Source organism: Heteronotia binoei, chromosome 15 (assembly GCF_032191835.1).
Source record: "Heteronotia binoei isolate CCM8104 ecotype False Entrance Well chromosome 15, APGP_CSIRO_Hbin_v1, whole genome shotgun sequence".
NCBI lineage: Eukaryota > Metazoa > Chordata > Lepidosauria > Squamata > Gekkonidae > Heteronotia > Heteronotia binoei.
The window spans coordinates 1,062,166-1,200,190 of record NC_083237.1 but is presented as its reverse complement, the minus strand read 5'-3'; the positions used below and the strand labels follow the sequence as shown (position 1 = coordinate 1,200,190).

Below are 138,025 nucleotides of genomic sequence, written 5' to 3'. Positions count from 1 at the left end.
CTTGCTCCTGGCTCCACCCCAATGTCTCCTGGCTCCACCCCCAAAGCCTCCTGGCTCCACCCCCAAAGTCCCCAGATATTTCATGAATTGGACTTGGCAACCCTTTGAGTGACTACAACTGGACCGCTGCTTCCGTCCACCTTCAGAGACTCCTTCTTCAGGCAGCTCACCAAGGGATACAATTTCAAATTTGGCACTGCTGTGCTTCTCTCCAAGGATCAAGCTGGGCTCCACATTTCTGCCTGTCCTCAGCTTCTCTTGCAGGGACCAGTATTCGTTAAAAGTTCTCACGGAGTGGTCTTAGTTTTATACCCGGCAGAAGCCTGGCAGCCCTAACAGGTCTGTCTGGTCGGTCACATTGTCACCGTGGGCTGATGCCCCCCCCCTCCAGAGCTGTGGAGCTGCCTGGGGCTACTCAGGTCCTCCATGTGGGAGAGGAGGTGGCATCGGGGTCTTCGCACTCTTTTGAGGACTCCGAGCTGAGCTCCTGCTGGACTGAACGCATCCAGTGTGGTGCCTTCTGCAGTGGTCACAGGCCCAGAGGTGGCCCGGGGCGGGAGATCTAGAAAGTTTGCTGTTAAGCTGTCCAACTGGGCTTGGAGAGTTCTGAGTTGAAATCCCCAGCAGGGGACTTCTGGCTGGTCACTTCCCCTCAGCCCCACCTGTTTTAAGGCTAGCAGGGAGGGAGGAGGACCACAGCGGCTGCTCTGCCCTCCTCAAAGAAAGTGTAATGTACTCAGTGACGAGACATGGCAACGCGGGCCGGGACCCGCTTTATATACATTAGACCCGGAACAGCCCTCTAGCTGGCCAGTCCAATCCTGGCCAGTCAAACTTCCCACCACTGATCTTGGTAGGCGGAGTCTTTTCCCGCGCTGTGCAGGGTGACCAAGGGACTTCCCCTGGTCGCCATTGCTGCATGGCCGCACAGTGCTTTAATCAAGCACAAGATACTACAGAAAGAAAGAGCGAGATAGAGATGATCTGTGAGGTCGGCTCTCCACCATCATTGCAGCTTCTGGCTGTGGTGTTCTGCAGTCCTTCCATGAAGCTCTTCTTCTTTCCCAGGGAACTACAACGGGGACCTGTCTGATGACAATCTCATGCCAAATGGAACGTCAGCTGGCTCCAACGTCAACATGCTGGGTGAAAGCTGGCAGGTGGCAGGTGCTGGAGACCTTGGGTAAGCCCCGGGCTGGCCTCTCTGCAAACCCCCCGGCCTGTTTCCCCCTCCCACATTCTGCAGCCAGGAGCCACACAGCCCCTTGGAATTGTCCAGCCAGAACGTCCCAGGAGGATTGCGATCGCCAGTGTCTGATTTGCCCAGAAGTAGAAGTTGGATCTTCTGGACTGTTGTTGGTTCTGTATGAGCTGGCAGAGAGAAACCAAGGGGGACAATTGAAACAAGCCCCTTCTGACCTAAAGAATTTCCCCAGCAAGTTCTGCGAAACTGAATTTGCACCCAGTTTCCCCCCTGGCCACTAAAAAATGAGGCTCCCCAGTTATAGAGGAAGTTCAGTTCAGGGAAAACAAATCCCATAGACTACCAGTGGTGAATGTGACCAATCAATTCTAACGTTGCAGCCATTTACCAAAAAGTCATGAGATATTTTGATAATATGTAGAATCCCAGAGTTGGAAGGGGTCATAGAGGCCATCTAGTCCAACCCCCCGCTCAATGCAGGGTCAGGCGACAGCACCCCAGACAAGTCTTCGTCCAGCTGCTGCTTCAAGACTGCCGGGGGGGGGGCTCACTAGGGAGGTGGTTGATTCCACTGCTGAACTACTGTTACTGTATAAAGGTTTCCCCTAATAGCCAGCTGGTACCTTCCTGTCCTTAATATAAACCCACTATTGCCTCAAAATTATCTTAAAATTAAACCCATTATTGCCTCAAAAAATCCCTCAAAATTATCTTTAAAAATAAGATATTCACATATTTTGGAATTTCACCTGTGGGGAAAGTTTCCTTTCAGTGCAACCCTGGATTTGGAGGGGCCCAAAGAAGAGGGGGAAACCATTTGAGGGGGGAGAAATGAGTCCCTTTGAGAAAGGAGCAAGAGGCCAGGAGCACCTTAAAGACTCAGGCAAGGGATGCGCTCATTGAAGCGAGCAGTGATTCACGAAGAACATAAAGAGACGCCATGTTGGATCAGGCCAGTGGCCCACCCAGTCCAACACTCCGTGTCACACAGTGGCCAAAAAACCCAGGTGCCATCAGGAGGTCCACCAGTGGGGCCAGGACACTAGAAGTTCTCCCACTGTTGCGCCCCCCCAAGCACCAAGAATACAGAGCATCACTGCCCCAGACATAAGGACGTAAGAGAAAACATATTGGGTCAGGCCAATGGCCCATCCAGTCCAACACTCTGTGTCACACAGCGGTCAAAAAACCCAGGTGCCATGAGGAGGTCCACCAGTGGGGCTAGGACACTAGAAGCACTCCCACTGTGCCCCCCCCCCCAAGCACCAAGAATACAGGGCATCACCGCCCCAGATATAAGAACATAAGAGAAAACATATTGGGTCAGGCCAATGGCCCATCCAGTCCAACACTCTATGTCACACAGTGGCCCAAAAACTCAGGTGCCATCAGGAGGTCCATCAGTGGGGCCAGGATGCTAGAAGCCTGATTCAACATGGCTTCTCTTCTGTTCTTATGTGACACAGAGTGTTGGACTGGAGGGGCCATTGGCCTGATCCAACAGGGCTTCTCTTATGTGACACAGACTGTTGGACTGGATGGGCCACTGGCCTGATCCAACATGGCTTCTCTTATGTTCTTATGTGACTCAGAGTGTTGGACTGGAGGGGCCACTGGCCTGATCCAACATGGCTTCTCTTATGTTCTTATGTGACACAGAGTGTTGGACTGGATGGGCCACTGGCCTGATCCAACATGGCTTCTCTTATGTTCTTATGTGACTCAGAGTGTTGGACTGGATGGGCCACTGGCCTGATCCAACATGGCTTCTCTTATGTTCTTATGTGACTCAGAGTGTTGGACTGGAGGGGCCACTGGCCTGATCCAACATGGCTTCTCTTATGTTCTTATGTGACTCAGAGTGTTGGACTGGATGGGCCATTGGCCTGATCCAACAGGGCTTCTCTTATGTGACACAGAGTGTTGGACTGGATGGGCCACTGGCCTGATCTAACATGGCTTCTCTTATGTTCTTATGTGACACAGAGTGTTGGACTGAATGGGCCACTGGCCTGATCCAACATGGCTTCTCTTATGTTCTTATGTGACACAGAGTGTTGGACTGGATGGGCCACTGGCCTGATCCAACATGGCTTCTCTTATGTTCTTATGTGACTCAGAGTGTTGGACTGGATGGGCCATTGGCCTGATCCAACAGGGCTTCTCTTATGTGACACAGAGTGTTGGACTGGATGGGCCATTGGCCTGATCCAACATGGCGTCTCTCATGTTCTGTTATGTTCTTAACTCCTGTCCCCCAGAGAATTTTTTTTGTCCATGTGGATGGAGAATACGAGTCCATGCATCGAGGCAGAGGGTGAGCAGCAAATTAGCCTCCAACATAATGAGGATGTTTAACAGATTCAACAGCCAAACAGGAATAACAAGCTTAGTTGGTACGGTTGCCATTGGTTTGGGTTTAATTCCAGGGAGATGACAGGTTTATTTCCGACCTTCGTCATCATCTGGGGAAGTGTGCAGGCACACAGAAGCTTACATTCTGAATAAAACGTAGCAGCCTTAAAGGTGCTACTGGGCTCCGACTTAGTTCTGTGTTCTCCCCCGTTACTGGATGCTGATTTACTGCTCGTCCTCATCCTGTATGTATGGACTTTTAACTTCCATTTCCTTGTATCTGAGGAAGTGAGCATGCACAGGAATGCTTGTAGCTTGAATAAAACCTTGTTGGCCGTAAAGGTGCCACCGACCGGACTCAGGCTCTGTTCTGCTGCTTCAGGCCAACACGGCTGCCCACCTGGATCCATCTAGATGGAGGAGTGGGATCAGAGCGCCACCTGGTGGATCAGAGGAGTGTACTAGGCCCGGGCAGGGGTAGGGAACGTTGGTTCTCCAGGTGTTTTTTTTTTGCCTACAACTCCCATCAGCCCCAGCCAGCATGGCCAATGGCTGGGGCTGATGGGAGTTGTAGGCAAAAAAAAAGCATCTGGAGAGCCAACGTTCCCTACCCCTGGCTGGTCGCCCAAAGCTGCCAGAGCCCTGCCAGCCAGCCACCCCCTCAACTCCAGGAGGGCAGGAGTGTCGCCACACACAGGTGTAAACTCTGGGGGTGCTGAGGTGCTCAAGGATTTGCCCAAGGGGGTGCTGAGCCTCCTCCCCCCGGGCAACAAGCTCACACAAGGGACTCAGTCGCAAGGGATGGTAGCTGAAGCGCAGGACTGGAATCTTCTTTCCTGCAGCCAGAGGACAGGAAGACGGCCCATGTGCCTCCCGGCGTGTCCGTCTACAAATGCTAACAGGGCAAATTCCCCCTCCCCTCCCCGGAGCAGGAAATTGAGAAGGGGAATTTGGTGCTAGGAGGTCTCCAGGCGATTCCTGGAGGTTTCCCAGAAGGCTTTAAGTATGGGGGTTTCTGATTGGTTGCATCTTAGCAAGTGGTGGGTTGTACTTAGATGAGGTTTGTCACTAATCAGACCCACACATGCCAATCAACTATGCGGATGTGGAGAGGTGAAAGGAAATTGGGTAAGCGGGTGGGGGGGGGGCCTACGGGAACAGAAGGGGGAATAGGGGATTAAGAGAATATTTGACTTTATAATTTTAAAATATAAATAAGACCCACATTTGCATTGCTAATGGATGGAGGCTCAGATAGCGACCACTGCCAAGTCCGCGTTTTTTCATCTTAGACGGGCAAGGCAGTTGGCCCCCTTCCTGGAAAGCGACGACCTAGCAACAGTGATCCATGCTACGGTCACCTCGAGATTGGATTACTGCAATGCCCTCTACATGGGGCTGCCCCTGTGCCGGACCCGGAAATTGCAGCTGGTGCAGAATGCCGTGGCCCGGCTGTTATTGGGCCTCCCAAGGTGGGGGCACATCCGGCCGGGTCTTCGGGCTCTGCACTGGCTTCCAATAACATACCGAGTCCGGTACAAGGTGCTGGTCATTACCTTTAAAGCCCTATATGGCCTGGGACCTGCCTACCTGAGGGACCGTCTCTCCCCACACGTTCCCCAGAGAGTACTGAGGTCTGGGACTCAAAACCTTCTCACCATCCCCGGGCCTAAGGAAGTCCGCCTCAAGACAACCAGAGACAGGGCCTTTTCCACAATGGCCCCAACATGGTAGAACCAGCTGCCGGAAGAGGTGAGGGCCCTGCGGGATCTTACTCAGTTCCGCAGGGCCTGTAAAACAACCCTCTTCCAGTTAGCCTATGCCTGACTGGATAAATGTAGCTTACTAGACTTTTGTGATTTATACAGTATAGTTTTAATGCTGAAATTTTAAGGTTTTTAGGTTTTTAAATGTTTACTTTTTAATTATAATAACTCTGCTCCTGTTTTATTGTTTTATCATTTGCTGTGAGCCGCCCTGAGCCACTCTGTGGGAAGGGCGGGGTATAAGTTACGGAATGAATAAATGAATGAATGAATAAATAAATAAATAAAAAGTGCAAGTTGTATTTTAGCTGCCTGAAGATCATTTGTTGAAGCCAAATGTGTTTTACAAGTTGAACCAAAAGAGCAGAAATGATCAGGAATGCAGTTATTTCCAAAAAGCGTAATTATGGGATTTTTAAAAAGAACTTCTTGGAGTTTTTAAGCAATGTGCGAAAAGGCAAGGTATGTAGCCTCCTAGGTGGCATAGCTGTGAGTTTGTTTTGGGGTCATGGCTATGGGCACTGTTTTGAATTGCCTCAGACAGCACTTGTAGGATATGAGCTTGAAGGGAGAAGAAGAGGGCCACAACTCTGAACTCCGCAAATTGTTCAGACCTTGAGCGCACAGTAGCTCTTTTGCACTCTGCCCTGGCTCAGAGACTTCAGTCATACATTTACCAAACAAAAGCATCTGTGATGCCATAATTTAGTACATTTCAGAAGTAAATCACACAAATAAGGCGCCCAGGAAACCACCCCTCATAGTCCTGCCTCCATCAATTGTAGCAATGGGGGCCCGCCCCTGTAATGTCACTTCTTTTAAAGACCTGGCATCACATTGCCTCTGGCCTGGCCCAGGCACCTCTCCCCACCACCAGGGAAATTGGGAACTCTACCGCCTTGTGGCCATGCAGCTGTGAGGCTGGAGGGAGCCCGGTCTCTGCAGGGCCTCCTCAATGCCCTCCTCCTTCCTTTGCCACCCCAACCTGCCCTCTCTGATGTCCCTTCCCAGGTGCACCAACTCAGGAGATCCAGTGAAGTGCCCCGTCTCTGTTGTCATCGAAGCCGACGGTCCCACAAAATGTGGAAGCCTCATGGACCCTGAAGGTGAGCTCCAGGGTCTTTGCAGAAGGGCCTGGTTTGGGTCTGGAGATCCAGGTCTTCGGGGTCATCAGCAAGAGGAGTGGGTGTTTTCTTTTTAAATGGCCTCCATAGCCACTGTACAGGAAACAAATTTCCCCTTGGCTTCTGGGGCAGGGCTCAGGACCGTGTTTTGGGACTGTCGAGGAAGTCCTGGATTATCTCTCCTGATCCATTAGAGAGTCAGTTTGCGTACTCTTATCTGGGAGAACCGGGTTTGATTCCCCACTCCTCCACTTGCACCTGCTGGAATGGCCTTGGGTCAGCCGTAGCTCTGGCAGAAGTTGTCCTTGAAAAGGCAGCTGCTGTGAGAGCCCTCTCCACCCCCACCCACCTCACAGGGTGTCTGTTGTGGGGGAGGAAGGGAAGGTGATTGTAAGAGAACCAGTTTGGTGTAGTGGTGAAGTGTATGGACTCTTATCTGGGAGAACCGGGTTTGATTCCCCACTCCTCCACTTGCACCTGCTGGAATGGCCTTGGGTCAGCCAGAGCTCTCGCAGGAGTTGTCCTTGAAAGGGCAGCTTCTGGGGGAGCTCTCCCAGGCCCACCCACCTCACAGGGTGTTTGTTGTGGGGGAGAAGGTAAAGGAGATTGTAATCCGCTCTGAGACTCTGAGGCGGGATATAAATCCAATATCTTCTTCTTCTTCTTGCCGTCAACCTCCATCTTCCCTTCTGCCTCCTCTAGGTTTGTTTGCCCGCTGCCACAGCAAAGTGCCACCCCAGGGAGCTTTTGACAGCTGCGTCTCTGACTACTGCGCCACCAGAGGAGACCACCTCTCTCTCTGCTTTGCTCTGCAGTCCTATGCCGAACGCTGCGCTCAGGCTGGGGTCCGCATTCACTGGAGACCCTTCTTCTGCTGTGAGGCCCGTTTCCCCCTCCTGTTGCATTGTTTAAAAAAAGTTTTTCTTGCGTACAAACAACTGACCTTCAGCCACATAGTACAGACCTATGTGTTGTGGTGGCAGCTACTAATGGAGTAAATGCTGTAGAATTGCACAGCCAATCAGAAGCCTTGTTGGGGGAAAGGCCCACCTGCTCCACCCACACTCTAGAAAAACTCGGTGCCCAGAGTGGTGCTGGGGGTGGTGCCCACGGACACCCTGCTGGGAACCTCTGGGGCAGAGACCAGGCCCAGGAAGGGAGGGGGTGGGATGTGGGGCTTCCCCCCAAGCCAGCCAGGGATCAACAGCAGAACTCGCAGCTCTCTGCCACGGGGACAGAAGCCTTTTCTTTCTGCCTCCAGACCCGAACTGCCCTCCCCACAGCCGGTACACGTCCTGCGGACCAGCCTGCCCGGCCACTTGCTTGGACCCGGAGGAGACTCCAGACGGCTGCCCCGACCTGCCCTGCACGGAGGGCTGTGCCTGTAGGAGGGGCTACCTCCTCAGCGGAGACCAGTGTGTCCCTCGCAGCGCGTGTGGATGTACAGACCCCAGTGGGAGATACCACCCGGTGAGGACAACCAAGAGGGATGTTGGACATCAGGGAGTGCGGGAGAGGGGGAGGCAGGGGGTGGGGCTGGCTGCCGCTTGGACTGTGGTGTCCGGAGTCTGGGCATTCCCGAGCCTTCCCTGCCTGTGTTGCCTTGCAGCTTGACGTCAGCCATGCAGGCAGGCCCCTGCCCCGAGGTGCTCGCTCTGAAAGCGCGGCCGTGGGCAGAAGGCAGCAGAAGGCCAGTGGACCCCCCCCCCCAGCAGAAGGCCAGTGGACCTTCCTGGAGGCTGCAAGAGAAAGCACAGGGCTTCCATGATTACCAGCCTCAGTAATTAACAAATTCCAAGAAGCTATCAAAACTCATATAACATATGCTGAAAATTAGCAAAATTCAATGCAGTCCTTCAAACAGAACAGAACAGCTCAGAGACCCATCAGAAATAAAGTCCAGCTCATAAGCAATCCAGTGCTGTCTTCTTGTCCAGAAATCCGATGGTGAGAAGAAGGAGGAGGATGTCCCAACAGCCCAAATTTGACTTGTACAGCAGCCAGCAGTCCCCTTATTGCAACAAGGCTGCTCTAATGTCCTTGTTTCGCAGTTGCTTCTTCAAGCTCTTTTTCTACCAACACTTTTCTCCAGTTTCCCACAGACAGTCTCTAAATCATGATTCTCATTGTTGGTTTACTCATACCTTCCTGACCACCCTCCTGCCTGTCCCTTCCTCAGGTGGCCGAGAGCTGGCTGGAGGGCCAGAATTGCACCCGGCACTGCACTTGTGATGGTTTCCACAACATCACCTGCGAGGAGTGGCAGTGCAGCCCTGTCCAGGAGTGCCGGCCGGTGGATGGCCTGCTGGGGTGTCAAGACACAGGCAAGGCTTCCCCCCCCTTCCTGCACGGGTGGGGGCTCGTGCAGCAGAGCCAGCCGCCCCCGGAGCTGACTCCTCTCTCCCCTAGGAGTGGCTGCCTGCCAGGTGTCTGGAGACCCCCACTACTTCACCTTTGACGGTGCCATGGTCTCCTTCATGGGCACCTGCACCTACACACTGGTGACGACGGCCTGCCACAGCCCCCCTCGCCTCCTGCCCTTCACCCTCACCAGCCAAAACGAGGCACGTGGGCAGCAGCCCCAGGCCTCCTTCCTCCGGCAGGTGACCCTCAAAGTGGCCAGCGCCAACATCACCCTGCAGAAGGGGCATCGCGTGCTGGTAAGGGGCTTGCCAAAGGGGGGGGGCACTGCTGGGGAACAGCTCTTGGGGGGGGGAGATCTGGAAGGGATGTCCAGGAAAGGCTCCCCTGCAGGACTCTGCTGAGCCACCTCCTGCTGCTGCGCTTGGCAAAGGGCAGAGCCTCCCTCTGGCCCCAGGAGAGCTCTCCTAACAGTGGCGTCCTGTGTCCCGGTGCAGCTCCCCCAGGAGACAACAGGGCTGGGCGTCAGCAAGGCAGATCAGGTTGCAGAGAATAACCAGCGTCCAGGCCAAAAGCCAGGGGTTCCAGAGAGCAGGCTTACCAAAGTCAAGGACGTCCAGGCAGCAAGTTCACTCCATGGTCAGGAGCTCCAAAAAAGCCAATTATCACGTCAGGTTCAAGGTTGCAGAGATCCGATAGCAGCAAGGCTGATGGCTCAGTAGCAAAGTGGGCTTGTTGCATCTGCAAAGCACTGCTTCTCCTGGCTGAATTTATAGGCAAGTCTTAATGAGCTAAACTCCCAGCCAGTTCCTTGGTGGTCATCCTGAAACTACTCACTCGTCTCCTCAAGAGACAGCTGACAATGGGCCCTGAGTCTAGCACTTCTCCTCCTCTCTTGCAACTCTAAGTATCTCTGACAGAGTCGGTGCTGTAAGGGTGTGGGTGAGCTAGGTGGGCTGGGAGGAGCTTCTGAAGACTCAGTTTCAGCTGTAGGCTGTGACTCCTGATCAGTCAGTAACCTGCTCTCTTGTTCTCCTTCTGCCTCCAAGTCAGCTGCAGCTGGGTGTTCAATTACTGGCTGAGAGCTGGCTGCAGGCAGCTCTTTGTCAGATGAATCCATGGTGTCCCTGAGCACAGACAGACTTATGACAACCTGGCACCCCTCCTCTCCCCATTCTCTCCGACTGCAGCTCAACGGCAGGCGGGTCCGAGTGCCCATGGAGGGGCAGGTCCCTGGAGCCACCGTCACCACCAGCGGCATCTATGTGATCCTGCGGACCAATTTTGGGCTGGTGGTGAAGTTTGACGGAAACCACCTCCTGGAGATTCAGCTGCCAGGAACTTACTTTGGCAAGGTAACTCTGGAGCCACCTGCCCAATCTGTTGGGGAGCCCTGGAGCCACCCCCCTGCCGGGACTGCCCCGTGGGTCCCTTGGCCTCAGGCCCCTGCTGCCCTCTCCTTGACCAGTGTGGCCCTCTTCAGCAGGCCATATTGTGCCTGGTCTTCCAACAGCCGTCCTTCTCTAGCCGGTGCAACTCTTTTGGGGCTGGCCTTTGACCGCCTTGTTTTTGTTCTAGCCCCGAGCCATTGTCTGAGCGCCTCCCCCAGCCACAGCCTCCACTGCCTGGTCAAAAGGCCTTAACCGACTGCCCTCCCCCCCTCCCAGGTGTGCGGCCTGTGTGGGAACTTCAACAACCAAAGCCAAGATGACTTTCTGATGCCGGACGGACAGATGGCTGCCAACGCCAGCCAGTTTGGGAACAGCTGGAGAGTCCCTGGCGATGGAGACCCCAGGTGAGGCCTCAGCAAGAGGTGGGGCTGGGAGGGGATTCCTTTCCTCTGCTGATCATTGGCTCCTTTGACTGGTGGTCTTGAGCCATCTGTAGCCCCCCCCCCCCCGTGTGTGACCTTCCCGCCCACTCTTTCTCTCTCTCTGTCCCTCCTCAGCTGCCAGCCAGACGAGGGAAGGGAGGAGGGTCCCGGCTGCTCCTCCCAGGAGATGGGCCGCCTGCAGGGCTCGTGCCAGGAGATCCTGGCCCCCAAGTTCCAGCCCTGCCACGCCATCCTCGACCCGCTGCCCTTCCTCCACAACTGCCTTTACGACCTGTGCCAGTTCAAGGGCATGGCCTCCCTGCTCTGCCACAGCCTCCAGGCCTATGTGGAGGCCTGCCAGACGCGAGGCGTGAGCAGCCTCTCCTGGAGGAACAGCACCTTCTGCCGTAAGTCTCGGCTGGGCAGGAATGGTGGGGTTGGCGTGGCCAGGGCAGGAGGGCCCTCTCTCCCTTCTGGGCCCCGCTGCCTTCTCCTGGCATCTCCTTTGGCTGCTGCCTCCCTCCTCCCCTCCATACTTCAGAGGCAGTTGGGGAAGGCTGCTCTTGTGGAACCCCCGTCTGCCAGGATGGAAGACTGCCTCTCTTGGGGGGGGCCTCTGCCCCTGGCCCCCGCCTGCCCCTCCCTGGCAAGCCCTCCCCCTCCTGGGCTCCTGGCAGTGCCAGGGGAAGGAGTGTGGGTGATAGAGGCAGCGCTGCCCCACGGCCCTCAAGGGAAGAGAGTTCCTACCAGTGGGGCTGTGAGCAGGCGGGAAAGGATCTGCAGGCAGTGAGTGTGGGGGGGGGGGAAGAAGTGGAAGTGCAAGGGGGGGTCCAGGGAGTGGGAGTGGCGAGCCCCTGAGTGGTCTCTGCCCAGGGCCCCTCAAAGCCCGGGACTGGCCCTGGAGGGCTGCCTGGCCACCACCTCTGGAGGCAAGCGGTCCTAATGGGAGGCCAGTGGCAGTGGCTGGGGGGTGGGGGGGATTGTTGCTTGCAGCTTGCAAAGGATCAGCTGTTCTCTGCTTCTCTCCGCCCCCCTCCAGCTCCACCCTGTCCCCCACACAGCCATTACATCGAGTGCGCGTCTCTCTGCCCCTCCACCTGCCTCGACCTCTTTGCCCCACTCAGCTGCCAGAGCCCCACAGCCTGCGTGGAGGGCTGCACTTGTGACCGGCGCTACGTCTGGAGCGACACCCAGTGCGTCCTGAGGCAGGACTGTGGGTGTCAGGACAACACCTCTGATTACTACCGCGTAAGGGCAGCTGGCGCCCAGATGGGCAGGGAGGGTGGCTCAGTGGGAGAGCATCTGCTTGGTAAGCAGAAGGCCCCAGGTTCAATCCCCGGCATCTCCAACTAAAAGGGTCCAGGCAAGTAGGCATGAAAAACCTCAGCTTGAGACCCTGGAGAGCCGCTGCCAGTCTGAGCAGACAAGACTGACTTTGAGGGACCCAGGGGGGTCTGATTCAGTAGAAGGCAGCTTCATATATGTTCATTTGAACCTGGCTTTAAGGGAGGGATGGTGGCTGAGTGGTAGAGCATCTGCTTGGTAAGCAGAAGGTCCCAGGTTCAATCCCCGGCATCTCCAACTAAAAAGGGTCCAGGCAAATAGGCGTGAAAAACCTCAGCTTGAACCCTGGAGAGCCGCTGCCAGTCTGAGCAGACAAGACTGACTTTGTTGGCCCCGGGGGGGGGGGGGGCGGTCTGATTCAGTAGAAGGCAGCTTCATAGGTTCATATTAGGGGAGGGACGGTGGCTCAGTGGGTAGAGCATGTGCTTGGTAAGCAGAAGGTCCCAGGTTCAATCCCTGGCATCTCCAACTAAAAAGGGTCCAGGCAAATAGGTGTGAAAAACCTCAGCTTGAGACCCTGGAAAGCCGCTGCCAGTCTGAGTAGACAAGACTTACTTTGATTGACTGAGGGGGCTCTGATTCAGTAGAAGGCAGCTTCATAAGTGTTAGGGAGGGACGGTGGCTGAGTGGTAGAGCATGTGCTTGGGAAGCAGAAGGTCCCAGGTTCAATCCCTGACATCTCCAACCAAAAAGGGTCCAGGCAAATAGGCGTGAAAAACCTCAGCTTGAGACCCTGGAAAGCCGCTGCCAGTCTGAGTAGACAAGACTGACTTTGATTGACTGAGGGGGCTCTGATTCAGTAGAAGGCAGCTTCATATCTTTATATGTTCGTGTGAGGAAATGAAAGGCCAGCACATCTCCTTTCTGTATGCAGAAGGTCCCAGTCCCCCATTCAAAGGACCAGGCAGGAGGGGATGGGAAAGACCCTTCTCAGCTCGAGCCTCTGGAGAGCCGCTGCCAGTCTGAGTGTACAAGACGGACCTTGGTGGCCGGTGGGGGTTGGGGGGTGTCTGACTCGGGACAAGACAGCTTCCCGCGTTCAAGAAAACAGGATTGCAAAATCCCAGAGCCAAGAGCTGTGCCAGGGCATTCTCATGCATAGTAGCGGAGTTGGAGAGCCATGTCCTTTTGCCCAGCTCTGGGCAGCCGGGGGGTGGGCAGAGGGGCCAAGCGGGGCTGGGGTCATCGTGGTCCAAGCTCTGTCTCTCTCCCCCTCCCCAGCACCAAGAGAGCTTCCTGAGCCAGGGCTGCCAAGAGCTCTGCACCTGCTCCAGCGAAGTCATCAGCTGCAGCCCCTTCCAGTGCCCGCCTGGATCCCGCTGCGCTCTCAGCCCCACCGGCCTTCGCTACTGCCAGCCGCTGGGTGAGGGGAGGGGAGGGGAGGACGGGCAGGAGCCAGAGTGAGGGGGCTCTGCCCTGGAAGCTGGTTGGGTGACCTCAGACCACTCGCATTCTCTTTGCCTATCCAACCTCACAGGGTTGTTGCGCAGCTAAAATGGAGGAGGGGGGAGGAAGACGTCAGTCGCTTCAGGTTCTCCCTTGGAGAGTACATGAGCAGCCAGGGGCACGTCCAGGGCCCCCGGCATCTGCTGTGCACACAAACTCCCCCCCCCCCCGGTTACTGCTACCCTTTGCATTCTGTCTCTCTGGGGGCCTTCCTTCTGGGAGCTGAGCTAGAGCAGAAGCCTTCTGATCTGGGGCTGCTGGGCACAAGCAGGAGTGGGCCTCTTGGCCCCGGTGGCAGGAGAAGGGGGCTGGGGGAAGTGGGTGCAGGGGCCACCCAAGCGGAGCCCCCGGACAGAGGAGGAGGTAGCAGGCAACGGGGAGAAGGGTAGGGCTGCCAAGTCCAGTGCAACAAATATCTGGGGACTTTGGGGGTGGAGCCAAGAGCAGGGTTGTGACAAGCATCATTGAACTCCAAAGGCAGTTCTGGCCATCACATTGAAAGGGACTGCACACTTCTCTCCATTGGAAATAATGAAGGATAGGGGCATCATCTTTTGGGGCTCATAGCATTGGACCCCCTGGTCCAATCTTTTTGAAACTTGGGAAGTGTTTTGAGGAGGGGCACTGGATGCCATGCCAGAAATGGGCTGCCTCTACCTCAAAAAACAGCCCCCCAGATACCCACTGATCAATTTTCCATTATAGCCTATGGGAATTGGTCTCCTTAGGGAATAATGAAGTGCCCAGCAGACATCCCCCCCCCCGCTTTCTGATGACCCTAAAGTGGGGGGAGGGCCTCCAAACTGGGGGATCCCCTGCCCCCACCTGGGGATTGGCAACCCTGGAGAAGGGACCGGGGAGAACGCTGACTTGGTCCCAAGGCCGCAGCTCCACGGGGGAACACAGGAAGAGAGGGCCTCTAAGCCTGCCAGAGATCCCACCGCATCACCCACACCGCCTGTCGACTCTGCTGCTTTTGTCTCTGTCTTTTCAGAATTCCACCAGTGTGTGATTTGTGGGGACCCCCACTACCGCACTTTTGACCGCTTTGTGCACCACTTCCAAGGCCGGGCCACCTACTTCTTGACCCGCACTCAGAGCCAGCTGCCAGAAGCCCTCCAGCCCCTCTGGGTGATAGGCAGGAACTGGGCCCGCCTCCCTGTCCAGCGAGTCTCCTTCCTGCACGAGGTCTACATCTCCGTGTACGGCTATCGCATCACCCTGATGCAGGGACGGCGGCTGGTGGTGAGAGGCGGGGGAGAGGGGCTGCTCCTCCTCCTTGGTTGCCCACACCCTTTTGCACAGGAGGGGCTGGGGTGCTTGGAGGGAGCAATGGGGGTGGGGAAGGGGGCCTGGGAGGACTGGACTGAAGGCAGCAGGGCCTGGCTGCCCAGAGGCTCAAGGGCAGGGGTGGCCAAACTGTGGCTCGGGAGTCATGTGTGGCTCATTCATACGTACTGTGCGGCTCTTGAAGCTCCCAATGCCCCATCAGCTGGTTTGGAGAAGGCCTTTCTCTCTTTGAATCGCTTCTCCAAGTGAAGCCAGCTGGCAGCTTGGAGAATGAATTTAGAGTTAAAGTGGCTTTCTTTCTACCTCCCTCTCCATCTCCTTCCTTCCTTCTCTTCCCTCAAACATCTGATGTTCATGTGGCTCTCAAACATCTCACATTTATGCGATGTGGCTCTTACGTTAAGCAAGTTTGGCCACCCTCGGGCAAGGGGGACAAACACCCGATGCCCCCGGACCGCAGCTGTATACTGGGCAGAAAAAACAACCCCCCGTTCGTCATATGGTAAAGACAAACAAACACTGTGATATGCTGGCTAACACGTTTAGTAGAACTTTGGTAAAAGAGTTGTATAAATCTTCTGTACACATTATTATTGCAAGATTGCAAACAAAAGTCCATCCAGTGAGCACCGGGGCGTAAGCTCATTTCGGCAAAAGTCTTCCTCAGGAGTATTATCCTGTTTTCTTCAAAATAATCAGCCTCTTGTTACAATCCAGTGTTGACACTGAGCCTCTTCTCTAAGCAGATGCAAAAGCCTTCTTTATAATGTGTACAAAAGGCTTATATGACTCTTTAAAAGTTTTGCTAAATGTGTTTGTTTGTATTTGCTGTGTTCTGTGTAGAAACCCACCGGAAGCCCCCCCCTTCTCCCCTCACAGAGCTCTGCTGGCTTCAGCACTGGAGGAGGAGAAACGTCTCCTGGTGAACTCCCGGCTTGGCGTGTCCTCTTTGCCCTCTCTGCCCGGCATCCCCCACAGCAGCTCAGCACCTGCCCCCAAGCTGGGCCACCGCCCGACACCCCAGCCCTGCCGTTCCTTCTCCTGAGATCTTTTGAGCCGGGTCCAGCTAGTGCCCAGGAGAATCCAGAGGGTGGATCTTTGGAGCGGCAGAAAGGAAGGCGGAGGCCTTGGTGCAAGGAGGAACCAGCCGGAGCCCCGTCTGTGTGGCAGGCGCTCTCTGGCTGGTTCCTCCGGTTCTGAAGGTGTCCCTTCCCCTCTCTCCTTGGACTCCCTCCCTCCAGGTGGACGGCGTGGAGGTCACTCCCCCGTTCTACCCCCAGGATGGGCTCCAGGTCACCCAGAGCGGCAGCAGCCTCCTCCTGCAGACCGACTTTGGGTTCTCCGTCTCCTTCGATGGCAAGGACTATGCTGGTGAGGGGGTGAACTGGCCAGCCGCTGGGGAAGGGGAGGGAGGGCATCAAGTTCGAATCTGATCCAGCTGCCTAGAAGCTTCCGGTGGAGACTCTGAGGGGTTCCCGGCATCCCACCCTGGGCCTCGGGGCTGTGACCTCGGGGGGCACCTGCCTGGGACGTGTGCAGCAGACCGGAAGACAAGGCATGCTTTGCTGGGCGGGGGGAGTCCGGGACAAGCCCAGGTTGACCCCCCTGCAGCCTCTAAGCCTGAAGGACTGGGCAGCCTCTCACTCTTCTCTTCCCCCTGCCCAGAGATCGTCCTGCCCAGCACATACAAGGGTCACGTGGGTGGGCTGTGCGGGAATTATGATGGGCAGCAGAGCAACGAGTACGTGAAGCCAGACGGGACGTCGACACAGAGCCTCACCGCTTTTGGGAACAGCTGGCAGGTCCCAGCCACACAGGCTGCCCTTGGCAGGGAGCTGGGAGCAGGTGGCCACCTTCACGACAGGTGAGGCAGCTGGGAGGGTGGGTGGGGGGCGGCACTGTGCCTCAGGGCTTGATGTACGGAGCAAGAGGGTCTGGGGCTCAAGCGTGCTTGGGAGTCCGTGCTCTAGTCTGTAATACTGCGAAAGGGCTGTGGTTCCGTAGCAGAGCCTCTGCTTGGCATGCGGAAGGTCCCAGGTTCAATCCCCGGCATCTCCGCTTAAAGGGATCAAGCAGGTAGGGATGGTAGAAAGCCAGCTTGGTGTGGTGGTTAAGAGCAGTGGACTCTGATCTGGGAGAATGGAGTTTGATTCCCCACTCTTCCTCCACATGCAGCTGCAGGGTGACCTTGGAACACTCACGGTTCTTTCAGAGTCCTCAAAGAGCTCTCTCAGCTCCACCTGTCTCACAGGATGTCTGTTGTGGGGAAAGGAAGAGAAGGAGTGAAGGGCAGGGGATAAATCCAATCTCTTCATTCTCCTCCTCCACCCCCCCTTCTCTGCCAGTCTGAGTAAGAAGAAGAAGAATTGCAGATTTATACCCTGCCCTTCTCTCTGAATCAGAGATTCAGAGCGGCTCACAATCTCCTTTCCCTTCCTCCCCCACAGCAGACACCCTGTGAGGTGGGTGGGGCTGAGAGGGCTCTCACAGCAGCTGCCCTTTCAAGGACAACCCCTGCCAGAGCTCTGGCTGACCCAAGGCCATTCCAGCAGGTGCAAGTGGAGGAGTGGGGAATCCAACCCGGTTCTCCCAGATAAGAGAGCTCTGGCTGACCCAAGGCCATTCCAGCAGATACAAGTGGAGGAGTGGGGAATCAAACCCGGTTCTCCCAGATAAGAGAGCTCTGGCTGACCCAAGGCCATTCCAGCAGCTGCAAGGGGAGGAGTGGGGAATCAAACCCGGTTCTCCCAGATAAGAGAGCGCTGGCTGACCCAAGGCCATTCCAGCAGCTGCAAGTGGAGGAGTGGGGAATCAAACCCGGTTCTCCCAGATAAGAGAGCTCTGGCTGACCCAAGGCCATTCCAGCAGGTGCAAGTGGAGGAGTGGGGAATCAAACCCGGTTCTCCCAGATAAGAGAGCTCTGGCTGACCCAAGGCCATTCCAGCAGGTGCAAGTGGAGGAGTGGGGAATCAAACCCGGTTCTCCCAGATAAGAGAGCTCTGGCTGACCCAAGGCCATTCCAGCAGGTGCAAGTGGAGGAGTGGGGAATCAAACCCGGTTCTCCCAGATAAGAGAGCGCTGGCTGACCCAAGGCCATTCCAGCAGCTGCAAGTGGAGGAGTGGGGAATCAAACCCGGTTCTCCCAGATAAGAGAGCTCTGGCTGACCCAAGGCCATTCCAGCAGCTGCAAGTGGAGGAGTGGGGAATCCAACCCGGTTCTCCCAGATAAGAGAGCTCTGGCTGACCCAAGGCCATTCCAGCAGGTGCAAGTGGAGGAGTGGGGAATCAAACCCGGTTCTCCCAGATAAGAGAGCTCTGGCTGACCCAAGGCCATTCCAGCAGGTGCAAGTGGAGGAGTGGGGAATCAAACCCGGTTCTCCCAGATAAGAGAGCTCTGGCTGACCCAAGGCCATTCCAGCAGGTGCAAGTGGAGGAGTGGGGAATCAAACCCGGTTCTCCCAGATAAGAGAGCTCTGGCTGACCCAAGGCCATTCCAGCAGCTGCAAGTGGAGGAGTGGGGAATCAAACCCGGTTCTCCCAGATAAGAGAGCTCTGGCTGACCCAAGGCCATTCCAGCAGCTGCAAGTGGAGGAGTGGGGAATCAAACCCGGTTCTCCCAGATAAGAGAGCTCTGGCTGACCCAAGGCCATTCCAGCAGCTGCAAGTGGAGGAGTGGGGAATCAAACCCGGTTCTCCCAGATAAGAGAGCTCTGGCTGACCCAAGGCCATTCCAGCAGCTGCAAGTGGAGGAGTGGGGAATCAAACCCCATTCTCCCAGATAAGAGTCCGCACACTTAACCACTACACCAAACTGGCAAGACTGGCCCTGAGGGACTGAACTTTCTGACCTGTTTCACTCCTTAAGCAGCCGATTTAACCCTTTCCCCAACCTTTGAAGGCAGAGGAGAGGGAGAAGGGGCAGTAACAGAAGTGCTCTCTGCACATGCCCTTAAGTGCTCTTTCTTGTGTTAGCTGGCCATATCATCTAGGGCTCTGTGCAAGAGTTTGGAGCAAATTCTGGCCTGGCCTTCCCGCCCTGCCTCGCCTGGTTACAAGCAGACCTGCTTCCCGCTGCTTCTCCCCCCACCCAGGCATGAGGAGCTGGCCGAGGAGGCAGATTCCGGGTTCGAGGTGGCCTGCAGCCCGGAGCAGCTGGCGCTGGTGAACGGGACGGAGGTCTGCAGGGCCCTCTCTGACCCCCACGGGCCCTTCACCGCCTGCCACAGCATCCTGTCTCCCAGCACCTTCCAAGAGTGAGTGTGCGCTGGCTGGGAGGGGGCTTGCTCTCCCCACCCCTGCATGCCCTGCAGCTGCTCTCCTCTCTCTCTGCCCGCCAGGAGCTGCGTGTATGACCTCTGCGCTCTCTTCAATGATACGGAGCTCCTGTGCCAAGACTACGCAGCCTATGCCCAGCTGTGCCAGGAGGCGGGGGTAGAACTGGGGCCGTGGAGGCGAAAGACTGGCTGCGGTGAGACCCAAACCTGCTCATACAGGATGAGCCCCAGCCCACGCCTGTCTGGCCCCGCCCTGCCGGGATTGGCGTTCCCCGTAATCCTTTCAATCTGCCAGGACTCCTGTGGTGAGAGGGCCACAGCAGGGAAGATCCTTTTGACAGGGACCCCCCTGGGCACTCCAAGTCGCCTGCCTGCCTGCCTGCCTGTGAGGAAGGGTCTGCACCTTACCCAGTCCCTCTGTTGCCTTTCTGTGCATCTCTTGCAGACTCTTTGAGAGCCAGCTTGGTGTAGTGGTGAAGTGTGCGGACTCTTATCTGGGAGAACCGGGTTTGATTCCCCACTCCTCCACTTGCACCTGCTGGAATGGCCTTGGGTCAGCCAGAGCTCTCTTATCTGGGAGAACCGGGTTTGATTCCCCACTCCTCCACTTGCAGCTGCTGGAATGGCCTTGGGTCAGCCAGAGCTCTCTTATCTGGGAGAGCCGGGTTTGATTCCCCACTCCTCCACTTGCACCTGCTGGAATGGCCTTGGGTCAGCCAGAGCTCTCTTATCTGGGAGAACCGGGTTTGATTCCCCACTCCTCCACTTGCACCTGCTGGGATGGCCTTGGGTCAGCCAGAGCTCTCTTATCTGGGAGAACCAGGTTTGATTCCCCACTCCTCCCCTTGCACCTGCTGGGATGGCCTTGGGTCAGCCAGAGCTCTCTTATCTGGGAGAACCGGGTTTGATTCCCCACTCCTCCACTTGCACCTGCTGGAATGGCCTTGGGTCAGCCAGAGCTCTCTTATCTGGGAGAACCGGGTTTGATTCCCCACTCCTCCACTTGCAGCTGCTGGGATGGCCTTGGGTCAGCCAGAGCTCTCTTATCTGGGAGAACCGGGTTTGATTCCCCACTCCTCCACTTGCAGCTGCTGAGATGGCTTTGGGTCAGCCAGAGCTCTCTTATCTGGGAGAACCGGGTTTGATTCCCCACTCCTCCACTTGCAGCTGCTGGGATGGCCTTGGGTCAGCCAGAGCTCTCTTACCTGGGAGAACCGGGTTTGATTCCCCACTCCTCCCCTTGCAGCTGCTGAGATGGCTTTGGGTCAGCCAGAGCTCTCTTATCTGGGAGAACCGGGTTTGATTCTCCACTCCTCCACTTGCAGCTGCTTGAATGGCCTTCGGTCAGCCAGAGCTCTCTTATCTGGGAGAACCGGGTTTGATTTCCCACTCCTCCACTTGCACCTACTGGAATGGCCTTGGGTCAGCCAGAGCTCTCTTATCTGGGAGAACCGGGTTTGATTCCCCATTCCTCCACTTGCACCTGCTGGAATGGCCTCGGGTCAGCCAGAGCTCTCTTATCTGGGAGAACCAGGTTTGATTCTCCACTCCTCCACTTGCAGCTGCTGGAATGGTCTTGGGTCAGCCAGAGCTCTCTCATCTGGGAGAACCGGGTTTGATTCTCCACTCCTCCACTTGCAGCTGCTGGAATGGCCTTGGGTCAGCCATAGCTCTCGCAGGAGTTGTCCTTCAAAGAGCAGCTTCTGGGAGAGCTCTCTCAGCCCCACCCACCTCAGAGGGTGTCTGTTGTGGGGGAGGAAGATAAAGGAGATCGTAAGCAGCTCTGAGTCTCTGATTCAGAGAGAAGGGCAGGGTATAAATCTGCAATTCTTCTTCTTCTCTCTGTGACTGTCCTGAGGAAGGGGATCGCTGGTGCCTGAAGGCCAGATAAAACCCCAAATCTAGGAATTCCTGGCTTCAATTTTTTCTGTTTAAAACAGATTTGGAGCACAGTTTCAGTAGAACACTAGAGCCAAATATGGTATTCCAAATAAACAAATCCAAATGCCAACAGTACTCTGGAAGAGTTTTGTGCTGGGTATAAGCTTTTGTGTGCACAAGCTTTCACGAGAGCCGGTGTGGTGGCTAAAAACAGTGGACTGTAATCTGGGGAACCAGTTTTGATTCCCCTCTCCTCCTCTACATGCAGCCAGCTGAGTAACCTTCGGCCAGTTCCAGTTCTCTCAGAGCTGTTCTGCTCAAGAGCAGTTCTCGGAGAGCTCTCTCAGCCCCACCAACTTCACAGGGTGTTTGTTGTGGGAAGAGGAAGGTGGAAAATATCTGCATTAGAATTTTTGTACAAATAATAATAAAAAAGAAAAAGGCAATAAAAAACACCACCCAAAAAGAAGCAATTAGAGTTTAAAAGAAGGAATTAAGATCTGAGTTTCTTCACATTTACTTATTATGCCCTTAGTCCCGAATCAGACCAAGGGAAATTTATCACCTTTATAATCTTATAAAGCTTGTAGGCTGCTCTGAGACTCCTTCAGGTAGTAAAGGGCAGGGTATAAAACCAACCAACCTCCTCTCCTCCTCCTCAATGGGAAAGCTGATGCTCAAAATAAAACCTTGTCGGTCTCAGAGGGGCCCTAGTAGTGCTGTGGCCATAGCACCGCGAGGAAAATTTCTGACTTTTAAATCCTGCCCCCCCTTTCCCTCCCCCCAGAGATGTCATGTCCGCCTCACACCGCCTACAGCTCCTGCATGACGGCCTGCCCGGCCACTTGCGCCAACATGGCTGCCCCCTCGGATTGCGATGCGCCGTGTGTGGAAGGATGCGCCAGCAACCTCGGCTACGTCCTCAGCGGGCTGGAGAGCGTCCCCTTTGACCAGTGCGGCTGCACGGCCGACAGCCAGTATCACCAGGTGGGAGCTCCGAGTGGAGGGGGAGGGCCGGCAGAAATGAGGGAGACGATCGAGTGGGTGGCAGGTGAGGGGAGAGCAAACGAAGAGACTCCCCCAGGACGCTCTCAGTTGCCATCCCCTGGATCCATGGGGGAAAAGATGTTTTCCCCCATGGAAGACGTCTCCCCCTCACATAATCACTCCTTCCCCTGGAGAAGGTTCTCCACTACCGGAATGTGTCCACAGGCTCCCACCAGCTCTTCACAAGAGGAAGGGGATGGGCAGACAAAAGGAAAGGCTTTAGTCAGGGAGTGATTAAAATATGGAATTCATTGCAAGAGGATGTAGTGATGGCCGCAGGCAGAGTCCGCCTTACAAGGGAATTGGATTCATGGAGGAGAAGTCTCTCTGTGGGGAACCTCCCCGCTTGGAGGCAGTCACCTTCCCAGAGCCAGGGGGCAACATCCAGGGAAGGCTTCAGCCTCTAAGTTCTTTTGCTGACCCTCCAAAGGAACTGTCGCTGTGTGAGATAGGAGGCTGGAATGGATGGACCCTCCCTGGTCTGATCCAGCAGGGCTCTTCTGATGTTCTTCTCAGGGGAAGGCCTCAGCCTTTCTGCCCTGTTGTTGGCCTTCCAGAGGAACTGGTTGGCCCCTTTGTGAGACAGAAGGCAGGACTGGATGGACCCTTCCTGGTCTGATCCAGCAGGGCTCTTCTGAGGTTCTTCTTAGGGGAAGGCCTCAGCCTCTCTGCCCTGTTGCTGGCCCTCCAGAGGAACTGGTTGGCCACTGTGTGAGACAGGAGGCTGGACTAGATGCTCTCACTGGTCTGATCCAGCAGGGCTCTTCTGAGGTTCTTCTCAGGGGAAGGCCTCAGCCTCTCTGCCCTGTTGCTGGCCCTCCAGAGGAACTGGGTGGTCACTATGTGAGACAGGGGGCTTGATGGACCCTCCCTGGTCTGACCCAGCAGGGGTCTTCTGAGTTTCTTAACACATGGCTGTGGGACAGGAAATCAGCATTCTCCAGCTAAGGAGAAGAGAACAGTATGACATGGGAATGGCTGAAGTAGAACTCCTCCTAGGGATGCTGAATTGTTGAGCATAACCACGTTGCCTGTTCCCATGCTCTGCAACTGCCACGCTCTTCTGCATCCTCTTCAGTTTTGCACAGGAGCATCCAATGTGAGGTCTTTTGATTATCTCAGGAGTACACAAACGTTCCTCTCCCCGTGTATCTGTCAAGCATTAGTTTATTGATAATCTATTGTGCTCATAGATGGAACAACTTGAAAGTGATACATTTCAGTGTATGGCATCTGGCTTTAAGGAGTACATCAAAGAGAACAGTAGAGATAACTTGGAATTCTATCATGAGTGTGTGAATTACTACAACTATGCACGTGACTATCTTTTGCGGTTAGAAACATCCTGAGTCCCAGGCTGGAGCTTGGGAACTGTCTCGGGAGGCGCTATCTTCAAAGCGGGCATTCCTGCACTTGTTACAGAAGGTGGGAACTAAGGAAGGGTTTACATAGCTTTGATATGCAGCAGTAGCAAAGTAACAATACGAATGATACAGCTTCATATTAGAAATAACTTGTATGCTTGAGAGTATCGACCTTGCAGACTGAGAATTCACTTCACACATCTGTTGACGCAGATGGCAGCCCACCGAGGCTCCAGTTGCATCCAGTGTGTCAGTCTTGAAGGCGCCACTAGGCTCATCCTTTGCTGTCCCTGCTGCAAACTAACAAGGCTGCCCCTGTGGAATAACCAATTCTGGCAGGCAGAACTCCTGGCACCAGCTGGGGGCTGCATTCGGGGCTTCTTTCTGCACTACAGGATTTGCGACACAAGCGTTGTGTGGGCAGGGAGTCCCGTGGGCAGGCAAAGGGCTGGGCCTTTCCTGGGGCAGCACTGTGTCTCTCCTCTTCAAGTATTTTATTTTTTTTAAATGATATACGACAAACAGAAACAACAACACAATAACAATAGCACAAACATTATAACAATGCAAAAAACAAAGACAATAAAAAACCCCACATAAACGAACATTTTGGGGGAAGAGAACTTTGATCTAATTCTAAGTTCTTCTGTCGGTTTCATCAAACCTCCTTTTCCATCACCCCTCTCCTTTATTACTACTATTTCTACATACTCAACCAATCATATACAGGCTGCCAAACTTCTTTACATTGATTTAACTTTGTTGCAAGCAATTTGGCTGAAAGAAAGTCCATTTCAACTGTGGAGAAACGCCATTTTAGTCAGTGGTGGTGCTTCATTTGGCAGGGGTCAGTAAATCCCTCAGCAGGCTTTGTAGCCTTCCCCTCACTCCCCCCCTCCCTTCCAGAGCCAAACCAACAACGCTAGGGGGAAAATCTCCTAGAGAGGCAGGAAGTGCTTTTGTTCTTGGCATGTGTGTTAGCAGGAAGAGAAGGGGAGTTGGAAGCCAGCGCTCGAGCGAGCATGTGGTGAGCAATGGAGGCTCCTGCCTGGGAGGCCCCAGGCAGGCAGACTAAGTAAGTAATTCACAAGACAGGACAAGTTTAGATCAGGGCCAGCAGGACGCGTTTATAACACATTTTGTTTGTCAGGCTGTTTGCTGTGCGTGTGCTGTGCTGTGCTGTGCTAACTTTTTAAAGGCAACTGTTTTTGTTTTGTTTTTCTTTCCCTGTCGTTTTCTCTTTTAAATAAATGTTTTTTCTGTTTTAAATACTGGCAATCTCTGTACCACCTAGATCCGCAGACCGCTTTAGACCACGCTGTGTTAAGAAGGGGGCCCCGGGGAAGGAGGAAGGCATGCAGTTGGATAAGGTGCCAATCCTCCAGGGGTGCCCCAAAGAAGTGCTGAGGTCTCTGTGAAACCCAAGTACAGGGTGGCAGAGGACCTTGAGGCCTGGCCTCATAGCAGGAGAGGGGGATTGGGAGTCCTGTTCCTCTCAGTCTGAACCCCGGGACTGAGCAGGTGGTGGCAGCGCGCCCAAGGGGCAGGAGGAGAAATAGCTCCCTCCAGGAGTTGGCGACTCCATAGGGAGCTGACGGGACCGGGTCTGAAGGCAGAATCGGGCCGGTTCCGCCACATCAACTATTTCCAAGTTTTTGCACAAATTCTTCTTTCCTTAGGTATTTGTGGTGTCTTCCAGTACCTAGCATATATAATTCTTGCAGCCGTAGTTGCATGAACCAAGAATCTAGCTTGTGTCTTAGAAATAGGGGTTTGACATATACTCAAAAGATAAAAGTTTGGGTAGGTGGTTTATATTTATTTTAAGTATTTTGTGTAGCCAGGTGTGTATTTGAGTCCAATAACTTCTCGCCTTTTCGCATTGCCACCACATATGATAGAAAGAACCAATTGTTTTCTAAGACTTCCAACATCTATTTGAGGTGTTCTGATACAGCTTGGGAAGCTTCTCAGGAGTCATGTAGCACTGAGTCCCTCCACCTCTCCCTCCCCCCCCGCAGATCAATGACACGTTCGTGACAGAGGACTGCTTGCAGCGCTGCACCTGCCAGGGCACGGGGAGGCTGGTGTGCGAGCCCAGCAGCTGCTCCGGCGAGCTGACCTGTGCAGTGGCAAACTACACCCGTGGCTGCTTCCGAGGTGAACGCCTTTGAGGGCAAGAAAGGGGGTGGGTGGGAATCCCCCTGCCCTGAGGGGAAGTCCAGATATTCTCTGGTCCCCAAACTGCACAGGAGGGGATGTGTGATTCAGAGCACGCTGTGGTGCCAGCCCAGCCCTCCTCTGCTGACAGGCGTGGGATCATCTGAGCCCTTCCAGCTCTTCTGCTGACCATTTCCCTGTTGTGGGTCATCTGCTGTGGATCCCTCCCCTATAGAGGGGGAAAGGAAAGGTCCCCTGTGCAAGCACCAGCTGTTTCCGACTCTGGGGTGACGTTGCTTTCACTTACGGGGTGGTTTGCCCTTGCCTTCCCCAGTCATCTCCACTTTCCCCCCAGCAAGCTGGGTACTCATTTTACCGACCTCGGAAGGATGGAAGGCTGAGTCAACCTTGGGCCGGCTACCTGAACCAGCTTCTGCTGGGATCGAACTCAGGTCATGAGCGGAGAGTTCAGACCACAGTACTGCTGCTTTCCCACTCTGCGCCACGGGGGAGAGGGAGGCAGCACCAAACCTACAAGATCCTGCTGGGAGTCTCCTCCTGCCACTGGGTGCTCCTAAGAACTGTAGATTCTTCCCCCACCCCTCCAGGAAGTCTCTTCTGGGGATCCAGGGGCTGGTCTCCTCCGGCAGGGGTGCACTGAGCGACGGGTCTTCTTCCTTCTTTGCAGCCTCTGCCTGCCTCAGCAACCCTTGCATGAACGGGGGGGAGTGCGAGGACCTTTCCCGTGGGTACAGGTGCCTCTGCCCCGAAGGCTACACAGGGCTGCACTGCGGATGGGTCGTGCCTGACGCAACCAGTCCACCAACCTCACCCGCCGTGTCTCCCACTTCTCCCTTGCCAGGTACTGGATCTCTTGCCTGCCCTGCCCCTTTCCTTAAGAGGCCTCCAGGCTCTTAATGAAGCCTCCCCCTCTTCTGCCCCTCCTCCCAAGCAGGCAAAGAGGACCACCTGCCCGCAATCCTGATCGGGGTCCTCGTTCCTGTTGGAATCGCCCTAATGGCTGGGGCCGCTCTCTGCATCTATCGACGGAGGAAACAGGTGTGATCCCGGGGGTGGGGAAGGCTTGTGGGAGGGGATTCGGAGGCCTGGCCCCCTCTGGAATGGCAGGCGGGGCTTACTGTATGCTTTTAAGCCAATGGTGGCCTTTGGGTGTCTTGGGACAGGGAGGCCTGGGTTCAAATCCCAGTGCGGCTGGGGCTGCGCTGGGCATCCTTGGCCTCACCAGGAAGGGAGCTGCAACTGGCCTTTGGGTGTGAACTGCCGTCCAGTCGCTTCTGGCAACCCGAGGAATTGCCATTCTTTTCCTCAGAAGAGTGATTCTGTCTTTCTTTTCCAGGCCTCCAGGTAGGAAGAATCACTCTGCCCACTGTCCTTTCCTGCGGAGGTCAAAGAAGGGACCAGGGCCTCTGATGAGACTTCCAGCTTGACCCGGAGACCCCTGCAGCCCCGGAGGATCTTCCATCCATCTTCCATCAAGATATTGCTGTTCTAGTTCACTGTTTTCGTGTTCGCTTTTGAGTTCCAAGAAGAGATCTGATCCCCTCTAGCAAAAGAGTTACCCATTTCTGTGCTTCCCAGCCCAGCCTGAAGTCCAGCTTCCACACAGACTCCACCTCAAAGACCTTGAGACTTGGGGGGTTTGCAGTCGTGCACAGTGGAGTGATTGGCAGGGAAAGAACCTTTAGTTGCCCTAAGGATGGGACATCCTTTCCTCCACTTGCTGGAGCCCCATTGGCTGGGACCAAGACATGGGAGGAGCTTGGAGACACACACCCAAACCCCCACAGTCCATCTGGCTCACCTACAGCTCACCTGGAGCTATTTTGCTTGGGATCTGCTCACCGTGCCAGGTTCTTGAGTCCTACCTGAGGAACTGACCTGGGTTTTTGAATTGCCCCCAGCCTCTCTCTTCCCTCTCCCCAAAGGCATGCTGGCCTTTCACCTGCTGCAAAAGAAGTAAGACAAGGGAATAAATTAATGCTAATAAAGTGGGGCTTACCTCCCCAGCAGAGAACCTTGCTGAGCTACAAAGCTGCTTGCAGAAAGCACAAACCTTTCTGTTTAGCCATCGGTCTCGAACTCCTGCAACGTTCAGGTGGTGTCCAGTCAGGACACGAAAGCTGGCACAGCCCCAGCCAGAGAGATAAGCCACGTCCTCCTTTAGCACTTGGGCAGTTTTCCCGGCAAGAGCAACAAAGCACTCTCTCTTGCTGCCTGAAGCAAGTAGCCAAAGAAGTCCCTCCTTGAATGCTAATTAACCTGGGGTCTACTCCGGTGGGCCCTTCCCCTACACAAGTGCCACAGAAGTGGTACATGGGAGCCCGTGGGGTGGGGAGAGGGTCTTGTGCATCTAGGGTTCAGTGGGGCTGACACGCGGCTTGGACCCAGGGGGTCATCCCTGCATAGAATCATTCTCTACCTGCCTCCCCTCCTGGCATCCAGAAAGCTTTGATCTCCAAAGGACTGGGGTGAGAGGATCTTTTTAAGAGGAGGCCTCTTCCGCAGTTTGTCCCACGTGCTCTCGCCCACCGGCAGTTTGGAGCTTTGGAACGTGACAAGGAAGAAAAGAGTGTCCCGGAGGTCAGGGATAAAGGCCCGTCCCTCATGCTCATAATAGCAGAGCACCTGTCTGTTCTACAGAAATCAATGTGGTTTCTAGCAAAAGAAATGCGGAATTCAGCCCCAGGTGACAATCAGACAAATTATACCATCTGCACAAATGCCAGAACACCAGGTGTAGAAAGAAGCTGCTTCCCTCCAATGCTGTCTGGGATGGGCGGGTTCCCTGGGCTGCCAGAGGACCATTGGCACCTCCTTGCAAGGAGGGCGTTCCCTTGGATAGGGGTGATGCCCAAGACCGCCTTCATCCGGATCCTTGTTGGCTGCACCTTGACAGATGCCAGTCACGTGGGCCCCATGCCAGGACCTAACAGGTGGAGGCTGTCCTTGAGGGACTTTGGACCCAGCCCCTGAAGGGCTTTCTCAGCTAACACCCTCACTCGGGGTTGGACCGGGAAGCTTGCAAAAGTCAGAGATTAGAGATGAACGAAGAAAAGGAGGCGGCCTAGAGTAGCCCACCCAATTCCCAGGGCTTAAAGTACCCATAAAGGCAAGCAGCCCATCAAGTAGACCAGTCTCCGGACCTGCTGTGCCTTGAGTCTTCCTGCTCCCATGAGGGTACCAAGAAGCCTGGCATGGAACCAGAGGCGGTCTGCCGTCTCAACTAGGTTTCCTCGGGTGGGTGGGGTGAGAGCCACAATGCAGACTGGGGGGGGGGGGGGGCACACAGCCGCGATCACAGCATGGAGTCCACATATGGCTTTATCCGATGCTCAAGAGGGGCTCTATCTGGCCACAAGATTATCTCGGTATCTTATCTGTGGGGCTCTGGGGCATGTGTGGCGGCAGCATTGTGAGACCTGGCCTTGGGTGTGTGTGTGTGTGGGGGGGGGGGTGATCGCATCCTGGACTGCCTGCCACTTGGAGGGTGGAGGGGAACCTGCCTCCTGTCCTCTGCCCTCTTGGGAGGGGTTTCGGAGCCCATGCTGGGTTTTCCACTGCCCCGTGAGGCAGGCCCGGGCTTTGCCCTCGGGTGCACAAGACCGGGGGGGGGGGGGGATCAGGCAACCCAGGCCTGGCGATGGAGGTGAAGCCTTGGAGGGCGCGCCAGCCCCTTTCTGTGCCTCGGGCCGCTGGACGCCAGGGGGACCTGGTGCCCCCTTGAGATGGGGCTCCCGGGAGTGCCTTGGAAGACTGACCCACCGGCCCGAGGGTTTGGCAGGCCTCCTTCCGCCCGGGGCTTCTGCTGCTGGCTGGCTGGCTGGGGAGGCCTGGCGTGCAGGTGTGCCGGCAGCAGGGTGACCCAGGCGAGCTCCTGGCGTCTTGGAAGAGGCCGCTGCTCTCCGGCTGCCCTTTGTCTCTCTGCTCGGGCTGCGTCCCCGGGGCTGGCTGGCGCGCGCGCTCCTGCTGCTGCTGCTGCTCCTCCCTCCCCGCGCCGGCAGGATCTGAGCTCACCGCTCTCGGCGGCCCGCTGAAGTCACATCCCGCCTGCCGCCGCCGCCGCCGCCGCCACGGGGCCGGTCACATGAAGCCGGGGAGCCCGTGACCCGCCGCCTGCCCTGCCCATGACGCTCCCGCCTCGCCGCCGCCAGGTCTCTCTCTGCCCGCCCGGGACTCGGGGGTGGGGGGCGAAGGATGCGCAACCCACGCCCATGGGGCCCTCTCCGCTTCAGCCAGAGGGATGGAGGAGACTGGGGGGGGGGGGGGGTCCCCCCTTGCCATTTCTGCGGGGCCGGCAGTCTTGGAGGATGCTGCCCCCCCCCTTGCGAGACGGGGGGGATGTTAGAACAAGGGAGGCCCTTCTTCTCCTTCTCCCAGGCCCCGCAGGTCCCTGGGTCTCTCCAGATGCGCACAGGCATCACTCTGTGGCTTAAGAGCAGGGGAGCTTTAAGGCTCCACCCCCCTCCGGAATTGTTGTCTTTGCCTCCTCTCCACCCCCCACCCCGGTATTGTTGTCTTTGCACCCCACCTAATGCCCCATTGCTGAGTAATTCCGTCCCCCCAGCCAGGTTTGCCTCACAGCTTCCTTCATGTCCTTTTCTCAGTCACGGTACCTATTTGGGTAAAGACGGTGGTGCCTCTGAGCATGCACAGAGAGCTGCCCTGCTTTCTTGGCTCATTGCTGAATGCGGGCCAGTCTTCTGGCCGTCACCAGCCGGCCGGTGCCTGGGGATTTGGTGGCCTCCAGGACAGGTCTGAGCCCCACCACCTCTGTGCATGGGGCCACCAAAGTCAGTATTGTCCACTCAGACAGGTAGCAGGAGGAGGCCTTGGCATCAGCTGCGACACTTAACTGGGGATGCCAGGGATTGAACCTGGGACGTGGGAACATCAGAAGAGCCCTGCAGGACCTGACCACTGAGGAGCCACCTAGTCCAGGATCCTGTTCCTTTGGAGGGCCAACAACTGGGCGCAGAGTCCATGCCGACGTTGCCTCCTGGCTCTGGGATTCAGAGGTGGACTAAACATGGAGGTCCCCTTCAGTTGCCATGGCCAGCAGCCACTGATAGACTCATCTGCCGTGAATCTATCCGCCCCTTTTAAAGCTGTTTATTCCTGTGGCTGTCATGACACCCTCTGGCCATGAATCCCACATTCTCCTCACTCCTGAGCCTTCCGCATGCCAAGCAGATGCTCCACCGCTGAGCCCTGGCCCCTGGCAGTAGGCACTGTGGTGGGAGGGGACCGAGTGGGCTCCCCATGCGTCAGGAATTACCGCTTGTATTCTCACCCATTTCCATGGGATGTGTATGCAGACAGGAGGGCAGAGATGAGCCAGGGGCTGTAACAGCTGCAGCAAGTGGGGCTGATAGTAGATCTCTCTTCTCCCCCCTTCCCACTTCTTGTGGCTCCACAGGTGCATCGGAGACCCTCCTGCCCCCCTGGGCCATGTCTACGGAGAGTTCCCCCTTGCTCAGTTACCGGCTCTTCCGAGTAGCGGGTGACGCAGAGATGCCGGGGGCTGTGCAGGAAGAGGCCCCCCTGGTTGTGGGGGTTGGGGGACTGGCCTCCAGGGGCCCCCACGCTGACCCCGCCCGGCAGCTGTCCACCTTCTTTGGGGTCGTCGTGCCAACCGTGCTGTCCATGTTTAGCATCGTCGTCTTCATGCGCATCGGTGAGTGGCAAAAGTTGGGGAGTCTAGGGTGGCCCCCGTCTCCTGGCCTCTCTTGCCAACTCCCTCCAGGGTGTTCCTGACCCCGCCCAACTCTGTAGCGCCTCTCTGGTCTGAAAGTGCAGCCGCGTCACTTCCTGGGGTGGCTTTGAAACACGGGAGGGAGGAGTGCCTGCCAAGAGGACTGGGGGTGTTGGCACCATCTGCCTGCCCTCACCCCACTGAATGCCCCCCCCCAATGACTGTGGCAGCCTCGGCTGTTTAGCTGAGGGTCTACTCCAGTCATATACAAAGTGGGGGGGGGTCTGATTTATGAGTCAGAGGGCTTGTGGCTGGGGAACACAGCCCCATCGGGAGTAGAAAGAATCCTTCTTCTCGTGTGCCAGTTCTAATGCATGTCTTTCTCTCTTAAAGCCTGCAAAGGAGTGAAGTGTTGCTTGCGAGACCCCCAGCCCGAGCGGCTGAGCAGCTTGACTTTAGCAAGCTTCACCTTAAACATGCAAAACAGCATCATCCCCGCTTGGCTTTGGCAACTCAGGTTGTGCAAAGGGCAGCCCATAGAAGTACTTAGCTATCTTGCAAAGCTTTCCTTAATGGCCAACCAAAGAAAGGGGAGCCTGGCCAGGTGAAAACCAATTCAGATTTCAGAGCTCTTCCTTCCTTCCTTCCTCTCTCTGGGCTTGCAGCCTCCAACTGACCCACCTTGCTCTGTGTCCTCCCCCCGCCAGGGTTCGTGGTGGGCCACGCTGGATTCTTGCAGTCCCTCCTCATGCTGGTCGTTGCCTATCTCATCATCTCTCTGACGGTGCTGTCCATCTGCGCCATCTCTACCAATGGAGCGGTCCAAGCAGGCGGGGTTTACTGTATCCTTTTAAGCCAATGGTGGCCTTTGGGTGTCTTGGGACAGGGAGACCTGGGTTCAGATCCCTACTTAGCCATGAAACTCACTGAGTGACCTTTGGCCAGTCTCACACACTCTTTCTCATAAGAACATAAGAGAAGCCATATTGAATCAGGCCAATGGCCCCTCCAGTCCAGCACTCTGTGTCACATAAGAACATAAGAGAAGCCATGTTGGATCCGGCCAATGGCCCATCCAGTCCAACACTCTGTGTCACATAAGAACAGAAGAGAAGCCCTGTTGGATCAGGCCAGTGGCCCATCCAGTCCAACACGCTGTGTCACATAAGAGAAGCCATGTTGGATCAGGCCAATGGCCCATCCAGTCCAACACTCTGTGTCACATAAGAACATAAGAGAAGCCCTGTTGGATCAGGCCAATGGCCCATCCAGTCCAACACTCTGTGTCACACAGTGGCCAAAAAAATTTATATATATATATATATGCATACACAGACACACTGTGGCTAATAGCTGCTGATGGACCGCTGCTCCATATTTTTTTCTAACCCCCTCTTGAAGCTGGCTGTGCTTGTAGCTGCCGCCACCCTAACCCACCTCACAGGGTTGTTGTGAGGGTAGAAATGAAGAAGGCGGAGAACCACATAACATCAGCCCAGTTTCTTGGGAAAAGGAGTGGGATCAACGTCATTAGTGGGGATGCTTCAAGACACCAGAAAGGAAGAGAGATAAAGCTGCGGCTTTGGGAATGGGGTGACCTGGAGAGGGGCTGAAAAGGCTGGGTGGGTGTGGGGCTCCTGGGCAGAGGGCCTCCCGTGTGAGCTGAAGGCAGAGAGAAGCGCTTCACCTCAGCACACTTTCCATGCCGCAGAAGACCCCTGTGCAAAGCAGCCAGCTGGGAAACTCCGGAACGTCAAGGGCAGATGATGGTTTCTCGGGGGGGGGGGGGGAAATGAGGTCTCTCCACCTGTGGCATTCCAGATGCTCCTGAAGCTGCCTGCTACTGAATCAGACTTTTAGTCTGTTGAATTGGCTGCTGCCTACTTAGGACTGTCATATAGAGCAGGGATGGCCAGCGGTAGCTCTCCAGATGTTTTTTGCCTACAACTCCCATCAGCCCCAGCCAGCATGGCCAATGGCTGGGGCTGATGGGAGCTGTAGGCAAAAAACATCTGGAGAGCTACCGCTGGCCACCCTTGATATAGAGGATGAGGTGGAATTGTTTTCTGTGGCCCTGGAAGGTAGGACCAGAACCAATGGGTTGAAATTCAATCAAAAGAGTTTCCAGCTCAACGTTAGGAAGAACTTCCTGACTGTTAAGAGCGATTCCTCAGTGGAAAAGGCTTCCTCCTCGGGAGGTGGTAGGGGCTCCTTCCTTGGAGGTTTTTAAACAGAGGCTAGATAGCCACCTGACAGCAATGAAGATCCTGTGAATTTGGGGTAGGTGTTTGTGAGTTTCCTGCATTGTGCACGGGGTTGGACTAGATGACCCTGTAGGTCTCTTCCAATTCTATGATTGTTAAGAGCGGTTCCTCAGTAGAACAGGCTTTCTTGGGAGGTGGTGGGCTCTCTTTCCTTGGAGGTTTTTCAACAGAGGCTAGATGGCCATCTGACAGCAATGAAGATCCTGTGAATTTGGGGTAGGTGTTTGTGAGTTTCCTGCCTTGTGCAGGGGGTTGGACTAGATGACCCCGGAGGTCCCTTCCAACTCTAGGATTCTGGGCCGGCAGCAGCTCCCCAGGGTCACAGGTTAGGTCCTTCACATCCCCTACGGTGAGATCCATTCAGTGGGAGATGCTGCCAGAGACTGAGCCAGGGCCTCCTGCACGCTAAGCAGGGGCTGTGCCACTGAGCCACGGCCTTTCCCACACGTGGAGCAAACAAGGCAGGAAGCTGTCGATGGCCGCATCCTCCATGCTTGGGAGCCTGGCCTCTCTCCCCCACTCTCTCTCTCACACAAGGATCTCCTTAACTGCCCCCTCCTCCCTGCTTCAGTCATGATCAGCCGGACTCTGGGCCCTGAATTCGGCGGGAGCATCGGGCTCATGTTCTTCTTGGCCAACGTCTGTGCTTGTGGCGTCTACGTTCTTGGCCTGGTGGAAGCCATCTTGGATGTCTTTGGAGCAAGTGAGTCCCGTGAGCCCTGTGGGGGGAGGCCAGGGATCTCCAAGCTGCCCGTGGAGGCCTGATTTGCACAAGAGGGTAGCCTGGCACACTGGCCTCTTCAGACCCTGCTGTCCTCTCCTCCTGGCTCTCCAGACGGGGCGGAGTCTCCTGGTGTGAAGGCCCTCCCCCAGGGCTACCTGTACAGCTTCCTCTACGGCTCCCTGGTCCTCCTGCTGTGCCTCGTGGTGTGCCTGGTGGGGGCGCAGATCTACTCCAAAGCAGCCTTCTTCATCTTCCTGGTGGTCAACGTGGTCCTCGTCACCATCTTCGCCAGCTTCTTCGCCGTCTCTCCCCGTGAAGTCGTCATTTCCCGGGACGGCAACCGGAGCTTCGATGCGGCTTTCACAGGGTTCAACATCTCCACCCTCCGGGACAACATGTATGGTAGGGATGGGTCAGAATTGCACTAAGACGGGACACACGAAAGCTCCTCTCCTGACACAAATTTTGTTAGTCTTTAAGGTGCTCCTGGATTTGTACTCTTTATCTACTGTTTAGTTCCTCCACATTACAGACACCTGGGCAGGTGTGCAAAAGCCGATGTTTTCCAAACAAATCCCCATCGTCCCCATCCCCATCAGCTTTGCTACAGAAGGAATTAACTCAAGAGCACACAGGCTGGAAAACTGGGCTAAAATCAATAAAATGAATTTTAACGGGGGTAAATGTAAAGTTCTGCATTTAGGTAGGAAAAACCCAATGCATGGCTATAGGATGGGGGAGACTTGTCTCAGCAGTAGTATGTGCGAAAAGGATCTAGGGGTCTTAGTGGATCATGCGCTGAACATGAGTCAACAGTGTGATGCGGTGGCTAAAAAGGCAAATGCAATTTTGGGCTGTATCAACAGAAATATAGTGTCCAGATCACGTGATGTGATGGTATCGCTTTGCTCTGCTCTGATAAGACTTCACCGGGAGTATTGTGTTCAGTTTTGGGCACCACATTTTAAGGATATAGACAAGCTGGAACGGGTCCAGAGGAGGGTGACGAAGATGGTGAGGGGTTTGGAGACCAAGTCCTATGAGGAAAGGTTGAAGGAGCTGGGGATGTTTAGCCTGGAGAGGAGGCGGCTGAGAGGTGATTGGATCACCATCTTCAAGTACTTGAAGGGCTGTCCTATAGAGGATGGTGTGGAATTGTTTTCTGTGGCCCCGGAAGGTAGGACCAGAACCAATGGGTTGAAATTAAAAGAGTTTCCGGCTCAACATTAGGAAGAACTTCCTGACCGTTAGAGTGGTTCCTCAGTGGAACAGACTTCCTCGGGAGGTGGTGAGCTCTCCTTCCTTGGAGGTTTTTCAACAGAGGCTAGATGGCCGTCTGACAGCAATGAAGATCCTGTGCATTTAGGGGGAGGTGTTTGTGAGTTTAGAGCGGTTCCTCAGTGGAACAGACTTCCTCGGGAGGTGGTGAGCTCTCCTTCCTTGGAGGTTTTTCAACAGAGGCTAGATGGCCATCTGACAGCGATGAAGATCCTGTGAATTTAGGGGGAGGTGTTTGTGAGTATAGAGCAGTTCCTCAGTGGAACAGGCTTCCTCCTGGGGAGGTGGTGGGCTCTCCTTCCTTGGAGGTTTTTCAACAGAAGCTGGATGGCCATCTGACACCAATGCAGATCCTGTGAATTTAAGGGGAGGGGTTTGTGAGTTTAGAGCGGTTCCTCAGTGGAACAGGCTTCCTCCTCGGGAGGTGGTGGGCTCTCCTTCCTTGGAGGTTTTTAAGCAGAGGCTAGATGGCCATCTGACAGCGATGAAGATCCTGTGAATTTAGGGGGAGGTGTTTGTGAGTTTCCTGCAGTGTGCAGGGGGTTAGCTAGAAGACCCTAGAGGTCCCTTCCAACTCTAGGATTCTATGATTCTAAGTGCATTGAAGTGCACTGCGCCACTTTGTGCACGTCCTTAAACTATCCCTGACCTCCAACTGTAGCATAAGGAGTGTTTTGGTTAAAGAATTGGCAGTCTTGATTTTGGGGGGGAGGTGAAAACGGTGGGGGAAATAAGGGTACACCAAGGGGGCTCCCAGCAGTGGTTACTACTCTAGTAGTGCCTTCTGTCCCCACTTTTGTGAGTCAGAGTTGTGGGGTGTGATTGCAAACGAGTTTTAAGCTGGGGAGAAAACTGCACAAGTTCTCCCTTGCAAGAAGCAGGAGGAAGGGCTGGAGGGGGGAACACACAGCCATGCTGGGATGGGAACGTGGATGGGTCTGGAGGCTTTCTTGTAAGAAGCGAGACCCTTGCCTGGGTGACCCAGCCCCGTCCTCTCTCCCCCCCCCCCACCCCTGCTGCATTCCCAGCCATGTACTCACAGGACTATACCACCAACAACATGATGTCCTTCGCCACTGTCTTTGCGGTGATGTTCAACGGCTGCACAGGAATCATGGCAGGCTCCAACATGTCAGGTGAGGCTTGGGGAGGCGGCTGCGGGAGCCGGGCCTCTTGCAGAAGAAGGGGGTGGAGAGGGGAACTTACCCCCTTCTGTCCTCTTCTCTTCCTCCTGCGAAGGGGAGCTCAAAAACGCCAGCAGCTCCATCCCAAAGGGGACCATCATGGCTCTGGTCTACACCTTCGTCATCTATTTCCTCCTCTTCTTCATGACCAGCTTCACCTGTGAGCGGTGAGTGGGGGGCAGTGGGGGCGGGTTGGGATAGGCCAGGGCAATGCTACAGCGGGGGGGGGGGGGAGTGAGTCTTGCTAGGAGCCGGAGCCACGGAGGAGGTGGTCAGTGCATGCCCTTGGCTCCCCCGCAGGAGACTGCTGACGGGCGACTACGGCTTCTTCCGCGCAATCAACATCTGGCCACCCTTCGTGCTGATCGGCATCTACGCGGCCTCGCTCTCGGCCTCCATGAGCAACCTGATTGGTGCTTCGAGGATCCTTCATGCCTTAGCCAAGGATGACCTGTTCGGTGAGGCCGAGTTGCCCCGCAGGCCGTCACAAGCCCCCTCCCTCTGAAGCTCAGAGTTCCACCTGTGGGCACCTGCCGCTTTCTCTCGCTTTCCCCACAGGGATCGTCCTGGCTCCGGCAAAGCGACTTTCCAAAGGGGGCAACCCCTGGGTGGCTGTTCTCTACACCTGGGCCCTGGCGCAGGTACCCTCTGCTCACTCTCTCCTCCCTCCCCAGAGGTGCACACCTGCTGGCTGTACAAATGTAAAAGGAAAAAAGTCGGGGGGGGGGGGGGGAGACACAAAACATATGAAGCTGCCTTCTACTGAATCAGGCCCTCGGTCTTGTCTCCTCAGACTGGCAGCGGCTCTCCAGGGTCTCCAGCTGAGGTTTTTCACACCTATTTGCCTGGACCCTTTTTTGGAGATGCTGGGGATTGAACCTGGGACCTTCTGCTTACCAAGCAGATGCTCTACCACTGAGCCACCGTCCCTCCCTTAAAACCAGGTTCAAATGAACATATGAAGCTGCCTTCTACTGAATCAGGACCTCGGTCCCTCAAAGTCAGTCTTGTCTACTCAGACTGGCAGCGGCTCTCCAGGGTCTCCAGCTGAGGTTTTTCACGCCTATTTGCCTGGACCCTTTTAGTTGGAGATGCCAGGGATTGAACCTGGGACCTTCTGCTTACCAAGCAGATGCTCTACTATTGAGCCACAGTCCCTCCCCAGAAACTGTCCTGTTTGTGTTATGAACATACGCAGCTGCCTTATACTGAATCAGTCCATCAAAGGCAGTCTTGTCTTCTCAGACTGGCAGAGGCTCTCCAGGGTCTCTAGCAGGGGTCAATTACATCCTTTTCCCTGAAGATGCCGGGGATTGAACCTGGGACCTTCTGCATGCCAAGCAGATGCTCTGCCCTGAGCCTCTGTGGCCCCTCCTTCAGTTCATCCAGCCATTTAACCCAGCAGGGGCCAGTTCTGCATTCGGGCAGTTCCTTAAGTGATGGCCCCAGTGAATATGAGAAGCCACCTTCTGCTGAGCCATGCTCCCCTCCCCTCAGTCTCTCAGGCTCAGCCTGTCCTCTGTCATCTGGTTCTCAGGTTCTGTCCTCTGGCTTCTCTCCAGGGCCTCAGGTAGAGAGATTTGGCCTGTGCAAAGCAGGCCTTCGATCACTGAGCTACGGGGAAGGTGGGCGGTTAGCCACCCCCAAGCCCTTGAGCCTTCCTTCCCCTCTGTCCCTTCAGCTGGTGCTCCTGGTTGGGAAGCTCAACACCATTGCTGGCATTGTCACCGTCTTCTACCTCGTGGCCTATGCTGCCGTGGACCTGGCCTGCCTGGCTCTCGAGTGGGCGTCTGCTCCTAATTTCCGGTGGGTGAACTTCAGGTGGGGAGGGGGAGTCCCATGTCTTCAGAAGGGCTTGTGAGCTCGGAGTCCCTTGCAGGCCATGTTTCCCCGGGTGCAGCTTGTCTCTCCCACCCGCTCCCCAGCCCCACCTTCCAGGTCTTCTCGTGGCACACATGTCTCCTGGGCATCGTCTCGTGCCTGGTGATGATGTTCCTCATCAGTCCGGCAGGTGCCTCCGGCAGCCTGGGCCTTATGTTGCTGCTCCTGGGCTTCATCCACCTCCGCTCGGCCGCCTCCTCGTGGGGCTACATCAGCCAGGCCCTCATCTTCCACCAGGTACTCCCTAGACTGGCGAGGCTTGTGGGGCAGGCAGGCAGACAGGGTGTGGGGGGCTTCTGTGGCCCAGCAGGGCAAAAGGGACGGCCTGGCACGGGGGGGAGGGGTCAAGCATTTATTTATCCCCTGCCTTTCTCCCCAGTGGGAATCCAAAGCAGTTTACAGCCTTTTCTTCTCCTCCATTTTATCCTCACGACAACCCTGTGAGGTCACCCAGCGAGCTTCCAAGACGAGCAGGGATTCAAACCCAGGGCTCCCAGCTGCTACCCAGCAACACGTCTGGGCCCTACTGAACACAGTGGGCTGGAGCTGGAGAGAACGCACACAAGACGAGGCCACTGAGGCATCTTAAAGAAGACAGTTTGGAGCAGGCGGTGCAGGGGAGGGCATCAAAACGGGACAAGGGGCGCCACTTGAAAGCATCGTCTGCCCACTTGTACCCACGTGGCCTTTAACCCGGGGGACAGATCCGGAATCCTCTTATTCTAAGCTGGTCTTCTCGGGCGTTCTCTCGTCCCCACCCTCTTCCTCCTCCCTCCCAATACAAAACAGGTCCGGAAGTATCTGCTTCTCCTCGACATCCGGAAGGATCACGTCAAGTTCTGGCGGCCCCAGATCCTCCTTATGGTGGCCAACCCCCGGGGCGGATCTCAGCTCATCAAGTTCATCAACCATCTCAAGAAAGGAGGTCTCTTTGTGCTGGGCCACGTGGAGATTGGAGACTTGGGTAAGGCAAGGCCCACACCTTCTCCGAGGCCTGCTCCAACTGTGGCGCAGACTTGAGCAGGAGAGATGGGCGTGCTGAAAGGTTACTCTGAAAGGTCACATCTCCCCCATCCTCCTCCAGCCAGGCCAGCAAGAGAATTCTTTGTGCATCTCAATTGCAGCAATTGGCCCTGCCCGGCGAACAAGCCAGGAATGCTTCTTGACATCTGGAAGTGTCCTCCACCCGGTGAACCCTGCCACCAGCCTCTCCTTCTGCCCCAGCAGCCTGAGGGGATGTACATAAGCTCTCCAGCTGTTGATCCCAGAGGTTTTGTTTCCTGCCCTGGCTGTGGGAGCAGCCCTCTGTGCATGCTCTGAGGAACTTTCTTTATCCAAAAAAATGCACATGGTCTCATACTGGAGAGCAGAAAAGGAGTATTCTTCTATTCACCATTTGCACACCTTGGTGCAAGGGTGAGATACATACAGGACAGAGAGAGACACCAGGAGGTCCAGTTACTGAGTTCTAAGTAGGTCCAGTTGCTGAGTTCTTGGCTGATCTTGGTAGCCAACAGTCCCACCCCCCCCCACCCCACAAAATAGGAGCAGACTCACAGCTTGGATTGTGGGTGTCCTTTGAGCCCTGGGGTCTGCACCACCCCATCTTAAGTGGCCAGGCGCTGTGCCCATGCGTGTGCCCTGAACCCTGGGTGTGTTTTTGATCACCTGCTTTCCTTTCTGTCCTCCCGCTGCAGACACGATGCCCTCCGACCCCATCCAAGCCCACTACAACTTCTGGCTGAGCCTGGTGGACAAGCTGAATGTGAAAGCCTTCGTGGACCTGACGTTGTCTCCTTCGGTTCGTCAGGGAACGCAGCATCTGCTCCGCATCACTGGCTTAGGTGAGGGGTAGGGAGTGAAGACAACGCGTGTCTGATGAGCATAGCTGCAGGTTAGGCACGGGGGGCTTGCAGGCAGGCCTTGCGTGAGGAAGGGGCCAGGGGGCCATCCGCACAAGTCGTCCACCCAAGCCAAACCTCAGAGCAGCAACGAGGGCCAATGCAGGTGAACTCTGCCCCTGCTGAATATATTTAGCTCTAAATGACTAGACCAAGTAAGCCAAACTCCTTGAAGAAGTATTTCTTCCTTCTATTGGGGTTAGTGCCAGATGCCCACAAAGGAATAGAGAAGGGGTCACACCGTAGTGTCTTAGGAGAGAGGCCCCTCTCCCCTGAGAAGGTTCCTGCTGGTCTTTTCTTTGCTCCCACAAAACAGCCTTTGGGGTTATTGTGCCTCTTGTCTTTTGTCCTGTCTAGGAGGGATGAAGCCCAACACACTGGTCCTTGGTTTCTATGACAACTGTGTCCCCGAGGATTACTTCCTGCAAGACCCAGCCTTTAGCCAAGCACGGGAAAACGATGAGTTTGGGGTTGACCTGACTGCTCTGCAAGCGCACTTTCCACCTGTGAGGAGGGAGGGGGAGAGCCAGAGGGCTTTGAGCCCAGCTGAGTACGTGGCCATCATCTCTGATGCGGTCAAGATGCACAAGAACGTCTGCCTGGCCCGCTACTTCCACCTTCTGGAGAAGGACCTGCCCTCTTCGTCTTCCAAGAGGCGCCTGGAGGGATATTTCATAGATGTTTGGCCCCTCAACCTCTTGCGCCCGGATACACCGACCTACGTGGACATCTGCAGCCTCTTCCTCCTGCAAATGGCCTGCATCCTGACCATGGTCAGCTCCTGGAAAGCTGCCCGCCTCCGCATCTTCCTGTGCGTGGAGTCTGGGGACGTGGGCTGGGTCAGCAAGGAGGAGAAGCTGAAGGAGCTGCTGACCAAGCTGAGGATCAAGGCAACCATCAAGATCGTCACCTGGGATCAAGTGGTGGCCCTCCACGATCACCAGCAGGTGGACGGAGAGTCTCGAGGCAACGAGGGACCGCCTTCTGGGTCGGCTCAGCTGCCTCCGTTTCCGCCTGGGAAAGAAGGGAGGGAGACCTTCCTGAACGCGGCCACCTTCCACGTGACAGATGAGTACCTGACCTCTGTCAACAGCTTGTTGCTCAGACAAGAGGGCCAGACAGCCGTACGGTTCCTCTACCTCCCACGGCCTCCGGCAGATACCTCTCAGTACCAGCGCTACTTGGAACAGCTGGAGATTCTGACCACGGGCCTGGGGCCCACGCTACTAATCCATGGGCTGACCCCTGTCACGTGCACGGAGCTTTGAGGAAGCCCAGGTGGGGGGCTGGTGGGTGGAACAGAGAGGCTGAGAAAAGGTGCCTTCCCATGGAGTGGCAAGCAGAGGTGCCTTGGGGGAAATGGAGTGAATGAAGTTTGTGAGTCTGTTCAAGGTGAAGGCTTTGCTAGAGGTCTGTGAGGGATTGGGGTGGGTGGGTGGGAGGTCAGGCCTGCCTCCTCCTTAGCCATTTTCAAAGAGATGCCTCTTTCCCCCATCGTTTGGGAAGGCACTTTGGAGCTACCAAGTGTAGCAGGAGCCTTAGGCCTCTCACACTGATTACGACAGGATGCTTTTCCTCATGTTCTGGTGTGGGCACTGCTGCACTGTTTCTTTGCATCAGGATTCATCCCACAAAGCTGTCGGTTTTGTGCTCTGGAATCCCAGGGGCCGTCGACACCCCCCCACATACTACCTGAGGGCAAAAGGAGGGGTCATAGAGCTGGCTCCTGCTGGCCCTGGCCTTTCTCCTTTAAAGGACCAAAAGGATGACTGTTCCCATCTCCATAGATCCAGGTGGGCAGCCGTGTTGGTCTGAAGCAGTAGAACAAGGTGGTCAAGTGGCACCTTTAAGACCAACCAAGTTTTATTCCGAATGTCAGCTTTCGTGTGCCAGAAGTACACCTCATCAGACAAGGAATCAGGTACAGTGAGCAGAGCTACATAGAGCTGGTAGGCAGTGGTTTAGAATGCAAAATGGTACAAATTTAAGATCCAGTGACAGAATAGTAAAAATTAACAAATTGAGCAAACCTTTGATCTGGGTAGCATGAGGGTGAGAAAGCAATAAAACTGTAATTCTCAGATAAATAAAATACATAAAACAGACATTCTCACATTTTGACACATCACTGTTTTATTGCTTTCTCATCCTCATGCTACCCAGATCAAAGGTTTGCTCAATTTATTAATTTTACTATTCTGTCAATGGATCTTAAATTTGTACCATTTTGCATTCTGAGCCACTGCCTACCATCTCTATGCAGCTCTGCTCACTGTACCTGATTGCTTGTCTGATGAAGTGTACTTCTTCTGGCACACGAAAGCTTACATTCGAAATAAAACTTCGTTGGTCTTAACGGTGCCACTTGACTCCTACTTTGTTCCCAACTCCGCAATTTGGGGTGGGAAGAAAAGCCTTCCCAAGGAGGATTCTGGCTGCCTCAGTTCTAAAACCTCCATGCCAAAGCTGTGTCGATCAAACAACAAAATAATTCTTTATCCTCAGGGGCTGAGGAGAGGGGGCAGGACCACTATTAGACACCAGCTGAGAGAGCACAGGGCCTTGGGTGGGCTTCCGTGTTTCTCCTAAATGGGGTCAGTCAGTGTCCCTTTGGTTGAGCTTTTCTCCAGCGGCACTTCAAAGAATGTCTTCCCTGCATTTAGACTGCTGTTGTTAGACTAAGATGGCCTCAAGTCCTCTCCTGCCTTCCCCCATCCCTGGGTTAGTTTTCTGCAAATACTTTTAGAATCTTTCCTTAGGAAAGTGTGTGTGTGAGAGAGAGAGAGTAGAGGGTGCCTTTACTACATTCCCTACACAGCCTGGGGCTTCTGTGGTCCCCTCGGCCTGCCGCTGCTAACCATTAATTGCAAGCAATTGAGGGGGGGGGGTTGCTCCCTAACTCAGCAGGGGATTATTCCCCTCCCTGCCTCCAGAATACTTCCTAACCCCCTTGCCTGTACGTGCCCCCCCCTTCGCAGAAGAAGGTGCTTCTACTAACCCCAGGGTGGGGGGGGGGGCTTAACCATGCGCTTTTGGAGAAGCAGGGAGGGAGGGAGACGGGGGGGGGCTTCTACTTTTGTAATGAATGCGTGCAATAAAGAGAGACTTGCAGGAAGCGCCGCGCGTGGTTTTTCGGGGGGGAGCAAAGGGGAGGCCGGGGGGGGGTCCTCTAGGGTGGTGCAGACCCTCCTAGGGAAGGGGGTCGGGGGCTGCCTGGGGCGGAAGGAATGGGGGGGCGCGGCCACCCTTGGCTGCTGCTGTGAAGGTGCCAACCTCCAGGCGGGAGCTGGCACGACCTCCCTCCCCTCCAGGGACTGACTGGAGCCTCCCTGCAGGGCTGTTGTGCAAAGCAGCATCCCAAGGCCTCCCGTCACCTAGCAACAGCGCCCACTCCCCTCCCCCCCAAGCGGCAGGCTATGGCGCCCAGAGCAATCCGGAAGTTCCGCCTCCCCGTGTCCCCCTGGCTGCGACGGGGCTGGTGCGCACGGGTACTTCCGGTCTGCTGGGCCGCGCGCGTCGCTCTAGCCCTGTTGGTCTCTATGGGCGGGGGTGGGGCGGAAGAAGCGGAGAGAAAGCGACTGGCGGGCGGGGCCGGAAGTGCGGGGCCCACAGGCTCGCCAGGGATGTTCTAGCCCGGCGGGGGGGGGGGGGAACTTGCTTAACGTAAGAGCCACGTGCAATAGATGTCTGAGCGGAAGGAGGGAAGGAAGGAAAAAATGGAGAGAGGGAGGGAGAGTTGGAAAGAAAGCAACTTTAAAGGCCTTCTTCAAGCCGCCCATCGGGTGGTGGGGGCGTCAAGAGCCACACAATAAGTGTGAAAGAGCCACATGTGGCTGCAGTTTGGCTACCCCTGCTCTAGGCTGCTCCTGCATTGAGCAAGGGGTTGGACTAGATGCCCCGTATGGCCTCTTCCAGCTCTGGAATACTGTGGTTTTATGCTGCAGCTCTGTCTGCTACCTCTTGGTGAAACGGGCCTGTGCTGTGCAGGGACACCCCCAGAGACCGAGCTGGCAGGAGCATGCAAGGGAAGGAAGCCGTGGAAATGGCCCAGAGTCCCATGCATCTGCCCACTCGCTGGCTCTTGGTGCTCTGGGGAAGAGGTGGGCTGGGGAGGACTGATCCCAAGAACTAGAAAGGAGAGAGTAGCCCATGAGTCCCCAACATTTCTGAGTCTGGGGGGTACCTTTGGAATTTCAACACAGGGTAGTGGGCAATGTTCCCTCTAAGCTGCCGAGCCTTGTGAGCAAAAATTCTACTTTGTGAGCTGCTGGCTTTAAAGTTGTGAGCTCTGGGGTCATCCTTCCTGAGCTAAGACAAAAATGTGGAAACTGGAGGCTAAGAATCTGTGAGCGAGCTCCTGCTAACTCAGCGTAGAGGGAACACAGGTGGTGGGTGCAGCCACAAAACAGCTGCCTCAGGAAGTCAGGCCCACACATGCAGAAGTCCAAGCGCAGGGGAGAAGAGGTGTAACTTAAAAAAAATACATTGAGAAAAAGAAGGGAGAGAATAAAACAAAGAGTGTGTCTCCAGGTGCCCCTGAAACTGTTATTTTAATTTGCATAATCAGATCCTTGGTGGCCATTCAGAAGCCCTGTTGGGCAAGACCCACTGTCAAAAAACCCCTGGGAGGTGGCAAGGAAGGTGCTGGGAACCCTGGTGTAGCCCCTCCCTCCCTCCCCTCAAGCCCCTTTCCTCATGTTTGTTCTTTGTCCCCAGGCCTGCCTCTCTAGGATGCAGCTGCTCTCTGATGTGCACGTGGGCCTCCCCCTGCCAGCCGTGCCAGATCAACTGGCTCTCCTCTCTGGCTCCTACCGCTATTACCACTACGGCTGCGACGGCGTGGACGATCGTGGTTGGGGCTGTGGCTACCGTACGTTCCAGACTGTGTGTTCTTGGCTAGCGGAGGCTGGCTCGGAAGAGGTTGTCGCCCGGCGCGTCCCTTCGCTGAGGGAGATCCAGCAGGCCCTGGTGGAGATGGGGGATAAACCTCCTTCGTTCTCCGGCTCCCGGGAGTGGATTGGCACCGTGGAAGCAGCCCTCTGCATGGACCACTTCTATGCTGTGCCGGGCAGGCTTGTCCACGTTCACCGGGGCAGAGACTTGGAAAAGGAACTGGAGTCCTTGTACGCTCACTTCCGGGGCGGTGGGGGTCCTGTGATGGTGGGAGGAGACAGAGACCACTCCGCCAAGGCGCTGTTAGGCGTTTCCTCTGGCCCCCAAGGGCCCCATCTGCTGGTTCTCGATCCTCACTATTTCGGCTCAGCAGGGTCCCTGACTCGGGCTCAGCTGCAAGCCAGGGGCTGGGTTTGTTGGCGGGCGCTTAGCTTCTTCGAAGGTGGCTCCTTCTACAACCTCTGCTTTCCCCAAGCCAGGAGCAGAGGGCACCCCGTGGGAAAGGGGTGAGGGCAGTGGCAGTGTCCTATTCCTTTAAGGAGATTGGGAACTGCCAGAGATTGAGTCATCCTTGGTTACAGATGGTACATTGTCATCAGGTGTAAGCCACTTAACCAATTTGTAATGTGATTGGCTAAGGAATGCAGGAGCCAGTTACCAGTTCAATGTGGGATAGGAAAGAAGGATACCAGCGTGGCATACTGTTTGGATGGATATTGAATTGATGACTTTGGACTGTGTTTTGACTATTCTCTTGGACTCTGTATTTGTACCTCTGCCTGGCTCTACTTGTGTGTAAGCGTATGACTATTGGACTGTCTATTGACTCTGTTACCTGCCTGAACCCAATACAGTTCGTTGAACCTGCTGTCTGTTTCGAGTGTCTTCCTTGGGACTGCTGCCTGTGACTGGTCTGACCAGTGGGAACTGCTTCTACGACTCTGACAGGCAGGAGTGTGAGAAAAAGACCCCTAATTTCAGAACATCGTAGTCACCCGTTTGGTTGCCAGGGCACCTGGAGACTCAACTCACACACATCTGCCAGGAAAACGTGGGTTTTGTCTACCAGACTGTAAGGGACTTATGTGAGTACTATCAGGCACAACGTTGCAGCAGCACTCCGTGTCTCTGGAAGAGTGCTAACCAGGAGGAAAGACGGGTTTCCAGTCACTCTGTGTGCTCACCATCTCGGCCGTTGCAGCGGAAGAAGTTGCGCCTCCAGGAACTGTCCAGGCAAGCGGTTTCCAGCCTTAACCATAGAATCCATATGGGAAGGCTAACATCACCAGCAGCTATCTTCTTGCAGTGCCAGACTCCATGACAGCGAAGCAGGAGGCTCAGGTACTCAACAGATGTCACCTATGCATGAGGCCATCAAGCTTATCTTAGGTGTGGATCCTGTCAGACTGCCTAAGCCTTTGTCCAGCGGAACCCAAGACAAAGGACGGTGCCAGTAGAGGAATGAAGAAGAGGGAGAACATCTTCACCCAGAGCCAAGTTTCTTTGTATAGACAGGGTGTTACCTTAGGTAGCAATTTGGCCCTCTATTGTCACCTTTTAGATAAGTTTTTTTTAAATAAACAATTTTATTAGTAACATACGGTAGCAAAACTATATCTACAACTTATAAAAGCTTAAAATAAAAGAAAAAACTTTCTACCCCATATCTTACTTTTCCCCCACCCCTCCCCCCGTTACTTGACCCCCGCCAGTGTTATTTACTTAAAGAAAGCAAATATTAAAGGTACCCTTAACTATTAAAAAAAAACCCCCAAAAGTTATATTCTTATTTTAAAAACCTTAATCATTATCAAAGATCGTCCAATGTCCTTTTATTTTCTACTCTTCTTCTACGTATCTTCTGAATTTCTTCCACTCCAACTTAAAAAGTTCCAAATCATAGTCTCTTAGTTTTCTTGTTAATTTGTCCATTTCACTCCATGACATAACTTTTGTAATCCAATCCCATTTCTCTGGTATTTTTTCTTGCTTCCACAGCTGCACATACAATGTCCTAGCAGCTGAGAGCAAGTACCATATTAAAGTTCTGTCTTCTTTTGGAAATTTTTCAATTTGTAATCCCAGCAGAAAAGTCTCTGCCACTTTATTACCTTTTAGATAAGTTTTAATAGCCTTTAATCACCTCCACCCCAATAGTTTCACCCATTCTTTCCCTTAATGGTCATCCTGGAACCTCCTCCTTTTGTTACCTGGAAGTCCAATCAGGTAACTAGGGCCAGGTATGGGAATCCAATCAGGTGCCCCCAATAAACTGGCTATTGGCTACCGCATAAGTCCAGCCCTTATGGTCATTGCAGAGCCTCCCCTCTTTCTGAGGTCATGTACCAGCTGACCACCTGTCATCCGCTTCTGTACCTTCCATCCCCTAAGGGCTCAAGTAGTCCTTATAATCCTGTTCCCAACTCCCCACAGGTGTGCATCTAGCAGTGCCCCATTCCTGCTGCTTAGATACATCCCCCATTCTTGGCCAGTTGAGGGTCCCCTTCCCCATCGTCCTTCTTTGTCGCCGTTGCAGCCTTCCTTGAAGACTACGATCGCTAATTATCACCCTGTTTGTCCACCCTTGCTAGGAGTTCATACAAAGACGTCTTCACTCAGGGCCCATATATAGGACTGGAGAGCCAGTTTGGTGTAGTGTTTAAGTGTGCGGACTCTTATCTGGGAGAACCGGGTTTGATTCTCCACTCCTCCACTTGCAGCTGCTGGAATGGCCTTGGGTCAGCCAGAGCTCTCTTATCTGGGAGAACCGGGTTTGATTCCCCACTCCTCCACCTGCACCTGCTGGAATGGCCTTGGGTCAGCCATAGCTCTGGCAGAGGTTGTCCTTGAAAGGGCAGCTGCTGTGAGACCCCTCTCAGCCCCACCCACCTCACAGGGTGTCTGTTGTGCGGGAGGAAGGGAAAGGAGATTGTGAGCTACTCTGAGACTCTGTACTTGAAAGGGCAGCTGCTGTGAGAGCCCTCTCAGCCCCACCCACTTCACAGGGTGTCTGTTATGGGGGAGGAAGGGAAAGGAGATTGTGAGCTGCTCTAAGACTCTGTCCTTGAAAGGGCAGCTGCTGTGAGAGCCCTCTCCAGTCCCACCCACCTCACAGGGGGAGGAAGGGAAAGGAGATTGTGAGCTACTCTGAGACTCTGTCCTTGAAAGGGCAGCTTCTGGGAGAGCCCTCTCAGCCCCACCCACCTCACAGGGTGTCTGTTGTGGGGGTGGAAGGTAAAGGAGATTGTGAGCCGCTCTGAGACTCTTCGGAGTGGAGGGCGGGATATAAATCCAATATCTTCATCTACCTCACAGGGTGTTTGTTGTGGGGAGGAAGGGAAAGGAGATTGTGAGCCGTTCTGAGACTCTTCAGAATGGAGGGTGGGATATAAATCCAATATCTTCATCTACCTCACAGGGTGTCTGTTGTGGGGGAGGAAGGGAAAGGAGATTGTGAGCCGCTCTGAGACTCTTCATAATGGAGGGTGGGATATAAATCCAATATCTTCATCTACCTCACAGGGTGTCTGTTGTGGGGGAGGAAGGTAAAGGAGGTTGTGAGCCGCTCTGAGACTCTTCGGAGTGGAGGGCGGGATATAAATCCAATATCTTCATCTACCTCACAGGGTGTCTGTTGGGGGGGGGAGGAAGGGAAAGGAGATTTTGAGCCACTCTGAGACTCTTTGGAGTGGAGGGCGGGATATAAATCCAATATCTTCATCTACCTCACAGGGTGTCTGTTGGGGGGGAGGAAGGGAAAGGAGATTGTGAGCCACTCTGAGACTCTTCGGAGTGGAGGGCGGGATATAAATCCAATCTCTTCATCTACCTCACAGGGTGTCTGCTGTGGGGGAGGAAGGGAAAGGAGATTGTGAGCCGCTCTGAGACTCTTCAGAATGGAGGGTGGGATATAAATCCAATATCTTCATCTACCTCACAGGGTGTCTGTTGTGGGGGAGGAAGGGAAAGGAGATTGTGAGCCGCTCTGAGACTCTTCAGAATGGAGGGTGGGATATAAATCCAATATCTTCATCTACCTCACAGGGTGTCTGTTGTGGGGGAGGAAGGGAAAGGAGATTGTGAGCCGCTCTGAGACTCTTCGGAGTGGAGGGAGGGATATAGATCCAATATCTTCATCTACCTCACAGGGTGTCTGTTGTGGGGGAGGAAGGTAAAGGAGATTGTAAGCCGCTCTGAGACTCTTCATAATGGAGGGTGGGATATAAATCCAATATCTTCATCTACCTCACAGGGTGTCTGTTGTGGGGGAGGAAGGTAAAGGAGGTTGTGAGCCGCTCTGAGACTCTTCGGAGTGGAGGGCGGGATATAAATCCAATATCTTCATCTACCTCACAGGGTGTCTGTTGGGGGGGGGGGGAGGAAGGGAAAGGAGATTTTGAGCCACTCTGAGACTCTTTGGAGTGGAGGGCGGGATATAAATCCAATATCTTCATCTACCTCACAGGGTGTCTGTTGTGGGGGAGGAAGGGAAAGGAGATTGTGAGCCACTCTGAGACTCTTCGGAGTGGAGGGCGGGATATAAATCCAATATATTCATCTCCCTCACAGGGTGTCTGTTGTGGGGGAGGAAGGTAAAGGAGATTGTGAGCCGCTCTGAGACTCTTCGGAGTGGAGGGCGGGATATAAATCCAATCTCTTCATCTACCTCACAGGGTGTCTGTTGTGGGGGAGGAAGGGAAAGGAGAGTGTGAGCTGCTCTGAGACTCTTCAGAGTGGAGGGTGGGATATAAATCCAATATCGTTGTCTTCTTCTTCTCTAGCAGAACTGTCGCCTTTTGTGGCTGTGAACTGCCAGCCCCCTAAGCCAAGGGGCCATTGCGGGACAGGCAGCAGGGTTCAGAGAGTTGGCCGGGACTTACCTTTTGGGGGGGGGGGCTTGGAGGGAATGGCAGAGTCTGGCCTGAGCCCCAGCTGCCTGGTATCTGAAGCACAGATGAGCCCTGCCCATCTGGACTGCGGGGGAAGAACCAGCGAGGGGCTGTGTGCTGGCACTGGCCCAAATCCGTTCAGAGGCTGTCAGAAGCTGAGCCCGCAGACCAGGAAGTGCTGAAACCCTGGAGAGGATTCCTCAGGAGGAAGTGGAGGCGTCTCTGAGGCTGCTTGGCCATGGTGTTTTGTTCAAATGTGGGGAAAGTTTCAAAGGATGCCAGTCTAAAGCCCCGCCCCCCAAAAGTTGGCAAGCAGTGGCTGGCCCTTCTCCAGCGGACTGATTTGTCATGGATATTTCTGCACGTTCTGGCAAAGGCATTTGAATGCCTGACACCCTGGGGGGATCATTGTGTCCCCCTCCCCTTTATATCTTTTCCGCTCATCAGGAGAGATGCTCAAGTCATGAGCGAGGATCCGGCTAACGGGGGGAAGTTTGGAGGACAGGGTCAGAGAGAGACAAGGAATGTTGGGAAGACCCGGGTTCAAATCAGTATTCGGCTGTGAAGATGCTAGGAAAGCAGGCCAGCCCTTGCAGTTCCTGGAGGCTCTTTGGCACGCTTTCCCACTTCTGATTTGCACCCTTGGTCTGCTGTTTCCCTCTGGAACATAAGCAATGTTCCCTCTAAGCTGCAGAGTCTTGTGAGCAAATATTCTACTTTGTGAGCTGCTGGCATTCAAGTTGTGAGCTCCTGCATCAATTAGTGTGCTCTGGGGGTCATCCTTCCTGTGCTAAGACAAAAATATGTGAGCTGGAGGCTAAATATCTGTGAGCTAGCTCACGCTAATTCAGCTTAGCGGGAACACTGGTCACAGTATTGCAGAATGGCTGAATCTAATCCTAGGGTGGCATAGAACTGCAGACCTGTGTGTCTAGTGCAAAGCAAGGAAAATTTTGCTTTAGCAGGCCAGCGTCTGAGTTTCACAGATCTCTTTATTAGGTGAAATAGACACGTGAAAGCACAGGGGTGCGAAGGGCAAGTCAGGCCTCAAATGACCAGATTATTTGCACTGCATCCTTCCCTGCCTTAGATGTCCCCTTCTGCTTTGCCCAATGAAGAGGTCTGTGGAACTCAGCAGCTTGCGTGCTCCTGCAGCAGCCTGAAATCAGTCCCACCTCCCACCCTCCAGTGTTTTTTTTTTCTACTTTGCATCTCTGGCCGCTACGCAGCAATTGTAGTGACTTGGCTGTTACTAAGAGGCTGTGTTGGGACCTGAGCCACCCCGCCCCAAAGCAAAGCTGCTTTCTGTTTTATAGCTACACCTGCCTGCCCTGTAAATGCAAGCCAGATTTCACAACTGACATGAGGGGAATGATTGGCCATGAATTCCCAAGCTGTGAGAGTTGATTGCACAATTCCAAGTTCGCATGTGATGGTCAAAGGGAACCGCACCCCATGGCAACAGGTTAGAACAAAATGCCTGGACTTGGTGGGAAGGGGAGGGGAGCTGGGGAGTTCACCGGGGGAGAGCATGACCAGAGCTGGTACTGGGAGAGCCAGTTTGGCATAGTGGTTAAGTGCGCGGACTCTCATCTGGGAGAACCGGGTTTGATTCCCCACTCCTCCACTTGCAGCTGCTGGAAAGGCCTTGGGTCAGCCATAGCTCTTATGTGACACAGCGTGTTGGACTCGATGGGCCACTGGCCTGATCCAACATGGCTTCTCTTATGTTCTTATGTGACACAGAGTGTTGGACTGGATGGGCCATTGGCCTGATCCAACAGGGCTTCTCTTATGTGACACAGAGTGTTGGACTGGATGGGCCATTGGCTGGATCCAACATGGCTTCTCTTATGTTCTTATGTGACACAGAGTGTTGGACTAGATGGAACATTGGCCTGATCCAACATGGCTTCTCTTATGTTCTTATATGACTCAGAGTGTTGGACTGGATGGGCCATTGGCGTGATCCAACATGGCTTCTCTTATGTTCTTATGTGACACAGAGTGTTGGACTAGATGGAACATTGGCCTGATCCAACATGGCTTCTCTTATGTTCTTATATGACTCAGAGTGTTGGACTGGATGGGCCATTGGCGTGATCCAACATGGCTTTTGTTATGTTCTTATGTGACACAGAGTGTTGGACCGGATGGGCCATTGGCCTGATCCAACATGGCTTCTCTTATGTTCTTATGTGACACAGAGTGTTGGACCGGATGGGTCTTTGGCCTGATCCAACATGACTTCTCTTATGTTCTTCTGTGACACAGAGTGTTGGACCGGATGGGCCACTGGCCTGATCCAACATGGCTTCTCTTATGTTCTTATGTGACACAGAGTGTTGGACTGGATGGGCCATTGGCCTGATCCAACATGGCTTCTCTTATGTTCTTATGTGACACAGAGTGTTGGGCTGGAGGGGCCTTTGGCCTGATCCAGCATGGCTTCTCTTATGTTCTTATGTGACACAGAGTGTTGGACTGGAGGGGCCACTGGCCTGATCCAACAGGGCTTCTCTTATGTTCTTATGTGACACAGAGTGTTGGACTGGATGGGCCATTGGCCTGATCCAACATGGCTTCTCTTATGTTCTTATGTGACCCAGAGTGTTGGACTGGATGGGCCACTGGCCTGATCCAACATGGCTTCTCTTATGTTCTTATGTGACACAGAGTGTTGGACTGGATGGGCCACTGGCCTGATCCAACATGGCTTCTCTTATGTTCTTATGTGACACAGAGTGTTGGACTGGATGGGCCATTGGCCTGATCCAACAGGGCTTCCCTTATGTTCTTATGTGATACAGAGTATTGGACTGGATGGGCCACTGGCCTGATCCAACATGGCTTCTCTTATTTTCTTATGTGACACAGAGTGTTGGACTGGATGGGCCATTGGCCTGATTCAACAGGGCTTCTCTTATGTTCTTAACTAGTCATTTGTTTTAAATCAAAAGTAGGTTTATTGTTAGAAACTCAGGAGCCGTACCAAGGACACAAGCCTTGGGAGTAATGACGTACAAACAGTTACACAGTTGCTATATAGGATATCATCAAAGGTTAACATACAGATGCCTACTTGAGTCACGGGTTCAAAGGTTACTAACAACTATCTATTTTATTACTAAGGAATTTTAGACTATTGGAAACCTCAAACATTCTCACACTACTCTGGGAAGAGATAAGGGTTGTCTGTGTGAAACTGTGGGAGAGACGACTTGAAGGTAACTTCAGCCAGGCTGTAGCATAGACATCCTAGGGCCAGATAGATATTTACTTGCCCACTGGCCGTAAATAAGGGGAGGGGGAGAAATGGAGAGCTGGTGACCTGCTCTCTTTCTAGAAAAATGCAGTACAGATATGAGCGCGTTTGACAGGCTGCCACCTTCTTCGGCAGGCAGAGGCATTGACTTCACCTGTCTTGCTTTGCCAGTTCACCTGCGTTCCTGTCGAGTCCAGCTCCTGGTCCCCCCCCCCCCCACCCACAGTTGTTAAGCTGTAGCCTTGGAGGGAAAACAAACAGGGCTGGAAAGGCGGGGCTTCCCCTTCCTTTCCCGAAGGCCAGATGCCCCAGAGCGAGCAGCCCTTCAGGGAAGAACCACCCGCAGTGCTGGGAGGAGCAGGAGGAGGCCGGCAAAGAGGAGAGGAGCCTCCTCTTGATGGGAAGGAGAACCTGGGAGGCCTGAGAAGCAACGTCAAGGGCTCCGGGGGATGCAGGTAAACAGGGACCTGTTTGCTGAGAGACATTGGGCCTCCCTCTGCCCGGGGCTTGGCCGCAACAGCTTTGCTCGTTTCAATGGGGCTTCTGCGGGGACCACCAGCCTGCCCATGGATCACTGTCTGTCCCCTGTGCGTCCTCTGTTGTGGTTCCCGCCTTGGGGAACAGCCTGTCCTGTCTGAGGAGGCTAGGAAAGTTCACCCTCCCCTGTGGTGGAGACTGGGGGACATTCCCTGGTTCAAGTGGGCTTTTCTGCCAAAGTTAATCTGGGCTGCACACAGCAACGTGGATGACAGACTGGGGCTGTGGTCTCTCCTGCTACATCTCGTCGTGTGATTTCTGTCTGCGCTTAATGTGCTGTCTGGATTCTTATGCTCTGCTCCAGTTCTCTCTGGTGGGTCCCGATGTCTACAATCCAAATGCGCTGTGATGGACTGAGGTAGGCAGATGTGTCCGTCTGAAGCAGCAGAACAAGCCTGGGAGTCCAGTCCGGCTCTCCAAAGACCCAGCAAAGTTTTATTCCAGGTATGAGCTTTTCCGGGCAGGCCCCACTTCCTCAGATGCAAGAGAACCGAAGGTAACAGTTCAAACTTAGAGCAACAGAGTAGGGTTGCCAATCCCCAGGTGGGGGCAGGGGATCCCCTGGTTTGGAGGCCCTCCCCCCTGCTTCAGGGTCATCAGAAAGTGGGGGGGGGGAGGGGAGGGAAATGTCTGCTGGGAACTCTATTATTCCCTATGGAGATTTATTCCCATAGAAAATCATGGAGAATTAATCTGCGGATATCTGGGGCTCTGGGGGGGGGCTGTTTGTTGAGGTAGAGGCACCAAATTTTCAGTATAGCATCTTGTGCCTCTCCCCAAAATACCCTCTAAGTTTCAAAAAGATTGGACCGGGGGGTCCAATTCTATGAGCCCCAAAAGAAGGTGCCCCTATCCTTCATGATTTCCTGTGGAAGGAAGGTGTTGAAAAGGTGTGCTGTCCCTTTAAATGTGATGGCCAGAACTCCCTTTGGAGTTCAATTATGTTTGTCACAGCCTCCTGGCTCCACCCCCAAAGTCCCCAGATATTTCTTGAATTGGACTTGGCAACTCTACAAGAATCTCAGTTAACTTCCCACATTTAGAAAGGATGCTTCTACACATTTATCTCCTGTTTTGACGTTTTTATTGTTGCATGTTGTTCCCCCTTAATTAAATCCAAACAATGCTGACCGTATAAACTTGTTATTCCTGTTTCATCTCCACATAGAACATCATCATTACATACTATTTTGCTATTTAACCTCTGTATTTAAGCTTGGACTATTACTTTCCATTTCTATATATCTGAGGAGGTGAGTGCGTGCATGAAAGCTCCAACCTTGAATAAGATTTTGTTGGCTTTAAAGGTGCCACTGGACTCAGACTTAGTCTTAATGCATTGCTTCTTGAATGTACCATTTTGTGGGTTGTACAGACTCGCTCTGTGTACGGTGCCTGGATTCCTTGTGAGAAAGACGGACTCTAAATAACATCTATAGCCTCGGAGTGGGAGGGAAAGAACAGACCTCCACCCACCCCAATCACTACCTTCTTCTGCTTCCCAGGATGTTACCGGGAGTGCGATGGAGATGCCACCTTTGGGTGCAGTTGGGGGTCCTGGTTGCCCTCTTCCTGTACTCCTACCACCTCACTCTGCAGACCCAGCGGCTGCCTCCTCCCCTTCGGCCGACCCTCCCCCTCTCCCACCGCCAGTCCGTCACCTTGAGTGACGGGACCTTCACTTTCCACCTCAACCTGAGCTGCTACGAAGCCCAGTTCCCCCAGCTGCAGCGCCACCTCTGCCGTGCGGTGATTGCTGAGGCCGGGGTGTGCAAGCGGGCGGGCGGCCTCCCCTTGTTCCTCCTGGCTGTGAAATCCCATCCCGCCTCCAGCGGGAGAAGGGCTGCCTTGAGACGCACCTGGGCCCGGGCGGGGGTGGCGGGGGGCTACCGGCTGCAGCCCCTTTTCCTGATGGCCAAGACCCCCGACGCCAGACACCTCAGCCTGGTGCGGCAGGAGAGCAGCCACTTCAGGGATGTGGTGCTGTGGGACTTTCTCGAATCTCACCACAACTTGTCCCTCAAAGAGCGCTGTTTCCTTCAATGGCTCCACACGCACTGCCGGCAAGCTGCATTCGTCTTCAAAGGTAAAAAAAGGGGAGGGGGTCCTGATGGGGTGGAGCGCAGGTGGCCCTCACGACGGCACAGCGGAGGGACCTTTCTGACATAGAGGCCACTTCAATACGTGTTCACCTTTCCCCGAAATGCCTTTGAAACTCTCCCTGCCTGCCTCAGCTGAATTTTACATTTCAAAGATGCAGAGATCCATTCTTCGTTGCCCTAACAGCCTTGTAAAGTGGAACCAGTGTTCTCTTTACTGGAGCCCTGGAAAGGTGGGTGGGAGCAGTGTCCAGGACGGCCTGCTCCACGGGGAGTGTGGGTGGCGACAGTCAAAGCAAACCTGGACTTCACGCCCTGTTGCTTAAAGGGAAATAGAGGTGGGAAAAATCCAAGCAGGCAGCCGTGTTGGTCTGAAGCAGTTGGACAAAGCAGGAGGCTGGTGGCACCTTTAAGACCGACCCGTTTTTATTTGGAATGTGAGCTTTCGTGTGCTCTTAAGCACACTTCCTCAGACGAGGCATCCAGCAGATCAAAGCCACACATAGTTGGTAGGCAGTGGCCCAGAATGCAACATGGCACAGATTTAAGAACCAATGACAGTGAAGTAAAATTATCTGGCAGGCAGCGGTTTAGAATGCAAAATGGTACAATGACAGAATAGTAAAATTAACAAATGGTTAATTTGTTATTCTGTCATTGTACCATTTAACTTGTATGGCTCTGCTCACTGTGCTGGATTCATCGTCGGATGAAGTGTGCTTAAGAGCACACGAAAGCTGACGTTCTGAATAAAAATTGGTTGGTCTTAGAGGTGGGGCAGTATCCAGTTCTAGTCCCTGCCCCCCCCCTTGAAATAATTCCAGGCTTCATCTGACTGTAGGAAGCTGTCTGGGGTCACCGCTGTCTCCTCCGCGCCTCTGCTCCTAGTCCTTTAGCTTAGCACATCCACCCCCCCACCCCAATCTCGTCCTGAAAGTCCAGGGTGGCCTTCTTGATCTTCAGCTGAGCCAGCCCCTCAGCCTGTCATGGGCAGTCTTGTCAACTCAGGCTGGCAGCAGCTCTCCCTCCAGGGTCTCTTTCCCACCACCCAGAACCTGGTCCTTCTTGACTGGAGATTCTGCCGCCGGTAATTGAACCCGGGACCTTCTGCCTGCCAGCCTCTCCCCTGCCTGCTTCTAAGAAGTCCCTCCCTCCTCTTAACCCCAGACTGCCTCTAAACAAACCCCGTTGCCCTTTGCAGGGGACGACGATCTCTTTATGAATCCCCAGGCCCTGACTGGATACCTCCGGCATCTGCCCAACGCCTCCCTCTTCATCCACGGCAACATCCAGCGCCACGCGGCCGTGATGAGGCGAGGGAAGTACAGCGTCTCTCGCACCCTCTACCCTCTGGAGCACTACCCCCACTTCGCTTCTGGCGGGGGCTTCGTCCTGCCCGGCTCCTTGGTCCCTGCACTCTACCAGGCATCGCTGCGGCTGCCCGTCTTTCCCCTCGACGATGTGTACTTAGGCTTTCTGGTTCTGGCCGCTGGCCTGTCTTTTTCCCACGAGAAGCGCTTCAGAGTGTGGGGAGCCCCCAAAGATGAACTCCAGGTGTACCGGGAGTCTTTCACTGTACACGGGATCCCCCCGAAAAGGATGGAGGAGGTGTGGAAGGGGCTCTGGAGCCCTCGCCAAGGGAAGGAGGCCTGAGCATGAGAGAAGTGCCCTGTCGTGCTGGGTCAGAACAGAGGGCTCTCCTCTCTGCCCCATGGGCAGCTTGCCCTGGCTTCCTTCTACGAACAAGCAGCTCCTGCATCTCTGTTCTGGCCTGGCCCAAAGCAGCGGAACAGGGGCCTCAGCTGACTTGGCTCGTCCCCCCCCCAGTCCCACACCGAGCCTGGTTGGCAGCATTGGCTCGCCCCCGCAGTCCCACCTGGGGTGGGGGGAATTCCTGTGACCTCTCTGAAGCCATGCTGCAGTTTTATACCCCGCCCTTCTCTCTGAATCAGGGACTTAGAGCGGCTCACAATCTCCTCCCTGTCAGGCCTGGTAGAATTCCACTGGTAATTAATTGTTTTAGGGTCCCCATAAAGCTGGCCTGTGAAATATCATGGAGGACCAAGGCCTGTTAACTCCGTTATTCTTTCCCCCTCCCCCTTCTTACTTTATTGCTTGCAAATTAGAAGTAGAGAGAAACGAAACTAACTTGAGAAAGAGTAATCAGTACCTTCCCATACATTCCTGTTAGGTCTGGGGAAAGCAAGGACAGAGTTCTGATAACGCCATGAGAATGTAGACACTTATGATAGTTTATGTGTGAGAGCGCATCCCTCGCCCCCACCTTTTGGAATCTTTTTGAAGTATGCCTTCAAAGTATTGTATCAATGTATCTTTAGCATCACTCTCAAGAATCTGTTACACTGAAAGTATCGGTCTATCAATAAATATAGTTTTGTATCAAACTCGACTCCTCATTGAAGCCGCATGCTTGACACTCCTCCCACAACAGACACCCTGTGAGGTGGGTGGGTCTGAGAGAGCTCTCCCAGCAACTTTCCTTTCAAGGACAACTCCTATGAGAGCTATGGCTGACCTCAAGGCCATTCCAGCAGCTGCAAGTGGAGGAGTAGGGAATCAAACCTGGTTCTCCCCACCCTTCTCTCTGAATCAGAGACTTAGAGCGGCTCACAATCTCCTATGTCTTCTCCCCCCACAACACCCTGTGAGGTGGGTGGGGCTGAGAGAGCTCTGCCAAAAGGTGCCCTTTCATGGACAACTCCTAGGAGAGCTCTGGCTGACCCAAGGCCATTCCAGCAGGTGCAAGCGAAGGAGTGGGGAATCAAACCCAGTTCTCCCAGATAAGAGTCCACACACTTAAACACTACACCAAACTGGCTCCATGGACACCTGGACAGCACCTGGGCACGCCTTGCTGCGTGCAGGACGGCAGGTGAGAAAGCCTGGCAGGTTCCATTCAGCTCCCAGAGCCTCATTGCTGGCCAGCTGCACAGGGCTGCCTCCAGGCTCCTTCTCCCACCCCACCCATAAAACAAGACAGACGTGGCCAAACCCCCCTCTTCACAGTTCAGACACTGGCTAAGTGAGCTGGTCAGACCAGCCTGACAGCCAGTGGGGGAGAAGAAACAGAGGTCCTCCCAGCCCCACTAAGGCCTGTTGAAACTGGAGCGTGGGAAAGGCTGTGCAGAATTGGCCAGCAAATCCACATGGTGTCTTGTGTGTGTTTAAATACAGCTGTAACTTCAAAACGTGTCCAAATGAGTTTATTGAAATCTACTTGGAACGGAGAAAATGAAATGTACAAAAAAGAGGCCATGGAGGGGAGGGGAACACACAGAAGCCACAAGGAGCCCAACCTGCAGGGAAGCGCTTGGGGAGTGGGGCTTCTCACTCAGAAGAAATCCACGTCTTCCGGGGCATCCAGGTCTCTGTACTCTACAATCGCACGCGGGTCTCCTCGGACCATCCTGTGGAGAGAAGCAGGAGTGAGCTGGGGATCCGGACTCTTGTCTGCTTGCTTCTTCCGCAGGGGACGCCAGGCTTTGGGCAGCTCGAGAGCCAAACGGGGCTCAGCCCGGAACAAAAAGAAGAAAGGGAAAGCTTTCAGTGGGACGGGGGGCTGGGCAAGGCAGCACTTGAAGAGGAGGGGAGGTTCAGATCTGCATGGGACTGAAGGGCTTCCCGGAGCTGCTTTACGGGGAAGGAAAGGAGAAGGAGCAAGAGCTGCCAGGAACGCAGGAGTGAGCCACGAGCAGGTTTATGCCGGGACATTCCAGAAAGCTTTTGATAAAGTTCCTCATCAAAGGCTCCTTAGAAAGCTTTGAGAGTCATGGAGTAAAAGGACAGGTCCTCTTGTGGATCAAAAACTGGCTGAGTAATAGGAAGCAGAGAGTGAGGATAAATGGGCAGTCTTCGCAGTGGAGGACGGTAAGCAGTGGGGTGCCGCAGGGCTCGGTACGGGGTCCCATGCTCTTTAACTTGTTCATAAATGATTGAGAGTTGGGAGTGAGCAGTGAAGTGGCCAAGTTTGCGGATGACACTAAATTGTTCAGGGTGGTGAGAACCAGAGAGGATTGTGAGGAACTCCAAAGGGATCTGTTGAGGCTGGGTGAGTGGGCATCAGCGTGGCAGATGCGGTTCAATGTGGCCAAGTGCAAAGTAATGCACATTGGGGCCAAGAATCCCAGCTACAAATACAAGTTGATGGGGTGTGAACTGGCAGAGACTGACCAAGAGAGAGATCTTGGGGTCGTGGTAGAGAGCTCACTGAAAATGTCAAGACAGTGTGCAATTGCAATAAAAAAGGCCAACGCCATGCTGGGAATTATTAGGAAGGGAACTGAAAACAAATCAGCCAGTATCATAATGCCCCTGTATAAATCGATGGTGCAGTCTCATTTGGAGTACTGTGTGCAATTCTGGTCACCACACTCAAAAAGGATATTATAGCACTGGAAAAGGTGCAGAAAAGGGCAACTAGAATGATTAATGGTTCAGAACACTTTCCCTATGAAGAAAGGTTAAAACACTCGGGACTCTTTAGCTTAGAGAAACGTCAACTGCGGGGTGACATGATAGAGGTTTACAAGATTATGCATGGGATGGAGAAGGTAGAGAAAGAAGTCCTTTTCTCCCTTTCTCACAATACAAGAACTCGTGGGCATTCTATGAAATTGCTGAGCAGTTGGGTTAAAATGGATAAAAGGAAGAACTTCTTCACCCAAAGGGTGATTAACATGTGGAATTCACTGCCACAGGAGGTGGTGGCGGCTACAAGCATAGCCAGCTTCAAGAGGGGGTTAGATAAAAATATGGAGCAGAGGTCCATCAGTGGCTATTAGCCACAGTATGTGTGTGTGTGTGCTTCCTAATAAAACACTCATGGCAAAACCACAGCTTGAGTTGTGGAAACCACAGTTTAGTAATCCCCAGGTTAACGACTGGTCCTGTGAAGTTACATGACTGACAGTATGCAGACGGGCTTTCTTCTCCTGGCTCTTGATTGATCTCTTGCTCCAAACGTTTCTGCAGTTTGGATCTCTGATTAGAAAAGGTTGCTGACCCCCAGCCTCTGCCCCCCAACCCCGCCAGCACCAACCTGTTCCGCGGCTTGTTCAGGTATCCGCCCTGCCCTCGGAAGGTGTCGTAGTTGCCCCTGCCAGCGGCATATGGGGCTGGTGGGTAGGGAGGGGCCCCTGTGCAGAGACACAACCCCGTCGGCATGGTCAGCCCCGAAAGCACCACAAGAGCATCCTGCAAGCGGGGGGCGGGGTTCAGGGGCTGGGCCTCCCCGCTGGGCAGCTTCGACACCCCGATCCCCCTAGGAGAGCGATCTGTCCAGGTGCCACGATCCCGCCCCTACCCCCAACAAAAAAGACCACTGGCGGTTTTGGGCAGCAGGACCACATCGCTGGCCCTCTCCAGACCCGTTCCCCTCTTTCTTGTCTTTCTGCCAACACGCAGACAGGGCTCAGCACACAGGGAACGGCCCTTCATTTCTCTGAAGCCCCACCTACAAATGCCTTAAGGAGCCCTTCCACCTGTCCTGGACGCGTGTCGGAAAGGAGGCCTAGAAGGGAGCCCCAGTGTCCCCTCCAGGCTCCCGGAGCTTGACCTCTCTGCAGGTCAGAAGAGGAATCTGCCCAGAAGCCAAACCCAGAGCAGCTCCTAGCCTGTCTCAGCCTGCCTGGAGCCCAGCAAAGGCCGTGCCCAGCTGAGGGCAGGTTCAGGGCCTACCTACCTCCATAGCCCAGGATGGGGGGGCGGGGCTGTCCGTAGGGCATCAAGCCTTGGGGGGCCTGCGGAGGGTACGGCAATCCGGGGGCCACACCTGCAGAGGCAAAAGGAAGGGACGGCGGAGAACAAAGGCTGGGATCTGATTGTTATAAATGGCGCGCGTCTGCGTGTAGGTGGTGTGTTTCATGGCCTTGAGAACGGCACCAAGCTGGGAAGCGGCAAGCTGGTTCTGCTCCCCAAGCCCCCTGCCCACCCCTGACCCGGGAGGGAAGTCCGAGGCAGCCCCCCAGCAGGGCCTTCCAGCAAAGCTACCTTCCCCGCCCGCCAAGTGCTTCTCCGGGGCCTGCAGCAGAACCCTCTTGACAGCCAAGCCCCCGTGCTGGGTCGAAGGTGAGCTCCCCGCGAGAACACCGGAGGGACCCCTGGGAGGGAGCCTTGGCAGGCCCGAAGCTGAGGGGACATGAAGGAGCCCTGCCGGAAACCCTGGACAGGAGACCAGGCCGCCCCGGGGAGAAGCAACAGAAGGCAGCTTGGCGGCTTCGTGCCTTTGAACCGGTGGGGCAATTCTTGGGCTTTGACAGCAGCCCTTCTGTCCCACTGACCTTGCCCTGGGGCTGGGGGCTGGTTGGGCTTGAGCTCGGGCAGAGCAGGCCTCTTGGCATCCATCAGGAAGTTGTTGAAGAAGGCCACTTCCTTCTTCACCTCCTCGATCTTCTCGGCGTGCTTGTTGAAGATGTGCTTGCGCACAAACTCGGGGCCCTATGGGGCAGAGGACAGGGACTGAGGCCGAGGGGGCTCCTCAGGATAGGGGGCGGGGGGGGGGGGGAGGAAGGGGAACCTACCTTGAACTTCTTCCCGCTGAGTGGGCACAGCCACTTGTCCTTGCCCAACTCCTGGGTGTTGGCCGTGACAAACTTCTCCACCTCCTGCTCTGGGTCCTTCTTGCCCATCTTCTGGGCCTCTTCCTCCGAGAGGGACTCCCGGACACTGAACAGGGGCGTCAGCTTCTCCTCAAAGGTCTTCTCCCACTCGGCCACTGAGGGGGGGGGGGGCGAGGGACACAGTGGATGGAGAAGCCCGGAGGTCTGCCGTGCTCCCCTCCCAGAAGCCCCTGGGGCCAGCCACCAAGAGAGGGCCCACCACAAAGCACAGGACACAGTGGGGCAAAGGATTCCCCACAGGGAGCCCAGCTGCCATCCCTCAAGGGCCCCCTTCCCCGCTCACCCCAGGACGAGCAAGTGGGCATGGCAGGGGATTTGGCGGGGGGCGGGATGTGTAGGATCGTGCCAGGCACAAATGCAAGGCGAGTCCCCCAGCAGCAAAGGCACAGAACCAGTCCGCAGGGCCGCTCCGGAGAGCCTCACAGCCTCCCGCCTCCTGCACCAAAGGAGCCAATGACTGGGGAGGGGCGGGGCGGTCACTTATCGATTGTGAAGGAAGACTCCACGGGGCCGAGCCCACTTTGCTGGAGCGTGGTGCCAGCCTGTGTCCAAAATGATGGCCCTCCCAGCCACGCAAAGGTCTTTGTTGCTCTGGGGGCAGAGGATGTGCATGGAACCGGCTGGTGCGCCAAAGCCTCAGCAACCCTCTGGCTGGCAAGAGCATCGGAAGCGAAGCCACGAGCGAAGAGGGGCCACGGCTCTCTCTCTCTCAGACCCTCACCTTCCCCGTGGGTGACACGGTTCGGGGGCATGGGCCCCCGCACGTGGATGATCCCACAGCGGTTGGGCATCTCGTCCTCGTTGATGTACTCCGAGGTGTTGTAGTAGTCAATGGAGTGGACGATCCGGAGGTAGAGGAGCAGCTTGTCCAGCACCTGCCCGGAGAGAGCAAGGAAGGCGTCTCCAGACGGGCCCTGCCCAAGCCCTCCCTGCAGCCCCCCAGGAGAAGCCCCCAAGGCGACGGGCACCAGCAGCACCCCCAGAGACGCCCCCACCTTGATCAGCTTCTCGTCTCTCTCCACGTTGATCTCCGCCGGGTTCCCTTCCTTGGGGGGCTCTTCGGAGGTCTCCCCGCTTTTGCCCAGCAGCTCCTCCTCCTCTGCGCTCACCTCCTCGATCAGATAGTCTGTGATGTTCTTGAGAATAGGATTCTGGGAAGGCAAGCTCTGAGGAATGGGGGGGGGGGGGGGAGAAGAGGGCCAGAGTGAGCCAGAGAGAAAGGAAGAGGAAGGAGGCCCACCCGCCCATTCACTTCCTCCGGCTCTGCTCTCTGCTTCTGGGCAACCTGCTTCTCCCCAAGGCCCTGAGGGGCTGACCCACAAGAAGGTGGAGAATGGGCTGACCACCCCCTGTGCTGGGAGAGAGGCCGGTCAAGGACTCTCAGCCCACCTGGAGGACCTCTGAGCAAACCTGAGCTTGGGAAAAGCTTCAAAGTGGCCCGTCATATGAAGAAGAAGATGGTATTGGATTTATATCCCGCCCTCCACTCCGGAGCGTCCCAGAGCGGCTCACAATCTCCTTTCCCTTCCTCCCCCACAACAGACACCCTGTGAGGTAGATGAAGATATTGGATTTATATCCCGCCCTCCACTCCGAAGAGTCTCAGAGCGGCTCACAATCTCCTTTCCCTTCCTCCCCCACAACAGACACCCTGTGAGGTAGATGAAGATATTGGATTTATATCCCGCCCTCCACTCCGAAGAGTCTCAGAGCGGCTCACAATCTCCTTTACCTTCCTCCCCCACAACAGACACCCTGTGAGGTAGATGAAGATACTGGATTTATATCCTGCCCTCCACTCCGGAGAGTCTCAGAGCGGCTCACAATCTCCTTTCCCTTCCTCCCCCACAACAGACACCCTGTGAGGCGGGTGGGGCTGAGAGGGCTCTCACAGCAGCTGCCCTTTCAAGGACAACCTCTGCCAGACCTATGGCTGACTCAAGGCCATGCTAGCAGGTGCAAGTGGAGGAGTGGGAATCAAACCCGGTTCTCCCAGACAAGAGAGCTCTGGCTGACCCAAGGCTATCCCAGCAGGTGCAAGTGGAGGAGTGGGGAATCAAACCCGGTTCTCCCAGATAAGAGAGCTCTGGCTGACCCAAGGCCATTCCAGCAGGTGCAAGTGGAGGAGTGGGGAATCAAACCCGGTTCTCCCAGATAAGAGTCTGCACACTTCACCCCTATACCAAACGGGCTCTCTAAGAAGATGATATTGGATTTATATCCCTCCCTCCACTCCGAATTTCAGAGTCTCAGAGCAGCTCACAATCTACTTTAATTTCCCCCCACAACAGACACCCTGTGAGGTGGGTGGGGCTGAGAGGGCTCTCCCAGCAGCTGCCCTTTCAAGGACAACCTCTGCTAGAGTTCTGGCTGACCCAAGGCCATTCCAGCAGGTGCAAGTGCAGGAGTGGGGAATCAAACCCAGTTCTCCCAGATAAGAGTCCACACACTTCACCATGACACCAAACTGGTGCTCCCCCTCCCACCCCAAGGCTTGTCCCAACTGACCGAGACTTCGGTGGCAGGGCGGGGCTCCCCGGCCCCCCAGAGCTGGGTGTGGTCGTCCAGGGTGTGGATCAGCTTGGCTGCCAGCTTGATGTCATTACGCAGGATCTGCTTGTGCTGCGTGATGCCGTTCACGTTGCGGACACGCCGCGTGAGGTCGCGGTTCACTCCGGGGCTCAGCTCGCAGTCCCGCAGCTGGAAGAGAGGACCACACAGGGGACTGAGCCCACCGGATCCCTCCCCGCTTCAGGCGCCGGAACAGCAGCACAGCCGAACGTGAAGGGGAGAAAGAGATCCTGCCCACCTCTTCCCTGCTAGGATTTTTAAACCCCCTGTTACAGGTTAATCTCTTCATTGTACTGAACGAAGACGCCACGTGGGTCACAAGTTAGGAAAGCCGACTACCATAATTTCAGCAACACGATATGAATGCAATGAAATCCTCACATGGCACAAGTTCTCTTACTGTCATTTAACATCTGTGGTGCTTCTCTGCTAGTAAAAAATGTTGTGAGTGTGCTTATGTTGCATCCAGGTCTACTTCTGTATACTCATAAGAACAAAAGAGAAGCCCTGTTGGATCAGGCCAGTGGCCCATCCAGTCCAACACTCTGTGTCACACAATGGCAAAAAATTTTATATATACACACACACTGTGGCTAATAGCCACTGATGGACCTGTGCTCCATATTTTTATCTAAACCCCTCTTGAAGGTGGCTATACTTGTGGCCGCCACCACCTCCTGTGGCAGTGAATTCCACATGTTAATCACCCTTTGGGTGAAGAAGGACTTCCTTTTATCCATTTTAACCTGTCTGCTCAGCAATTTCATCGAATGCCCACGAGTTCTTGTATTGTGAGAAAGGGAGAAAAGTACTTCTTTCTCTACTTTCTCCATCCCATGCATTATCTTGTAAACCTCTATCATGTCACCCCTCAGTCGACGTTTCTCCAAGCTAAAGAGTCCCAAGCGTTTCAACCTTTCTTCATAGGGAAGGTGTTCCAGCCCTTTAATCATTATAGTTGCCCTTTTCTGAACTTTCTCCAATGATGTAATATCCTTTTTGAGGTGCGGCGACCAGAACTGCACACAGTACTCCAAATGAGACCGCACTCCAAATGAGACTCAATATTCATTTGGTGGATTCGGATGCAGCCTAAGACACTCCCTGCCCAGTAGTCCTAAGAAGCTGCTTGATTGGTTGGTTGTTTCCATGTGTGGGGTGTAACCAGGAGATCCTATGACCATCTGGCTGCCAGGAGTTCCAGCTCTTTAGCATTATCCAGGGTGCAGGAGGATTTTATATTATTATACACTCCCTGTGTGTACCTCTGCCATACCATAAACAAACAACCTAAAATACACTGGTTGCAACAAGATCCTTCAAGATTAAGCCATATTTTACCAGAGTTCCCTGAATCTATATAGAAAGATACTTCTGCGTTGAGATCTGAGCAACCGAGATACAGATCTGGAACCCCCCATCTCCCCTGCATGTGAAAGAGGAGGGGGGGATCAAACCAGATTGTCCAGATTAGAGTCTGCAGCTCTTCACCACGACACCAAACGAGTTTAGAATCTCTCATTTCTCTTTCTTTACACATAACTGAGATTCCCCCCTCTCCCATATTCCTGCAGTAAATGATGCCAATCCTGTGACAAATTATTTGCTAGGCACGGAATTGTGCCGTCTGCAAATAAACGGACTTTCTGGACTCAGTTTCCTGTATGAGCTGCTTGAAGTTGCTTCTAACAGCATTAGCCAAGCGTCTCAATTGACAGGGCAAAAAAGGTCCCTTCTCCACTCAGATTTACCCTCATGTTCTGGAGGTTCCAGCAGATTTCCTTGATGTTGACACTCCGATCAAAAGTAACCCAGCCTCTTCGGAAAAACCTGAAAGAGGAACGACTCGGATGAGAAGAAGATGAAAAAGATATTGGATTTATATCCCACCCTCCACTCTGAAGAGTCTCAGAGCGGCTCACAACCTCCTTTACCTTCCCCCCCCACAACAGACACCCTGTGAGGTAGATGAAGATATTGGATTTATATCCCGCCCTCCACTCCGAAGAGTCTCAGAGCGGCTCACAATCTCCTTTCCCTTCCTCCCCCACAACAGACACCCTGTGAGGTAGATGAAGATATTGGATTTATATCCCGCCCCCCACTCCGAAGAGTCTCAGAGTGGCTCACATTCTCCTTTCCCTTCCTCCCCCACAACAGACATCCTGTGAGGTGGGTGGGGCTGAAAGGGCTCTCACAGCAGCTGCCCTTTCAAGGACAACCTCTGCCAGAGCTATGGCTGACCCAAGGCCATGCTAGCAGGTGCAAGTGGAGGAGTGGGGAATCAAACCCGGTTCTCCAGATAAGAGTCCACACACTTAACCACTACACCAAACTGGCTCTCACATCATGAGGGCTTCTCTTCAGTTTCCTGCTTACCCCCCCCCCTTCCTTTGATGCTTAGGGAAGCTTCTCTCATTTCCCCCTCACAATGACAACAGGAGAGATATTGATGGACCCCTCCCAACGGCTTGTCTATGATGCCCGCCACCCCCAGGAGGCCAGTCACGGGGAGCGCATCCCACCGGGCACCCCGCCTCTGCCAAAGGAAGGGCAGGAGGCTGAGTGCCAGGCAGAGAGAGGGGAGACGGAATCCACCTTACCTCCTTTCTGGCTGGGGATCTGACAGGGCCACACGCATGAAACCGGGGCTTTTTTTGAAGAGCTGGGGAGGAAGGAGAAGAGCTCAGAGCCGCCCAAGGCCAGACATCACCCTGCCCCCCTCCCGCAGAAAGACAGCCGGGCAGGAAAGGACTCTGCCCCTGGGCTCCTGAATCACCACTCGGTGGCTTCCCCTTAGGAAAGCAAGAGAAATGCAGGCTGCAGAGGGGCGGGGGAAGCAGCCCCAGATTCAGAAGATTCCTACCTTGCTCTTCACTACCTGAAGGAGTCTCAGAGCAGCTTACTATCTCGTTTCCTTTCCCTTCCTCACAACAGACACTCTGGGAGGCAGGTGGGGCTGAGAGAGCTCTAACACAAAATGCTCTTGAGCGGAACAGCCTTGAGAGAACTTGTGGATGACCCAAGGTCACTCCAGCAGGTGTGTGTGGAGGAGTGGGGAATCGAGCCCGGCTCTCCCTGGTAAGAGCCTGCGAACTGAACCCCCAGAGTGCTGCAACGGGCACTCCTTGACCCCCGATTAAGCCCCAGCTCCTCCCCCCTCCACTCACCGACACGATCTCCGCCTGGGGGATGTTGGGGGCGATGTTGCGCATGAAGAGGGAGAAGGTCTTGTGCAGGGGGCGGGGCTTGGGCTCCCCCTCCTTCTCCTTGGCTGTGGGGGACTCCTCCCCCTCCTTGGCCGCCTTCTCCTCCTTGGGCTTTTCGTCTGTGGGCGGCAGCAGGAGGCTGGTTAGGCCCCCCCCCACCGAGCAGGCCCTCAGCCGAGGGGCAGCCCCCCCCCACCCCCCAGCCGGCTCTCGCCTCCCCGCCTCACCCTCCTTGTCCTCCTCTTCTGGGCGCCGGCCCTCCGACTCCGTGTCTGACTCAGAGACGCTGCCTTCGTCGTAACTGTCGTCCCCGCTGCGCTTCCGCTTGCGTTTGTGGCTGGTCTGTGAAGCAAAGGCTCCCCATCACACCAGCTGAGCTGCCTTCGCCGCCGCAGGAGTGCCAGGATTTGCGACCAGAGCCCAGCCGTGGCGCTGCAAGGACCACTGGAAAGCCTCCCCACCCCACCCCCCACCCAAGGGAGAGCCAGGTCGGCTGGACCGGCTGTATGGGCACGGGGCCTGCGCTCTCCCAGACAGACTTCCACCTTGCCCAAGCAGTGTTCTAAGCCCAGCGGGGAGTCTCTGGCAGAGGGAAGGGGGGCTGCAAGAGCCACCTGCGGTTCCTGCTGCCCCCCCTCAGCACCCCCAGCCCACTCAGCAAGAGATGCCTTCAGCCCCTGCCCACATCAGTTTGCTTGGCATGGCAAGCGCCAGCTGCTGCGGCCTGCCCTTTCGTGCCCTCTGCTCCCCCCTGGACAGGGCCCCCTGCCCACCCCCAGCCAGCGAGCGACCGGCTCAGAGCGGACCTTCTTGGCTTCTCTGTCCGGCTCCTCTTTCTTCTCCGTCTTTTTCTCTTCCTCTTCCGAGGACTTCTTGGCCTTGTCTTCCGACGCCTCCTCCTCATTAGCCTGAAAGAGAGGGAAGGCGCAGAGGTCAGAGGACTGGAAGCTGGGCAAAGGCCTCACAGCTCCCCCCCCCCCCCCCCGCCCAGCAGAGCCCTCAGCACTGCAACGAGGAAGACACACCACCACCACCACCCCCCGTACCTTCTTGGCCTCCTCCTTCTTGTCCTCTTTCTCAGCCCCTTTGCGCTCAGGCTCTGGCAAGCGGCCGTCTTCCTTCTTCCCGGGCTCCGCCTTCTCCTGCCGCTCCTCCTCCTCCTCCTGCTCCAGGATCTTCAGGTCAATCTCTGTCCCGCCTTCCATCTTGATGACAGCTGCCGGGAGACGAGAGGGGGCCTCCTGAAGGGCAGGGAGAGGGCCTGGGGCAGCCAGAAGGCCCCCAGTTCAGCTCCCGGGGGGGAGGGGGGGCAGCCAAACACCCACCAGCATCCAGGACCTTGATGATGCCGTCGGCCTTCTCGATGTCCAGCTGCAAGTTCTCAAGCCAGCCGTTGTCCATGAGGTACAGGAAGACGCTGAGGCGGTTCTGGAGGGCGCTGTGGGCTTCCTGCTTCCTCCGGCCAGCTTTGTCCGGGTGATACTTGGACTGGAACCTGGAAAGAGGTGGGGGTGGGAGAAGCACAAAAAGAGGGAGAGGAGAAGGAGGCGCGTCAGCCCCAGAGCCCTCTGTCAGTTCTCCATGCATGCAAAGCAAGGGGGGGGGGACCCAGGCGCCACTCTTCTGTGGAGACAGGGGCGGGGGGAGGGGGGTGCCTGAAGAAGCTGACTGTCGGCAGGGCAAATGGAGCACCTCCAAGAGGCAGGGCCTTGACAATCAGCAGGCCAGCCCCAAGAGGCCCAGCTGCGGTCTGCTTGCTAAGCCCAAAGGAGCAACTGGCGTGAGGGGTGTCAACTGTGGGGGGGGGGTGAATTCCATTTTCCCCTCTGACTTTTTCTCCTAGGGAGCTGTGCCACTCAGGTGAGGGGGAAAACCCTGAAAAATGGGAAGAGTCCAGTGGGGAGAAGGCGCAACCCACTGCTAGCCTCCTCTTTTGCCCTGGGCCTCCCCCCCCCGCATCCTGCTGCTCTCCTCTTGAGGCTGCTTTCTAGAGCTGCTGCAGCTCCCCCCGCCCCCCCTGGTCCCTCCCTGACTGCATCGTTTCTCCACGGCTCCTCCACCTGGCGGAGACCACCGTGCTGTGCCACCATCTTCTCGCCCCCCCCCCCATTTGTAAGGTGTGCAGCCCAGGCCCCCTTCCGGCCACTGGCTGAGGAGGGGCATTCTCAAGCGTGGGGCCTCGGGGGCTGATGGGAAGGGCTCCCCAGGGCCACTGACACCACAGAGGTTGCTCTCGCTGGGAAGATGGATGGTTTTCTGGCAAGGTGGGGGGGAGGGGGCCAGGCCTCCAGGATTACCACCATGCCTGTGTGAACCTGGGGGGGGGCGGGCAGGAGAGGGAGGGGGTGTCAGCAGATGTCAGGGATTGGTGGAGTAAAAGCAGTTCTGACGGGGAAGGGAATTAACACAACAGGAACCGAAACACGCCTTCTGCCATTTCATCTTGCAAAACACAAGGAACGTGTTTAGAATTTTTTTTTTCCTCTCAGCTCTGATTTAAGAAGACAGAACACGGCATACATACACTGAGGGAGTCACACTCCAAAGCCTTCCAAGCGAAGAGTTTTCTTCAGTGGGTATTTAAGGAAAAAAATAAAAAATAAAAAAAAACCGGTCTACCGAGCCTGGCCCCTCGCTCTCCTGCTGGCACACGAGAAGGGAGCTGGCCGGCGGCGTCCCTCACTGGCTACCTCCTGGCCAGACACACTCAGCTAGTCACTGCATTGTGCACAGTGAGCGCCCTGACTGCCTGAGCTTCGCGGAAGGAAAAAAACGCCACCGGCAGCAGAGAGAGGAAGGCAAAACCAAAAAGAAGGCGGTGGCGGCAAGGCTCTTGGGTGTGTTGGGCTTATTTATGGATCCTCCAGGCTGAGGACGGCTGAGATCTGGAGTCTCCTGTGACAGGCTCTTGGGAGGAGGGGAGAAAAGGCCACGTTATTTCAAGTTCACATCCAGAACAAAACAAAACCAAAAAAAGACTAGAAAAGGAAATCAAAACGGTTAAAAAGTGACAGCTGCGCCAGACCCCCAGTCGCCTCCAGAACAGCTGGCCGAGGAGTCGCCCCCCTCCGAAGCCCCATGGTTCCAGGCACCCCCGCGGCTGTGGGAACCCTGTCCGACAGACCCCTCCCTTCCCTGGGTGGGAACCCTCACATCAGCACCCCAACCTCTGAGGATGGCAGGAACCCTGTTCTCACAGGCAGAAGTGACCCGGTTCCCCTTCCTGGGGCAAGGGAGGAAATACCTTATTTCCCAGGGGACAAAACCAGGCTGTGGCAGAAAGGAGGACCGATGCCCAGTGGCCAACTTTGCCCAGACAGAGGGACCCAGTTGCCAGGGACCCTGGGCAGGGGAGGTGGGGGGTGAGGGGGAAATGAAGCTTCCAGAAATTTTGAAGCCAGGGGGGGAGAAACAAACAAACAAAATTTTGGAAACGTTGAAAGACATGCAATACTTTCTTACTGAACTGAAGCTTACTTGACTTCTATAAAAACATAAAATGTATCATGTACAGCATAGCTTATGAGACTGTAGAACATTTAGAGAACAAGTCTAAATGCCTTTATTTTGCCCAAACGCAGAGAGCATGATAAGCCCAAAGGGGCAACTGGTGTGAGGGGCATCAACTTGAGGGGGGGGGGTGAATTTCATTTCCGCTCTTCCCTCCTGGCTTTTTCTCCTGTGCCATCCAGGAGGTGAAAGACCCACAGAACACCTGAGGACACACCCCTTAATCTTTGCTATCTGGCAGGTAGGAAAAAATAAACACTGAAAACAGAAAATACTCTTTTTGTAGCAAACAAAAGAAATGTCTAATTTGGAGAGAAAATATCTCCAACTGTTAACCATGGGCAAGCAATATATTTGGATAGTGATTTAAACTGCACAACTTTGAGCTTTGCAACACACACACACGTTAACTGTGGACAAACTTAGTCGTATTTCAATGGATCTTTGAAAATGTGCAGGATGGGCGGTGGTCCAGATTTTGTTTCTTGCTAAACCTTCTGGGTGAGTAAAATCTTGTCTTAGAAAGCATTTCACAGGTGCCAAAGGAGAAACTGTTTCAGGAGTCTTTTTCTCAGTTCTTCTCACAACTGACAGTTTTTTCAGAAGACATGTCATTCTGCTCCCCACCCCCAACCCTGGATTCGCCCCCTTCCCATCACTGGGCAAAGGAATCTGTGCTTCTTGATGCAGACAGCCCCCCACCCCCAACCCCAGAAGTCTCAGGCTACCACTGGCGTGCTTTGCTGCATTCTCCCATGAGCCACTGCAGGAGAAAACAGGACGCTGGACTAGACAGACCTTTGCTCTTCCAATGAGCCTGACAGCCCTTTCTCATGCAGCCCACACCCACCTTGCGCATTTCAGGGCATGCAGAAGGGTGAACCGAGCCACCAGGGCTTCCGGACTCCCCATCAGCAGCAGGAGCCCAGCAACCAAGCTGGGGCTTTGCAGGCATCCTGAGAAGTGTTCCCTCTAAGCTGACAGAGCCAGGTGGGCAGACGTGCTGGTCTGAAGCAGAAGAACAAAGCAGGAGTCAAGTTGCACATATAAGACCAACAAAGCTTTTTTTCAGAATGTAAGCTTTCGTGTGCTCTAAAGCACACTTCGTCAGATGAGGAATCGGGTACGCGCGAAAGCTTACATTCTGGAAAAAAAAAACTTTGTTGGTCTTATATGTGCAACTTGAGTCTCACTTTGTTCTCTCTCTAAGCTCAGTTAGTGTGAGCTAGCTCACAGATTTTTAGCCTCCAGCTCACACATCTCTGTCTTAGCTCAGGAAGGAGGGCCCCAGAGCACAATCGTTTATGCAGCAGCTCACAACTTTTAATGCCAGCAAGTAGCATTTTTGCTCCCAAGACTCTGCAGCTTAGAGGCAACACTGGTCCTGAGTGAAACCACCCCACGGCCCACACAAGCAACTGACTCTAAACTGCTTCCTCAACCAAACGGCCTCCAAAACGGCAGCATCCCGAGAAACTAAGTGCTTCAGGGAAAGCAGCTCTCCTTCACTCTCGGGCCCACCCCACTCTCTTCCCCCCACCCCAGTGGGGTCTCCTCCACGCCTCTCCTGCCTCCCAGTCTAAGGCTGCAGCTGCCTGGCAGGTGCTCCACAAATGCTCTGAGGCACTGAACCCACAGAGCCGTGTCTGACTCTCCCCTGCTGACCCAGAACTGATACAAACCCAACATGTTTCACTCACATCCTTCCAAATGCAGTGATGGGGGGGGGGGCTGTGCACGGATGCAGCCCAGGGGACAGGAAGCCCCTCAGCTTCAAGGATCAGCCCGCCCCTAAGTTCTCTGATGGGGGAAGGCAAATTCAAATTCAGGGAAATGTGAAGTCAATTCCGCAGGTCCATGTTGCCTTTAGAGGCCCTGTCTGCTGGTAGTCTCTGGCTCAAAAGACATCCACTTCGCCTTAACCAGGGCCAGGGCATTTTCTGCCTGGCCCCAGCCTGGGGGAAGAGGCTCCTATCTGAGATCAGGGCCCTGCAGGACTTACTGCACTTCCACAGGGGCTGTCAAACAGAGCTGTTCCGCCAGGCCTTTGGCTGAGGGGAGGGAGGGGCGTTCCACTATCTCAGCCTCTCTTGCTCACAGGAATTCCGTATCTAACTAACATCCTGCAGGAGGCATTATGGGCTGCCTCAGAGCTGAAGCCTTGTTTTAACAGACATCCTGTTTGATGGTTTTAAATCTTTTTTTTTAATTATGCTACTTTTTATACGTCGTAAGCCACCCTGAGCCCACTTGTGGGAAAAGGCAGACATACGTTTAACAAACAACTCAATCCCCATGGCCTGACACTTCAACGCACACCCAGCACTGTATCTTGGATACCATCAATAAGATGGGCTGGGCAAAGGACCAGACCGCGCCAGGTCCTCTCTCAGGCCAGGGATCTGGACTCCCTCTGAAGCAACAGGGAGGGATGGCTGAAGAGTCCAATTCTGTGATAATCCACCTGGGGGGGACTGTGGCCAAAGGCCACTCACCTGGGGCAAGCGAGAATCACCTCCACACAACCAGGTAGGGAAAGAAGGAATTGCTCCCGCCTGCTCCTCACAGCTGCCTGCGTGTCTCGAGGGGCCCCTACAGCTCTGCAGGAGGAGAACTAGTCAGGATTTTTTGGGACTTGCCATGGAAACAGAGGAGAGGGAAGCAGAGAACAAGACAAGTCTGTTCTTGCCATTTCCAGGAAGGACCCCAGCTGGATGTTTTGTGAGCTCCAGGCCTTCCACTCGCAGAGCACCGTGACCTCCCCACCTCCTGCAAGGCCCCCCTGCAGTCCTGGTCACGGAGGAGGGGACAGAATTTCATCTCCCAGGAAGGGGGAGGCGAAAAATCGCACTCCTGGAGTGGAAATCCCTGCGTCCACAGAAAGGACAATCTGGGCCCAACACCTGGGAAAAGGTGGCAATATGGCCAAGAACCCGTCATCAGCACAAGGGACTAGGAGTGGAGAGGCAGAAGGTTCAAATCTCCACTCAGCCATTTTCCAAAAAAGCCTACAGGTGACCTTTGGACCGTCTCCAACTTCACAGGGGCACTTGTGAGGATCCCAATCTGACCGACAGACACAGACGCAGTATGTTGACTGGCAAGTAACACAACTGGGCGAAGGTAAGCCTCAAAGTACGGGAGCAAAGACACCTTCCAAAATAGGAACGGAGCAGCTTGAACCAAGCTGCTTAAAAGTTCTGCATGGGGAGTAGCCTGACTTAAACCTGATGCCATGCAAGGGCAAAGGCCCATGGGAAAATCTTTTGCCTCAATTCGGTGCTATTCTGAAACCAGGCCTAGGAGACCTGTGTACAGCCCTCTCCCCTCAGCCAATCTTCTCCTCTTCACTGCTGCTCTCAGCACGCATCTCTTCCTCAGCCAGCCCCTGACTGCTGCTCTACAAACATCCCTGATGAAATCCCCCCCCACATCAGAGCTGCAAGTGGCCCTCTGGCTGCTGTTGCAGTCAGACATTTCACTGCGCTTGTGAGAAAGGCCCGTGCAAAGCACAGGATACCAGAAGTGGAATTCCTCCACTTACATCATTCGCAGTGGAATTCCATGCACATTCACTCTGAAAGAGGACCCTTTGTGCACCATGGGATTTGTCCTCATGTGATCACAGCTTCTGCATGCCCCATCATTTCCACAACTTCTGATCTGCCGGTCACAGAAATGTCAAGGAGATCCAGAGAACACGAGGCAAGATGGAAATTCTTCCTGCAATTATGAACTTAGCCAGAAACCTCACGCCCCCCTGGCTTCGTTCGTAATCGCTGCATTTTCACTTCGAGAGAGAACGTAACAGTTTTTCAAGTCCCGAGCAGCAGCCAGCAACGCCATTTCAAGACGCAGAAGTGGCACCGCTGCACTGACTTCATGACAAACCAACCAGCCTGCCTGCAAAGCCACCCCTCCCAGCCTTGTCCCATGCCCCTCTCCACAAAAGCAGGAGGCCCAGCCCACGGGAGACGTACCACTCTTCATCCTTGTGGGCCAAAAAGAAGTCCTGCATCTGCTGGCGCCGGAAGTCCAGTTTGTAGTCATTGTAGCGCTTTACTGCTTCCGTCTCATCAATAGAATCGTCCAGGGAGAGGAGGAACTCCTTGAAACTCTTCATGACGGGCGGGGCGATGCCCAGGTCCACCTCTGCAATGTTCCCCAGCCTGTGAAGAGAACAATGCGGATACCCTCTCATCCTTCGACGGCTCCTAAAGGGAGGCGGCTTTCCTGCCAAATTCAATTCTGCAGCCGTTTTTCAAGCATTCAGGAGCTACCTAGAGATACGCTAGCAACGATGCGCACCCCCACCACAATCTCGCCGCACTCTGCATGATGTCACCACCTCTGACCCAAGGCCCTGAGAACACACCAGAGAGCCCTCAGTGCTCAAGGGCCTGCGTCTGCCAGGAGCTTAAGAGAACTTTCTTTTGGGGCTGGGGAGGGGCTTTTGCCACCTGGCACTGAGCTACAAAACAAAAAAGCCCAGATTTTAGTAAGCATGTATTGTAAACTCTTTGCCCTGCTGTTTGCATTAGACCAGGCACCATTCCCCCCAAAGGCTCCAAAAGTAAACAAGCTGTATCCCCCCCACCCCCACCCCGCTTCTCTCTTCCCCTCCCCTCCCATTATTTATTATACAATTCAGCTTTCCTTACCAGTAAACATAACCTGAAAAGTCAAGTTACTATTTTAGGACTGCAAATATTATGAACTAAAGTGCTACGACAAGAATCTTTTCAAATCTTAACTAAGCAAAAAAGGAACGATATGCCATTAAAAAAGCTGAGCTGCCCTTGAACATATGAAGCTGCCTTATACTGAATCAGACCCTCGGTCCATCAAAGTCAGTCTTGTCTCCTCAGACTGGCAGCGGCTCTCCAGGGTCTCAAGCTGAGGATTTTCAGGCCTACTTGCCTGGACCCTTTTTTAGTGGAGATGCCAGGGATTGAACCTGGGACCTTCTGCTTCCCAAGCAGATGCTCTACCACTGAGCCACCGTCCCTCCCCTTTGAAACCAGAAACTGCTTTGAGCGTGAAAGATGCCAAACAGATGAGGGAAGAATTTAAGGGACGCGTTTTGCCTCCTTTGCCACTGGACGCCCTGCGGCTGCACCCCTTTGGGGCTCTCAGAGGGGCCGACAGTCAAACTTTAGACAAAAGGTAACGTGGGGCTCCCTGACAGACCTCTGGGTGGACTGCACTCTGGAGGCTTCCTGGGAGTGGCTGAGAGGATTCGGCTTACCTGGCCTGGATAGGCAAGATGTGGTGCTGCGTCACGTGCATTTCAGGGTGGGCCCAGGGCTGGGGAGGTCCATAGGTGGGGCCAGTGGAGACCCCGCTATAGGGCATCTCGTAGGCACTGTGATAGGGGTCGGCTGTGTGCTCATCCCTGTGGAAATTGGGGGAGGGGCAGAGAAACACCCTCAGGAGGACTGGGAGAGAACCAGGGGTGGTTGTGGTGATGCTCTTGTGGTTTTACAGCAACCTGCGTTGCAATTGTGGCCTCAATTATGCCTGGAAGCCCTTCTTCGCGCTACACATTATTAGCTTCCAGAATTTACTGCCACAGGTTACAACGGACCGCGCTGACACACAGCTTAAAAAAAAAAAAAAGTTAACAGAGACTAGCAAAAGTTAACAAAGAACAGCACCTCCCTGTTGACAGACAGCATGCACACACACACTTGATTGGCAAATGCCAGGAACAAACACCAGGAGACAAATATCCCTCTCATGCACTGCTTGTGGGTCTGCCTAAATGCTAGACTATATGCCCGTTTGGGGCCAGAATGCAGGATGAGAAAGGGAGAAGCCATGGGGGGGGGTGTGTGGCACAGCCACCTACCAGTCCCGTCGCATCCGCTTCTGTGGAGGGCTCAGGTCATGGCGAGGTGGAGAGAACCGTTCACGTCGGTTCCGGTCATAATCACGGTACTCTCCTCTGCTCCGGCGCTCTCGGCCCCTATCCCACTCCCTGAGAGTAAGAGGTACACCGATTATAAGAAGCGTTACTGTCACTGGTTACCTCCTCCTTTCTCTGTTCTCCGTGACAAGAAAGGCAAATGTGGTGATTATCTGGCTATGGTTCACATTCTCCAGTTCTCAAACCAAAACGACAAGGTTCTCCTCATGCTGGTTATATAGATGAGGAGTCCAAAACTGAACAAAGGACTTACTCGAATCCTTGCAGTGAACCTGCAGAAAAGGAAAGATCCCCCCAAAGCAGAGGACCACCCACCCAGCTCCCAGACCTGATCATCAAGGCCTACCTGTCATTCCAGTCATCCCGCCGTCTGTCATCACGTTCCCGAGAGCGGTCGTAATCACTCCGCTCTCGTCGGAATTTATCCCTGCGCCTGCGGTCATATTCATCGTCGCTGTCCCCCATTGAGGCAAGAAGAGAACTACTGCAAAGCAGGTAAGAGAAAAACAATTAATCCAACATAATCACTTATGGGGTGGAACAAAAATCCTATCGTATAACTAAGTAGAGAAACAAAGGCAAAAAGGAAAGCCCGTTGAACTGGCAGCAGTGAATGGTGGCAGGGACAGATCCAGGGCCTTTGGCACACAAAGCAAGAAGCCGTGTACCTCCTCCTCACTGAAGAACTCAGCAAATAAGTAATGTTTTTTTGGAAATGAACTATGAAGAAAAATGGAGTATAAATGTTTCAATAAATAATATTTTGAAGAATGCCCAAATAGATACGCAGTAGCTTGCAAGTATCTGAAAGGTTAGCTACATACAAAGTTTCAGCATCATCCTAAGAATGCTTTCCTGGGAGTAAGTCCCATTGAACAGACCACAGTGAAGTTTTGAGTAAATTTAGGATTGCTTTCAAGGCAGCAGGCCAATGACTAAAAACTATAATTATAACTTTATTATTATTAAAAGTATGTGTATTTTGGGGCCAAGTTGTGTATATTATACCCTCTATTGAAGGTACAATCGGGTCCATAATTGTTTTTAATTAATCAATAAATACATGTATTTTTTATAATAATTAAGTTATAATTTTAGTTCTTAGTCACTGGCGCTATACTTTGTAAGTAACTAACCTTTCAGGTACTTGATTCATTTGTTTGGGTTGATTCATTCGTTCTCCCCCCTTTATTCTCTTTTTCAGTAGTTTCCAAAGCCCTGAGCAAGGCTGTTAACGACAGGACACTTTGGAAGACATTAATTCAGAGGACTGTCGTAAATTGGAAGCGATAGCGCTGAAACCGCACACAGGCTTGCCAACTTCCAGGTGGGGCCTAGAGATCTCCTGGATTTCCAGCTGTTCTCCAGATGACAGAGATCATCTGGAGAAAAAGGTGCCTTTGGAGGATGGGCACTAGGCCTTTATACCCCACTGAGCTCCCTTGCCTCCCCAAACCCTGCCTTTTGCAACCTCCAAATCCCTAGGAATTTTCAAACCAGAGCCAGCAACAGGGCACTACAGCAGGGGAGGCCCTGGAGAAAGTGGCTGCTTTGAAGGAGGGGGTGGGGGGACTCTGTGGCACAGGCGTGGGGAACAGTGACTCTCCAGATGTTTTTTGCCTACAACTCCCATCAGCCCCAGCCAGCATGGCCAATGGCTGGGGCTGATGGGAGTTGTACGCAGAAAACATCTGGCGAGCTACCGTTGGCCACCCCTGCACTACAATAATAATAATTTTTAATTTATATCCCTCCCTCCCTCCCCGCCGAAGCAGGCTCAGGGCAGCTTACATACAGAGATGTGGTAACCTTGCATCATCCCCTATATTGGGAGAAGGGGGAGAAAAGGAGGGCTGCCCAAAGAAATAAGGCTGCCAACCTCCAGGAGAAGCCTGGAGATCTCCTGGAGAAAAAAAGGCAGCTCTGGAGGGTAGACCACCCCGCAATTGCCACGAATTGCCCAGCCCAGGATGGGCACCGCATTCCCCACAGCAGGGAGGCCAGCGGAATGGGGATTCCCCGGGAGAAAACGGGCGCTCTGCAGGGGGGATCCCGCGGCCCTAAGCCCCACCCCCAAACCTCCAGGAATCTCCCACCCTGGAGCTGGCAACCCTGCCCCACCCAAGAGGCCGGGCGCCTCCCCTCCCCGGCCGGCCGCGCAGCCCACCTGCCCCGCTCTGCCCAGTCCCCTCCGCCTCCGCGCCGGAAGACGCATCACCGCTCCGACGTCACGTCCGGCCGCTCGGCGGCGGAGAGCCAATCGGGAGGAGAGGCGCGCGGAAGCGGAGGGGCGGGGAAGTCGAGGGCGCTTCCGGCCGGCAGCCTCCTCCCCGCCCCCTTCCGGAAGTACATAGAGGCGGGAGGGCGCACGGCCTAGAGCGGCTTCGCCGGACAGCGTTGGATGAAAATGGGAAATAATTAAAAAAGGAAATATGGAGAAGCCTGGAAAAGGCTGTTTAGCGAAACGGGACATTAAACTGGCTTTGCCTGTTGCTGCTGTACGGGTTGAATAGACGGGAGAGTTTAGGCTGTGGGTATTTCACTGCATTTGCCATTGGGAGGATGGATCCACCACGTGAAGCAATTGCAGGCCTGGAAGAGGAGAAGAAGCACCTGCGCTGCGATGGGAGGTTCTTTGTTATTGCAGGAAATGGACGCCCCGGGTCTTGCAGAGCTGCCTGAAACTGGAGCCTTTGGGGTTCTCTGCAGTTCCACCTTCCATGTGATTCTTGGTTGCTGCAGCCTCCAGGAGGGGTGGGGCTGGAGATCTCCTACTTTCACAGCTGATCTCCAGCTGGCAGAGATCAGCTCCCCTGGAGAAAAGAGGGGGGGCGGTGGCTGAGTGGTGGAGCATCTGCTTGGCAAGCAGAAGGTCCCAGGTTCAATCCCCGGCATCTCCAACTAAAAAGGGTCCAGGCAAAGAGGCGTGAAAAACCTCAGCTGGAGACCCTGGAGAGCCGCTGCTCGTCAGGGGAGGGACGGTGGCTCAGTGGCAGAGCATCTGCTTGGCAAGCAGAAGGTCCCAGGTTCAATCCCTGGCATCTCCAACTAAAAAGGGTCCAGGCAAAGAGGCATGAAAACCTCAGCTGGAGACCCTGGAGAGCCATGAATGGGGCTGTGGCTCAGTGGTGGAGCATCTGCTTGGTAACCCAAAGATCCCAGGTTCAATCCCCACTGGCATCTCCAACTAAAAAGGGTCCAGGCAAATAGGTGTGAAAAACCTCAGCTTGAGACCCTGGAGAGCCGCTGCCAGTCTGAGTAGACAAAACTGACTTGGATGGACCCAGGGGATCTGATTTAGTAGAAGGCAGCTTCATAAATTCATATATGTTCATTTGAACATGGTTTTAAGGGAGGGACAGTGGCTCAGTGGCAGAGCATCTGCTTGGAAAGCAGAAGGTCCCAGGTTCAATCCCCGGCATCTCCAACTAAAAAAGGTCCAGACAAGTAGGCATGAAAAACCTCAGCTTGGGATCCTGGAGAGCCGCTGCCAGTCTGAGTAGACAATACTGACTTGGATGGACCCAGAGTCTGATTCAGTATAAGGCAGCTTCATATGTTCATATATGTCCCCTGGAGAAAATGGCTGCTTTGAAGGAGGGGGTGGGGGGACTCTGTGGCACACGCGTGGGGAACAGTGACTCTCCAGATGTTTTTTTGGCCTACAACTCCCATCAGCCCCAGCCAGAATGGCCAGTGGCTGGGGCTGATGGGAGTTGTAGGCAAAAAAAACATCTGGAGAGCCACTGTTCCCCACCCCTGCGACTGGACCCTTCTGAGGCCTCTCCCCTCTCCAGCTATTTTGCAACACAGACCTGGCAACTCTGTTGCAAACCCTCATCTCTAGGCGAGATTGCAATGAAGTAAAGCTGCAAGATTTAGATTTCCATGAAGTCGTACCCCGTGCAAGGTCTTAGATTTGTTTTCTGAGTTCATGCAGTGGCAGCCCAGGGCTTTCCTTGCCTTCTCCTGAAAGAGGATTCAGTGATGGTGAGGCAGAGAAAGAGAAGGGCCTTTTGCAGTCTTCCATGGTTTCCTGCGGGGAAACCATTTGATGGCCTCTTGTTCATTACAAGAGCAGGGTGTCACTGGATTCAAGCATCAGATTAGCAGCTAGGCACAACACAGACTATGCCAGGATCATAATCCAAAGCTTCTTCCTTTTTTGCCTCTTTTATATTTTAACATCTTGCCTGACCAAGAGAACTCAAAGGCTTGTAGTGCTGTGTCATTAGCTTGATCCCAATAAAATGTACTATGTGGATTGTGCTTTGCGTTTTGGGATTTCACCTTAAATAAAATTGTTACTTTTACATACACAAGACCTACAACGGAGTCCTGCCAACTGGCAACAGAGCTGCCGGGTCCCCCCCCCCCCCCCGTACAGCCTGTGGAAAAACCACCTAACATCTGAGAAGCAGTTGGTCAAAAGCACACAAGAATGTGTAAATAATGGCTCTGCATGTTTAAGCATTAGGAATGGTGAGAATGCATAGCTAGATTTACAAAGATTCTAGCTGTAAGGGCAGCTGCCTCTGTTACCGTGTAACTGGAGGAACCTGTTACCAGCTCAGAGAGAACAGAGGAATCCTTACACACTGAGAGCCAGTTTGGTGTAGTGGTTAAGTGTGCAGACTCTTATCTGGGAGAACCAGATTTGATTCCCCACTCCTCCACTTACACCTGCTGGAATGGCCTTGGGTCAGCCATAGCTCTGGCAGAGGTTGTCCTTGAAGGGGCAGCTTCTGGGAGAGCTCTCTCAGTCCCACCCACCTCACAGGGTATCTGTTGTGGGGGAGGGAGATAAAGGAGATTGTGAGCCGCTCTGAGATTCAGATTGGAGGGCGGGATATAAATCCAATATCATCTTCTTCTGTTCATGATTGGTCAGTTAATGGACAATATCTCCACTCTTTAACTAAGACTTTAGCTTGCCCAGTTCCGCAAGGTCTGCAGGACTATGGCTATTTCAGCTAGCATTTAACTGAAATGATGACTCTCGCCAAGGTGTTAGATGTAAATAGATGCTTTAAGACTACTGAATGCCATCTTCAAATTGTACTGAAATTAGCAACAAATTGTTTTAATGTTTTAACTTAAATGTTTTTGTTTTTTGTAATGACGTGAGCTGCCGTTTCAGTAGTCTTAAAGCCTGCTTAGGCGTGGAGGGCAGGATATAAATAAAATAAACCTTACCTAACCAAGCATTCTGGATGTTTGCATTTCTTTAATATTTGGCCCTTCCAAACCAACCTCATCTCCTTCTTTGATTGAGGGATGAGTTTGCTGGATTCAGGGGATGTTGTTGACATTGTTTACCTGGATTTCAGTAGAGCTTTAGTCAGGGTTCCCCATGATGTTCTGATGGGTAAACTGGAGGATTGTGGGCTGGACTCTAGGATAGTGGATAGGGAACTGGTTGGAGAACCACACTCAAAGAGTTGTCAATGGCATTTCATCTGAATCGAGAGGTGTCCAGTGGGGGGGGGGGCACAGGGCTTAGTTCTGGGCCAGGTTCTTTTCAATATTTTTATCAATGATATGGATGAGGGTGTGGAGGAGCAACATTAAATTTGCAATGACACTAAACTGGGAGGAAAAGCGGGTGGAAGTGAAGCAGATACTATTTAACAACGAAGAAAGGGCTTGTTGAAGGCTGCAGGAATACTGGAGGAAGCAGAAGAGGTTCATTGCAAGTGTCATATCCTGCCTTTCCCCCAGTGGGGGCAACAAGCGACACTTACGGTTTTCCTCTCCTCCATTTCATCCTGATTTCATTGCAAATACCGGAGGAATATTGCAGAGTTTATCTGTGCCAGGATGCTCCAATCGGCGTCATTTTTAGCACTTGTAGTCCGAGCAGACCCTGACCTGGATGCCCCAGGCTAGCCTGATCTCGTCATATCTGGGAAACTAAACAGGACCAGTCCCACTTAGTTCTTGGTTGGGAGACCACCGAGGAAGCCCAGGGTTGCAGGCCATGGTAAACCCCCTCGGGATGTCTTTTCCCCTGACCTGGTTGGCCCAGGCTAGTCGGATCACATGGAGCCTTGGCCTTGGCCCACACCTTTCCCTGACTGGTTTGTTTTCCAGCTGAGTCCATCTAACTCGTGGGAGTTTCTACTGGACTAGATTTCATTTGGCTCCCTAAATGTCCACCAGCCTCTCCTTTTTTAAGCAGTGATTCTTCATCAGTTTAGGAGCAAACCTTTTCTGGACTTTCTCCAATGCTATAATATCCTTTTTGAGGTGCGGCGACCAGAACTGCACACAGTACTCCAAATGAGACCGCACCATCGATTTATACAGGGGCATTATGATACTGGCTGATTTGTTTTCAATTCCCTTCCTAATAATTCCCAGCATGGCGTTGGCCTTTTTTATTGCAAACGCACACTGCCTTGACATTTTCAGTGAATTATCTACCACGACCCCAAGATCTCTCTCTTGGTCAGTCTCTGCCAGTTCACACCCCATCAACTTGTATTTGTAGCTGGGATTCTTGGCCCCAATGTGCATTACTTTGCACTTGGCCACATTGAACCGCATTTGCCACGTTGACGCCCACTCACCCAGCCTCAACAGATCCCTTTGGAGTTCCTCACAATTCTCTCTGGTTCTCACCACCCTGAACAATTTAGTGTCACCCGCAAACTTGGCCACTTCACTGCTCACTCCCAACTCCCAACCCCTGGCCCATTTCACAGACTTCTCCAGTCCTGCAGGACAGCTGCATAGTTGCCCTCAAAGGCTCAGCTGCAGGTGCTAATTCAGTCTCTGCGAAGCAGCCCCAAGGCCAAACTCCCTCCCCTCCTCCCAGCACCCCACAGCCCTCTTCAGTCCAGAGCCCACAGGAATGGGCCACAGCTCCAGCAGGCTGGGTGGGGAGAAAGGGCAGTTCTTGTCAGCAGAGAGAGAGGGCGAGGGGCGTCAGTGCCTCTGGAGGGGCCCTGGGAGGACCAGACATTGTCCACAGTTTCTTGAAAGGAGGAGGCGTCAGTGAAGGGGGGGGAGGCAACCTGCTCCCCACCCTCCTCAGCCTCCCAGTCGGAAGCTCTGGATAAGTTGGAACATGGCTGGGAAAAGAACACAAAGCAAGTCCGGGGTGTCAGAAAGGAGGACGGGGAGTGGTGAAGGGGCTAAGAGCTGCAGACTGGCCCTGCCCTCAGCAGCCTTCCTCTCTCCATAAGAGGGGTCTCTCCAGCAGGGAGGTTGTGCAGGGGGCCCTCAAAAGCCCATCTGCTCAGCAGCAGCAACAGAAGAAATTAGATTTATATCCTGCCCTCCGCTCCGAATCTCAGCGTCTCAGAGAGGCTCCATCCAGGGGGCCCACCAGGGTGTCTGTTGTGGGGGGGAGAAGAGACAGGAGATTGTGAGCCGCTCTGTCTCTGATTCGGAGAGAAGAGCGGGGTATAAATCTGCAATTCTTCTTCTTCCATGCATCCCTTTCACAGGGGGAAATGGACAGGCACCCGCACATGAATGAGAGAGACGAAAGTGCTGGTGCTGCTCTTCCTGTGCCAAAGCCAAGCTGGCCACCAGCACAAACTCCAAATCTGCCAGCTGCTCCCCCCCCCCCCAAAGCAATGGAAGCTGGATGTTCAGCTGAAAGGTGGGGGAATAAAATGTTTTTCAGGGCTTGGTCAATAAGGGCTCACCTGCAAACGGGAGCCAGGAGGGACTGTCCTCTCTGTGCCATCTGCAGAGCCCCCTCAGCACCACCAGGGCCCAGCAGCCCCCACTTCACCCCTTGGCCTCACCTGGCCCCACTGGCGGACCTCCTGAAGGGACCTGTTTTTTTGGCCACTGTGTGGCAGTGTTGGACTGGAAGGGCCATTGGTCTGATCCAAGATACCTTCTCTTATGTTTTTAAGAGCAGAGGTCCATCAGGGGCTATGAGCCCCAAGGTCTAGCCAGAACACTGTCTGAGGCAGGTCTTCTTGGTGCTGGGGGGGGGGGGACACAGTGGGAGGCCTTCTAGAGTTCTGGCCCCACTGGTGGACCTCCTGATGGCACCTGGGTTTTTGGTCATTGTGTGACAGATTGTTGGACTGGATGGGCCATTGGTCTGATCCAACATGGCTTCTCTTATGTTCTTATGTGACACAGAGTGTTGGACTGGAGGGGCCATTGGTCTGATCCAACAGGGCTTCTCTTATGTTCTTATGTGACACAGAGTGTTGGACTGGATGGGCCACTGGCCTGATCCAACATGGCTTCACTTATGTTCTTATATGACACGGAGTGTTGGACTGGATGGGCCACTGGCCTGATCCAACATGGCTTCACTTATGTTCTTATGTGACACAGAGTGTTGGACTGGATGGGCCACTGGACTGATCCAACATGGCTTCTCTTATGTTCTTATGTCTGGGGCGGTGCTGCTCTGTATTCTTGGTGCTTGGGGGGGGCAACAGTGAGAGGGCTTCTAGTGTCCTGGCCCTGCTGGTGGACTTCCTGATGGCACCTGAGTTCTTGGCCACTGTGTGACACAAAATTGTTGGACTGGATGGACAGTTGGCCTGATCCAACATGGCTTCTCTTCTGTTCTTAAGAGCAGTGCTCCATCAGGGGCTGTGAGCCACAAGGGAAAGAGGGAACTCTCTTTCTGGGGCAGGGATGCTCTGTATGCTTGGTGCTTCGGGTGGGCTTCTGGTGTTTTGGCCTCACTGGTGGACCTCCTGATGGCACCTGGGTTTTTGGTCCCTGTGTGACACAGTGTGTTGGAATGGAGGGGCCATTGGCCTGATCCAACATGGCTTCTCTTATGTGACACAGAGTGTTGGACTGGAGGGGCCACTGGCCTGATCAAACAGGGCTTCTCTTATGTGACACAGAGTGTTGGACTGGAGGGGCCATTGGCCTGATCCAACATGGGTTCTCTTATGTTCTTATGTGACACAGAGTGTTGGACTGGATGGGCCATTGGCCTGATCCAACATGGCTTCTCTTATGTTCTTATGTGACACAGAGTGTTGGACTGGATGGGCCATTGGCCTGATCCAACATGGCTTCTCTTATGTTCTTATGTGACACAGAGTGTTGGACTGAATGGGCCATTGGCCTGATCCAACAAGGCTCCTCTTATGTTCTTATGTGACACAGAGTGTTGGACTGGATGGGCCACTGGCCTGATCCAACATGGCTTCTCTTATGTTCTAATGTGACACAGAGAGCTGGACTGGATGGGCCACTGGCCTGCTCCAACATGGCTTCTCTTATGTTCTTATGTGACACAGAGTGTTGGACTGGAAGGGCCATTGGCCTGATCCAATATGGCTTCTCTTATGTTCTTATGTGACACAGAGTGTTGGACTGGATGGTCCATTGGCCTGATCCAACAGGGCTTCTCTTGTGTTCTTATGTGACACAGAGTGTTGGACTGGATGGGCCATTGGCCTGATCCAACAGGGCTTCTCTTGTGTTCTTATGTGACACAGAGTGTTGGACTGGATGGGCCATTGGCCTGATCCAACAGGGCTTCTCTTGTGTTCTTATGTGACACAGAGTGTTGGACTGGATGGGCCTTTGGCCTGATCCAACAGGGCTTCTCTTGTGTTCTTATGTGACACAGAGTGTTGGACTGGATGGGCCTCTGGCCTGATCCAACAGGGCTTCTCTTAGGTTCTTATGTGACACAGAGTGTTGGACTGGAGGGGCCATTGGCCTGATCCAACATGGCTTCTCGTATGTTCTTATGTGACACAGAGTGTTGGACTGGATGGGCCATTGGCCTGATCCAACATGGCTTCCCTTATGTTCTTATGTGACACAGAGTGTTGGACTGGATGGGCCATTGGCCTGATCCAACAGGGCTTCTCTTGTGTTCTTATGTGACACAGAGTGTTGGACTGGATGGGCCATTGGCCTGATCCAACAGGGCTTCTCTTGTGTTCTTATGTGACACAGAGTGTTGGACTGGATGGGCCATTGGCCTGATCCAACAGGGCTTCTCTTCTGTTCTTATGTGACACAGAGTGTTGGACTGGATGGGCCATTGGCCTGATCCAACAGGGCTTCTCTTGTGTTCTTATGTGACACAGAGTGTTGGACTGGAGGGGCCATTGGCCTGATCCAACATGGCTTCTCGTATGTTCTTATGTGACACAGAGTGTTGGACTGGATGGGCCATTGGCCTGATCCAACATGGCTTCCCTTATGTTCTTATGTGACACAGAGTGTTGGACTGGATGGGCCATTGGCCTGATCCAACAGGGCTTCTCTTGTGTTCTTATGTGACACAGAGTGTTGGACTGGATGGGCCATTGGCCTGATCCAACAGGGCTTCTCTTGTGTTCTTATGTGACACAGAGTGTTGGACTGGATGGGCCATTGGCCTGATCCAACAGGGCTTCTCTTCTGTTCTTATGTGACACAGAGTGTTGGACTGGATGGGCCATTGGCCTGATCCAACAGGGCTTCTCTTGTGTTCTTATGTGACACAGAGTGTTGGACTGGATGGGCCATTGGCCTGATCCAACAGGGCTTCTCTTCTGTTCTTATGTGACACAGAGTGTTGGACTGGGTGGGCCATTGGCCTGATCCAACAGGGCTTATCTTATGTTCTTAGGTGACACAGAGTGTTGGACTGGATGGGCCATTGGCCTGATCCAACAGGGCTTCTCTGATGTTCTTATGTTAACTCCTCCTCCTCCTTCTGGCAGAATCTGCTTAACGCAACCAAATGCGGGAGAGGTTGATCCATCAGGCCCAGTGTCTCACACAGCAGGATGCTCAGCAAATTGGAATTTAATACATTGACTCTCTTCACGCGGTAATAATTAATACAAACTCATAATTGGTACCATGAGAGGCCCCGGGGAAGCATAATGGTGGCAGGAGGGGAGAGGCGCTGCTGCCCTCTGCTGGACGGAGCACAAAAAGGGGGTGTTCTGTGGTGTTACAGGACCACTGGTGGCCTATAAACTACAAGTCCCACAATGCTCTTTGCTTCCTGATTGCAGCCCTGGCTAAGAGGCAGAGCAGGTATTCCAACTTCCAGGCCTGCCCCTGCCCGTCCCTAGGTGGAGCTCTCGGCAGGAGGCAGCTGGGCCTTGGTGCTGGTCTGTGGCTGCGGAGGCCAGTCGGGGTCAAAGAGGAGCTCCTGGGCGAGGCGCTTGTACTTGGCCCGGGGGGAGGCATGCTGGCGGCAGGAGTAGGCGGGGGCCACCTCATCCAGCTCCAGCTGTGGGGGAAAGGAAAGGAAGGGCAGCAGCTTCAGTCTGACGCCTTGGAGCCAAGCAGCCCTAACTTGCCGCCTCCTCTCCTCCCAGGGCTGAACTCTGTGCCCCCAGGGCCTCTTCTGCGCACCCTCGACTCACAAAGCCTGCGAGGAGGGGACCACGCAACCCTCCCTTGCCACCGCCCGAGGGCCTCCCATGCCAGCACTCTCGAGGAAGCAAGGGCCCGACTGGAAGAGAGGAGAGCCCGCCCCTGCCAGCCACGCTCTCCATTCCCCTTGCTGCCCTCGCTTGGCACAGGAGATGACCACCCTGCTGCCTTGTGCCGTGGCCACGTACACCCCTCGTGCGCTGGCCAACCGCACGCTCTCCTGCTTCCGGAGGCTCCCCTGCCCCCTCTGCTGCTGGTACCTGGGGGTAAGCGGCCTGGTTCGGGTACTCGTACTTCCGCTGCGTGTAGCAGACCCTCTGCCAGAGGATGTTGCAGTCGCAGACGAAGTTCTGGGGACGGGAGAGAACGAGCCGCTCTGGGGCTGCAGGAGGGACTTCACCAAAGCCGAACTCCCCAGCCCAGCCAGATGGAAAGAGCAGGTGGAGCAGCCCCCCAGCCGCAGAGCCTTACCTCCAGGGAGAGGGACAGGGCCAGGTTACTCAGCGTCAGGGCCAGCAATCCCAGGCGCAGAGGCTTACCTCCAGGGAGAGGGACAGGGCCAGGTTGCTCAGCGTCAGGGCCAGCAATCCCAGGCGCAGAGCCTTACCTCCAGGGAGAGGGCCAAGGCCAGGTTGCTCAGCGTCAGGGCCAGCAATCTCAGGCGCAGAGCCTTACCTCCAGGGAGAGGGCCAGGGCCAGGTTGCTCAGCGTCAGGGCCAGCGATCCCAGGCGCAGAGCCTTACCTCCAGGGAGAGGGACAGGGCCAGGTTGCTCAGCGTCAGGGCCAGCAATCCCAGGCGCAGAGCCTTACCTCCAGGGAGAGGGACAGGGCCAGGTTGCTCAGCGTCAGGGCCAGCAATCCCAGGCGCAGAGCCTTACCTCCAGGGAGAGGGCCAAGGCCAGGTTGCTCAGTGTCAGGGCCAGCAATCTCAGGCGCAGAGCCTTACCTCCAGGGAGAGGGCCAGGGCCAGGTTGCTCAGCGTCAGGGCCAGCAATCCCAGGCGCAGAGCCTTACCTCCAGGGAGAGGGACAGGGCCAGGTTGCTCAACGTCAGAGCCAGCAGGATGAGTCTCCACTCGTACGGGATGCAGTCCAGCTGGGGAAAGAGCCGGCCTCAGTGCTCAGGCCTCCCCTCCCCTCCCCAACAAGACCTCCGTTCTCAGGGGGAAAAGCCTGAGGCTGCCCAGGGGCTCCACACGTCCCACCAACGCTACCTGCTGTGCTCTGGCCCAATGCTTTGAGATTTTGGAGGAGGAGGAGCCCACAAGTGGGGCTGGGAAGGCTCTCAGAAGGGCAGCTGGGTTCCCCACTGCTTTCGCCTTCTCCATGGAGGAGGCCAGCAAGGAACCCAGAGAAGCTGCGTGTCCTCGTTCTTAGCTGGAGCAGACCCCAAGAGGGCCTTGGTGCAGCCGTGCCAAAGGGCCCCCCCCCCCCCCAAGAAGGACCTCAGTTAGCAGGTGCCACCCATCGGAAGAGGCCAGACCCAACCTGACAACTTCCACTGCTCTTGTATTGTCGAACCCACACCTTCCACTCTGCAACTGTTGCCTTTGATCCATACAGTCCCCAGAAGGAGCCGTCAAAGGGTCTCCACAGCCCAGCACGGAGATAAGCTCCAGGTCTCCTCAGCAGGGGGGTTGTCATCCCCCACCCCACACGGGGGCCACCCCAGAGGAGGCCAATGGCCTTGGGAGCCCCTGCTCTGCCACCTGAGGCCTGGGAGCAGACAGAGCGGGGGGGGGGGAGGAGGTAGGGAGGGCCGGGCACCATACCTCCAAGAACTCATCCAGGGCGGGGATCGGCCACAGCAGCAGCAGCAGCAAGAAGCCAGAAATGGTCACCAGGGAAGCGAGGAAAAGGCCTGCAAGGAGAAAGGGAGGGGGCTGAAGGAGCGCAGGGAGGGCCCCGCCACAGGCCCAGCTTTGCAGGCAGCTTCGGAGGCAGAGCAAGGGCTGGACTCCACGGGAGGGCATGCCGTGAAGATGACGGCCATGAGACTCAGGGCGGCTAAAAGGAAAGGCTTCTTTACACGGAGAGAACTGTGGGATTCACTGCCAGAGAGCGCAGCGATGGCCACAGCTTCAGAAGGGGACTAGACAGATTCACGGAAGACACGTCTCTCTGGCACTGTCAGCTACGGGGACTAAAGGGAACCTCTACATCCAGATGCAGTCGCCCTCTGAATCCCGGTGCCAGGAAGCAACGTGAGGGGAAGGCCTCGGCCTCTCTGCTCTGTTGTTGGCTGCCCAAAGGAACTGCTTGGCCACTGCGTGAGACAGGAGGCTGGACTGGATGGACCACTTGGCTGAGCCAGCAGGGCGCTTCTGAGGTTCTTCTCAGGGGGAGGCTTTGGCCGCTATGCTCCATTAAGTGTGCGGACTCTTATGTGGGAGAACCCGGTTTGATTCCCCACTCCTCCACTTGCAGCTGCTGCAATGGCTTTGGGTCAGCCAGAGCTCTGGCAGAGTTGTCCTTGAAAGGGCAGCTTCTGGGAGAGCTCTCTCAGCCCCGCCCACCTCACAGGGTGTCTGTTGTGGGGTAGGAAAGGAAGGTGATTGTAAGAGAGCCTGTTTAGTGTAGTGGTTAAGTGCGTGGACTGTTATCTGAGGGAACTGGGTTTGATTCCCCACTCCTCCACTTGCAGCTGCTGCAATGGCCTTGGGTCAGCCATAGCTCTGGCAGAGGTTGTCCTTGAAAGGGCAGCTTCTGGGAGAGCTCTCAGCCCCGCCCACCTCACAGGGTGTCTGTTGTGGGGGAGGAAAGGAGGGTGATTGTTAGAGAGCCTGTTTAGTGTAGTGGTTAAGTGTGCGGACTCTTATCTGGGAGAACCGGGTTTGATTCCCCACTCTTCCACTTGCACCTGCTAGCATGGCCTTGGGTCAGCCAGAGCTCTTGCAGAGTTGTCCTTGAAAGGGCAGCTTCTGGGAGAGCTCTCTCAGCCCCACCCATCTCACAGGATGTCTGTTGTGGGGGAGGAAGGGAAAGGAGGTTGTAAGTCAGTCTGAGATTCAGAGTGAAGGGCAGGGTATATAAAACTCCAATATCTTCTGCTGCTGCTGGCCCTCCAGAGGAACTGGCTGGTAACTGAGAGACAGGAGGCTGGCCTAGATCAACCACTGGTCTGATCCAGCAGGACTCCCCTATTCTTACGGCTCCACACTGAGCGGCTTTGTTAAGTGGAGTAAAAAGAACTGTGTCCTCTGAACTCCCAGCGAGCAGACGGCCGGCCCGCCAGTGGTCACCAGGCAACTCCGCTCCCCAGCTGTTGACTTATTTTCGCCCTCCCGCCCTCACTCTGCCTGTGGAGCTGAAGCAACACAAGCGTGGGAGAGACACATCTGGGATCCTGCAGGACGGAAAAGCAGCCAGAGCAGCTGGAGGGGCACCCACCGTTGGCATGAGTGGGCTGCCGGAAAGGCCGCCCCTTGGCGAAGGCCAGAGCTACCGCCACGTACTGGAAGCAGGAGACGTAGAAGAGGGTGGTGTTCTCAAAGCTGCGCACGGAGGCATCCTCCTCGGGCTCCGGCCCTGCCGTGACATTCCCTGGGGACGTCCTGTTGGAATCCAGCGTGAGGTTGGCCACGAGGCCGCAGTGCCTGCAGGAGGGGGGAAGGCCAACCTTCAGGGCAGCGAAGTCCTCGTCCCCCCGCCTGCTGCACGTGGCAGTCACAGAGCACGCAGGAGCCGCTCTTGGCTCTCGTCACACTTACTCGTCCTCCTTGTGGCGGTACCATGGCTGCCCCTGGACGAGGAGGAAGGAGCCCACCTGGAAGCCCAGCGACAGAAGGATCTGGGTGAGCACGGAAAGCAGCAGCTGGGGAGACACCAGGCCAGTCGGCGGCCGCTGGGGGACCAGTTCAGGCCAGGCACTGTTCAGACTCACTAGGGAAACAAAGAAGGTGGTGGCAGTGGTGAGAGCTGTCAGGCAGCCCTTTCTGGGGCCCGGCAGACACCAGCAGCTGCGAGACAGGAAGCCTCAGCCCAAGCCCAGCTCCCTTCTTCCCAAAGGCTGCTTGAGAGCCAGTTTGGTGTGGTGGTGAAGTGGGCGGACTCTTCTCTGGGAGAACCGGGTTTGATTCCCCACTCCTCCACTTGCAGCTGCTGGAATGGCCTTGGGTCAGCCATAGCTGTGGCAGAGGTTGTCCTTGAAAGGGCAGTTGCTGGGAGAGCCCTCTCAGCCCCACCCACCTCACAGGGTGTCTGTTGTGGGAGAGGAAGATAAAGGAGGTTGTAGGCTGCTCTGAGACTCTGTCCTTGAAAGGGCAGCTGCTGTGAGAGCCCTCCCAGCCCCATCCACCTCGCAGGGTGTCTGTTGCGGGGGAGGAAGGGAAAGGAGATTGTAAGCCACTCTGAGACTCTTCGGGGTGGAGGGCGGGATATAAATCCAATGTCTTCTTCTTCTTGTCTGCCGGTCCCACCAAGCTCTTTCGGCTCCTTCACTCCAGGGGCTTCCTCCTTCAGCCTTGCTCTTCGTCACCCCCTCAGTGCTTCCCTGGAAACGCTCCCTCTCTCGCCCCTGCATGCCCTCCGCTGCACACCGCTGACTTACTGGTGAAGGCCAGAGACAGGATGATGGCCACGTCAATGAAGAGGTACTGCACGTCCCCCAGGTTGCTGAGAATCTGGCCGAAGGGGAGAGGGGAGGCCCACGGCCCCATCAGCACAGTGGCGTTCCTGACCTGCTCCCCCAGGCGCCACCCCAGCCCAAGCAGCCCCAAGGCTCACGGAGTAAAGAAGCAGCACGCTGAGGTACTGGATGATGCTGTAGAGGGCCATGAACTTGAAGACACAGAAGGAGGTCACGAGGGCCGCGCGGCCTTCCCTGGGGAAAGAGAAGGATGGAGGCCTGGGGGTTGAGTCCAAGCAGGGGTCTCACCAGCCCTGAGATGCCCCGACATGCCAAGGTCCCAGAGCTCGATGCCTGGCTGGATCCCTACCGGATGAGGTCTGGAACGCAAGAGATGTCTGGAGTCTTGGAGGTGAAGGGAGAAGCCACAGATGCCTCCAGCTCCGAGAGGGAGATGCCGGCATGAGCCCGTTTCAGAGCCTGGTGGGGAAAGAAGAAGATATTGGATTTATATCCCGCCCTCCACTGCAAAGAGTCTCAGAGCGGCTCACAATCTCCTTTACCTTCCCCCCCCCTCACAACAGACACCCTGTGAGGTAGATGAAGATATTGGAATTATATCCCGCCCTCCACTCCGAAGAGTCTCCGAGTGGCTCACAATCTCCTTTCCCTTCCTCCCCCACAACAGACACCCTGTGAGGTGGGTGGGGCTGGAGGGGGCTCTCACAGCAGCTGCCCTTTCAAGGACAACCTCTGCAAGAGCGATGGCTGACCCAAGGCCATGCTAGCAGGTGCAAGTGGAGGAGTGGGGAATCAAACCCGGTTCTCCCAGATAAGAGAGCTCTGGCTGACCCCAGGCCATTCCAGCAGCTGCAAGTGGAGGAGTGGGGAATCAAACCCGGTTCTCCCAGATAAGAGAGCTCTGGCTGACCCAAGGCCATTCCAGCAGCTGCAAGTGGAGGAGTGGGGAATCAAACCCGGTTCTCCCAGATGAGAGAGCTCTGGCTGACCCAAGGCCATTCCAGCAGGTGCAAGTGGAGGAGGGGGGAATCAAACCTGGTTCTCCCAGATAAGAGTTTACACACTTAGCCACTACACCAAAGCGGGCAAGAAAGAGAGAGAGAGATCAGAGCCACGGCTGCTCCTGTAGCCAAAGGGCAGCTTTGGGTCTCTACACGAAGGGGCTGGATTCCTCTCCCAGAATCCTCTGCTCCTGTCTCTCTACCCTGCAGCATGGTCAGCACAGGCCAGACCCAGAGGGAACTTCTTAGTCCGTACAGCAAGCACACTTTGGGCTTCACAGAGGAGCCCGTCTCCCCTGGTGACCAAGTTCCATCTTCCTCTCCCTGCCCCGCCTCCCCCACCCAGACAGAGACCAACTTACCCCACAGTCGTTGGCTCCATCCCCACACATGCCCACATAGTAGCTGGAAGACAGAAGCAGAGTTAGAGGCAGGAGGGCCTGCGCCAGCCTGCCCCCCCACCGCCAGCGGCCTCGGCACACTTACTCCATCTGCTGCAGGGCCTCGATCAGCTGCGTCTTCTGGTCAGGAGCCATGCGGGCGTACACAGTGCCACAGAGCAGCAGCTGAGGGGGACAGAGAGAGGCAGGCTGTGGCCTCCAGGGGGCAGCAGAGCTCCCACAGGAGGCAGCAGCAATATTCCCAGCCCTGGGAGCCAAAGGCTGGCCACTGAGCGCTCCCTGCCCTCCAACCCGCAGGACTTCGGCCCCTTAAACCACCCCTGGGGGCTCCCATCCAGCGACGAGGGGCTACGCCTCAGGGGCTGAGAATCAGCTCGGCATGCAGCAGTCGCAGCTTCAGTCCCCACCCGGCAGCTGCGTCTCCAGTTCAAAGGACCAGGCAGGAAGGGGATGGGAAAGACCTTTCTCTGCCTGAGACCCTGGAGAGAGAGCGGCTGCCAGTCAAGAGTAGACAAGGCTGACCTTGGTGGACTGAGGTCTGTCTGGGGAGGGGCTGTGGATCAGTGGTAGAACGGCCTCTGCCTGGGATGCAGAAGGTCCCAGGTTCAGCATCTCATAGAGACACAGAGTTGGAAGGTGCCCTAGAGGGCATCTAGTCCAACCCCCTGCTCCATGCAGGATCAGCCTAAAGCATTTCTGACAAATAATCCTCCAGCCGCATTTTGAAGGCTGCCAATGAAGCGGAGCTCCCCACCTTCCGAGGCAGATGCTTCCACCTCCAAACTACTCTGACTGTAAAAAAATTGTCTCTTAATATCCAGCCGGTACCTTTCTGCTTGTAATTTGGGCCCACCACTTCGAGTCCTATCCTCGACTGCCAAGTGGAACAGCTCCTTGCCCTCCTCTAAAGGACAACCTTTCAAATACTGAAAGAGAGCCTTTCTGTCCCTCCTCAGTCTCCTCTTTTCCAGACTGGACATTCCCAGTTAAAAGGACCAGGCAAAAAGTGACAGCAAAGGTCTTGGCCAGAGCCCCCGAAGCCACCCTTAATGGACCCGGGGGCGGGGGGAGGGATCTGATTAGGCAGCTCTGTGTGGGATGCCCACCTTTGATAACAGATCAGGGAAGTGATGAAGATAGAAGATGATACTGGATTTATATCCCACCCTCCACTCTGAATCTCAGAGTCTCCGAGTGGCTCACAATCTCCTTTATCTTCCTCCCCCACAACAGACACCCTGTGAGGTGGGTGGGGCTCAGAGGACTCTCACAGCAGCTGCCCTTTCAAGGACAACCTCTGCCAGAGCTATGGCTGACCCAAGGCCATTCCAGCAGCTGCAAGTGGAGGAGTGGGGAATCAAACCCGGTTCTCCCAGATAAGAGAGCTCTGGCTGACCCAAGGCCATTCCAGCAGGTGCAAGTGGAGGAGTGGGGAATCAAACCCGGTTCTCTCAGATAAGAGAGCTCTGGCTGACCCAAGGCCATTCCAGCAGGTGCAAGTGGAGGAGCGGGGAATCAAACCCGGTTCTCCCAGATAAGAGAGCTGTGGCTGACCCAAGGCCATTCCAGCAGCTGCAAGTGGAGGAGTGGGGAATCAAGCCCAGTTCTCCCAGATAAGAGAGACATGGCTGACACAAGGCCATTCCAGCAGCTGCAAGTGGAGTAGGGGGGAATCAAACCCGGTTCTCCCAGATAAGAGAGCTCTGGCTGACACAAGGCCATTCCAGCAGGTGCAAGTGGAGGAGTGGGGAATCAAACCCGGTTCTCCCAGATAAGAGAGCTCTGGCTGACCCAAGGCCATTCCAGCAGGTGCAAGTGGAGGAGGGGGGAATCAAACCCGGTTCTCCCAGATAAGAGCTCTGGCTGACCCAAGGCCATTCCAGCAAGTGCGAGTGGAGGAGTGGGGAATCAAACCCGGTTCTCCCAGATAAGAGCTCTGGCTGACCCAAGGCCATTCCAGCAGATGCAAATGGAGGAGGGGGGAATCAAACTCGGTTCTCCCAGATAAGAGAGCTCTGGCTGACCCAAGGCCATTCCAGCAGCTGCAAGTGGAGGAGTGGGGAATCAAACCCGGTTCTCCCAGATAAGAGTTGCACACTTAACCACACCAAACTGGCTCTCCACTAAGGCAGTTCTGTGCAGGATGCTCACCTTTGATAACAGATCAGGGAAGTGATCCAAGATGACCGCAAAGGACTTCCCACCGATTGCAAAGTGATAACTGGTCTCTGAGATGCTTGGCTGGGGGGCCCCCGGGGGCGGTTCCTCCTCATCCAGCATGATTTTGATCTCCTGGAAGGCAGAGGCAAGACGGAGAACAGAGCCTGGAAAGGGGGCGGGGCTTGCCCCACTGGCCCCGCCTCCTGAAAAGGCCACTCTTACCTCCTTGCTGGCCTTCTCCAGGACTTCGGCCGCAGGCAACTCATCCGCATACTGCCAGTTGATGGTGGCTGGCTGCCCGTCCCGGGGGGGCAGGGCTTCGGTCAGAATCACCTTCCCCTTGGCTGGGATGATGCCGCACTCCCGGCCCACCGAGATGGCAGTCAGCAGGTTGTCTCCTGGGCCACAGACAGGAGGGGAGAAGGCGGTCGCTGAGCTGGATGGAGGAGCCCTTCCTGAGCTAAGCCATCTTCTTCTCTCACATCAGTCTCCCTCCCACCCACCCCATGTGACAGAGCATGCCCCCTGGACCCCCCCAAGCCCCGCCCAGCCCACCTGTCACCATGACCAGGCGAATGCACGCCCTGCGCAGCTCCTCCAGCACAGGCACCGTCTCCGCCTTCAGCTTGTTCTGCAGCATGACGAGCCCCAAGAACTCCATGTGGCACTCAATGGCATCTCTGTGGGGAAGGGGCAGTCAGAGATCCTGGGGGGAGACGGGGGGGGGGGAGGGGAGAGGAGGGGGAGAAAACCGGACAGAGACTTGCCTGCTGACGTGCTGGACCTTGTGCCACGTGTACTTGTTCTCCAGCCGCCGGCACGCCAAGGCAATGACCCGCAGCCCTCGGCGGGTGTACGACTCCAGCACAGCAGAGAAATTGCCTGGAACTGAACAGCAGCAGCCAGGGGAAGGCGGGGTGGGTGTGTTAGGATGGAGGCCCCTCACCCCCACACAGCAGCACTTCATAGGAACACATAAGGCTGCCTTCTACTGAATCAGACCCTCAGTCTATCAAAGTCAGCCTTGTCTACTCAGACTGGCAGCGGCTCTCCAGGGTCTCCAGCTGAGGTTTTTCATGCCTACTTGCCTGGACCCTTTTGAGTTGGAGATGCTGGGGATTGAACCTGGGACCTTCTGCTTACCGAGAAGATGCTCTACCACTGAGCCACAGCCCCATTCATGGCTCTCCAGGGTCTCCAGCTGAGGTTTTTCAGGCCTATTTGCCTGGACCCTTTTTGGTTGGAGATGCCGGGGATTGAACCTGGGACCTCCTGCTTACCAAGAAGATGCTCTACCACTGAGCCGCTGTCTCTCGCCTGACCAGCAGTGGCTCTCCAGGGTCTCAAGCTGATGTTTTTCACACCTACTTGCCTGGACCCTTTTTAGTTGGAGATGCCGGGGACTGAACCTGGGACCTTCTGCTTACCAAGAAGATGCTCTACCACTGAGCTGCTGTCTCTCGCCTGACCAGCAGTGGCTCTCCAGGGTCTCAAGCTGAGGTTTTTCACGGCTCCTTGCCTGGACCCTTTTTAGCTAGAGATGCCAGGGATTGAACCTGGGACCTTCTGCTTACCAAGCAGATGCTCTACCAATGAGTCCTTCCCTAATACTTACGAAGCTGCCTTATACTGAATCAGACCCTGGGTCCATCAAAGTCAGTCTTGTCTACTCAGACTGGCAGCGGCTCTCCAGGGTCTCAAGCTGAGGTTTTCACGCCACTTTGCCTGGACCCTTTTTAGTTGGAAATGCCAGGGATTGAACCTGGGACCTTCTGCTTTACCACTGAGCCACCGTCTCTCGCCTGACCAGCAGTGGCTCTCCAGGGTCTCAAGCTGAGGTTTTTCATGCCTCCTTGCCTGGACCCTTTTTAGTTGGAAATGCCAGGGATTGAACCTGGGACCTTCTGCTTTACCACTGAGCCACCGTCTCTCGCCTGACCAGCAGTGGCTCTCCAGGGTCTCAAGCTGAGGTTTTTCATGCCTCCTTGCCTGGACCCTTTTTAGTTGGAAATGCCAGGGATTGAACCTGGGACCTTCTGCTTTACCACTGAGCCACCGTCTCTCGCCTGACCAGCAGTGGCTCTCCAGGGTCTCAAGCTGAGGTTTTTCATGCCTCCTTGCCTGGACCCTTTTTAGTTGGAAATGCCAGGGATTGAACCTGGGACCTTCTGCTTTAGCACTGAGCCACCGTCTCTCGCCTGACCAGCAGTGGCTCTCCAGGGTCTCAAGCTGAGGTTTTTCATGCTTCCTTGCCTGGAGCCTTTTTAGTTGGAGATGCCAGGGATCGAACCTGGGACCTTCTGCTTACCAAGAAGATGCTCTACCACTGAGCCACCGTCTCTCGCCTGACCAGCAGTGGCTCTCCAGGGTCTCAAGCTGAGGTTTTTCACGCCTCCTTGCCTGGACCCTTTTTAGCTAGAGATGCCAGGGATTGAACCTGGGACCTTCTGCTTACCAAGCAGATGCTCTACCACTGAGTCCTTCCCTAATACTTATGAAGCTGCCTTATACTGAATCAGACCCTGGGTCCATCAAAGTCAGTCTTGTCTACTCAGACTGGCAGCGGCTCTCCAGGGTCTCAAGCTGAGGTTTTCACGCCTCTTTGCCTGGACCCTTTTTAGTTGGAAATGCCAGGGATTGAACCTGGGACCTTCTGCTTTACCACTGAGCCACCGTCTCTCGCCTGACCAGCAGTGGCTCTCCAGGGTCTCAAGCTGAGGTTTTTTACACCTATTTGCCTGGAGCCTTTTTAGTTGGAGATGCCAGGGATTGAACCTGGGACTTTCTGCTTCCCAAGCAGATGCTCTACCGCTGAGCCACAGCCCCATTCATGGCTCTCCAGGGACTCAAGCTGAGGATTTTCACACCTATTTGCCTGGACCCTTTTTTGGAGATGCTGGGGACTGAACCTGGGACCTTCTGCTTACCAAGAAGATGCTCTACCACTGAGCTGCTGTCTCTCGCCTGACCAGCAGTGGCTCTCCAGGGTCTCAAGCTGAGGTTTTTCACGCCTCCTTGCCTGGACCCTTTTTAGCTAGAGATGCCAGGGATTGAACCTGGGACCTTCTGCTTACCAAGCAGATGCTCTACCACTGAGTCCTTCCCTAATACTTATGAAGCTGCCTTATACTGAATCAGACCCTGGGTCCATCAAAGTCAGTCTTGTCTACTCAGACTGGCAGCGGCTCTCCAGGGTCTCAAGCTGAGGTTTTCACGCCTCTTTGCCTGGACCCTTTTTAGTTGGAAATGCCAGGGATTGAACCTGGGACCTTCTGCTTTACCACTGAGCCACCGTCTCTCGCCTGACCAGCAGTGGCTCTCCAGGGTCTCAAGCTGAGGTTTTTTACACCTATTTGCCTGGAGCCTTTTTAGTTGGAGATGCCAGGGATTGAACCTGGGACTTTCTGCTTCCCAAGCAGATGCTCTACCGCTGAGCCACAGCCCCATTCATGGCTCTCCAGGGACTCAAGCTGAGGATTTTCACACCTATTTGCCTGGACCCTTTTTTGGAGATGCTGGGGACTGAACCTGGGACCTTCTGCTTACCAAGAAGATGCTCTACCACTGAGCTGCTGTCTCTCGCCTGACCAGCAGTGGCTCTCCAGGGTCTCAAGCTGAGGTTTTTCACGCCTCCTTGCCTGGACCCTTTTTAGCTAGAGATGCCAGGGATTGAACCTGGGACCTTCTGCTTACCAAGCAGATGCTCTACCACTGAGTCCTTCCCTAATACTTATGAAGCTGCCTTCTGCTGAATCAGACCCTCTTGGGTCCATCAAAGTCAGTCTTTTCTACTCAGACTGGCAGCGGCTCTCCAGGTTCTTAAGCTGAGGTTTTCACGCCTCCTTGCCTGGACCCTTTTTAGTTGGAGATGCCGGGGATTGAACCTGGGACCTTCTGCTTTACCACTGAGCCACCGTCTCTCGCCTGACCAGCAGTGGCTCTCCAGGGTCTCAAGCTGAGGTTTTTTACACCTATTTGCCTGGAGCCTTTTTAGTTGGAGATGCCAGGGATTGAACCTGGGACCTTCTGCTTCCCAAGCAGATGCTCTACCACTGAGCCACAGCCCCATTCATGGCTCTCCAGGGTCTCAAGCTGAGGTTTTTTACACCTATTTGCCTGGACCCTTTTTAGTTGGAGATGCCGGGGATTGAACCTGGGACCTTCTGCTTTACCACTGAGCCACCGTCTCTCGCCTGACCAGCAGCGGCTCTCCAGGGTCTCCAGCTGAGGTTTTTTACACCTATTTGCCTGGAGCCTTTTTAGTTGGAGATGCCGGGGATTGAACCTGGGACCTTCTGCTTACCAAGCAGATGCTCTACCACTGAGTCCTTCCCTAATACTTATGAAGCTGCCTTCTGCTGAATCAGACCCTCTTGGGTCCATCAAAGTCAGTCTTTTCTACTCAGACTGGCAGCGGCTCTCCAGGTTCTTAAGCTGAGGTTTTCACGCCTCCTTGCCTGGACCCTTTTTAGTTGGAGATGCCGGGGATTGAAGCTGGGACCTTCTGCTTTACCACTGAGCCACCGTCTCTCGCCTGACCAGCAGCGGCTCTCCAGGGTCTCCAGCTGAGGTTTTTTACACCTATTTGCCTGGAGCCTTTTTAGTTGGAGATGCCGGGGATTGAACCTGGGACCTTCGGCTTCCCAAGCAGATGCTCTACCCCTGAGCCACCGTCCTTCCACCTCTTGGGCTCTTCCTGCACCCCCTTTTTCCTCACGCCAAGGCCGCAGGAGCTACGTGCCAGATCTGGAAGCGTGATTCACCTCCGTCATATGCAGCAGGGCAGCAGAATCATACAAGAATCTTCCAGAACTCTTTGCCACTTAAGGAAGGAGCTGGGCTGCTCCCGGGGGGGGGCGGGGGGACAGCTCCTTCCCCTACCCGATTCAGAGGAGCAGAGTCGGCTCTCTTGGCTTCCGACTAGAACAGACCCCACCCCCACTCCCCTTTTCAAGACGGAAACGCTGCTGGGACACTTTGCTCCATGGGGGGAGAACGACAAGTTAAAGGGCAGCAGAGGAATGGTTAAAGTTAAGTCCTGTCAAGCATGTTATTTCTGAATACTGAATTGTCTATACTTCTTTTGTCCTCCCTTCCCCCCTCTCTTCCTTTCCTCTTTCTTTTGGTAGTTGCTCCCCCCTGCATAATAAATCTCACCGACTCAAGATGTGTAAGTAACCTTGTAATAGAAATGTAAAATGCCTCTCCCACAGTTTCTCACCAACAGGTCTTATCAGCAAGTTGAGAATGTGTCAGGAAAGGATGTTGCCATTCCTTAGTGACCAAAGAGATAGTTGATAGTAGCCTTTGAACCCTCAATGCAATTTGCATCTTTATGTTATTCTTTTGAAGTTATCTGTAACCCTGCCTTTGAAGTAACCTTTAAGATACTATGCAATGCAAAGATCTGTATTACTTCCAAGGTTTCAGTCCTTGGAGCAAGTCATGGAATTTCAATAAAACAAGTCTTTGATTTAAAACAAAAGCTTGATTATTTCGAAATATCGATGCTTGGCAAGTCCCTGACTGGGCAAAACCTTTCACAGAGATCTTTTATTTCCTGCCGCAGCAAGCAATGGTCAGGGCATCTGGGAATATGCTAAGTTCACATCTTAGCTGCATGCGTAAAGGTCTCTGTTTCCACTCTGGCATCCCAGCATGCAATACTGCCTAAGACAGCAACGGCCTCCCTTGCAGCGCCTGCTGGGAGTTGTAGTCTCAAGACCAGACAATGCACCCCCATCCCTCCAGTCAAGGCCAACCCCACCCCTTACCCGTCTCCTTGCGGCAGAGGCTGCCCACCGTCTCTGGGGCCCCCTTCATGTAGGCGACCAGCTTCTTCTCACCCAGGGTGCGCGTCACCACCGTCATGCGCTGCAAGCTTGAGGAGAAGGGGAACTGCATCAGGATGCCGATCTGGTAGAGTTTCTGCAAAGGACACGCAGGCTGGGTCAGGGTGCCAGCCAGAGCTTTCTGAAGGGTGGGAAGGGGGGGGGCACACGGCTTGCTCCACTTACCATCAACTCCATGAGCTCCTGAGAGAGAGAGAGAGAGAGAGAGGGGTCAGAGCCTTTGACATGCCTCTCAGCCCAAAGCATCACTAGTATCAGCCATGCGGACTTTTCTTGCTGAAGGAAAATCCATGAATTCCAGTGCTGGGAGGCAGAATCAGGTCTCTAAGCCCTGTTCGTTGCTCCCCGTGCCTGCCTTGTGAAAGAAGATGCTAGGCCATCAGAAGAGCCCAGCTGGATCAGACCAGGGAGGGTCCATCTAGTCCAGCCTCCTGTCTCACACAGGGGCCAACCAGTCCCTCTGGAGGGCCAACAACAGGGCAGAGAGGCCGAGGCCTTCCCCTGAGAAGAACCTCAGAAGAGCCCTGCTGGATCAGACCAGGGAGGATCCATCTAGTCCAGCTTCCTGTCTCACAAAGGGGCCAACCAGTCCCTCTGGAGGGCCAGCAACAGGGCAGAGAGGCCGAGGCCTTCCCCTGAGAAGAACCTCAGAAGAGCCCTGCTGGATCAGACCAGTGAGGGTCCATCTAGTCCAGCCTCCTCTCTCACAAAGGGGCCAACCACAGGGCAGAGAGGCTGAGGCCTTCCCCTGAGAAGAACCTCAGAAGAGCCCTGCTGGATCAGACCAGTGAGGGTCCATCTAGTCCAGCCTCCTCTCTCACAAAGGGGCCAACCACAGGGCAGAGAGGCTGAGGCCTTCCCCTGAGAAGAACCTCAGAAGAGCCCTGCTGGATCAGACCAGTGAGGGTCCATCTAGTCCAGCCTCCTCTCTCACAAAGGGGCCAATCACAGGGCAGAGAGGCTGAGGCCTTCCCCTGAGAAGAACCTCAGAAGAGCCCTGCTGGATCAGACCAGTGAGGGTCCATCTAGTCCAGCCTCCTCTCTCACAAAGGGGCCAACCACAGGGCAGAGAGGCTGAGGCCTTCCCCCGAGAAGAACCTCAGAAGAGCCCTGCTGGATCAGACCAGTGAGGGTCCATCCAGTCCAGCCTCCTCTCTCACAAAGGGGCCAACCACAGGGCAGAGAGGCCGAGGCCTTCCCCTGAGAAGAACCTCAGAAGAGCCCTGCTGGATCAGACCAGGGAGGATCCATCCAGTCCAGCCTCCTCTCTCACAAAGGGGCCAACCAGTCCCTCTGGAGGGCCAACAACAGGGCAGAGAGGCCGAGGCCTTCCCCTGAGAAGAACCTCAGAAGAGCCCTGCTGGATCAGACCAGTGAGGGTCCATCTAGTCCAGCCTCCTCTCTCACAAAGGGGCCAACCACAGGGCAGAGAGGCTGAGGCCTTCCCCTGATGTTAAGAAAATAAAAACACCAAAAAAGCCCTGCCGGATCAGACCAGTGAGGGTCCAATCTAGTCCACACCAGTCTCACACTAGTTCCTCTGGAGGGCCAACAATACAGCACAGAGGCTGAGGCCTTCCCCTGACGCTATCTGGGATCCCAAGGTGTACTGCCTCTGAACGTGGAAGTTCCCTTTAGTCACCAAGGCTAGTAGGCCCAGACAGATCTCGCCTCCATGAACCATCTCACTTTAAAGCTCCCTCCATCGCTATATCCTCAGACGTTGGATTACACCTTTGAAGGCAGACCCTCAGTGGTCTATGCAGCACAGCAGCAGCAGACAGGGACTGGACTTCAGGTCTTCGGAGGGAAGCTGGGAGACCTCCAGCTACCCGACTGCAGAGCCTCCTCTCACCTCGTCCTCAGATGCTCCCTGTGGGATCTCAGGAGGGATCTGGTCTGGAGGATGGACAACCGTGGGCTGGATTTGGTCATGCAGAGCTGTTTCTTCCTGAGTGGGCTCTTCCAACACCTGTTCATCAGGGAGGAGAAGATGAAGCCAGCAACAGGGCTGGAACGCAACGCGGGATGACCTCACTCCAAAACAGCCAGCCGCCCTTCCCCAGCACTCCCCGTTCCCGAAGCCTGCTGGTGCCCCAGTGCAGAGGCACACACATCGTAAGGAACCAGCGACAACCAGCCACAGGAAATGGGAAAGCAAACGAGGGCGCCAGGAGACACAGGGGCAAAAAAAATAAAAAGGCATTCTTTCAAGATGGTCCAAGAGAAACTGGGGACAACAAGAATCAGCCAGAGAAGACTGCAGATTTATACCCCGCCCTTCTCTCTGAATCAGAGACTCAGAGCAGCTTACAATCTCCTATATCTTCTCCCCCTTCTCCCCCATTAATGGACCCGGAGGGGGGAGGGATCTGATTAGGCAGCTCTGTGTGGGATGCTCACCTTTGATAACAGATCAGGGAAGTGATGAAGATAGAAGATGATACTGGATTTATACCCCGCCCTCCACTCTGAATCTCAGAGCGCCTCACAATCTCCTTTATCTTCCTCCCCCACAACAGACACCCTGTGAGGTGGGTGGGGTTGAGAGGGCTCTCACAGCAGCTGCCTTTTCAAGGACAATCTCTGCCAGAGCTATGGCTGACCCAAGGCCATTCCAGCAGGTGCAAGTGGAGGAGTGGGGAATCAAACCTGGTTCTCCCAGATAAGAAAACTGCAGATTTATACCCCACCCTTCTCTCTGAATCAGAGACTCAGAGCAGCTTACAATCTCCCATATCTTCTCCCCCACAACGGACACCCTGTGAGGTGGATGGGGCTGAAAGGGCTCTCACAGCATCTGCCCTTTCAAGGACAACCTCTGCCAGAGCTTTGGCTGACCCAAGGCCATTCCGGCAGGTGCAAGTGGAGGAGTGGGGAATCAAACCTGGTTCTCCTAGATAAGAAGAAGACTGCAGATTTATACCCCACCCTTCTCTCTGAATCAGAGACTCAGAGCGGCTTACAATCTCCTTTCCCTTCCTCCCCCACAACAGACACCCCGTGAGGTGGGTGGGGCTGAGAGGGATCTCACAGCAGCTGCGTTTTCAAGGACAAATCTGCGAGAGCTACGGCTGACCCAACGCCATTCCAGCAGTTGCAAGTGGAGGAGTGGGGAATCAAACCCGGTTCTCCCAGATAAGAGAGCCATGGCTGACCCAAGGCCATTCCAGCAGGTACAGGTGGAGGAGTGGGGAATCAAACCCGGTTCTCCCAGATAAGAGGCTGCACACTTAAGCACTGCACCAAACTGCTCTTTGTCTTGACACTCCATCCTGACCTCTGCTGGCATGAGAAGCAGGGCCTTAGAAACCCTGACCCTCCCCCCCACACCTTCCCTCCCTCTTTGCCTGTCCCCAATGCCTTACCCATCCGGTGGCCTCAAACATCTTGAGATCGAGGGGATCCCCTGAGAGGCGCCCTCCAATGGTGGTGAGAGAATGGCAGGCAGCCATGGCAGCAACCAAGGGGGAGCCGGACAGACCAGGGGCACGGACGTCCTGCCCAGCTGGGAGGAAGCTGGAAGAAGAGGGAAGAATTGGCCGCAGGAGCCTTGGGGGGGACGGGCACAGCATGGGAGGAAACTAGCAGTCAACAGGAAAGAGCTGCCGTGAATTCATGTCCCTGGGGGGCCGGCCTCGAGGGCTCCCCAGGCCCCACAGCTCTGCTCTGTTGAAGAATTCAGTACCTGCTCGGGTATCTCGCAGCATGCGATGAGCACCAGGCCAGAGAGAGCTGCCTTCTAGAGAGTCACACTACGGACTGTCAAGGTCAGTATCGTTTGCTCAGACAGCAAGCGGCTCTCCCATCCCCTGCTACGGGACCCTTTGAGTGGGAGATGCTGCCGGGGACTGAAATGGGGGCCTTCCTCCGCATGGCAAGCAGACGTTCTGCCTTGTGCTACGGCTCCTCCTTCCCCCTAAATTCTGCTAGGCATTCATGCCGCTGAGGGTAACAGGGCTGACCTCAACAGCTCTCCAGGGCTCCCCTCTGTGGAGTCATCTGACGCCCCCACTAGTATCTGGGGGGGGTGTCTCTCACCATGCAGTGAGTTGAGTCCCCAACAAAGAAAACATTCCTCTACAGACACCCACCCCCGAGGAGAGAGAGACACTTCCTTGAGCAGAACCATGAACACACAACGCAGTTCCGCTACAGCTACACAAATGACAAAGGCATTCTCCTAGCCAGCAGAGATGCCCCCTCCTCCTTCCTTGACCTGTGGGAAAGAAAGGGGATGCCGGACCGTCCCCCCCCCCTCACCTGCCATTCTGTGCTTGTACAAAACCCCAGAGGTCCAGCCCGTCCTCAGTCAGGGTCCCCGTCTGCAAAAGGCAAAGCAGAGGGTGTCCACACACACAAGACAAGCCTCTCTTTCAAGAGTGCGTGGCTGCAGGGGGGAGCGGGGAGCAGATACCTTATCGAAGCACATCAGGTTCAGCTGGCCACAAATGTTGATGCGCTGAGGGCTGATAGAGAAGATCTGTTTCCCGCGCAGGCGCCGCTGGGCATACACCACCCCAGCTGTCATGGCCGCAGGCAAGGCTGGCGGCACTGTGATGGTTAAAATGTCAAGGGATTCCAGTATGATGCGGCCTGCTTGCTCCTGGGAGGGGCCAAGAAAGGATCTCTGAGATTCGATGGATTCATACCTTATGTTCCCTCGAAGCTGTGGAGTCTTGTGGGCAAAAATTCTACTTGGTTAGCTGCTGGCCTGAAAGTGGGGAGCCGCTGCACCAATGAGAGTGCTCTGGGGCCCTCCTTCCTGAGCTAAGGCAAAAATGTGTGAGCTAGAGGCTAAAAAACTGAGCTGGCTCACACTAACTCAGCTTAGAGGGAACACAGCTCACACCTGGCCCCTACCGCTTGCCAGGATCCTCCAGTACAGTACAAAGGTCCGTTCAGAACCCCTTGCCAGTACATTTCAGAGGGCAAACGAAAGGGGAACCCAGCATGTGTACTGTGGGGAAAAGTCAAAAGCACACTAGGAAATCACCACCACAGTAATATATAAGTATAAAGAACGCTGCATTGCTTATTGTATATGAAGTATCACACCGGTGGAAGCCAACACAAAAAGAAGCTTTACGGAATGTGTGCTCCCAGGCACCTGTAATCATGCAAAACAAGTGCGCACACAGGCATCACAACATCAGGTTGAGTACTGAACGTCGTAATCCTGTAGTCTCACAAATTCAAAACAGTAGGGGAAAGAGTGGCAGAGAAATAATCACAGATACAGATGGCAATTACAACACCCCTTCCAGATACTGCGGGGTGTTCTGAACCCTCAGATTCTGCCTTCATTACGCAGTGAACTTTATGTTGGTGACTGAGAGGTGCTGAAACTGGGTTCCAATGAAGCAGTTAGCCTGAATTGAGCACTACCTGGTGCCTGCAAGCACACGTGTTTTGCAGAACTTCTTTCCTGTGCTGTCTGACTCCAACGTGAGAGAGACTTCACATACAACGAGCAATACAGCGTTCTTTATGCTTATATATTATTGTGATGGTGATTCCCTAGCGTGCTTTTGGCTTTTTCCCCACAGTGTTTCCGGGGGCAGCCGTGTTGGTCTGCAGTGGAATGGCTAGGAGCACCTCAGAGGCCAGCCAGCTTCTCAGGGCCTGAGCTGCCTTCACTGGGTCTGCACCGGAAGACGTCCCCTGCAGCCACCAATGTTGCTGAACTCTATTTATTTATTTATATTTCGATTTATATCCCGCCCTTCCCACCGGAGTGGCTCAGGGCGGCTCACAGCATATAAAAATTTAACATAGGTTTAACTTTAAAACATCAATTAGCACCAGTTTAAAACAGTAAGTTAATAAAACAAAAACATAAAAACCAGTGGTCTATCAGAATGCACCCTACCACCATCCAAAATTCCCAGTGTTGGTTAGTTGTAAGCCAGCCGGAAGAGGGCTGTCTTGCAGGCCCTGCGGAACTGCCCAAGGTCCCGCAGAGCCCTCACCTCCTCCGGCAGCTGGTTCCACCAGTAAGGTGCCGTTACCGAGAAGGCCCGATCCATGGTAGATTTCAAACGGGCCTCCTTTGGCCCGGGGATTACAAGCAGGTTTTGAGAACCCAATCTCAGTACTCTCTGGGGAACATGTGGGGAGAGACGGTCCCTAAGGTAGGCAGGTCCTCGGCCATAGAGGGCTTTAAAGGTAATGACCAGCACCTTGTACCGGACTCTGGCTCTTCTCTACTGCAATGGAAGCTCTGACTCCCGGAAGATCCTTCCCCCCAAAATCTTGCTCTCTCAGGTGCTCCCAGGACGGAATCCAGCCCGCCAGGGTGAAATCTGTTTCCCCTGAACAGGTCCCGGTCTCAGAAAGGGGTTCACGGAAGGGTCTGCCTGGCTGGGAGGGGCCATCCCACTGTTCCCGCCCCCTTCCCACGAGCACTCACCCCCTGCTGGACGCTGCGGATCACAGAATACAACATCCCAATCCCGGCCACCCCCACCAGGCAGAGGAGGAACCTGCAGGCGTCCTTGTACAGGCGGAAATCCGTCGGCTTTGGAAACAGGATCGAGCAAACCAGCTGCCCCTTGGAAGTGGAGAAACCTGGAGGAGAAAAGAAGCCAAGGTGGATGCAGCTCCCCGCCACCCTCCCCTGGGAGAGTCCAGCGGCCCACCTTCTGGATTCTGGGGCTGCCGTTACCTGTCCGAATGACCAGTGCCCGCACGGCTTCCCCGGAATAGTACCGCGTCTGGATGACGCAGGTGCCACAAAAGAGCGTGTGCCGCTTGTACTCTTCTGGGCTGTACACCGGATCCTGGAGCAGCCCGTTGGCGCCTTGGGTTGGGTTGGGCAGAGCCGTCTTGGTGACAGGGACGCTCTCCCCTGCGGGCAAGAAAAGGCTCAGCTCCAGTGGGCTGCCCCCTTTGTCCCCACCCATGCACCCCTCAGCACTGCCTGTACCGGTCAGCATGCTCTCGTTGACGATGGCCGTGCCAGTCAGCAGCACCGCGTCGCACGGCAGCGGCAGCCCTCCCGGAGGCACCAGCAGCACGTCCCCCGGCACCAGCTCCGTGGAGAAGATCTCCTCCAGCTCTGCGGAGGGAAGGAAATGCTGCCCAAGGGAGGAAGAAGCACAGCCCTGCCCTGAATTCTAGCCCAGATGCAAGCCTAAGGGCCTCAGAACATCTGGGAAGCTCCGCAGGGTTGACTGACCATGGCAAGTACTTGGATAGGAAACCTCAAAGGAATACCAGGCCCTGGACACAAAGGCAGGCAGCAAGCTCCCTCTCTGACCGTCCTTGCCTCCCAGCCCCACGAGGAGTTGCGAGAAGTCAGCCATGATGTCCAGGCATTCATGCACACACACAATTTGAGGGAGAGGGGGGGAAAGAGAGAAGCATCATGCCACCCAAAGTGTTTTCAGTCTCAAGGATTCTTCAGGGGCACCAATTCCCACAGAGACCCCTGGTTCCCTCCTGTATTGGGCCCCGAGTGACTCTCAAGGGAACATAAGAGAAGCCCTGTTGGATCAGGCCAGTGGCCCCTCCAGTCCAGCACTCTGTGTCACATAAGAACATAAGAGAAGCCCTGTTGGATCAGGCCAATGGCCCATCCAGTCCAACACTATGTGTCACATAAGAACATAAGAGAAGCCATGTTGGATCAAGCCAATGGCCCCTCCAGTCCAGCACTCTGTGTCACAGAAGAACATAAGAGAAGCCCTGTTGGATCAGGCCAATGGCCCATCCAGCCCAACACTCTGTGTCACATAAGAACATAAGAGAAGCCATGTTGGATCAGGCCAATGGCCCCTCCAGTCCAACACTCTGTGTCACATAAGAACATAAGAGAAGCCCTGTTGGATCAGGCCAATGGTCCCTCCAGTCCAACACTCTGTGTCACATAAGAACATGAGAGAAGCCCTGTTGGATCAGGCCAATGGCCCACCCAGTCCAACACTCTGTGTCACATAAGAACATAAGAGGAGCCCTGTTGGATCAGGCCAATGGCCCATCCAGTCCAACACTCTGTGTCACAGAAGAACATAAGAGAAGCCCTGTTGGATCAGGCCAATGGCCCATCCAGCCCAACACTCTGTGTCACAGAAGAACATAAAAGAAGCCCTGTTGGATCAGGCCAATGGCCCATCCAGCCCAACACTCTGTGTCACAGAAGAACATAAGAGGAGCCCTGTTGGATCAGGCCAATGGCCCATCCAGTCCAACACTCTGTGTCACAGAAGAACATAAGAGAAGCCCTGTTGGATCAGGCCAATGGCCCATCCAGTCCAGCACTCTGTGTCACAGAAGAACAGAAGAGAAGCCCTGTTGGATCAGGCCAATGGCCCTTCCAGCCCAACACTCTGTGTCACAGAAGAACAGAAGAGAAGCCCTGTTGGATCAGGCCAATGGCCCTTCCAGCCCAACACTCTGTGTCACAGAAGAACAGAAGAGAAGCCCTGTTGGATCAGGCCAATGGCCCATCCAGCCCAACACTCTGTGTCACAGAAGAACATAAGAGAAGCCCTGTTGGATCAGGCCAATGGCCCATCGAGCCCAACACTCTGTGTCACATAAGAACATAAGAGAAGACATGTTGGATCAGGCCAATGGCCCATCCAGTCCAATACTCTGTGTCACATAAGAGCATAAGAGAAGCCATGTTGGATCAGGCCAATGGCCCATCCAGCCCAACACTCTGTGTCACATAAGAACATAAGAGAAGCCCTGTTGGATCAGGCCAATGGCCCATCCAGTCCAATACTCTGTGTCACATAAGAACATAAGAGAAGCCCTGTTGGATCAGGCCAATGGCTCCTCCAGTCCAACACTCTGTGTCACATAAGAACATAAGAGAAGCCCTGTTGGATCAGGCCAGTGGCCCCTCCAGTCCAACACTCTGTGTCACATAAGAACATAAGAGAAGCCCTGTTGGATCAGGCCAATGGCTCCTCCAGTCCAACACGCTGTGTCACATAAGAACATAAGAGAAGCCCTGTTGGATCAGGCCAATGGCCTATCCAGTCCAACACTCTGTGTCACATAAGAACATAAGAGAAGCCCTGTTGGATCAGGCCAATGGCCCATCCAGCCCAACACTCTGTGTCACAGAAGAACATAAGAGAAGCCCTGTTGGATCAGGCCAATGGCCCATCGAGCCCAACACTCTGTGTCACATAAGAGCATAAGAGAAGCCATGTTGGATCAGGCCAATGGCCCATCCAGCCCAACACTCTGTGTCACATAAGAACATAAGAGAAGCCCTGTTGGATCAGGCCAATGGCCCATCCAGTCCAATACTCTGTGTCACATAAGAACATAAGAGAAGCCCTGTTGGATCAGGCCAATGGCTCCTCCAGTCCAACACTCTGTGTCACATAAGAACATAAGAGAAGCCCTGTTGGATCAGGCCAGTGGCCCCTCCAGTCCAACACTCTGTGTCACATAAGAACATAAGAGAAGCCCTGTTGGATCAGGCCAATGGCCCCTCCAGTCCAACACTCTGTGTCACATAAGAACATAAGAGAAGCCATGTTTGATCAGGCCAATGGCCCATCCAGTCCAGCACTCTGTGTCACAGAAGAACATAAGAGAAGCCCTGTTGGATCAGGCCAGTGGCCCATCCGGTCCAACACTCTGTGTCACAGAAGAACATAAGAGAAGCCCTGTTGGATCAGGCCAGTGGCCCCTCCAGTCCAACACTCTGTGTCACATAAGAACATAAGAGAAGCCCTGTTGGATCAGGCCAGTGGCCCCTCCAGCCCAACACTCTGTGTCACATTAGAACATAAGAGAAACCATGTTGGATCAGGCCAATGGCCCTTCCAACCCAACACTCTGTGTCACCTCAGCTTGAGACCCTGGAGAGCCGCTGCCTGTCTGAGAAGACAAGACTGACTTTGATGGACTGAGGGTCCGATTCAGTAGAAGGCAGCTTCATTCATATGTTCATATGAAGAGACATATGTTCATATGAAGAGACACCTCCCCCTCTGCATACTTGGCACTAAGTGCTACTTTAGGGGAGGGACGGTGGCTCAGTGGTAGAGCATCTGCTTGGTAAGCAGCAGGTCCCAGGTTCAATCCCCGGCATCTCCAAAAAAGGGTCCAGGCAAATAGGTGTGAAAAACCTCAGCTTGAGACCCTGGAGAGCCGCTGCCAGTCTGAGAAGACAATACTGACTTTGATGGACCGAGGGTCTGATTCAGTATAAGGCAGCTTCATATGTATGTATACAGAAGAACATAAGAGAAGCCATATTGGATCAGGCCAATGGCCCATCCAGCCCAACACTCTGTGTCACAGAAGAACATAAGAGAAGCCATGTTGGATCAGGCCAATGGCCCATCCAGTCCAACACTCTGTGTCACAGAAGAACATAAGAGAAGTCATGTTGGATCAGGCAAAAGGCCCCTCCAGTCCAACACTCTGTGTCACATAAGAACATGAGAGAAGCCTTGTTGGATCAGGCCAATGGCCCATCCAGTCCAACACTCTGTGTCACATTAGAACATAAGAGAAGCCCTGTTGGATCAGGCCAGTGGCCCCTCCAGCCCAACACTCTGAGTCACAGAAGAACATAAGAGAAGCCATGTTGGATCAGGCCAGTGGCCCCTCCAGCCCAACACTCTGTGTCACATTAGAACATAAGAGAAGCCCTGTTGGATCAGGCCAGTGGCCCCTCCAGCCCAACACTCTGAGTCACAGAAGAACATAAGAGAAGCCATGTTGGATCAGGCCAGTGGCCCCTCCAGCCCAACACTCTGTGTCACATTAGAACATAAGAGAAGCCCTGTTGGATCAGGCCAGTGGCCCCTCCAGCCCAACACTCTGTGTCACATAAGAACATAAGAGAAGCCATGTTGGATCAGGCCAGTGGCCCCTCCAGCCCAACACTCTGTGTCACATTAGAACATAAGAGAAGCCCTGTTGGATCAGGCCAGCGGCCCCTCCAGCCCAACACTCTGAGTCACAGAAGAACATAAGAGAAGCCCTGTTGGATCAGGCCAGTGGCCCCTCCAGCCCAACACTCTGTGTCACATTAGAACATAAGAGAAGCCCTGTTGGATCAGGCCAATGGCCTATCCAGTCCAACACTCTGTGTCACATAAGAACATAAAAGAAGCCCTGTTGGATCAGGCCAGTGGCCCCTCCAGTCCAGCACTCTGTGTCACATTAGAACATAAGAGAAGCCCTGTTGGATCAGGCCAGTGGCCCATCCAGTCCAACACTCTGTGTCACATAAGAACAGAAGAGAAGCCCTGTTGGATCAGGCCAATGGCCCATCGAGCCCAACACTCTGTGTCACATAAGAGCATAAGAGAAGCCATGTTGGATCAGGCCAATGGCCCATCCAGCCCAACACTCTGTGTCACATAAGAACATAAGAGAAGCCCTGTTGGATCAGGCCAATGGCCCATCCAGTCCAATACTCTGTATCACATAAGAACATAAGAGAAGCCCTGTTGGATCAGGCCAATGGCTCCTCCAGTCCAACACTCTGTGTCACATAAGAACATAAGAGAAGCCCTGTTGGATCAGGCCAGTGGCCCCTCCAGTCCAACACTCTGTGTCACATAAGAACATAAGAGAAGCCCTGTTGGATCAGGCCAATGGCCCCTCCAGTCCAACACTCTGTGTCACATAAGAACATAAGAGAAGCCATGTTTGATCAGGCCAATGGCCCCTCCAGTCCAGCACTCTGTGTCACAGAAGAACATAAGAGAAGCCCTGTTGGATCAGGCCAGTGGCCCATCCGGTCCAACACTCTGTGTCACAGAAGAACATAAGAGAAGCCCTGTTGGATCAGGCCAGTGGCCCCTCCAGTCCAACACTCTGTGTCACATAAGAACATAAGAGAAGCCATGTTTGATCAGGCCAGTGGTCCATCCAGCCCAACACTCTGTGTCACAGAAGTACATAAGAGAAGCCCTGTTGGATCAGGCCAATGGCCCTTCCAGCCCAACACTCTGTGTCACAGAAGAACAGAAGAGAAGCCCTGTTGGATCAGGCCAATGGCCCATCCAGCCCAACACTCTGTGTCACAGAAGAACATAAGAGAAGCCATGTTGGATCAGGCCAATGGCCCTTCCAGCCCAACACTCTGTGTCACAGAAGAACATAAGAGAAGCCATATTGGATCAGGCCAATGGCCCATCCAGCCCAACACTCTGTGTCACAGAAGAACATAAGAGAAGCCATGTTGGATCAGGCCAATGGCCCATCCAGTACAACACTCTGTGTCACAGAAGAACATAAGAGAAGTCATGTTGGATCAGGCAAAAGGCCCCTCCAGTCCAACACTCTGTGTCACATAAGAACATGAGAGAAGCCCTGTTGGATCAGGCCAATGGCCCATCCAGTCCAACACTCTGTGTCACATAAGAGAAGCCCTGTTGTATCAAGCCAATGGCTCATCCAGTCCAACACTCTGTGTCACATAAGAACATAAGAGAAGCCATGTTGGATCAGGCCAGTGGCCCCTCCAGCCCAACACTCTGTGTCACATTAGAACATAAGAGAAGCCCTGTTGGATCAGGCCAGTGGCCCCTCCAGCCCAACACTCTGTGTCACATTAGAACATAAGAGAAGCCCTGTTGGATCAGGCCAGTGGCCCCTCCAGCCCAACACTCTGAGTCACAGAAGAACATAAGAGAAGCCATGTTGGATCAGGCCAGTGGCCCCTCCAGCCCAACACTCTGTGTCACATTAGAACATAAGAGAAGCCCTGTTGGATCAGGCCAGTGGCCCCTCCAGCCCAACACTCTGAGTCACAGAAGAACATAAGAGAAGCCATGTTGGATCAGGCCAGTGGCCCCTCCAGCCCAACACTCTGTGTCACATTAGAACATAAGAGAAGCCCTGTTGGATCAGGCCAGTGGCCCCTCCAGCCCAACACTCTGTGTCACATAAGAACATAAAAGAAGCCCTGTTGGATCAGGCCAGTGGCCCCTCCAGTCCAACACTCTGTGTCACATTAGAACATAAGAGAAGCCCTGTTGGATCAGGCCAGTGGCCCATCCAGTCCAACACTCTGTGTCACATAAGAACATAAGAGAAGCCATGTTGGATCAGGCCAGTGGCCCTTCCAGCCCAACACTCTGAGTTACATAAGAACAGAAGAGAAGCCATGTTGGATCAGGCCAATGGCCCCTCCAGCCCAACACTCTGTGTCACACAGTGGACAAAATATAAACACACACACAGAGAGTGGCTAACGGCCACTGAACACTGTTAGCAAGTGGTTATCTTCAAGGCCTGGGGTTGGCCAACCACGTTCTGACTCTGCCAGGGCTTAGAGCAGAAGACGCTTTGTGACAGGGCTGCTCTTGGCTGGCTAAGCTCTGCTCTGTGTGTTGCGGGGGGGGGGGGGTGCCAGTTGACTGAAGCTCAACCCTGAATCTGCTCTGACAGCGTCGATGAGCTATTAGAGCTCTCCGTGGAAGTGAAGTTGGATCTCTCGTGTTAGTTCTTCGGGAACATCTGGAGCCGCTGGCCAGGGTCTGGAACACTCCTCAGGCTCCAGCTGGCTGGGGAGGCGGGGCTGGCAATGAAGCAGGGCCCAAATGGATCTGCACAAGCAACGTGTCCAGAGAGTCCAGCCCACTCCTGTTTGGTCTCGCTGTCCTCTTTTCATCCCCTCAGAGCTGCACCCTTTTCCTCCTGCATTTTACCCTCCCAAGAGCCCTGCGAGGCAGAACGGCCAGCCTGAAGTCCAGCGGCAACGGAGACAGTGATGGAGACCAACCCAGCTGCCTTCTGGAAGGACCTTGCTGTGAGGCAGGCGAGGCGCAGAGAGGGACCAGCTGAAAAGCACCCAGCAAGCATCATGGGAGAGTGTGGATTCAAGCCCAGGCTCCCGCACTCCTGGTCAGATGCTCTAAGCCAGGGGTCCTCAACCTACGGCCCGCGGGCCAGATGCGGCCCGCTGAGGACGTTTATGCGGCCCGCCGGGTTATGGCAAAATCAGACCGGAAGTGACGTTCGACCTAAACTTGCGTTAGCAACGCACACTTCCGGCACTGGGCTGAGGCGGCGGAGACAGAGTGTGAGGTGATACCAAGGTGAGTTGAGTTCCCAGGCCAGGGTGTGTGGTGTGGGGAAGGGAGAGAGATGCAGAAGACGGAGAACTGACGGCCCGTGGCCTTGTACAGTAACGGCAGTCCGGCCCTCCAACAGTCTGAGGGACAGTGAACTGGCCCCCTATTTAAAAAGGTTGAGGACCCCTGCTCTAAGCATTACACCACACTGGCTCTCCTGTTTTCAATGGCACCACAAGCCAAGGCCAGACACGGCCAGCCCAAGTTCAGGGTCACGGCCTGGCCCAAGTAAGGCTCTGGCTGCAGACTTCAGGCGCAGGGACTGGTTAGGAACATATGAAGAACGTATGAAGCTGCCTTCTACTGAATCAGACCTTCGGTCCATCAAAGCCCGTCTTGTCTACTCGGACAGGCAGCGGCTCTCCAGGGTCTCCAGCTGAGGTTTTCCACACCTACTTGCCTGGACTCTTTTAGTTGGAGATGCCGGGGATTGAACCTAAGACCTTCTGCTTCCCAAGCAGATGCTCTACCACTGAGCCACCCTCGCTCCCTCCCTCAATATGAACCTATGAAGCTGCCTTCTACTGAATCAGACCCCCCTCAGTCCATCAAAGTCCGTCTTGTCTACTCGGACAGGCAGCAGCTCTCCAGGGTCTCCAGCTGAGGTTTTCCATGCCTACTTGCCTGGACCTTTTTTAGTTGGAGATGCCAGGGATTGAGCCTGGGTCCTTCTGCTTACCAAGCAGATGCTCTACCACTGAGCCACCGTCCCTCCCTAACACTTATGAAGCTGCCTTCTACTGAATCAGACCCCACCCCTGGGTCCATCAAAGTCAGTCTTGTCTACTCAGACTGGCAGCGGCTCTCCAGGGTCTCAAGCTGAGGTTTTCCACGCCTATTTGCCTGGACCCTTTTAGTTGGAGATGCCAGTGGGGATTGAACCTGGGACCTTCTGCTTACCAAGCAGATGTTCTACCACTGAGCCACCCTCCCTCTCTCCCTCCCTCGATATGAACCTATGAAGCTGCCTTCTACTGAATCAGACCCCCCTCAGTCCATCAAAGTCAGTCTTTCTGCTCAGGCTGGCAGCGGCTCTCCAGGGTCTCAAGCTGAGGTTTTTCATGCCTACTTGCCTGGACGCTTATTTTAGTTGGAGGACTGAACCTGGGACCTTCTGCTTACTAAACAGATGCTCTACCAATCTCTTTGGGGATGGTTGCTAACGTTGGCTTGTTGTTCTTTCATTTTGGAGCAGCAGAGCCCTTTTTGGCCTTTCAGAACGAAAGTGGAGCTCATAAGGGCTCCTCCCCTCGGCCGCCTGTGCTGGAAAGCACGCCCCAGACCCCGCACCTCTGCTCACTCACCATGGGGGCCCCGGTACACCGTCACGCGGACAACGTTGTGTGCAGCCACCATGTCATGCAGGAGGACGTATTGCTGCAGGAGGGAGAGAAGAAGGGCAGTGGCGGCAGCTGCCTTCCCTTCAGGCCAGACAGACCCCAGAGCCCAGGCCAGACTCCTCCTCCTCCTCCTCCTCCCTCCAGGCCTCGTCTCTTGGGCTGCCCTGCCCCCTGGTACCTTCCGCAGGGTGTAGAGGGAGCAGCTAATGGACACCAGAGACATGAAGAGGATGGCCGAGGCGTACAAGTAGTAATCGTCAAGGGACCACAGCACCATGCTGAAGGCTTGGAAAATGTAGAAGGGGTTCAGCACCTGCAGGGAGAAGAGGTCCGTTGGGGGAGGGGGGCTTCAAGACTCCTGGGGTCCGATGAGGGCAGCAGCCGGTCTCTGGTTCCCCCCCTCCCCCGGCCAACTTACTTCCTTGATGAGGAGTTTGGGGATGGAAGGCACTTCCACGTCAATTTGGTTGGCTCCGTAAAAAAGCCTCCTGCAAAGAGAACAGGGGCGGGGGGGGGGGGGTGCTCAGAAGAAGGGCTGTCCAAAGGATGCAGCCCCCCCCCCACCGGTGCCCAACCAGTCATGAGATTTCTGTCCACATGAAGTGGCTTTCCACAGAGTTGGCCCATTGCGCTCCTGCATCTGCCCTGTCCCCCCTGGCTGGCTGGGGCCCTCCAGGCTCTCAGGCACAGAAAGGCCTTTCCTGGCTCCTGAAGCCCGAGGTCCATTCTGGAAGCAGAAGCAGAGCCCTCCTTCCCTGCCCCTGAAGCACAGCCCCTCGGAAGGGGCCCTGACCTGTAGTCCTGGGTGCTGCGCGGGAGGCCTGTCCCGTGAAGGGTGTGCAGGGAGGCACACGGCAGCCCGAGGTCCAGGGCCGTGAGCCGCCGGAAGGACTGGGACTCGGCACTCCAGAGGTAGCGCACGTGATGGTGGACAAAGAAGCGGATCTGGAGAGGACGAGGATTCTTGGTGAGCGCCTCCACAGCATGCGGGGCCCCTCCAGAGCACACGCAAAGCTGCTTTCTGCTGCATCACAGCATCCAGGGCAGTCTTGTCTACGCAGACTGGCAGCGGCTCTTTCTCCAGGGCCCCTTCCCCTCCCCTTCCACCAGAGAGGCTGCCAGCCGCCCCCCCCCCCCCCGCCAGCTCACCTCTGTCTGCTCTCCACTGGCTGGTGGGGAGAGAAGCCCCGCCTGGCCCTCCCAGTCCTCCAGCTGGCTGGCCTGCCACAGGGGCCTCTTGCTCTCCGACGGCAGCTGTGGGAAGCCCAAGGGCTGGGAGCCGGGAGCAAAGAGAGAGCGCACCCGCACTCGGGACCACGTCCGGAACTCATCCTGCAGGAGGAGAAGGCGGCGGCAAAGGTGAACTGCTGCTGTCACGGCACCATGGCACGGACACACGCTGCTGCCATCTCTGGCGTCGGACCCCTGAGGCCAGGCCTCTGGCGGTGGCTTCTCCCCAGGGCTCTGTGGAGGACTGGGGACCTCCCATGAAGGAGCAGCTCAGCCCACCCCTGGCCTGCCTGCTCATACCGAACAGCGGCTGGGGGAGCACCCTCAGCCTTGCCTGCCTGCTGGTGTTTGTGGGGATGCAGGGAAAGAGCCAGGGGAGCACTCTTCAGCTGTGAGATGAGCAAGCTGCTCTCTTCAAAACAGATCACAGAGAAAGGAGGAGGAAAACACTCTTTTTGTTTCTCTGCCACCTGTGCTTCCTTCCCTCCCTCTGGGTGCCACAATTCCGGCCTGCGTGCTGGCAGACTGGGCAGGGGGGAGGGGCGGGTGTGCCTGCCGTAGACTGCTTATGCCAAAGGGGGCCCAACAATTCTGACCCAGGGTGCAGGCAGCCACAAAATGCAAGCAGTGGAATAGAATCCTAGAGCTGGAAGGGTCCCTAGAGACCATCTAGTCCAACCCCCTGCTCCATGCAGGATCAGCCTGAAGCATCTCCAACAAATAATCTTCCAAGTCCAAAGGGGAAGAGGAGCAATTTAAAAAAAAAAAAGCCATCGGCAAGAGCAAAGAGAGAGAATAAAACAAGTCCTGTGGCTGCAGCTGCCCCTGAAAGAGCGGTGTTGTAATCTGCAAAGCTGATCAGACCAAATCAGAAGCCCCACTGGGCAAGAACCCTGGGTGGGGGCCAAGAAAGGTTCTGGAAGGCGCTGCGCGCCCCTGGCTTGCACCGGGAGAGAAAAGACCTGAGGGGAGAGAGGGTCTGTGTGCAGGGGGGAGGGGGAAGAGCCAGCAAAGGCCACGCCCTCTTGGGAGGGAGGGCACCCTCTCTGAGAGCCTTCCACGGGGTCCCTACCGTGGTCCGCAGCAGCACCACCCGGGCATCCTGCAGCGGCACAGCCTGGCAGGTCCACTTCACGCTCAGCTCCGGCAGCCAGTAGAGGAAGAGGAGGAGGAACCCTCCGCTGCAGACCGTGCCCAGCGAGACCAGCGCCACTTTCCAGCAGCAGGGCCTGTAGCCGGAGATTTCCTGCGTGGAGGGCACGGGGAGTTGGGCACAGCAGCAGAAAGGGCAAAGATGCCCACCCAACCCCAACGCAGGCCAGCCCGTTAGGACGTTTTCCAGCCCCCAGCTTGGGACTGCCCAGGAAGAGCAGGGGCCAAAACACAGAGGGCTTTCCCACCCCAGGCTCTCCATGCCCAGCCAATGCAGGCCAGCAGGGGTGGCTATTGCCCCAGGGCACCTGAAGCTGCCTCCTGTGGAACGTATGAACATATATGAACATATGAAGCTGCATCATACTGAATCAGACCCTTGGTCCATCAAAATCAGTCTTGTCTTCTCAGACTGGCAGCGGCTCTCCAGGGTCCCAAGCTGAGGTTTTTCACACCTATTTGCCTGGACCCTTTTGAGTTGGAGATGCCGGGGATTGAACCTGGGATCTTCTGCTTACCAAGCAGATGCTCCACCACTGAGCCACCGTCCCTCCCTAGATATGAACCTATGAAGCTGCCTTCTACTGAATCAGACCCCCCTGGGTCCATCAAAGTCCGTCTTGTCTACTCAGACTGGCAGTGGCTCTCCAGGGACTCAAGCTGAGGTTTTTCACGCCTACTTGCCTGGACCCTTTTAGTTGGAGATGCCAGGGACTGAACCTGGGACCTTCTGCTTACCCCTCAGTCCATCAAAGTTAGTCTTGTCTACTCAGACTGGCAGCAGCCCTCCAGGGTCCCAAGCTGAGGTTTTTCATGCCTACTTGCCTGGACCCTTTTAGTTGGAGATGCCAGGGACTGAACCTGGGACCTTCTGCTTACCCCTCAGTCCATCAAAGTTAGTCTTGTCTACTCAGACTGGCAGCAGCCCTCCAGGGTCCCAAGCTGAGGTTTTTCATGCCTACTTGCCTGGACCCTTTTAGTTGGAGATGCCAGGGACTGAACCTGGGACCTTCTGCTTACCTCTCAGTCCATCAAAGTTAGTCTTGTCTACTCAGACTGGCAGCAGCCCTCCAGGGTCTCAAGCTGAGGTTTTTCATGCCTACTTGCCTGGACCCTTTTTGGTTGGAGATGTTAGGGATTGAACCTGGGACCTTCTGCTTAACAAGCAGATGCTCTACCACTCAGCCACCATCCCTCCAGCAACCAACCAGACCTTCGGCCCATCCTTGGCCACTCAGCCTGGCAATGGCTCTGTCTCCAGGCTCTCAGCCAGCGAAAGGTCTTCCCCATCCCCTCCTGCCTGTTCCTTCTTCACTGGAGATGTTGCTGCTGAGGACTGAACCTGGGGCCTTCTGCACACCAAGCAGCGCCTCTGCCCCCAGCCATAGCCCCTCCCCCAGCTGCCCCTGAATGCCCCCAGTCCTCTCTAGGAAGGTCAGAACAGCAAGACAGGTCTCCCTACAGGAGCATCCCCCCACCCATGCCCAAACTCTGAGGGGAAAGAGAGAGGGGCTTCCCCCGTGGAGGTCATTTCCTTCTGTGCTGTTGGCCGAGGAGATGAACGGCTGCTTCAGACCAGTGAGGGGAGGGGGCAGTGGAGCTGGAACTGGGGTGTGTGGGGTGGGAGCAGTTCTGCAGCAGTTCCTCAGGGAAGGGGCCATGGTGGTCCAGCAGCAGAGCGTCCGATTTGGATGCAGAAGGTCCCAGGTGCACTCTCTGGCAGCATCGCCTGTTGAAAGCAGCAGGTGGGGGGGATATGAAAACCCCCAGCCTGGGACTCTGGAGAGCCGCTGCCAGTCTGAGCTGACCTTGGTGGACCCAGAGGGGTCTCATTCAGGAGAGGTGTTTGCGTGCACTCTGGGTCGCCCAAGGGCCTGATCTAGCGGATGCAGCAGCTGGGTCTGGAAAGGAGACGCCACAGCCCCGAATCCACTGACCATCTCGTCTTCCTCGTTGCGGTTCACAAACGTCTCGGCCGCTCTCTCCATGTCTCCTTCCTGTGGGTTACACACCTACCCCACCTCCAGGCTCCTAAAGGGAAAAGGGAGAGCGGGGCCCACGTGAAGAGGCACAGCCTGGCTCCAGCCCACAGGCGGCTCTGCCTCAAGCCAAGCCGGGGTCCCTGGGCGCGGAGACGCTCCACCCCTCCTGCGGAAACGCAGCTCAGCCTCCTCCCCAGAGCCAGAGGCAGCTCCGCCAAATGCACCAGTGTCCACCCCCCCTCCCCAGGACAAACAGCCCTGCCGGACAGTCTCCGCACGCCAGCCCAGCCCCAGCCGCTCACTTGAGGGCAGCTATTCTCAGCCGTGAATGCCGTCCCCTGTTGTCCCCCTCTCAACCACGAGCCTGTGGTTGTGGCGCACAGGCCTTGCTAAGGCAGCAGCAGCCTCCCCGGGTGGGGGCTGGGAGGACGCTTCGCTGGCAGAGTCACCCATGCCTAGAGAGGGTCCAGAGAGCTCCTCCAGCAGCCAACTTACGGCAGATTTTGTCACTGTGTCAGCTGTAGGGCCCCGGATCCACCGGCCACATCCAGGACGGAGAGGGGGGCAGCCTCCTCAGGAACTGTGGGGAGAGACAGATGGGGGAAGAGGCTCATCAGATCAGAGAGAGGGAGGCCCGAGGAGACGGCCCGGCCAGTTCCCAGGGGAGCCCAAGGGGGTGTCAGCGAGCACCGGCAAGTCGAGGGAACAGAAACGTCTCAGGTCTTCAGCGGAGCTGGGCAGCAGCGGTCATGCCCACCCCGAGGGAGGTCCTGTGTCCAGCCAGCTCAGCTCCAGTGCACTCCAAAGGCCACTGGCTGCCTCTCATGGCCTCTCAAGCCCTGGCCACAGGTCTGCGTCATCCCCCAGCGCCCCCAGAGACTGACGCTGCGGGGGTTCCCTCTAAGCTGAGTTAGTGTGAGTCGGCTCACAGTTTTTTAGCCTCCAGCTCACACACTTTAGTCTTAGCTCAGGAAAAATGGCCCCAGAGCAAGCTAATTGATGCAGCCGCTCACAACCTTAATGCCAGCAGCTCACAAAGAAGCTACATGAAACTACCGGCGGGGGCATCTGGAGGAAGGAAGGAAGGAAGGAAGCCTCCGCCTGCTTTTAACACCCATCTCTGTTTCTTCGTTAAATCTAACCCAAGTGAAGGTGTGGGGATTTTGGAACAGGTGCCTCGACTGGCTAAATGATGGCCAGCAAAAATGACGCTCCGCCCGTGGAACGTGGATACCCCGTTGCTAGGCAGAAAAGCGAGCCACGGCTGCAGTCGTCGGCTCGTCTGGGTGGTGCACCCTGTAAAAGATCAGCTATGCAGCTTCGGTACACCTACATCCAGCCTTGCTGCTGAATGCCAAGGATCACCAGCCCCGTCCTTTGCTGACTGTGCCACAGGTCTCTGCACCTGGTAACACACATGCTGGATTCCCACCTCAGTTTGGTGGAAATCAGAGAGCCAGTTTGGTGTAGTGGTGAAGTGTGCGGCCTCTTATCTGGGAGAACCGGGTTTGATTCCCCACTCCTCCACTTGCAGCTGCTGGAATGGCCTTGAGTCAGCCATAGCTCTTATCTGGGAGAACTGGGTTTGATTCCCCACTCCTCCACTTGCACCTGCTGGAATGGCCTTGGGTCAGCCAGAGCTCTCTTATCTGGGAGAACCGGGTTGGATTCCCCACTCCTCCACTTGCACCTGCTGGAATGGCCTTGGGTCAGCCAGAGCTCTCTTATCTGGGAGAACCGGGTTTGATTCCCCACTCCTCCAGTTGCAGCTGCTGGAATGGCCTTGGGTCAGCCAGAGCTCTCTTATCTGGGAGAACCGGGGTTGATTCCCCACTCCTCCACTTGCACCTGCTGGAATGGCCTTGGGTCAGCCAGAGCTCTCTTATCTGGGAGAACCGGGTTTGATTCCCCACTCCTCCACTTGCACCTGCTGGAATGGCCTTGGGTCAGCCAGAGCTCTCTTATCTGGGAGAACCGGGTTTGATTCCCCACTCCTCCACTTGCACCTGCTGGAATAGCCTTGGGTCAGCCAGAGCTCTCTTATATGGGAGAACCGGGTTTGATTCCCCACTCCTCCACTTGCACCTGCTGGCATGGCCTTGGGTCAGCCAGAGCTCTCTTATCTGGGAGAACCGGGTTTGATTCCCCACTCCTCCACTTGCACCTGCTGGAATGGCCTTGGGTCAGCCAGAGCTCTCTTATCTGGGAGAACCGGGTTTGATTCCCCACTCCTCCACTTGCACCTGCTGGAATGGCCTTGGGTCAGCCAGAGCTCTCTTATCGGGGAGAACCGGGTTGGATTCCCCACTCCTCCACTTGCACCTGCTGGAATGGCCTTGGGTCAGCCAGAGCTCTCTTATCTGGGAGAACCGGGTTGGATTCCCCACTCCTCCACTTGCACCTGCTGGAATGGCCTTGGGTCAGCCAGAGCTCTCTTATCGGGGAGAACCGGGTTGGATTCCCCACTCCTCCACTTGCACCTGCTGGAATGGCCTTGGGTCAGCCAGAGCTCTCTTATCTGGGAGAACCGGGTTTGATTCCCCACTCCTTCACTTGCAGCTGCTGGAATGGCCTTGGGTCAGCCAGAGCTCTCTTATCTGGGAGAACAGGGTTTGATTCCCCACTCCTCCACTTGCACCTGCTAGAATGGCCTTGGGTCAGCCAGAGCTCTCTTATCTGGGAGAACCGGGTTTGATTCCCCACTCCTCCACTTGCACCTGCTGGAATGGCCTTGGGTCAGCCAGAGCTCTCTTATCGGGGAGAACCGGGTTGGATTCCCCACTCCTCCACTTGCACCTGCTGGAATGGCCTTGGGTCAGCCAGACCTCTCTTATCTGGGAGAACCGGGTTTGATTCCCCACTCCTCCACTTGCAGCTGCTGGAATGGCCTTGGGTCAGCCAGAGCTCTCGCAAGAGTTGTCCTTGAAAGGGCAGCTGCTGTGGGAGCCCTCTCAGCCCCACCCACCTCACAGGGTGCCTGTTGTGGGTTGGGAGATATAGGAGGTTGTAAGCCACTCTGAGTCTCTGATTCAGAGAGAAGGGCAGGGTATAAATCTGCAGCCTCCTCCTTCTTCTTCTCCTCATGTGACAGCACAGGGCTCTGGCGGTGGAAAGTGTGGCCAAGTCGCAAGAGACCAACACAGGCGGCTTCCTGCAGCCTGCCTCTGCGTAGCCACCCCAGACTCTCTTGGCAGGCTCTCCAGCTTCCGAGATCTGAGGACAGCAGCCAGCCAGAGCCACCTACTGGTTCCAAATAGAACAGGCAGGCTGCTATTCACGGTGTGTGTGTGTGTGTGTGTGTGTGTGTGTGTGTGTGTGTGTTGCAGAGTCAACCACATCCCAGTGGCAAAGCTCAAAGATCCTCACGGGCTTCCCATTTGTTTCCAAGCACCCACCAAAGCACACAGATCTTTCCTATCCAAAGGGCCACCTGACCCTCTGCAAATTCTTCCAGGCATCCGGAGCCTCTGCTGAGGCCCAGCTCCAAGGGCGGAACCAGGTACCCCGCAGCTGGAAGCAGGGCCTTTCCCACGATCCTCCCCGGCTCTTCGAGTACCGACTATTCTCCTTTAGGTTTCAACGGAAAACATTTTCAAATGATCTCTTAGCAGCATTGCTTAAAATCCCTTATTTTGCATTCCTTATTGCTGGCTGCTGGATCCAGGTTTTTTAAGATGTCGTTTTATTGTAACGGGTTGTTTTCAAGCCGTCTTGGAGGCCAATTTAAGGTGGAAAGGGAGGGTATAATTATTTCTGTAAACAAGGACGTTTGCTATAAACACAGGCCCAGGGGGAAAGAATGCTTACGGATGCAGCCCCACCCTGCTCAACACTCTAGAGGTGAGAGAAAGCAGACCTGCATGTGCGGCATCTCTCCTCACCTGGCCTGCACCTGGGGATCCTCCCCCACCCCACCCCACTCCTTCCTGCCCAGCTGCATAACCAAGGACTTCACGCTCATGCATTTGTGGGGTGGGGGTGGGCAGGGGAGGGGAGGGGAGGGAGATGCAACACTCATCTTTCCAGACAGGCAGGTTTAATCAGCTGTTTGTTTGTTTAACAAATAAAACCCTGGATCCAGTTTCAAGCTTCCTGAAGTTGTGGCAAGGAGCTATGTGCAAAGGGGCAAGAGACACAATGGACGTGTCCTGGCACCCAGCCCTCCCCTGGCTCTCGCTCTGCCTGCCGCATCCTGCTCCCGACGACTGCCAGGAGGGAAGTTTACCGACCGGCACCTCACTTCCTCTTAGGCTAATGCGTCCCCTCGCAACACAGAGCATTTCCTAGAGCACCTGCAAGCACTCTGTGTACATTCTCTGGGTTCCAGATGGCCAGATCCCCCAGCCGCAGAAAGGGAGACGGGGCCCAGGGAGGACGTGGGGTCAGAGGGGTCTCTGGGATAGGGCAAGAAAGCTGGTCAGAAACCATTTCAGAGCTGGGGGAGGATCTAGGGCGGGATGTGGGGGGCAAGGCACAGCCAGAACTCCCAGATAGTTCGTCTCATATGAACATATGAAGCTGCCTTCTACTGAATCAGACCCTTGGTCCATCTAAGTCAGTCTTGTCTACTCAGACTGGCAGCAGCTCTCCAGGGTCTCCAGCTGAGGTTTTTCAGACCTTTTTGCCTGGACCCTTTTGAGTTGGAGATGCCAGGGATTGAACCTGGGACCTTCTGCTTACCAAGCAGATGCTCTACCACTGAGCCACCGTCTCTATGGGGCTGGAAGCGCTTTCAAAATGCTTAAGCGGCAGCACAACATTTTTAGGATCCAGGCCACCAGATTTTCCCCAGCCTCATCCTGAAAACTATGCCAAAGGCTGCCTAGGCCACAGCTCCTCTACCCCATGAGAGAGCAGGAGTGAGTTTCCCTTACTCCGAGACGAGCCCCCCTCCCAAAACTGGAAGAGGCAGAAGGGGAGGTTTGGACCTCCCTGTTCCTTCTGTTCGGCCTGCATCTGCTATGTTGCCAAAACAGGAACAGAGCCAACCTTCTGTCCTTTGGCCTGACAGGGAAGCTTTGAGAGACACTTTCTTAGTTTGCGATGGGCGGCCATGTCAGCCTGCCTGCAGCTGGAGAAAAGAGCCAGAGTCCAGCAACACCTGAAAGACAATCGACACTTGCAGCTGCGGAAGAGCTTCCACGAGTCCCAGCTCACTCCTCAGCCACACGTGTTGTTAGTCCTTCGCCTGCTGCTGGACTCCTGCTCTTCCCTTTGGAACTGGTGCCCCAGGCTGATCCACCTGGCTGCTTGCGGAGCTTTGGCAACTGCAGCTCAGCAGGCCGCAGAGATCTTCATGTCTGAACGGAGGCGAGAGAAGCCTGCTTCCCCGTGTCCCCAGGAGCACCGACAGAGCCAAAGCACCACAGGGGCAGGACGTGGGGAGGAAGGGCCCCACCCACACCTGAAGGGGAACTGCTTCACACCCCCCCTCTTCTGTTCAGGACTATCGCTTCTCCACATCACAACGGCTTTTCCTCCAGGGCAAAGATTCGGCGGTTTGCTTGGGCTGGGTACTGGAAGCCCGTTAGGTCTCTGGGCTTTGCTCGCCAGCCTCTCTTCCAGTGCCAGGGCACCTGGGCTCTCGGGGAGTTCGAGCAGGGTGGGCTGAGTGCGGGGATTTCTGGGTTCCCCGGAAGCAAGGAGAGGCTTGGCAGGTTAGGGCAGGAGCCTGAACGGCTGGGTTGGATTCCCAGGAGTTCTTCTCCGGCATGCCCTGCACAACCCAGGCAAAGGCGACAATTACAGGACGTTCTAGGACAAAAATAAAGGAGGGCAGCATATTCCTGCCCTTCCCAACTGAAATATCCAGGGGCCTGCCCAGACTTGAAGGAAGTCAGCCCAAAGAAGCCATGACAAGCCCTGTGGGGAGATCTGGCCCATGGCACACCAGCAGATGAAATACTCCTCTTCAGGACTGACTCTGGAAACTCTGGGGTGCCAGAATCCTCACCGACTCCAGCAGGGCTGAGAAGCTCCCAGGTTCCGCAAGGGGTGGAGCATCTGCAGCTGTGTGGTCCAGCCCTCAGGGGTAAGAAGGGCCTCTTTTTTCTTTTGTAAAACGGTGCTGCTCCCATCCTGCAGGGGCAGCTGTCTCCATCTGCAGAGGCCCAGCCCAGGCATTCAGCCCTGATTTATGGCTGCACATTCCTGTTCCCCTTCCCAGGTGGAGACACGGCAGGCACCAAGGGAGACTGGAGCCTCATCTCTGACCCACCCGAGAAGGCGTGCAGGGCTGGGGCACAGGGGCCTCTGTTTGTGCGAGCCCCTGCAGCCTTTGGAGAAACAAGGGACACCCCAGGAGACTTTGCATTCTGTGACCCAGCTGGAAGGAGCAAGAAAAGAAGAAGGCCCAACCTGAAATGGAAGCCACAAGGGCCCTCCTCAGTCCGCAAGGCCCAAGTAAGACTGCTAACAACAGGACATTTTGGAGAATGTGAATTCACTGGGTTGCCATCAGTTGGAGGTGACTTGATGGCACTTAATACACACACACAGAGGAAGACTGGCAGGGCACTGTGGCAGCAGGCAAGCAGAAGTGAGGGGGGGCCTCTGTGAGCCTCCTCAGAACTGGGCAGAGTGACCTCTTTGAAGAAGACTGCAGATTTATATCCTGCCCTCCTCTCTTCTCTGAATCAGTCTCAGAGCGGCTTACAGTCTCCTTTTAGATAGATACCAGCAGGCAGCCATGTTGGTCTGAAGCAACAGAATTAAGCAGTAGACAAGTGCACCTTTAAGACCAACTAAGTTTTATTTAGAATGCAAACTTTCGTATGCTCTTAAGAGCATACGAAAGCTTACATTCTAAATAAAACTTAGTTGGTCTTAAAGGTGCACTTGTCTACTGCTTTGTTCTACTATCTCCTTTCCCTTCCTCCCCCACAACAGACACCCTGTGAGGTGGGTGGGGCTGAGAGAGCTCTCCCAGAAGCTGCCCTTTCAAGGACAGAGTCTCAGAGCAGCCTACAATCTCCTTTCCCTTCCTCCCCCACAACAGGCACCCTGTGATGCGAGTGGGGCTGAGCGGGCTCTCCCAGAAGCTGCCCTTTAAGGACAGAGTCTCAGAGCGGCCTACAATCTCCTTTCCCTTTCTCCCCCACAACAGACACCCAACATGGCTCCTCTTCTGTTCTTATGTGACACAGAGTGTTGGACTGGAGGGGCCATTGGCCTGATCCAACATGGCTTCTCTTATGTTCTTATGTGACACAGAGTGCTGGACTGGATGGGCCATTGGCCTGATCCAACAGGGCTTCTCTTATGTTCTTATGTGACACAGAGTGTTGGACTGGATGGGCCATTGGCCTGATCCAACAGGGCTTCTCTTATGTTCTTATGTGACACAGAGTGTTGGACTGGAGGGGCCACTGGCCTGATCCAACAGGGCTTCTCTTTTGTTCTTATGTGACACAGAGTGTTGGACTGGAGGGGCCATTGGCCTGATCCAACATGGCTTCTCTTATGTTCTTATGTGACACAGAGTGTTGGACTGGAGGGGCCATTGGCCTGATCCAACATGGCTTCTCTTATGTTCTTATGTGACACAGAGTGTTGGACTGGAGGGGCCATTGGCCTGATCCAGCATGGCTTCTCTGATGTTCTTATGTGACACAGAGTGTTGGACTGGAGGGGCCATTGGCCTGATCCAACATGGCTTCTCTTATGTTCTTATGTGACACAGAGTGTTGGACTGGAGGGGCCACTGGCCTGATCCAACAGGGCTTCTCTTCTGTTCTCCACTCTGCATGTGTCAGAGCGATCAAAGGAAGTCTGCTGGCCTTTGGAATTTCAGTGGAAAAATACTGTATTTTCCCTCTCTCTTATTTAGAGGAATCACATGCAGCCTTGTGTCAAACGCATCAGTGTGTAATACTTGCCCAAAAATGTCATTGAAAAAGGTTCTTTAAAATCAAGGCCTAGAATATCTTCCTCTCCGCGCCTCCTTCCTTTTCAGCTTTTAGGTTGGGATCCAGTCTTATAAAGAGTTGTAGTGACTTCAAACGCTTGCCCACTCTTTTGGGTCATTGCAGCTAGACCCAGCAAAAGATACCACGCGCACTGTGCTTTGTGTTTGGAGTCTGGACACAGAAGCCTTCAAGCAACTTTGGCATCAGGATGACCTGCTTCATTTATTTTTATTGACATAATTAATTCCCCGCCTTCTTCCCCGGGGGGGGGGGGGGACGGACCCCTTAAGCAGCCTGCGTTCTTCTCTTAGCCTCACAAGAGCTCTGCAATGTTAAGCGTGTGACTTGCCTAAATTAACCAGGAGCTTCCATGGCAGATGCAGGAATTCAGGGCTGGGTCTCCAGACCCTAGTCCCACCAGACGACACCGGCTCTCATGCCTGGGACAAAATGGCCTCCAGTCCTCAAATGCTTCTGTGAGGCTAAAAGGACTTACCCAAGGGTGGCCAAACTGGGGCTTGGGAGCCACATGTGGCTCTTTCACACATATTGCGTGGCTTTCAAAGCCCCCATTGCCGCATTGGAGAATGCTTTTAAATACAAGCCAAGCCAGTTTTTTTCTTTCTCTCCGTCCTCCCTTCCCATCTGTTTGCTTCCTTCCTGTCTTGCAGCTCTCAAACATCTGATGTTCAGGTCTTGCGGCTCTCAAACATCTGATGTTTATTTTACGCGGGCTCTTATATTAAGAGCCCTGTGGCACAGAGTGTTAAAGCTGCAGTACTGCAGTCCTAAGCTCTGCTCACGACCTGAGTTCGATCCCCGGCGGTAGCTGGGTTTTCAGGTAGCCAGCTCCAGGTTGACTCAGCCTTCCATCCTTCCGAGGTCGGTAAAATGAGTCCCCAGTTTGCTGGGGAGAAAGTGTAGATCAGGGGTGGCCAACGGTAGCTCTCCAGATTTTTTTTTGCCTACAACTCCCATCAGCCCCAGCCATTGGCCATGCTGGCTGGGACTGATGGGAGTTGTAGGCAAAAAAAAACATCTGAAGAGCTACCGTTGGCCACCCCTGGTGTAGATGACTGGGGAAGGCAATGGCAAACCACCCTGTGAAAAGTCTGCCGTGAAAACGTTGTGAAAGCACTGTCACCCCAGAATCGGAAACGGATCAAAGGAAGTCCTTCTTCACCCAAAGGGTGATTAACATGTGGAATTCACTGCCACAGGAGGTGGTGGAGGCTACAAGCATAGCCAGCTTCAAGAGGGGATTGGATACAAATATGGAGCAGAGGTCCATCAGTGGCTATTAGCCACAGTGTGTGTGTATGTGTGTGTGTGAGTGAGTGTATACACACACACATATATTGGCCACAGTGTTGGACTGGAGGGGCCACTGGCCTGATCCAACATGGCTTCTCTTATGTAAGGACTGGTGCTTGCACAGGGGACCTTTCCTTTTGGCCACCCCTGGCCTAACCCTTCCTCCCTTGTGAGCTACTTTTCCACTTGCAAGGAGGGCGTTCCCCCCCCCCGCGCGCCGCATGGCCTCCCCGGCCCCACGTGACAGCGATCTCCCCGCCCCCCGCACGTGACTCACCCGCTCTGGGCCCCTCATCACATCTCCCGGCGCGGGGAGGGGGGGGTTCGAAGAAAGGGGCGGGGCCGGAAGCGCGTCTTCCCGCTGCGGAGACGGGGGGGGGTCGGTCCTGGCGCGGCGGCCGCCGGGAAACGCGAGCGCGCCGCTCGTCCGAGGCAGACCGCTTCCTCCCAAGGGCTGCCGGGAAAGTGGCGGGAGAAGGCGCATGCGCCGGCGCTTCGAGCTTGGCGCAATGCCTCACGGCACTTAGCCGGCTGCGCGGGGCGTGATGGGAAATGTAGTCCGCCCCCTCAGGCGGCCGATTTGGGGGCTGGAGGAGAAAAAGGGGGAGGGGAGGGGGAGGAACCCGGCTTGGGGGTCGCTGCTGGAGCCGGCAACACGTGGGGTTAGAATTCGCAGCAGAACAAAGTTCGAGTCCGGCTAGGGTTGCCAGGGCCTTTAGGGGTGTGGCCAGGAGACATGGGGGGCGGAGCCAGGAGACATTGGGGGCGGAGCCAGGAGACATGGGGGCGGCCAGGAGACATGGGGGCGGCCACATTGGGGGCGGAGCCAGGAGACATGGGGGTGGGGCCAGGAGACATTGGGGGCGGAGCCAGGAGACATTGGGGGTGGGGCCAGGAGACATTGGGGGCGGGGCCAGGAGACATTGGGGGCGGAGCCAGGAGACATTGGGGGTGGGCCCAGGAGACTTTGGGGGTGGGGCCAGCAGCAAGGGTGTGACAAGCACACTTGAACTCCAAAGGCAGTTCTGGCCATCACATTCAAAGGGACCACAAACCATTTAAATGCCTTCCCTCCATTGGAAATAATGAATAGGGGAACGTTCTTTTGGAGCTCGTAGAATTGGACCCCCTGGTCCAATCCTTTTGAAACTTGGAGGGTATTTTGGGGAGAGGCCCTGGATGCTGTGCTGCAAATTTGGTGTCTCTACCTCAAAAAGCAGCCCCCCCCCCAAGCCCCAGATAACTGCGGATCAATTCTCCATTATGCCGTATGGGAATCAGTCTCCCTAGGGAATAATGGAGTGCCCAGCAGACATCCCCCCCCCCGCTTTCTGATGACCCTGAAGTGGGGGGAGGGCCTCCAAACCAGGGGATCCCCTGCCCTTACCTGGGGATTTAGCAACCCAAAATGAGACTAGAAGTGGCAAACAGGAGACTGCCCTGGAAGGCCATGTGGTTCAGATCCAGCAGCCTCCCATGTCAGTGTCTCTTGAGGAAGCGGTAGGCCCACAAAGCTCCTGACCTGACGAGCTTGGCTGGGCTTCAGGGTGCCCCTGCTGGACACGGACTTTGTTCTGCTGCTTCAACCCAACACCCCCACCCCCACCCCGCACGCCAGTCTATAATTCTCATTGTTGTGAGGGAATAATATACCTTCCTCGGCCACAATCATAACACTAACCTAGATAGAATAATATGACAGCAATAATTCATAATAGGTGGCAATAAATAATAGCCATATTATCCCTATTACTAGGAATATGAAGCAACAATCCATAAGAGGTGACAGCAGCCTGATTCTCCCAGTTATTCTGGAGGGAGAAATGCCTGTCTAGGCGCAGGGTGAAAACCGACTGGCCACATCCTGTTCTGCCTTTTGGGTCCTCAGCTAACAGCCCCAGGGATTCATTTGCTGATCCAGTTTCATCTCTGCAAAAAAAAAGGGGGGGGGGGGAATGAGGCAGGCCACGTCTCTTCCAGTTCAAACATCGACCTTCCTCCCATTCCTGTGCGTTTGCCAAGAAAGGACAATGTACTTATTTGTGTCCCGTTCCACCTTTCTGCACCAAAAGCTTCCAGAATGGAGAATTAAAACAAGAGAGGCAATCGCAAAACAGCAGTGAAAACTCCATGCACCCAAGGCAGCAGGGTCAGCCGTGGAGAGTTAATTCTCCACAGTACTTGAGCCAACTGCTGCAAGGTGAAGATCATTGCCCAGTTCGGCTTGGGGGTTGCCATTTCCCCTCCTCTCCGGCACCATGCCTTGCTTCTTCTTTCGCTTGTAATGGAGGCGTTTCAAGAAGCAGCACAGTTGCATAGCGCCAGACCAAGACAGCAAACAAAATTGGGCCAAGTGTAAAATCTGCACCGATAATTTAAAGTGGAAGCATGCTGGAGTAATTGGCTTCCTTGCATCTGTGCCTCTGGCTGGAGACTAGTCTTTGGCGTCTCTATAGGAAGGGAAGAAAAAAGGATGGAGGGGGAACAAAAGCCCAGAGAAGCAGCCCCCACCTCCCTTGTGAACATATGAACATATGAAGCTGCCTTATACCGAATCAGACCCTTGGTCCATCGAAGTCAGTATTGTCTTCTCAGACTGGAAGCGGCTCTCCAGGGTCTCAAGCTGAGGTTTTTCACACCTGTTTGCCTGGGCCCTTTTTGGAGATGCCAGGGATTGAACCTGGGACCTTCTGCTTCCCAAGCAGATGCTCTACCACTGAGCCACCATCCCTCCCCTTGTGGGGAAAGGGCTCAAGCAAAGGATGAAGTCCCAAGGGCTGCAACCCAAAGAGAGCATCCTCCGGGCAGCAGAAACAAGGCAGAGGAAAGGAAGGGTCCCCTGTGCAAGCATCAGTCATTTCCGACTCTGGGGTGACGTTGCTTTCACAACGTTTTCACGGCAGATTTTTTGAAGGGTGGTTTGCCATTGCCTTCCCCAGTCTTTTACACTTTCCCCCCAGCAAGCTGGGGACTCATTTGACTGACCTCAGAAGGATGGCTGAGTCAAGCTCGAGCCGGCTACCTGAACCAGCTTCCACTGGGGATCAAACTCAGGTTGTGAGCAGAGCTTAGGACTGCAGCTTTAACACTCTGCGCCACAGGGCCCTTGAAAGACAGACCTGTATCTAAAAAGGGAGAAAGCCTGGCTCACCTGTGTGTGATAGAAGAAAACCTGCCAGAAGGGGTAACTGATGTGGAGGACCGTTGGCCGATTGTATGTGTGGGGGGAGGGGGGGTGCTCAGGCCACACACATCGCATAAAGGGCCCGGGCAGTTTTGTTCCCAGTTTCCATTTATTCACCATCAGGATCCCCCTCCACCCCATAAGGCTCCCTTCTCTCCACATTTCTGGCCCGGCGGTCTGGACGCTGCCTGTCAGGAACTTCCCTTGCTGCTCTTGTGCGGGGACCTCTGGCGTTCCTGTCTGTCCCGCGCTATCTGCGACAGCCGGTTTCGGATGATGCGGAGAACGGTGAAGACGTCGTGCAAAAAGGCCTCTTCCGGCTGGGCATCTGGCTGTGAGCCGGGAGCCGTCCCCTGTGAGTGGAAGCACAAACATTTCCCCTGTGGCCGTGGTGTCCCCAGGCAGACAGGGATTGTGGGCAGAGAAGACCTTTGGGCCCCGGAAAGCATGTCCTTGAGCCAGGGGCAGAAATGTAAGGAAGGAGTGAAATGATAAAAGGCGCAGCATTACTGAGCAGCTGCGCAGCACCTCCGTCTTCCTGCCAAAACAGAATCCACGCCCAAGTCCAACTACAGAATCTGATTTTCAGTGCTAGGGACCAGGCCTTGGGCATATCAAAGGGAGTTCCCTGAGCGTGTGCGGAGCACTGAGTAGCTCCAGCCACACCTAGGACATTTGGAAGACAAGTTTTTTTCAGGAAGGTTTGTGCAAGACCTTTCCAGCCAACTTCTGGCTCTCGGGTTTTTCCATACAAGTTGCAATCCCAGACTTCCAGCGTGCAGGGGCTCTGCCCCCATTCTGATTGGCACACAGATTCCTGCAGGCGTGCAAGACAAAATAAAGCTTGGCCTCTGAACACACAACTTTTCTCATGCCCAGAAAGTTTAACCTTCACAAATTACTTGGTAGAACTAGGCAAGGATGCTGAAGATAACTGGGCCGGGGATAGCTGAGGATCCCTTTCCTTATTATTATTATTTTAAAGCAAGCAAAAAAACCTAAAAGCATGGTTTTCTGGCTTGGCCTGCTGGAGAACCTGACAGCAACAGGCAAACGTCTCAGGCTCGCCTCTAACCACACGCTAGCTTGGTCACCCACTCAGATTGGCAGGCAGCAGTTTAAAGACAAATAAAGAGAAGCTCTTATCTAGACAACGTAGATTAAAACCCAGGCAGCATTGCCACAGGATGTTGTGGCGGCTGCCAGCGTAAACAGCATATGAGAAACTACATGAAACACACCCAGAGTCTATGCCAGAAGCAGAGCTGCCGGCTGGAGAGACAAGCTGGGGAACAAATGGTCAGGGAAAGGGTCTCGCTTACCCCTCGCCCTCTGAAGTACAGGGCATAAATGGCAGCAGAGCCAGAGAGGCCCACAAAACAGGCCCACAGTGCCAGCGAGAAGAGGCAGTCCCTCTGCCAAAGGGTGGGCCAGTGCTCTCCAGCCCCAGGTGAGCCAGGGAAGCGTGGCTTTTCTCCCCGCGCCGGGTCCAGTTCTCGGAACCTCTGTCGCTTTAGCTGGGCGTGATTCGTGGGGAGCATTGCCAGCACGAGCAAAGTGCAACCCCACAGCTCCATGATGTCCACCCGCATCCAGGGCAGCTCTCCGTGGTTGCTAGGATGCGGTTGCCAGGGACACAATGCAGCTGCTTGAAACTTCCATGCAGCAGCAGAAGATGGTCCCGCAGTGGAAGAGCAGCCCCTGGGGCTGAGTACCGTGAGCCCAAGCCCCCCTGATGCCCAGCCTCCTCTTAGCGAGCAGGGCTCCTGGTGCTGGTCTGTTGCCTGCTGTGATGCCCAGCCCGGCAGTCCCGTGTCTTCCTAGCCCGGTTTCCTTGGGCAGACTCAGGGCACAGGTGGGGCCTGCTCCCTCATTCCTTGCCATATTTGGAGTGAGGCAGGGATTGTCTTTGGAATCCGAGGGGCCAGCCCCAGCCTCCCCCCCACCCAGCAGGCAATGGCTGGCCAGACTCCTTGAGCCAAGTGGCCTGGAGTGGTTTTCCTGGACAGCCCCTCCTAGCAGGAGGCTGCAATTGTTCTCTTTGGGGCAGCTGGGACCATTGGTGGGGGAGGAAACCGATGTGCTGGTGATGGTGGGGTGGGGTGCAAGCTGGCCCACTTCTCCTCTCTTCAATGGCTGTGGTTCTGCCCATTTGTCCTGCCCAGTGGCGTCTGTTCAAGGCAGGCTCTGGCGCCAATTACGGATAGGCATCCAGAATGGCATCTTGCATTGAGCGTGAGCGGGGGAGCTCGTGGGTGCTTCAAGCAGCCCATACACAGCACACCAAACAGGGTGCCTTTCATCCCAGCTGGGAAGGGGGGGCTGCCCAGTGGCACTGTTTGTCCCAGCCGCACAGGAACACTGTGATCTTGCAGGAGGGGGGCAGGAGGAGGTGGCGAACAATGGGTCTTGTCGCTCCTCTGGGGCAGGGGCACACGTGCCCGGCGGCTGCTTGCGCTGGAATCCCTCCCTCGGCCAGCACAGGGATGCAGTTGCTCCTTGGGTGGGGCTGGAAAGCTGTCGCTGTTGTGGGGACCCAAGGTGCAGCTCCTGCATAGCTGGAAAATATCTTCTACAAGAAGACGACTCCATGGATTTGGGCT

General features: G+C 54.8%; 5 protein-coding genes and 1 non-coding gene across 7 annotated transcripts; 3 read left to right on the top strand and 3 right to left on the bottom strand.

Annotated features, from left to right (window-relative positions):
* Positions 1-30,851: 30,851 nt before the first annotated feature.
* SLC12A9 (solute carrier family 12 member 9) lies at positions 30,852-41,773 on the top strand. Its single transcript, XM_060255839.1, has 13 exons — positions 30,852-31,124; positions 31,850-31,984; positions 33,978-34,109; positions 34,242-34,532; positions 36,437-36,544; positions 36,648-36,759; positions 36,893-37,050; positions 37,151-37,233; positions 38,274-38,398; positions 38,518-38,710; positions 39,263-39,437; positions 40,171-40,317; positions 40,732-41,773. The coding sequence occupies exons 1-13, from the start codon at positions 30,899-30,901 to the stop codon at positions 41,640-41,642; spliced, it is 2,796 nt and encodes a 931-aa protein (XP_060111822.1). The 5' UTR covers positions 30,852-30,898; the 3' UTR covers positions 41,643-41,773.
* Positions 41,774-44,004: 2,231 nt separating this feature from the next.
* Positions 44,005-46,135, top strand: UFSP1 (UFM1 specific peptidase 1 (inactive)). The gene is made up of 2 exons (XM_060255877.1): positions 44,005-44,059; positions 45,091-46,135. Exon 2 carries the CDS (start codon positions 45,106-45,108, stop codon positions 45,775-45,777), a length of 672 nt encoding a protein of 223 aa, XP_060111860.1. The 5' UTR covers positions 44,005-44,059; positions 45,091-45,105; the 3' UTR covers positions 45,778-46,135.
* Positions 46,136-55,464: 9,329 nt separating this feature from the next.
* Positions 55,465-57,710, top strand: LOC132584577 (N-acetyllactosaminide beta-1,3-N-acetylglucosaminyltransferase 2-like). The gene is made up of 2 exons (XM_060256479.1): positions 55,465-56,044; positions 57,259-57,710. The coding sequence occupies exons 1-2, from the start codon at positions 55,465-55,467 to the stop codon at positions 57,708-57,710; spliced, it is 1,032 nt and encodes a 343-aa protein (XP_060112462.1).
* Positions 57,711-59,264: 1,554 nt separating this feature from the next.
* Positions 59,265-78,422, bottom strand: SRRT (serrate, RNA effector molecule). Of its 2 annotated transcripts, none has more exons than XM_060255590.1 (19): positions 78,261-78,422; positions 77,837-77,965; positions 77,234-77,380; positions 75,966-76,154; positions 69,801-69,970; positions 69,510-69,691; positions 69,282-69,374; positions 68,703-68,817; positions 68,437-68,594; positions 67,870-67,931; positions 67,018-67,096; positions 65,204-65,395; positions 63,691-63,861; positions 63,417-63,570; positions 62,597-62,790; positions 62,357-62,513; positions 61,759-61,848; positions 61,117-61,213; positions 59,265-59,485 (listed from the first exon to the last, which is right to left on the bottom strand). In XM_060255590.1, the coding sequence occupies exons 1-19, from the start codon at positions 78,377-78,379 to the stop codon at positions 59,410-59,412; spliced, it is 2,574 nt and encodes an 857-aa protein (XP_060111573.1). In that variant the 5' UTR covers positions 78,380-78,422; the 3' UTR covers positions 59,265-59,409. The 2 variants fall into 2 exon arrangements, with proteins under 2 accessions (XP_060111573.1, XP_060111574.1); XM_060255591.1 differs by having other exon boundaries at positions 69,282-69,383; positions 69,522-69,691.
* A 10,223-nt stretch (positions 78,423-88,645) lies between these two features.
* LOC132583772 (polyamine-transporting ATPase 13A3-like) lies at positions 88,646-132,618 on the bottom strand. The gene is made up of 33 exons (XM_060255426.1): positions 132,516-132,618; positions 123,513-123,597; positions 122,973-123,066; positions 120,956-121,129; positions 119,803-119,985; positions 119,447-119,598; positions 119,072-119,141; positions 118,832-118,966; positions 118,618-118,690; positions 110,176-110,307; positions 109,915-110,097; positions 109,660-109,817; positions 107,665-107,853; positions 107,511-107,572; positions 106,616-106,766; positions 105,103-105,219; positions 103,413-103,430; positions 103,170-103,323; positions 98,163-98,283; positions 97,951-98,075; positions 97,642-97,793; positions 97,387-97,524; positions 95,321-95,400; positions 95,197-95,239; positions 94,183-94,292; positions 93,971-94,067; positions 93,795-93,867; positions 92,956-93,127; positions 92,636-92,841; positions 91,018-91,106; positions 90,261-90,341; positions 89,506-89,595; positions 88,646-89,099 (listed from the first exon to the last, which is right to left on the bottom strand). Exons 3-33 carry the CDS (start codon positions 123,021-123,023, stop codon positions 88,935-88,937), a joined length of 3,744 nt encoding a protein of 1,247 aa, XP_060111409.1. The 5' UTR covers positions 123,024-123,066; positions 123,513-123,597; positions 132,516-132,618; the 3' UTR covers positions 88,646-88,934.
* Positions 101,391-101,462, bottom strand: TRNAP-GGG (transfer RNA proline (anticodon GGG)). The gene has a single exon. It is a non-coding gene; the product is annotated as a tRNA-Pro (tRNA).
* Positions 132,619-138,025: the final 5,407 nt, after the last annotated feature.

Excerpts from the sequence above, each read along its gene's own strand:
- UFSP1 (XM_060255877.1), top strand. The coding sequence starts at position 45,106 with ATGCAGCTGCTCTCTGATGTGCACGTGGGCCTCCCCCTGCCAGCCGTG.
- SRRT (XM_060255590.1), bottom strand. The coding sequence starts at position 78,379 with ATGGGGGACAGCGACGATGAATATGACCGCAGGCGCAGGGATAAATTC. Across the intron at positions 68,595-68,702 it reads AGAAGAGGAGGACAAGGAGG|ACGAAAAGCCCAAGGAGGAG; the intron begins GTGAGGCGGGGA and ends TGCCGCCCACAG. Across the intron at positions 59,486-61,116 it reads CTGAACAAGCCGCGGAACAG|GATGGTCCGAGGAGACCCGC; the intron begins GTTGGTGCTGGC and ends TTCTCTCCACAG.
- LOC132584577 (XM_060256479.1), top strand. The coding sequence starts at position 55,465 with ATGTTACCGGGAGTGCGATGGAGATGCCACCTTTGGGTGCAGTTGGGG. Across the intron at positions 56,045-57,258 it reads AGCTGCATTCGTCTTCAAAG|GGGACGACGATCTCTTTATG; the intron begins GTAAAAAAAGGG and ends TGCCCTTTGCAG.
- LOC132583772 (XM_060255426.1), bottom strand. The coding sequence starts at position 123,023 with ATGGAGAGAGCGGCCGAGACGTTTGTGAACCGCAACGAGGAAGACGAG. Across the intron at positions 119,142-119,446 it reads CGCAGCACCCAGGACTACAG|GAGGCTTTTTTACGGAGCCA; the intron begins GTCAGGGCCCCT and ends TTCTCTTTGCAG. Across the intron at positions 110,098-110,175 it reads CAACGAGAGCATGCTGACCG|GGGAGAGCGTCCCTGTCACC; the intron begins GTACAGGCAGTG and ends TCTTGCCCGCAG.
- SLC12A9 (XM_060255839.1), top strand. The coding sequence starts at position 30,899 with ATGTCTACGGAGAGTTCCCCCTTGCTCAGTTACCGGCTCTTCCGAGTA. Across the intron at positions 34,110-34,241 it reads CTTGGATGTCTTTGGAGCAA|ACGGGGCGGAGTCTCCTGGT; the intron begins GTGAGTCCCGTG and ends CTGGCTCTCCAG. Across the intron at positions 37,051-37,150 it reads AGCCAAGGATGACCTGTTCG|GGATCGTCCTGGCTCCGGCA; the intron begins GTGAGGCCGAGT and ends CTTTCCCCACAG.